General features: G+C 39.6%; 4 protein-coding genes and 1 gene segment (V, D, J or C); 3 read left to right on the plus strand and 2 right to left on the minus strand.

Annotated features, from left to right (window-relative positions):
- The first annotated feature begins 15,186 nt into the window (after positions 1–15,186).
- Positions 15,187–17,913, plus strand: LOC136707843 (uncharacterized). The gene is made up of 3 exons (XM_066682120.1): positions 15,187–15,303; positions 15,673–16,069; positions 16,150–17,913. The coding sequence occupies exons 1-3, from the start codon at positions 15,257–15,259 to the stop codon at positions 16,471–16,473; spliced, it is 768 nt and encodes a 255-aa protein (XP_066538217.1). The 5' UTR covers positions 15,187–15,256; the 3' UTR covers positions 16,474–17,913.
- Positions 17,914–25,658: 7,745 nt separating this feature from the next.
- epdr1 (ependymin related 1) lies at positions 25,659–29,516 on the plus strand. The gene is made up of 3 exons (XM_066681371.1): positions 25,659–26,073; positions 28,021–28,229; positions 28,328–29,516. The coding sequence occupies exons 1-3, from the start codon at positions 25,832–25,834 to the stop codon at positions 28,516–28,518; spliced, it is 642 nt and encodes a 213-aa protein (XP_066537468.1). The 5' UTR covers positions 25,659–25,831; the 3' UTR covers positions 28,519–29,516.
- A 1,510-nt stretch (positions 29,517–31,026) lies between these two features.
- stard3nl (STARD3 N-terminal like) lies at positions 31,027–43,589 on the plus strand. The gene is made up of 9 exons (XM_066681481.1): positions 31,027–31,304; positions 35,055–35,321; positions 37,557–37,634; positions 38,658–38,735; positions 39,027–39,080; positions 39,495–39,612; positions 39,747–39,845; positions 42,084–42,139; positions 42,241–43,589. Exons 2-8 carry the CDS (start codon positions 35,121–35,123, stop codon positions 42,134–42,136), a joined length of 681 nt encoding a protein of 226 aa, XP_066537578.1. The 5' UTR covers positions 31,027–31,304; positions 35,055–35,120; the 3' UTR covers positions 42,137–42,139; positions 42,241–43,589.
- Positions 43,590–47,644: 4,055 nt separating this feature from the next.
- Positions 47,645–100,192, minus strand: LOC136706930 (immunoglobulin lambda-1 light chain-like). The segment is given in 6 exon segments: positions 47,645–48,468; positions 48,911–49,006; positions 49,589–49,897; positions 53,062–53,108; positions 99,708–100,017; positions 100,103–100,192. Coding segments are annotated over 6 exon segments (972 nt in total).
- Positions 78,008–89,328, minus strand: LOC136707215 (uncharacterized). The gene is made up of 7 exons (XM_066681165.1): positions 89,261–89,328; positions 88,925–89,176; positions 83,849–83,929; positions 82,655–82,954; positions 79,933–80,226; positions 79,032–79,152; positions 78,008–78,116 (listed from the first exon to the last, which is right to left on the minus strand). The coding sequence occupies exons 1-7, from the start codon at positions 89,301–89,303 to the stop codon at positions 78,008–78,010; spliced, it is 1,200 nt and encodes a 399-aa protein (XP_066537262.1). The 5' UTR covers positions 89,304–89,328.
- Positions 100,193–144,179: the final 43,987 nt, after the last annotated feature.

Consider the following 144,179-nt stretch of genomic DNA (forward strand, 5'->3'; position numbering starts at 1 on the left):
ATATAGCACCTTTCTAGACACCCAAGGACGCTTTTACAATCCACACTGCTCAGAACGCTCAATCCACACACACACTGGTGAGAAGTGGCAGCCAAACGCGCACAGCGTACTCTCAACCAGGAACGACCGTCCACCTGGAGGACTGCATCGGGCACTAGGGTTTAACCCAGGATAGAGCGCCAATCCATATCTGGGCTCACACATACAGACATTCATTCACACACCAGGACAGTTATTAGAGAAGCCAATTCACCTACCCTCCATGTTTTTGGACTGTGGGAGGAAACCGGAGACCCCGGAGGAAACCCACGCAGACACGGGGAGAACATGGAAACTCCACCCAGATGGGACTTGAACCCAAGATCCCAGCGCTGGGAGGCGAACGTGCTAACCACTAAGCCACCGTGCCACTAAGCCAGTTAGTTATTCATTCATTCATTATCTATAAGCCAGAGCCTACCTGGAATCATTGGGCGCAAGACGGGAAGTCCTTCACAGGGCGACACACACTCACACATTCATTCACACTTATGGACACTTTTGAATCGCCAATCCACCTACCAACGTGTGTTTTTGGATCATGCTTCAACACCCAAACCAGCAGGGTGAAAGCTCATATGACACTGATTAAATAAGAGTATTTACCCATTTTACAGCACCACCAGGTGAGATCCACTCTTATGAAAAGAGAGATAGCTAAAGACAAACTCGATAAACTTGAAGGAATATGGATTTATCAATTAAACGACCACAGAATTTCAGAAAGGGCAATCATAGATTTTTCAACTTCAATCATAGGTGCACCACACGCTCTTCATGTTCTTCAAACACGTCTATGTCCTCATCCATTCCTCAGACACGGTAGAGAAGCTGGCTGATGACACCATAGTAGGACATACATTTAAAAATGAGGGAACACACTCTTCACATAAATGGATAGCAGGTGGAGTGTATCAGTAACACGACGTTCTTAAGAATCCCTATAACAAAATATTTTCTATGGTTGCTCCACACATCCCACCTGGTGAAGAAAGCTCAACAGAGGCTTTCCTTCCTGAGAAAATTTGTCAAACATCCCACTCAGCTCTTAGTAAATTGCACAGTTGAGAGTTTCCTCTACCGCTGCGACACAGTGTGGTTTGCCAGCTGCACTGTAAGGACCAAAAAGCCTTGGAATGTGGGGTTAGAATTAGCAAACTAATCTAAACTTAAACCTAGACACAGTACACGTTAATCATCCACTCAAGAAGGCTACCAACCTGCCCCTCCAGATAACACGCAGTTTAAATTTTTTTTTAAATATGAACACTGGAGTTGTCCTTTCACACAAGTAGCCTACAGCCACAGATTTTCTGTCACACACAGGCTCACAGTTGGAAATGTTCAGCGTGCTTTAGGCATGGGGCAGCACCTTTGTGCAGGAGACACGGCATGATTCTCCAGAACATTCCCAGCTCTGTTCACACATGCACAGATTTTGTACTATGAGGCTGGCAGGATAAAGTCTAGGTTATGACCAGCACCTCTATGTTATGGACACTGGTGTTCACAAAAACAGCTCCTCTGGTAAAGTTAGGAAAAATTCTGGTTTACTACTCATGTGTGAAAGGGGACGCAGTCTTTCCATTTGCCATTGGGGAAGAGATATAGAGTCACTCAAACCAGAACTAACAGATAGAAGAACAATTTCTTTCCATCAAAAACAAGCACTGTAGCTTCCACAATACCTCTTTTTAAAAATATTATAAAATGGTTGAATTTATGTGGCGGTGGCACAGTGGCGCAGCAAGTAGTGTCGCAGTCACACAGCTCCAGGGACGTGGAGGTTGTGGGGTGACTGTCTGTGAGGAGTGTGGTGTGTTCTCTCTGTGTCTGCTGGGGTTTCCTTCAGGTGACTGTCTGTGAGGAGTGTGGTGTGTTCTCCCTGTTAAAAAATACCATATTTTTAAGATGGTAGAAGGCTGTCCTACATGTGGTGTTAATATGTGAGTTAAACGATAATGTAGAATCAAACATTACTCCGAGATTTCTCACTAATGATGTCACCAAGAGGAAGGATGTACAAAATAAAAAGCAGGGGCCCAAGAACAGAGCCCTGGGGGACACCATGTGACAAGGAGCATGTGTCAGATCGAAAACTTCCCATTGAAACAAACTGCTGCCTACCGGAAAGATATGATTTAAACCAGGCTAATGCAGTACCAGTTACGCCAACCATGTTTTTGAGCCGAGTTAGTAAAAGGCTATGACACACTGTATCAAAGGCTGCAGTAAGGTCCAACAGTACAAGAAGACTCAGCAGTCCTTGGTCAGCTGACATTAGTCATTGACAACCCTAACAAGAGCAGTTTCAGTGCTGTGATTCCTCCTAAAACCTGATTGGAAGACCTCAAACAGATCACATGATTGAATATGTTCTGTTAACTGAGCAGCTACTGTTCGCTCCAACAGTTTAGCAAGGAAAGGGAGATTAGAGATGGGCCTATAATTTGCGAGGTTCTCCGGATCTAAGCCAGGCTTCTTGAGAACTGGGGTAATAGCTGCCAGTTTCAAAGAAGCTGGGACCATTCCTGAACTAAGTGAAGCATTGATAATTTTGGTAATGAGAGGACAGATAAATGGAGAACAGGCTTTCACCTGCTGTGTAGGAAAAGGGTCTAATTGACATGAAGTTGCCTTTGAGAAATTAATAATCTGTGAAACAAGCTGTTGGTTTACAGTATTGAAGGTGGAAAAATAGCTGCTGCTGAACTGAGGAGATAGTTATGGAATGTTTAGCCTGGTTGCAGTGGGCTGGAACTGAGAGTAAATTGTAAGTATTTTATGATTGAAAAAGTCCATGAACCGAGAGCAGAGTTCAGCTCAAGGAGCCATAGGGAAACTTTTCACAGGGCTCAATAGCTTATTAACAGTAGAAAAGAGAGCTCTAGGGTTACTGTGGGCACCAAGAATAACATCAGAATAGTAGAGTGTTTTAGCTTCCTGTAGTTTTTCCTTATAAAAAAAGACATGATCACTGTAAGCAAGGGCATGCACAGTCAGGCCAGTTCTGTTTGAGAGTCGTTCAAGCTGGCGACCAACAGCTTTCAGCTGGCGCAGCTCAGCAGTGTACCAGGGAGCAGGCTGAGAAAATGTAACCAAGCGTGTTCTTAGAGGTGCCAGGTGGTTTAAAATATGTGACAATGTTTCGTCATAGTGGGTCTCTAGCAAATCAGGATCTAAGCAATCAGATACGGGGCTCTGACTGAGCATCTCCATAACAGCAGGAGGACTGATATTTTTGACGCTCCGGAATGTAAACTGGCGTGATTGACGCTGCCCTCGCATAGCGTCCCAGTGTAGGTTAGTTTTATTTGTTAGGGCACTGTTATTGATGATACTTGGTTCTGTCTTTTTTTTCTGATGAGTATTGATGACACAGGATTATGGGAAATGTAGGGCAGTTAAGGATACTTCTACGCTGCATTCAAAAGTCAACTTCAGCAGATATAATTTATACTTAGATTCATTTCAGACATGGCTCTGCGCATCCCTCCTGCAGATCACTGCCTCAGGTGACAATATTTAGGACGTTTCACACACAGCCCGTATCTCCTCTACTCATGTCCTACTCTGCTTTGTGACTAATATTTACAGGTGTTCTCTAGTTCTGTCCTTGTGGCTAGGGTTAGGGTTAAAAGCTGTGTGTATTTGTCTTTCCGGGGTAAGTCATTGCTCATGTTAATTTTGGTATAGAGTGTTTGGAGTCTTTTTGATGTCAGTTTGTTTTGTTTCATTTAATTCCCTTTGGATCTTTATTTTCCCTGCTCATGTTGTTTCTGTTGCTTCTGCCAATAAAGTTACCACCATATGCAATTACATCCAGCCTCCTTGCTTCAGAATACATGACAGAATAGTAATGACATGTACACACACACACACGTCCACTAGATGCAGTGAACACACACTCAGAGCAGTGGGCAGCCACCCCCAGTACTTGGGGATCAGTTGGGGGTTAGATGTCTTGCTCAAGGGTATCTCAGCTGTGGACTGGGGGGGGGGGGTGGGGGACAAAGCTGTTGCCCACAAGCAAACCACCAACCTTCCTGTCCCAGTCCGACTTCTCTAACAATTAGGCCATGGCTGCCCTATTTTGGCAAAAGTATTTTTTAAAGGCGTAATTTTTGTACTTCTATTTTATAGCAGATCTCAGTGACACTTCAGTTTCTCAAACTGATAAGTTCCATTTTGAGTCTCGGAGAGAACCACACCAATCCCTTGGTTGCTGGCATTGGTGTTGTCGAAGGAAAAATGAAAACTCATACAAATCACCAAAAACCAATTGCCTTAGGTGTCACGATGTGGTCAAGGAGTGGTTAAGGAACAGGGATGGAGGTAAGTGCAGGAGACTTTATTTACAGCAAGGGGGCTAAACACTAGACACAAGGGCTGTGTAATGGCGCTGTGATATCTGCAAAACCTCTAATGAAGCAGCAGTAGTAGGACAACCCCAGGATGCTCCAAGGCTAATTGACATTAGCACTGAATGGTGTCCACTTTAGCTGCGTCTGTGTCCACACCCTCCTCACTTACCACATGAAGGTTATCACTTTAAAATGCCACATCCCCTCACCAATGGTAAAAGCGTTTTTCTCCTTTACCTTGGGAGCCAACGCCACCTGCCAATATCCAATGTGCAAGTCCAGTGAACTGAACAAGCTTGACTCCACTTTCCAGTCCAGTGCATCGGGTAAAGTCCACCCTTGTCCCAGCCTTCAGGCGGTGATAGTCCACGCAGAAGTGCCAGTTTCCTTCTGCACTAGCATGGCAGGTGCAGTCCACAGGCTGTGAGACAGCTCTAATTCCTGCCCAGTCCATTTTGAGAATCTTATCTCTTGCAATCTGTTTCTTCACGAGTGGCAACCGATGTGGCCACAACCATATTAGAGCTCAGCTGATAGAGGGGAAATAAATGACTTCTAGTAAAGTTTGTATGCTCTCTGCTGCTTTTAAGCAGTTGTCTGAAGTTCATCTATGGTTTGTTGCTCCAAAGCAGTTGCTAAATTACTAAAATACCACTGTTTACAACCAAACAATTGAGTTGGTCTCACTGATGGGGTGGGGGCTAATGGGTCATTATCTTTGATGGTGGGGAAGGGATACTATCTCATGTATAGTCAATGTGTGAGCCACAAGTAATGAGAAAAACAGGGTTACATCAGATTTGTAGCAAAATAGAAGAAACACTAATTAAAATATCATAAAGCTGTAAACACCAGTGTGTAGCCAATACCCATGTCTACAGAGTTCAGAGCTCTCTCTCTCTCTCTCTCTCTATCTATCTATATATATATATATATATAAACACACACACACACAGGGTGGGCCATTTATATGGATACACCTTAATAAAATGGGAATGGTTGGGGATATTAACTTCCTGTTTGTAACACATTAGTATATGGGACGGGGGAAACTTTTCAAGATGGGTGGTGACCATGGTGGCCATTTTGAAGTTGGCGAATTTGGATTGTAGTGGAGGAAGGCCCTGGTATGCTGAACCTTTTTCTTAAGACTCTGGATCTAGATCAAGAAATGGAGAAATTTTAAGATTCAGACTTTCTTTATCAAGACCTTACATTCTAAAGAGTGTGTGTTGAAGACTACCCCCCCCCCCCACACCCACACCTAGTCTATTGAAGATTGAAAGGCTGTTCTTCCACTTTTATGATGTCCAGAAAGCACCATTAAATCAACGATAACGCAAACAGAGCCTTGGGAACTGAGTCATAAAGCTCACCATGTGAGGAGACCCCCAGACCCCCTGGGGCATATTTCACTCAGCTTAGTTCTCAACCTTATCCAACCTTATTGCAAAGTCAGCAGATGGCCCCCGAGGAATGCGCTGATATTGCTCTCTCCAATCGGAGTTCAACCCTGCAGGAACTGCATGGACCAACAGTGCCTCCAAGTGGACATTTGTGAAATCATGTCACCAAAAGCATTCTCTCTCTCTCTCTCTCTCTCTCTCTCTCTCTCTCTCTCTCTCTCTCTCTCTCTTCTCTGTCTCAAAAGTAATCTTTGACACTATGCTTTTCTGAGTCCAGTTATGCATTGTCAAATGTATTATTATCATTATTATTGTGGAATCATGTGATAATATATTATTCTCGGGTGAATGTACGCTAACATGAATTGATGTTTCCAAATCACGAAAACCAATTCCTTTCTCAATTTAAAAGAATGTTAATTAATCTCTAATAACTAGAATAGTTGGTGTAATTACATCAGTATAATCAATATGTTATATTCAAGTATATACGAGGTATTAATTCCAGGATGTTCTATTCGCCCAAACAGCAGTAAGTAATTTTATTACTCTGGGAACTTGAGATGGTCACGTGTACTTCCCAAACCCAGTAGCCAATCAGAGAATGGCTACCTCCCAAGTGGACGTAATGGTGCCACATAGAAAACAGCAGTTTGCTTCAGAAGGACAGTCTCTTCAGGAAAAAAAAGAGCCGTTGCAGGAGAGGAGCAGATTCGGAACAGCTGAACGGAGTGGACTCTCAAAGAGACTCTGACAAAGGACCAATCTTCATGCAACTAAAACAAGGGATGCCTTGGGCCAGTTAGCACTGCTTAAAAACAGCGATTGAGTCAGATAGAAGCCTGTAGAAATAACTCCTTCAGCGAGTCTCAATTTATTTTATGTTTGTAGTTTTTTGTCACCCAATCAAAGTCTTGTTTTAAGGCTGATCAAAGCAGATGAACCCTATTTTTGGCCAAAAATGGGGCCACCTCTGAGATTAGTTGATAATTAGAATATTAACTGTAGATACAGACTTCAAGATGTCACTTCTGAAAATTAGAGAAAACAGAGGGCTTTTATTTTGACGCACCCTTTATTTTGACGCCCCGTAAGTGACGACTCCTGAGCTAAACCAGCTTCAGCAGCTCCCATGGGGAGAACCGAGAGAGCCAGGCTTGGACTCTATGCTGTCACCGCAACGGAACCGCTGTACCCATCGGTTGGTCGAACTGCATCACATAAGCTCATAAAAATATAATTTTCAGAAGTCTCTTCATAAATCTACATATTAATTAACTTCATTTAACAACACATATTAATCGCAAGTCATATAGCCTAGCCAATTATTAAGTCATAATTCACCTTCATTGATCCCACTGTTAAGATTTGATAATCATGCTATGTATCAAATAATTATTATTCCTTTTTAATAAAGTATTCTTTGAGTTGAAGTAATACTGTGTTTAGAGTTTATTCATAAAGTCTGAAAATCCTGAAACTCACTCCCTAGCGTGAACAGTATCCCATTTTCTGATAAATTATTAATATTGTTATTATCTAAAATTATTATTAATAATAATAATTTTTAACTGATAATCACCATTAAGCAGAAATAGTTCAAATACTGTTACTACACTACAGGATCCAACTTTTGTTTTGTTGAAGAGGGTCATGTGACTTATTGGGAATTTCACAAGAAAAACAATGGTGTCTTTGGATTCTTTCATGAGTTATTTACAAGTTTCTGACCACTTATAAAATGTGTTCAAAGTGCTGCCCATTGTGTTGGATTGTCAATGCAACCCTCTTCTCCCACTCTTCACACACTGATAGCAACACCGCAGGAGAAATGCTAGCACAGGCTTCCAGTATCCGTAGTTTCAGGTGCTACACACCTCGTATCTTCACAGCATTGACAATTGCCTTCAGATGATCCCAAAGATACAAGTCTATGGGGGTCAGACCGTGAGACCTTCAACTGGCCCACAATGACCAATCCACTTTCCAGGAAACTGTTCATCTAGCAATGCTCGGACCTGACACCCATAATGTGGTGGTGCACCATCTTGCTGGAAAAACTCAGGGAATGTGCCAGCTTCAGTGCATAAAGAGGAAAACACATCATCATGTAGCAATTTCTGATATCCAGTGGCCTTGAGGTTTCCATTGATGAAGAATGGCCCCACTATCTTTGTACCCCATATACCACACCATACCATCAATTTTTTTGCTCCAACAGTCTTGGAGGGTTCTATACAATGGTTAGTGTCAGACCAATAGCGGTGGTTTTGTTTGTTAACTTCACCATTCACATAAAAGTTTGCCTCATCACTGAAAAAAATCTTCTGTTTTAACTGAGTGTCCTGTTCCAATTTTTGTTTTGCCCATTCTGCAAATTCAGTGCGCCGATTTGGGTCATCCTTGTTGAGATGCTGCAGTTTGTAAGGGTGCCATTTGTGAGTAGCTAATACCCACCGAAGGGATGTTCGACTGATGCCACTCTCCAGTGACATGCGGCAAGTGCTACGCTGTGGGCTCTTGCTGAATGAATCTAGGACAGCCACTGATGTTTCTTCATTAGTGACAGTTTTCATGCATCCACATTTTGGCAAATCCAACACTGAACCAGTTTCACAAAACTCGGCAAGCAGTTTGCTAACTGTAGCATGGGAGATGGGTGGTCTCGTAATGTCTCTTGCATTGAAATCTGCTGCGTTCACCACACATCAACACAATTTCTATCCGCTCCTCACGTGTTAACCTCTGTGACATGTCAATGGCTGTAAACAAAGAGAAACTTGTAAATAACTCATGAAAGAATAAAGTTACATTAAAACCAAGCACACCATTGTTTTTCTTGTGAAATCCCCAATAAGTTTGATGTGTCACATGACCCTCTTCCCATTGAAAAAACAAAAGTTGGATCCAAAATGGCCACCATGGTCACCACCCATCTTGAAAAGTTTCCCCCCTCCCATATACTAATGTGCCACAAACAGGAAGTTAATATAACCAACCATTCCCATTTTATTAAGGTGTATCAATATAAATGGCCCACCCTGTGTGTATATATATATATATATCAGCTCCTTTGAAAATAGGTTTTTGGGAAGTCCATATTTAGAGTTATTATTGTTGCTGGGTTTGTGCTGAATATTAGCATGTGTAGCTTTTTGGGAACAAACTTTTTTTAGGTAAGTGAAATTGGTAAAATATCAAGGCATGTCATATCACCTCAGAAAAGGCTAAAAGGCCTCAGACCTCCGACTCCAGGTGGTTAACAGTATCCTTGTTGCCTTGCAGCTGAGGTGCGTTGCCCATGGACTACATTGTCTTCCGTTCCCACTGGTGCTGCGTGTTCAGCTCTTCCAAGCCCATAGAAGTCCCATACTGGTTGGTTGCCGTACTTGAGGTCCACTATGGCACATATGGCTCTTAAATAATCCAAGCCCCAAATGCAGGTGTTCTGGATTGGCCTGAGTCAGAAATTGTGGTGGAATTCTTGTCTTGCAGCTCCCACATTCACCATGTCACCTGTGACAGACTTTAGCTTGGCTCCAGCTATTGATCCCCACATGTGTGAATTAGCATGAGCATATCTGCTGTCAGAACTCGCTCACCAGTCGCTCACCCCTCTCATGCCGCCACTCATGCAAAAGCCGCCATTGGTATTCTTCTAAAACATCACTAAAGCGCTGTTTTTAGGGCATTAAGATTGCCGTGCTTCTCTCTTGGGATGTCCAGGAGAACCTGAAGTGCCTCTCCCTCTAATACCAAGCCTAGGTGCTTCGTTGTTTTCTCTGTTGACCAAGCGAAGCTCTAGGCCACTAGGTGAAGCCGTGCCTCATACAGTTCCCATTCTCCACTGTTGTTGTACTGATGTGGATGAAGCTCTATCATCCTTGCCATGACGCCGTTATCGGTGTACGCTGTCACTGCGCCATCTCCTTTCGCTGTTCCTACGGTGTTACCTCTGGCCTGCAGGACGGTCACTGCCGGCCGAGAGATGGCTCATTCCAACTCTAACACAAAGGACAGGAAATCTCACAGAAAAAACAAATAAGAGTCATTACTACTGTGTTTCAAAAAAAGGTGTATATTATCAAATTAGAATAAAAATACACTAAAGCCTTAACTATTGTTACAGATATTCACTCATACAACATACATCAGTTCCAGTGAGCATACAGCTGCACTCTGTGGTACTCTGTTGTACTGGTATGAATAAATGAGACACAGTAGTGCTGGAGTTTTTAAACACTGTCCACTCTAGATACACTTACCATGCTGGTCACATATAAAAATAAATAAATAAATAAATAAATAATAATAATAACAACAAATGACATTTCTAAAGACACTAATAACCCAAAGACACTGCTACAATAGGATGACATATAAAGGACAATCACAGTTGGACAGTAAACAATCTCTGTAGATATAAAATAGATATAAAGTACAAACCGGATTCCAAAAAAGTTGGGACGCTAAACAAATTGTGAATAAAAACTGAATGCAATGATGTGGAGGTGCCAACATCTAATATTTTATTCAGAATAGAACACAAATCACAGATCAAAAGTTTAAACTGAGAAAATGTATCATTTTAAGGGAAAAATATGTTGTTTCAAAATTTCATGGCGTCAACAAATCCCCCAAAAAGTTGAGACAAGGCCATTTTTTACCAGAGTGTGGCATCCCCCATTCTTCTTACAACACTCAGACGTCTGGGGACAGAGGAGACCAGTTTCTCAAGTTTAGAAATAGGAATGCTCTCCCATTCATGTCTAATACAGGCCTCTAACTGTTCAACCGTCTTGGGCCTTCTTTGTCGCACCTTCCTCTTTATGATGCACCAAATGTTCTCTATAGGTGAAAGATCTGGACTGCAGGCTGCCATCAGTCCCCGGATCCTTCTCCTACGTAGCCATGATGTTGTGATTGCTGCAGAATGTGGTCTGGCATTATCTTGTTGAAAAATGCAGGGTCTTCCCTGAAAGAGATGACGTCTAGATGGGAGCAGATGTTGTTCTAGAACCTGAACATAGTTCTCTGCATTAATGGTGCCTTTCCAGACATGCAAGCTGCCCATGCCACAAGCACTCATGCAACCCCATACCATCAGTGATGCAGGCTTCTGAACGGAGCGTTTATATCAACTTGGGTTATCCTTGTCCTCTCTGGTCACACAAGAACAATTGCTGTGTGTTGGTTTCTTGACCCTTACACACAGCAATTGTTCCAGATTTTCTGAATCTTTTGACGATGTTATGCACGGTTGATGATGATAACTTAAAAGTCTTTGCTATTTTACGCTGGGTAACACCATTCTGGTATCGCTGCACTATCTTTCTGCACAACAATGGTGGAATTGGTGATCCTCTTACCATCTTGGCTTCAGAGAGACACTGACACTCTGAGAAGCTCTTTTCATACCCAATCATGTTGTCAATTGACCTAGTTAGTGTTAATTGTTCTTCCAGTTGTTCGTTATATGCTCAATTTCCTTTTTCCAGCCACTTATTGCTACTTGTCCCAACTTTTTCGGGGATTTGTTGAAACGGTGAAATTTTGAATCAACATATTTTTCCTTTAAAATGTTACATTTACTCAGATTAAACTTTTAATCTGTCATCTATGTTCTATTTTGAATAAAATATTGACATTTGCCATCTCCACATCATTGCATTCAGCTCTTTGTTCAGACGTTAGTAATCTCCCGTCTACACTATTGCAACGCCCTCCTGACAGGTCTTCCGGCCTGTGCTGTGAGACCGCTACAGATGATCCAGAATACTGCAGCACGCCTGGTTTACAACCAGCCTAAAAGAGCACATGTCACGGCCCTATTAGTTGAGCTGCATTGGCTACCCTTAGCTGCTCGCATCAAATTTAAATCACTAATGATGGCCTTCAGAGTATTCACTGGTTCTGCTCCCATCTTCCTCAATAGACTCTTAAAACCATACGTTAGCGCCCGCCCTCTCCGTTCCTCAAAGGAGCGCCAACTAACACGACCAACCCCCCGTACAGGTCAGTTGAGGCTATTCTAATCTCTGGTACCACGCTGGTGGAACGAGCTTCCAAGCACCATCAGAGCAACAGAAACCCTCTCCACATTCAAGAAATCCTTGAAAACCCAACTCTTCCAAGAGAATCTTTTGCACTGAATGTCTTTCTTTAATTCACTTATTACTTCCTGCATATTGCACTTAATGTAAGGTATTTTTGTATAATTTGTGCTGTAGTTTGAATGTTAGATCTTCTTTTGTAAGTCGCATTGGATAAAAGCGTCCGCCAAATGCATAAATGTAAATGTAAATGTTTTTATTCACAATTTGTTTAGTGTCCCAACTTTTTTGGAATCCGGTTTGTAGGTATAAAGTATATTTATATAGATATAAAGTCAGAGACAGTAGCTTAATGTTGGTCATTATTTACTTCTTCATCAGCATTCACAAGTGGTTGCTGACTGGATGTTTTTGACTGGTGGATAATTCTCAATCCAGCAGAAACTGAGGTGTTTAAATACTCCAACAGCACTGCTGTGTCTGATCCATTTTAACGGCACAACGCCATGCATTTTGAAAGATTCCACAGTAAGCTGTTGAACTGGTAAAAGTTGAGTTTAATGACTGGGTATAAAAGAAGCATCCACCCAAAACCTCAGTCTTCGTATCAAAGAGAGGCACGGCTCACAACCTTGTGACAAACTTTGTGACAACAGTTCAGAAAGAACATTTCTCAAAGAGACTACATTTCGTGATTATTTCGTGTGATAAATAGAAGTGCAAATATATATATATTACATATGTAAAAAATAAAAATACATTTTACATCAGTAGTGCTTGAATGTACTTATTATACATGCACTAGAATGTATTGAAAGTAAATTGATTTTGGTGTATTCAGATAAAGTTTTTTTTATCCCAAAAATGTACTGAAAGACTATTAGTGTAGTGCTTAATAGTGCACGTTGACAGCTTTAAATATTGATAAAAGTGTAGTGGATTTTCATTAACTAAACACTTAGAAATCATGGTTCTTCAAATGTCCTTTAATAAATAAGAAGGTGCTATATAAAATCTTGAACACCAGATGAGCCCTTGAACTGAGAATGGGCTGTAGATTGTTCTCTATAAGAGTCTTTTAAAAAGGGTTATGGCACCAAAACGGGTTCTTACATCTTAATGGCGTTTCCAAATAGTACAGTTAGTAAAATTAGATGTATTTAACCACATTTTAAAATTAATAATGATATATAATTAGCAAACTACAGTTAGTACACAAAATAGCACACTGTCAGTGCATTAATCATGAGTGCAAGGAAATATACTAATTATACTTAAATGTAAATAAACTTTAATGTATTTTTTCTCCTGGGGAATTCAGGTCTCTCACCATCCTCTCTAAATTATATTATGCAAGACTTAGAAATTCTATATGTGTATAGGGCAAGCCCAGACACCACTGTTGAATGAGCGTGACTTCCAGCTTTCAGATGGAATTGCATAGAAACTACTGTTGATACTGTGTTAAATGTCACCACACGGGTTTTGGAGTACTTTTGAAAATTCTAAAAACATTACGAAAGGCAACCTGAAACGATTACGCAAGGAGAAACAATACATCAGTTCTATAGATGAACACTCAGTTCCCTGGGCCCTAGTTCATCTCAGATGCACAGAATGAGAGCAATTAAAAGGGCTTCAAATTTAATTTCATCTCACTTTCTACACGCTTTCTACACAGGAACGAGTCGATGTGCATGTCAGATGTACTGCTGTCCCCTGGGTTCTCCCTGCCTGTCTACATGAGGATGACTCCAGTTTTCTAAAGACATGAGCATTGAAGACATTTTGTCACAATTTTTACACTGAGGTTTTACCCATGTTTTCCACTTATAAAAGATACGGTTCTGTCAAACAATCTTTATAACTAAATGCTTGCTTCACATTTGGTTATTTTTTTATGGTTACATAATAAAACAGCAAATTACATTTTAATTGTATGTGTTAACTTATTTTTTTATTTAAAAATGTGTATAATACTTGTGCTTTTCTGAGTAGAAATCTAAGTTTTCAGTTGTAGGGGAATTTGTACATCTTAATAGGTTTAAATAAAGTTTGTATTGATAAATGTTTTATGATAAAGGTATAAAAAATATTTAAGTAATATATACTTTATGTGTTAATACATTCAAATATATTTGACGCTAACTGGAGACAAACTCATACAAAGGTCAAAAGTACACAGAAGTATAATTTATTTAAGCACATTTACTATGTGTTATGTGGATGTTTTGATTGAATTATAAATATATTTTCTATAGTTTATTAGTATATTAACAGATGTCTGATAGTTGGACTGAAAAATACTCCAAGTTGAAATAAAGTATGTTCTAGAGAAAAAAATACACTTAAGCTTATTTTAAGTCCATCTTCATAGTGTATGTAAGTACCCTTGGATGTATTTAAGTATATTTTAATAGCACTAACAAGCATACTTTGTTATTAGATACATTGTTAGTACACTGAAAATAGCACAGTTTTAGCACATTAATTATGAGCGCATGGAACATATTTTAAATGAAGTTTACTTCAGTATACTTTCTCCAGGGAGAACTAATGTTAGCATGTTAATGTTGAAGTGAAGGTACATTCCATTTCTCTCTCAACACATCTGTGATGACAGTAAAGCTGACTGAGGTTTAAGAATCAAAGTAATTCTTTATAAATAACAATCACATTAGATAGCCTAATTTTATATAAGATTAACAATAATATTAACAAAGTGTAAGACAAATATAGGAATAAACAGAGTACTCTGTATATTAAACATAGGTCATAACAGTAAAACACAGCAAATGTTTCAGCATGATTAATGATATGACATTTTTACTGGACATAAGGTAAATATGGTAATGAAATGAGGATGAAAATATCTTAGAACTCTTTCAGTTTAAAACAGTACAGCAGTTATACAGTAATACAGCATTGGCGAAGTACAGATTCTGCTTTGCTGCTGCATTCATGAATTCGATTTCAGAAATTAGGCAACGCTAGATGTGATGGGAGCGCAAGGCAAATGAGCAGGAAACACTGCGTAAAGGGCACAGTGGCACTCAACACCCTCCGAAATCAATTCTTCCGCATGCCTAAGGTTTACATTTGTTTATTATTGTAGAAAGAATAATGGTGCCACCCACACCACTAGTTCATGAGAAGCACCCACAGTGTAATCTTCTCCATCACATTCAAGTCAAATGTGTCATACCTTTTTGGGTTCCTTGTTATATTTCGAAACACTTCTGAGGAGTGGCATGTGCACTCTAAACACGTGATCAGCTGTGGTACGAGTATAAATCAAGGGATGAGTGAAGTGAGATCTTCGAGAGTATACCTCTGTCTTAACTTACCTTTACAAGATTTTACAGTTCTACAGCTCTATCTCATTGGAGAGAAGATGAAGTCTGCGGTTCTTTCTGTCTTACTTTTTGAGTTTGTTCTAAGGTAAGGTAACAGTTTCCTATTTGATCCTCTTAATAATCAATGTACAACATCTGTAAATGTCACACAGAAAAAACTGGTTTGGAAAAACGCTAAAGGCTACTTAATAAAAAAGAAACATTAATGAATTGTCCCACAATATATATACAATTTTGATCTTAAAATTGTGCACTTAAATTAGCAGAAAACTACCCTGTAGACAGTTGTTGTTGTTAGTGTGTTAACTTATTTTCACTTAGAAAAGTTGGCAAAACATCTGACATAACCAGAGGTGTTCAAACTTTGTCATATGACTGTATATAGAGTAATCACCTGTATAAATGTTTAACCTACATACTGAGAAATTACTGACCTGCCTTTACATTAATGTAGCTATGGTTTGGCGTCTGCCCGTGTCGAAGATAACTGCGATTCTCCATGGACTAATGACAACCACATCGAGAGCAATGTTCTCCCACAATCTGGATGCAGTGTGACGGCTAAACAAGGCAATGACGTCTATGACGATCTTTGGGATGAAAACACAGACATTGCCAATCAAACACTCAAGACTGACTTTCTACAACAAATGCAGAGTGGAGCCCTTCAAGCTGAACGCTATGTAAACTTCACTCTGCAGGACATCTACTACCTCCAGAAAGTGACTGAGATGCTGTGGGAGATGAAGAACAAGGTCAAAGAACCTAAAGACATGAGTGATTTCATGAGTGGTAGATACAATAGCTACAATAATTTTTTGGTTTCCTGTCTCAAACAGTTTCACATCAAGGTAAGAGCTGACATGTTGCAATAGAAACCTGTGAATACAGAAGCTGTCCATTTTTCTTAATTACATTGTACCTTCTACAGGATCCATCTTCTGTGACACCCATACCGGCCATGGAGAAGTATTTGAGCACCTACAAAGAAGTGATGGCTGACAGAGATCCTGTGTACTTCGCTGTAGCTCTCCTGCCCTGCTCCAGACTCTGGCCCTGGTTGGCAAAAAACCTGAACATAACCAAAACCAATGCGTACTATACATGGAAAGAAAGTAATTCAGGTGGCCATCCAGAGACGCATTTCAGACTCATTCTGGACAGGTACCTAAACACAACGGAGAAGATCCAGAATGCTGAGAGAATTTTCCGCAAGCAAATGCAGAATGAGCATGACTTTTTTAACTCATCTTAAGCAGATTACTGACTGGGGGAGGCCAGACAATGCTTTCTGAAACATAAGTTGTGCAGGATCTTAGGTCGGCAGGTTCACACATTCAATAGATAAACAAGCCACACAAATGCAAAAGTGCCTCTGTGATATGAAAACGGTTTAAAAAGTGACATTAAACATATTTAGATTTTAAAGCATTTTGCAGTAGTACATTTTGAACTTTATTAATCCCAGGGAAAATTGACACTCTGCAAAATTGACAAAATATACATAAATAGGTAAGAAAAAATAATTCACTGTGTTTAATTAAACATACAAAACCAGATTTCAGTGTTGGGTATCCTCAATCCTGATTGGTCATCTGTGGATATGATGCTCTCTTCCCCAAAATAAAATGGAGGTGCTTCCTCCTACAGTGTTTTAAATGACACTGTCCACTCACCTGCCCTCTAGGCATATATTCCAACTCATGACCAGGTTCCCCTCTCTTTGAATGGGGAGACACAGACACTTATATCTACATTTACATTTCAAAACCATATTTTTCAAAGTCACATTTGAAATAAGTTGTACATTGTAATAAATCTGTGAAACTGATTCATACAGTTTGCTTTAAAAGAAAACAAAATAAACAAAAAGCACCAAGAGATAGATATACTAGAAAACTGAGAACCTCTCCTCCTCCTTTATTCCGTTTCTGTCAACAGAAGAATGACAAGAAGCACATTTGATAGTTTGAAAAAGCTCTGTCTGGACAAACCTATTTCTGTGTCCTTTTCCCCTCTTGTTTCTTTCCTGAGATTTTTGTATTTACAGTTACCTGCTTCTGGTGTTTTCTCCTGACAAGTGCTGCTGACAGTGCTGACACAGAGGATTATGGGAAATGTAAGGCAGCAAACAAAAAAAATCTACTCTGCCTTCAAAAATTAGCCACAGAATGGAAGCATTTTTTTTATTTGAGTTACCACAACAGTTAATGAGCGGTCAACCGGTTAATCCATTGAAGAGAAGTCCAAAACTTTCAAGTACTGCCAATCCACTTTCTTCCAGCAGGGGGCGCAAAAGCATTATGAAACCATGTTTTGCGAGCCCCACAGAGGATCACTGTGAAGTAGTGTTCTTTCTGTGTAATGTGTTATTCTTCAGCACACAGAGCAACATCAAAACAAAACGTTGTCATTGTCATGTAGGACTCTTGTTAAGTCAATCCAGGAGTTTAGGTTTCATTTCCATGGCATTAGCTCTTCCTAAAGCATTAAGCAGAACGTTTTAATTTTCAGTGACTGAAGAGAACTCATCAAACTAATATTCCCAGGTTCTCCCTGTTCTTTCCTCATCGTTCAAAGCCCCGTGCCTTTATTCCGGGTTCAGTCATTGCTCATGTTAGCATTTCTGTTTGTGCTTGATGTTTGTTTGTTAAGTTTCAGTTAAGCCTTCATGATTTTGGTTTGGTTTCATATTTACCAGTCTATGTTTAGTTTTCATTTTCTGTTTTCTGCAAATACATTTTCAATCAATCAATCAATCAAATTTTATTTATATAGCGCTTTTCACAACAAAAAGTCGTCACAAAGCAGCTTTACAGAGATCCGGGTCCAAGCCTCCTATGAGCAAGCCAGGGGCAACAGTGGCAAGGAACAACTCCCTCAGCACACGAGGAAGAAACCTTGGAAGGAACCAAGACTCATACGGGGAACCCATCCTCCTCGGGTCGACACCGGAGACACAACAGAGAACAGAAGTAAAAGTGAAGGGGTTATAGTAATATAAATGTAGTATATTAGTGATGATGGAGAAGCAGAAATGAAAATGGTGAGGATGATGATATTAGTGATGTATGAGTCTGATGAAGGAGGAGGTGATCAGGGATTCAGTGTGAGTTAAAATTAGGTGCAGAGTTAATCTGAGATAAAACAGCATGGCCAAGCATGATAGTGTAGATGAGACAAGGCCAGGATCTTGTACAGGACACAGGGGCTGGATCAGGGCAACACCTGGAGATCAGCAGGACATCTCAAAGCATGAGAGAGAGACAGGAGAAAGAAAGCCAGACAAAGGGAACAAATAAAAACACAGAGGTTAGTAGGGTCATGGTAAAGAACGGGGAAATTTGTCCTGCGAAAAAAGCTTCCACTGGTCAGGCAAGAGAACCCAGCGACAGACAGCGTGTTGGCGGTTACTACACAGCTAACTAAGAATGCTGTAGCTATGGTGATATGACAGGGTTAACACAGAACAGTGATAATATGAAAACCAGCCCGAACACCAATAGAGAAGGAGTAACCTGAAGGTGAGTGATTAACCAAAAGCTTGTTTGAAAAGGTAGGTTTTTAATCTAGATTTAAAGATTGAGAGTGTGTCTGAGCCCCGAACAGTAACCGGAAGGCTATTCCAGAGTTGAGGAGCTTTGTGAGAAAAGGCTCTTCCTCCTGCTGTGTTTTTCTTAATGCGAGGAACAAAGAGTAGATGGGCATCCTGTGAACGAAGTGTACGTGACGGGCGATAAGGTATGAGAAGTTCAGTAAGATACTGCGGGCCTAAACCATTTAGAGATTTATAAGCTAAGAGGAGTATTTTATAGTCAATGCGAAATTTTACAGGTAGCCAGTGTAGGGACGAGAGAACTGGGGTGATATGTTCGAATTTTCTAGCTCTAGTGAGCACCCTGGCTGCTGCATTTTGAACTAACTGAAGCTTGTGTAACGCTTTGCACGAGCTCCCTGCCAGGAGCGCATTGCAGTAGTCTAGACGTGAAGTTATAAAAGCATGCACTAGTTTCTCTGCATCTTTTAATGATAAAATATGCCGAATTTTGGCAATATTGCGTAGGTGGAAGAAGGCGGTTTTGACTGTATTGGATATGTGGGTATCAAATGTGAGAGTCGAATCAAAGGCTACCCCTAAGTTTTTAATGATGGCATTGTGTTTTACTGTTGAATTATCAATAGCAGCATTTCTGAGTGAATGTATCTGAGTATCTTTACCTAGTAACAAGACCTCAGTTTTATCAGAATTTAACATGAGAAAGTTTTGCATCATCCAGTCTTTAATTTCAGTTAGACATTCTGTTATTTTATGTAGACAAGCAACATCATTGGGTTTGGCTGATATATACAGTTGTGTGTCATCAGCATAACAGTGGAATTGAATCCCATGCTTACGGATTAGTCGACCCAGTGGCAGCATGTAGAGTGTGAACAATACAGGGCCGAGCACTGATCCTTGTGGAACACCATATTTAACTAAAGTATGATTAGAGGATTTATTATTCAGATAAACAAATTGGTAACGATCGGATAAATAAGATCTGAACCAAGAGAGGGCAGATCCTTTTATTCCTACCAGATTTTCCAGCCTATCAAGAAGCATCACATGATCTACTGTATCAAATGCTGCACTAAGGTCAAGCAGCACCAGAATAGATATATAGCCCTTATCATGTGAAAGGAGTAAGTCATTAGTTACTCTTGTTAGAGCCGTTTCTGTGCTGTGATTTGGTCTAAATCCAGACTGAAAAATGTCATGAATGTCATTGTTTTGTAGATAAGAGCACAACTGCTGTGACACGACTTTTTCTAGAATCTTAGCAATAAAAGGGAGGTTTGATATTGGCCTGTAGTTTGCGAGTACGAGAGGGTCAAGATTGGGTTTTTTAATAATTGGTTTGATTACCGCTAGTTTCAGAGGTTTTGGTACATATCCAATGTTGAGGGATGAGTTTATTATTGTGAGCAATGGTCTAATGACTTTAGGTAAAATTTGTTTAAATAATTGTGTTGGTACAGGATCCAGTAAGCATGTAGTTGATTTAGATGAGCTAATTAAACTAAGCAAGTCATTTTCATCGACAGAATTCAAGTAGTCTAAGTGCACCTCAGAGCTGGCGGGGGGTTCATCTACGGGAGCCGATGTGACTTTGGACTGATTTTGGATTTTGAGGCGAATGCAATCAATTTTATCATTAAAAAACATCATAAAGTCATTGCTACAGAAATCAGAGGGAACAATGGGGTTGATTTCCTTTTTGTTTCCAATTAGATTTGATACAGTGCTAAAAAGGAATCTAGGGTTGTCTTTGTTGTTTTCTATAAGGGAAGAGATGTACTGTGATTTGGCTTTAGATAAGGCATGTTTGTAGTCGGTGAGGCTGTGCTGCCATGCAATTCGGAAACATTCTAGTTTTGTGTGTCTCCATTTACGTTCACACACACACACACACTCCCACCTACGGACACTTTTGAGTCGCCAATCCACCTACCAATGTGTGTTTTTGGACTGGGAGGAAACCGGAGCACCCAGAGGAAATCCACCCAGACACAGGGAGAACACACCACACTCCTCACAGACAGTCACCCGGAGGAAACCCACACAGACACAGGGAGAACACACCACACTCCTCACAGACAGTCACCCTGAGGAAACCCACGCAGACACAGGGAGAACACACCACACTCCTCACAGACAGTCACCCGGAGGAAACCCACGCAGACGCAGGGAGAACACACCACACTCCTCACAGACAGTCACGCGGAGGAAACCCACGCAGACACACGGAGAACACACCACACTCCTCACAGACAGTCAGCCGGAGGAAACCCACTCAGACACAGGGAGAACACACCACTCTCCTCACAGACAGTCACCCGGAGGAAACCCACGCAGACACAGGGAGAACACACCACACTCCTCACAGACAGTCACCCGGAAGAAACCCACGCAGACGCAGGAAGAACACACCACACTCCTCACAGACAGTCACGCGGAGGAAACCCACGCAGACACAGGGAGAACACACCACACTCCTCACAGACAGTTTCACAAATGCATCCAGCCTCGTCGTCTCTTTATATGTGAAAGAATTGTAAAAACAAAGAAAGCTCAATGATTACAGTCTGGCAAACACTTTGGATTACATAAATAATATAAAATAACTTATATTCATCCAAGGGAAGTTTTAAAAATACAGTGTCAGTCCCCACACAGCATCAAGCGGTGAGTGTTTTTAAACTCTTTATCCTCCTTCACTGGGAAAAGATTTAATGTCAGCTCTCAATGAAATTCAGACACTTTTCAATGCCATTAACTGGATCTAGTTGTTTTTATCATAATTTCTGCAAGTTATCATCATGGCAACTTTTCATGATTTTCATTTAGTGATACACAACTCAGGTCTCTCTGGAGTTGACTCTGACAGGACTCTGAACTCCACTTGATTTAAACCAAGACAGCACCACAGCTAGAGATATTCATTCATTCATTGTCTGTAAGCGCTTATCAAGTTCAGGGTTGCAATGGGTCCAGTGTCTACCCCGAATCACTGGGCGCAAGGCAGGGATACACCCTGGAGAGTTCACCAGTCCTTCACAGGGAGACACACACACAAACCTACAGACACTTATGAGTCACCAATCCACCTACCAACGTGTGTTTTTGGACCGTGGGAGGAAACCGGAGCACCCGGAGGAAACCCACCCAGACACAGGGAGAACACACCACACTCCTCACAGACAGTCACCCGGAGGAAACCCACGCAGACACAGGGAGAACACACCACACTCCTCACAGACAGTCACCCGGCGAAAACCCACTCACCCGACTCCTCCGGGTGACTGTCTGTGAGGAGAGTGGTGTGTTCTCCCTGTGTCTGAGTGGGTTTCCTCCGGCTGACTGTCTGTGAGGAGTGTGGTGTGTTCTCCCTGTGTCTGCGTGGGTTTCCTCCGCGTGACTGTCTGTGAGGAGTGTGGTGTGTTCTCCCTGCGTCTGCGTGGGTTTCCTCCGGGTGACTGTCTGTGAGGAGTGTGGTGTGTTCTCCCTGTGTCTGCGTGGGTTTCCTCCGGGTGACTGTCTGTGAGGAGAGTGGTGTGTTCTCCCTGTGTCTGAGTGGGTTTCCTCCGGCTGACTGTCTGTGAGGAGTGTGGTGTGTTCTCCCTGTGTCTGCGTGGGTTTCCTCCGCGTGACTGTCTGTGAGGAGTGTGGTGTGTTCTCCCTGCGTCTGCGTGGGTTTCCTCCGGGTTACTGTCTGTGAGGAGTGTGGTGTGTTCTCCCTGTGTCTGCGTGGGTTTCCTCAGGGTGACTGTCTGTGAGGAGTGTGGTGTGTTCTCCCTGTGTCTGGGTGGGTTTCCTCTGGGTGCTCCGGTTTCCTCCCAGTCCAAAAACACACGTTGGTAGGTGGATTGGCGACTCAAAAGTGTCCGTAGGTGGGAGTGTGTGTGTGTGTGTTGGCCTGTGAAGGACTGGCGCCCCCTCCAGGGTGTATTCCTGTCTTGCGCCCAATGACTCCAGGTAGGCTCTGGACCCACCGCGACCCCGAACTGGATAAGTGGTTAGAGACAATGAACGAATGAATGAATGAATAATAAAATCAAATGAAGTTTCACTCAGTAAGCCAACAGTTGTTTCCCTAATACAACTTGTTACACAGTTACAGGCCAATTTATTTTGTTACTCATACGGTCAGCTACTTAATGTGAATTATTTCAATATAAAAGAGTTTATGGTGTGTAATCACCACATGTGTTTGTTGAAGGGTGTCCAGCAGACTCCGTGCTGTTCTGTTCTTGTTCCCAGTACAGATGCTGTGTGTGCTAGGTTCCTTGGACATTAAAATAGGAATTTCTAAGCCCTCAATCATCCAAGTATCCCAGGAATTTTAAAATACATTAATATTTGACACACTAAAACATTAAAGGATTATTCTCTAAAATATAGTAGAGGTGCTGTGAGTAAGTGTGAAGAACAATGTTTGTTTTCAGATGTTATCCTTGATCGTATTGGTTTGTTAAATCAAATACATTCATTAATCTCTGTAAACATATTACACGATAACCACGTATAATACTTGACTGCCACGAGGAGAGATTGTCAATGGGTTAAATCAACACATTAACACAGAAATCACTGCTTATTCTAATAATGTCTTTTGCCTTTGTTCAAATGTTAAGGGTTTTAACTTTTCAGATAAATAAGGATTTAAATCTCATTTTCTCAGGTGCCTAAACTTTTGTACAGTATTGTGTAACTCTAAACTGTCTAATGCCTCACAATAAACACCCGTAAGAGAGCAACAAACTGAATGAAAATAAAATATCCTGATTTGAATGCACTTCAATACAATGTTGTTTTTGTTTGATTAGAGATGTTGAAGGTTTTTGCTGGGATTCCTCAGTACGAGCACTTCCTTATATTGTGTGGTTTTTAAACACTCTGTCCTCTCTGTGAGACTCTCTAACCTCGTTGGTCCACCTTGTAGATGTAAGGTCAGAGACAGCAGCTTGTGCTGTACTTCAGCTCGTCTTCTAGCCCTTGATCAGTGGACACAGGATGCTGTTGTCTGGGTGTTTTTGTTAGTGGATAATTCCCTGGCCAACAGTGACACTACAAGGTTTAAAAACTACAGCAGGACTGGCCTGCTGTGTCTTATCCACTCACACCAGAACAACACACACTAACACACAACCAGCATTAAGAATGTTGATTGGAGGCAGAATTCCCTTGGTTCCTCTCAAGGTTTTTATTTGTCTACGGACACTTTTGAGTCGCCAATCCACCAGGGAGAACACACCACACTCCTCACAGACAGTCACTCGGAGGAAACACACGCAGACACAGAGAGAACACACCACACTCCTCACAGACAGTCACCCGGAGGAAACACACGCAGACACAGGGAGAACACACCACACTCCTCACAGACAGTCACCCGGAGGAAACCCACACAGACAAAGGGAGAACACACCACACTCCTCACAGACAGTCACCCGGAGGAAACCCACGCAGACACAGGGAGAACACACCACACTCCTCACAGACAGTCACCCGGAGGAAACCCACGCAGACACAGGGAGAACACGCCACACTCCTGTGATGGAAATTTGTTTATATAAATGATTCATAATCAATAGAGATATTTAATCAGCAATGGCCACGCATGTTTGTGTAAACTGAAATTGTTTTATTCCTAATTCTCTGTGTGAGACCGCAGACTTGTGTGTGTGTGTGTGTGTTTCAAATAACATATTGACACCTCCCTTTGTCTCCAGACCAAGGAGATAGAGGGGGAGGCACATGCCACGTCTGGAAAGGTGTTAGAAATACAGGAGATGGGGGAAATAAATGGTGGGAAACTCTGAGTTTTGGGAACAGGATACAGTAAAAGATGACTGAAATGTAAAAGAGCGAACAGATGGTGTACTTCAAAGGGTTTTCCATGTATAAAAAGACACTGATCAAAAATGGTCAGCAGAGAGGTGAAAAACAGCGTTGCGCGCACGTCCCTCTCTCACTTCTCACAGACAGTCACCCGGAGGAAACCCACGCAGACACGGAGAACACACCGCACTCCTCACAGACCGTCACCCGGAGGAAACCCACGCAGACACGGAGAACACACCGCACTCCTCACAGACCGTCACCTGGAGGAAACCCACACAGACACAGGGAAAACACACCACACTCCTCACAGACAGTCTAGAACCCACAACCTCCAGGTCCCTGGAGCTGTGTGACTGCAACACCACCTGCTGCCCCTGAACATTACAGTATTCCTGAATTGTTTACACATTTACATGGAGAGAGAAATCTAACCCACCATGCTGTCATTAGTCGAAGTAAGATGTTAACATTCAGAATATGTTTTGAAATACTTGTATTTTCAGTTGTTAAGAAAAATTTAAGATAAAAAAACAGAGGAAAACAGGCATATGAGATACGTTCTCTTCATTGAGATGAACACAGATGAAAGAGAGGAGGAAGTGGAGGGTTTGGGAAACGAACACGGTTACAGTTACCATAGCAATAGTCCTAAATACCGCAAATTCACTAATTTGACTATGTACCACTTAATACATAATACATAATACATACACGTAATACATAATATTTAACAGTTAACTGAGCATTTGGCTTCTCAGAGGCTACAATGAAATACAATTTAGTAAATTTACAATTGAGTAAAGCTTACCTCATTAATATAAAATGTTTTATATTAACAATTTTAAAAATCAAAATGTGTCTAGACTAGAAAAGAAAATAAACATTCATTAATTTTCCCTTTTCCTCGTTTTCATGGTGGGGCCGGGGCCTACCCAGAATCACTGGTCACAGGGCGGGTTTTGTCTATTTAAAAAAATCAGTTCTTCAAATGTCGACTCACTGCCAACTGTCCAACTATAAAAACAAGTCAGAGAGTCGACTCAAAGATCCAATTCACCCACGAACGGCACATTACAAACGAACCGATTCATCCATGTTCGACACATCCACTACTAGCCCGATCTAAGGGTCTTGAAACCTCACTCTGACAGTCTCTCCCGTTGGTGTAGTGTCCTCTAATCCTCTCTGACTGTGTTTCTGAGCTCGGTTCTGTGTCGATAACCCGGCCATGTCCCGGCGTGGAGTGTCTCCGCTGGCCGTATGTGTGGCGGTGCTGGCGGTTAGTTGTGTCCGCTCGTCTGTAGGCGCCCCTCGGCCGCAGCCCTGCACCGCTCCGCTGCAGTGGGAGGGACGGAGCGTTCAATACGACCACCAGACCGGCAGAAACACACGGAGCCTGCTCTCCTATGATGGGCAGAACCAGAGGATAAGAGTCCTGGAGGAGAAGAGGAAACACACACCATGCAAGAGGTGAGGAGCTTATGGGTTCTGTGCAACTACCGTTATATTTATAGCAGAGTTCATACAGTCATAAAATATATACTGTTTACCTCCAGTACCTTCCTGTACTCATTGGCCCTATGCTGGGGGCTTTATAGCTCTCCATTTCCTCTCTTGAACTCGTATGTTGATGTCTAGGAGCATTTCTGTTTTGTGTAATGTTTTTTAATATGAAAAAGACTAAGGCTAGTCTGTAGCAAATAGATATAACAAAATATGTCACAACATAATACTACAACATGCATTAATAAATATATAATTGTATAGATATATAAATTATGTGGATAACACAAGAGGCACATAGGACCAGCCCCTCATTGAACAGTATACATGTTGTTTACTATATCCCCCTGTGATTTTCTGTTTGTGCAATCCTGAAACGAATGTGCAAAGGCTACATGGACAGTGGCCATCTTCTAGTCCACACAGCTGCAGCAAACAAACAACACGTGATGCCCTTCATTTTTAACCTGCATCATCATCATCATCATCATAAACACAGACATTTAGCTCTTTACAGAAACGTGAAGATGATATACCCCTGATTATTTTGTAAAACAGGATGGATGAGTCAGGTGGATGGGTACATCATGGTAGAGCAGGAGCTGGTGGGCAGCTAGGGCCTAATGGTTTTAGGACTGGGCTTGGTACCGGAAGGCTGCAGGTTCAATCCCTAAGACCGGTGGAAACATCTACTGCTGAAGTGCCCTTGAGCAAGGCACTGAACCCACAACCCCGGGGATGGCTGCCCCCCGCTCTGGGTGCCTGCAGCACTGAAGGACTCTGCCAGAGACTGTAGAGAGAAAGAGCTGAAATAGCTCCTCACATGACTCTGTTTACACTCTGCCATCGTGTCTGTCTTCAGATTGAGTGACTGACTTCCGCTGCCCTTATGCATTACGCACTTACACAGGCAGAAAAAAAAGGAGTTCCCACCAACGGCGCATCATTTTGACAAACTCTCACTAGTTTAGTTACTTTCCACTGTGTTCCTGTTAATGACACTACCACAAATGACTGAAGCATCAAAATGATCGATAGTTTGATTTGAGAATCGATTTTAGAGCATAAAGATCTGGTATCGGAGGTATCGATATTTCAGTATCAGTCCTCGCATCACTAATATATTCTGTCTGACGTCACTGCCCTTGTCTCACTCATGTTTTGTTTATTAATTGGTTTATTAGTTTTGTGTCATTTATGGCACTGTACCTGAGTGCAGTGGGTTTTTCTCCTCTATGCCTCTCTGCCCTGAGATCTAACCTGGAGGCCTGGTTATCTCCGTCACTGCCCGGAGGTTAGCTGTTTGCTATCTCTGATGCTAACCGCTGGGCCTGCTGACTAGGGGAGCCATTTCCATTGCCACAGTTCAGCAGGCGCCTGGCTGTCTTTGCTACTTTGTGCACTGGGACTGTGGACTAATGAGCCTGCTGCCACTGCCTGTGATTGGTGTCCTGCTGTGGCTGTTGCGACCCAGTTTATCCGTGTGGCTCAGTGCTGCTCCTTGGCCTCCATGTACACTTGTTTTTGTTTTACTTTTTGTACCTTTTTGTACTTCTCTGTATCTGTTTGTCTTTTGAGGTCTCAATGTTGTCAGCACTTTGGGTCATTGAACAGCACTTTACAAACAGCTCAGCGAGGATGGGTCAAGGTTGGCTGGTCACCCCTGGAGTACCTGAACTTACTAAAGCTCTTAAGCTAAACACATTCAGATCCTCACAGCAAAGTTCCTTGTCCTACCAGAGGTGTAGAAGCTGTTGCTGCTGTGGAGTGTATTAGACTCATTGTTGTACCCTTCACTACAGACCAGTCACAGGATGAGGCCGTTTTTGAAAAGTGTATTAACAGGGTCCTGTTTCAGTCTTAACCTGTGCCTGTGTCTACATCATGTGACTGATATTGACCCTCACTGCACAGGTACTTTGAATACATCTACCTGTTCCCGAATGGAGTGCTTTTCCAGATTGACCAAGTTACGAAGGACTGTGCTAAGCTCAATTTAACAGAAGCATGGGACCCATACGACATCCCCATGAACTCCACCTACGAGGATCAGTACTTCATCGGCGGGCCTGGAGACATGATTGAGGTTCAAGAGTGGTCTGATAGAAAGCCAGCTCGTAAACGTAAGTACAGCCTGATGTAAGAAGAGCGTTATACAGTCAATGTTTAAGAACTATTTAGCTATTAAATTTCCTCATGATCTGCGTCTTTTCCTTCTCAGATGAGGCCTGGGTGGGTGTGTACACCCTGAAGGACTGCTACCCCGTGCAGGAGACTTACACCAAGAACAGCAGCGTGACCACGTCCACACGCTTCTTTGACCTGCAGCTGGGCATTACTGACCCTGGTGTCTTCAACCCTCCCAGTACCTGCGTCTCAGCTGTAGCTGAACGCATGATCTCAGAGTGCTGAACCTCAGATTCCTGCACAGTCACTTTACCGCTCTGTGGTAGATGTGAAATAACCTGCTGTGGATGTTCTACAGGAAAAACTACAGGGAGAAGAGTAGAGAGACAACACAGGGTGGATCTTATTCCTTAATGTGTTCATTTACGAATCCTTTCCTCGAGTCTTAGAGCCTCCACAGAGGAGGGGAGGGAAATGCTTCTGAGACATCCTTGACTCGGTTGTCTCTTTAATCATGTGGCGCTAAGCTAAAAAAACTACTATTCAATTTTCGACTGACATTTAATCACTGTCTCTTTCTATTCTTCCCTCACCTCAGTTTCTCTGAATGCCTTTATTCAAAAGATACACCCCTAAAAATGGCAAATTTTGAGCTGAAGGACAGAGGAGAGGAATTAAGGACGCATTAACAGAAGTATTGAGATCCACCCTTGGAGTCTAGGCCTATCTACTGATGAAGCGTAATTGTAGCTTTGCACCAAGAACCTTATACTGAATTTGGTGGTGATGTGTACAGAGCAGTCCTAATATCCTAACTTAATTGTTTAACCGGCATGTGCATTTAATTTGAACCTAAAAGCACATACTAATCAAAGTTCAGAGCACATAACCTTAGCAGTTCTGTTAAAGCTACACCACTTCAGTTTTACCTGCTGCTGATACCCACTACTGATTTTTATCATTGCTGCTATGTGATTTTATCCTGTGTGATGATTGGTCAATAATGCACACCTATAAACCCATGACGTCAGATAATAAAACCAGGTAAACAGGAATTTCTCCAGTGGATTCGTTTTCATTCATTTTTCAATAAATGACAGTTTAACACAGACATGAACACACAGAGGCTTACACAGACAACAGCTGGTGCTACGGGTAACGCCACCGCCGCACAGCTCCAGGGTACTGGGGTCCTGGGTTCAATTCCTGCTCCAGATCACTGTGTGTGAGGAGTCTGTTGTGTTCTCTTTGTGTTTGTGTGGGTTTCCTCCTAGTGCTTTGTTTTCTTCACACAAGAAATAAACTTATGTTGGTGGGTGGATTGTTTGTGAGAAATGTTCCAGTGTGTGTGTGTGTGTGTGTGTGTGTGTTTGCCCAATGATTCTGTGTAGGCTCTGGACCCACTGCGACCCTGCTCAGAATGAATGAACGTTAAAGGTGTTTGACAGACACTCTTATCCAGAACAGCATACTAATCATGCCCAATGATGAATGTGTAATCATAGTCATGTCTCTACCCATCTTTCACAGGTAGGAGATACAGTGCTATGAGTGTTACCCAAGGATCTATTGGTGTAGCATGGTTTTCCTGAACAAGCTGTGATTTAAACCTCTTTCTGCTGCTTTTAGATCAGTGCTGTTACCCACAAATCCAGCCACCTCTTCAATCCAATTTTAAGAAATCCGTACAAAACCCATTTCTGGAAAAGTTGGGATATTTTGTTAAATGTGATGTAATATTATAACACTCTTGAACATTTTATTTAACGATAGCACAAAAAAATTCAGATGTTTTCACTGAGAAATTTGATTGTTTTATAAATAGAAACAAATTTATAACTTGATTGTTGCAACACACTCAGAAATAATAAGAGTGATGGGTTTATAGAAAATTCATGTCACACTGTTTTGAAGCATTACACTATAAACAGGTGAATATAAAACGTATAAAGAAGCATTAACAGCAGGCTCAGTCTTTGCAAGCAAACATACCTAGTTCAGATAAGGTATGAGATAATCATCATAAAATTTGCAGCTTTTATAAATAAATGTTTGCAAAGAATTTGCATGTTTTATTATCTACAGTACATAATATTGTAGAAAAATGCAGGACGTCTGGAGAAATACCAGTCCATGTAGGGTATGGCTCGTCTTCATCATTGAATGCACTTCAAAGCCTCGGATGGCAGGGTATAACAATCTATCATGCTACAGGCTTGGAAGTATTTCAAGAAACCGATACTTAAAAGAGTCTACCTCTGCATCAAGACACGAAACCTGAACCTTTATTATGCAAGGAGGAAGTCATAAATCAGTTCTATACAGAATAGTTAGCGTTTTGAGGGCCCAGGTTCATCTCAGTAGGTCCAAAAGTCAATAGAAATGTGTGCTGTGGTCAGAGGAGTCCATGCCTGTTGGTGCTTCAATACTTTAATGTAGACAAAATAAAGTGAAGAATGAAGCTTCACAGATTTAAGTAGCTCTGCCTGATTAGTTCATTGCAGTTCTAGTTAATCTGGACCTTTATTATGAAACAACAACAGCAGGTAGAATACAAAATAAACCTCCAACAATCTTGTTTCAAAGTAGTCTCTCTCTGGAAATAAAATCTTAAAATAGGCACATTTCTATTTGATCAAATATAAAATAGAAATATAGATAGTTAGATTAAGGTAGACAAAACTACAGCTCCCACAATTCATATTTCAACGCACAGCAGCCGAAGAAACTACACTTCCCACAATTCCTAACTAGTTAAAAAACTACACTTCCCACAGTTCGTCTTTAAAAACAGTTCGGTTTCTGTCTAGTCAGATCTCAGTTGGTTTTAGAAGCGAGAACATATCCAGCGTCTAAAGCCTGTATTTAATCAGAGAGAGATGAGACTGAAATAAACTGCGGAGGAAGCCCCGGTAGCCGACGGTTGGTGACGTTGTTAGTCGCCGACTTCCAGTAAAACACTTCACTTTCGCTTCAAGACCCAGCTCTCTCGCTGCGCGACACGGCTCTCTGCTCCGGGCTTTACCGAGGGCTTGGTCGCGGTGGGGGTCCGTCTTCTCTGTGAACTGAAGGTGAGCAAACCTAGCCGCGGGGTCTGTTTTTAGTGGGCAACAAACACACACACACACACGGCCGCAAGGACCTCATGGGAGCTCGGTTATTAACGCTATCACTGGCTAGCTTTGTTTGATTTGCTAACTTCACGTTTGGGACAGCGGCTTTTTGTGTTTCTCTGATAAAAGGCGCACAAACCAGTGAGTACACCTGTCTGTTTGTCTGGCTCAGGATAAACTCTGAATAGTCCTATGTGCTTCTTGTAGTAGGCTGAGAACAAGATATTTAGAGGCTTAGTGTCCCCCACATGTATTAATTAAGTCACTGAAAAGGTCCATAATGAAATGTCCCTTCCAATGAAACAGGGCATACTTCAATCGAAACAGGGCACGTTTCGGGGCCTGCTTAATTAAACTAAAGGAACATGTTTAAGAAACTGAATGACCAAATTAAGGTAATGAGATTGAATGAGTCTGTAAGTGCTGATCCAGTTCAGAGGCGCAGTGAGTCCAGAGCCTACCCAGAATCATTGGGCGCAAGGCAGGAACACACCCTGGAGGGGGTGCCAGTCCTTCACAGGGTGACACACACTCACACATTCACTCCCACTTATGGACACTTAAGTCGCCAATCCACCTACCAATGTGTGTCTTTGGACTGTGGTATGAAACCCATGCAGACACAGGGAGAACACACCACACTCCTCACAGACAGTCACTCGGAGGAAACCCACGCAGACACAGGGAGAACACACCACACTCCTCACAGACAGTCACCCGGAGGAAACCCACGCAGACACGGGGAGAACACACCACACTCCTCACAGACAGTCACCCGAAGGAAACCCATGCAGACACAGGGAGAACACACCACACTCCTCACAGACAGTCACTCGGAGGAAACCCATGCAGACACAGGGAGAACACACCACACTCCTCACAGACAGTCACCCGGAGTGGAACTTGAACCTACAACCTCCAGGTCCCTGTAGCTGTGTGACTGGGACACTAACCTGCTGCGCCACCATGCCACCTGCTTTGAGTTCATTTAAATTATATTTTATGTTTAATAATAATAAAAAAACCTGACGTCACTAATGTTTATGACTGAACCATCAAATTCTCACAGGAATGATACGATGTGTAGTGACAAGGCTTCCTAGAAGAACTGAGGCAGCTACCCAAGCAAAAAGGATATAACTCCATGTTCATACACTTGACATCACAGATAATGTTGAATGAACTTTTGGGTTCATTCTTAAATCTATAACCATTCCCTTTTTTAGTTGACAGCTTGGTCCTGTAACAAGTGACTTGGTACCATTTTTAACAACCTGAATAAGTTCATTTATTCCAATAACTAATGCATAACCCAGTGTTTTGTTTAAAAAAAAAATATGAACAAAACAAGTTCAGTAGGTTCTGACCTAATGTTTAAAGCGTAGAGAGACTGTCCACTTGTTAAATTAATCTAAAACTAAAGAACAATGCTAGCTGATAATACTCAAACCTCACATACGCTCAGGATATTAATGTAATGACACAATGTCTTTCTGAAAATGAAATGGTAAAACTATGAGGAACTTTAGAGACAGTTAAATATTGTTTTCTCAATGCAATGCTAACAAACAGGTTTTACTTCCTCACTGCTGATAAAGCATCCCTGTGTGACTTTTACTGCAGTTTGTCTTTGCCAAAGCATTGTGTAATGGGCCTGATATCATTTGCAAGTATCTTTGACTGGCCCAAGAAGTCTTTGTGAATATTAACTTAACTCCTAGGTTATTTCTTTGTGAGGGGCAGCCATGTCCAAAACCGAAGCTGGTATTGGGACCAAGAAGTCACTGGTTCAAACCCCTGAACTGGCAGGAAATAATGAGGGCTAAAGGAGAGAAAGAACAACTTTCTCCTCCCTCAACACAATCACAGTTGAAGCTAAAGGGACCGAACTCACAGCAGGTGTGGGGGCTTTGGACCAAGTACATTTTTTTTTTACATTTAAAACACTTCAGTGTTCAGTCAGGCCAAAGGGATTCCAGAAAGGATTCATCCAGAAACAGTGCTTATATCAAAGCACATATACAGAGTAATACCGAATTATATTCAGCGCTGATACCTAGGAAAGAGATAAAGAGCAGCGCAACGTAAGGCATTTCAGAAAAGACAAGGGTTTGTTTAAATACAGTACAGTTCCTGTGATTATAGGAATGAGGAAACATGGTCACATTCCTGTAGGTATTTACTGTCATTGTGTCATTTTTCCTTTTTGTGTGTGTGTGTGTGTGTGTGTGTGTGTGTTCATGTGTGTGTTCTGAGCAGGGCTGACTGGTGACAAATCATATTTGAGCTTCAGCTATTTATTTTACTTTGTCTTTAGTCACGTCTCAGACTCTCAGTCAGAAGCTCCATTTGACCAGTCAAGAAGGAATGTCCCAGCACTAGGCCTAGAGTGTCAGTGTCCTTGTTTACCTAATGGCCGCGTTGTATTTTGTCATTAACACTGTCTGTTGTGTTGTCATTCATTGTTTTGTATGAACACTTTCTTCCTGCTAGGCCCAAGCCAGGCAGTCTATGTACAGCATTAGTTTTCCAAAAGATCTTGACTTGGATACTGCTGAATGTTTGTGTACATCAGCTCTCCCAAGCATTTCCTCTGAAATGAAGTCCCCTTTCCTGCAGTAACGTTATGTTCCAACGAGCACCGTATTCACCACTGCAACTGTAGCAAAACTGTGACCGTATGATGTTTTTGTACTTTGTATTTGTTTAAACTAGTCACACATGAATGAATAAATAAAAAGTAAAGTTCACTGTCACTGGTGCTCAGGGGTTTTGCATCAAATATACCTTCAAACATTGCTGTCAGGATTTGTTTCAGCCGCAAGGACAGGCAAAGCTGCATGCGAACCATGACTGATGTCCACATCCATAGTTGGTATAAGACCGCTAATTTAAATAAGCCGTGGTTATGTAAACGAAAAGGGTAAATACTACAAAGGTTGTGTAATTACAGTTTACTGTCACATAAACCTATGAAGTCACATCTCAACCCTGTTTTAACATAAGGCAACGTAAGGTCAGTTTATTTACCTGCCACATGACATTCACACAGCCAGCTTTGAACAAAGAGCCTGAAATAATAAAGTTCTTTAAAAAATACACACTAAAATAAGAGGGTTACAAAATACACAGAAGGATGGGAACTAAACTGATCTTGACTAAAATGGCTTAAATGTTGCCTTCATGGTGCAGTATACTTTCTAAAGAGGAGCAGTACCTTTCCCAGGAAAAGGCCACACAAAAGGAAACCATTATCTAAAATGCTCGTTGATGTGAACAGGGGAGCTGCTTTAACTGACTTGAAAAATGAACAATGAAAATGAAAGATTGAGTTAGAAAATTAACCAAGTTGTATTTAACCATTTGCTATTTCTCAGCTGGAACTTCTCTAAATCCTATTTATAAATCTAGATATTGCTTCGCCCTGAACAAACCCTTGTGTTCTAAATAATATCTTTAAGGAAGGAAAAACTTTAACTTGTAAAAAGTTAATTTTAGTCTAGTTCCACTGACCTAAACACCATGGAATTATAACACCATGCAAAATGGAAATTAAGGCTTTGAAATGCTGCAAAAAAAAGTAAAAGTATATTTTAGACATGAGGAGAATCTTATTTTATTATTGCATTTTCAGCAGATATGCTTTTGTCTGTTTCCCAGAGCACGCCTCCAGCCTCTGTGTGAGATCATTGTGTGTCTGTGTTGCAGCTTGAGCAGAAATGGTCACTGAAGGTGGCTGTTGTGGCTGGTGAGAGGAAGCAGTGAGCGAGCGTCATGGCCAGTCTGTGCAGCAGTGTGGACTCCAGAACCACACCGAGGGGCATATGCTCCATTAACTCCACCCCCATGTCTGCACGCATCGAGTCCTACGAAGGAGTGGAGAAGAAATGCATCTCTGATGTTAGGAGGACTTTCTGCCTTTTTGTGACATTTGATTTGCTGTTCATCACTCTGCTCTGGATCATTGAGCTCAATGTAAGTGAGGGTGCCTTTTATACAAAGCATCAGCACATTACACAGGAACTACACAGGAAGTGCCAAAGCATAACTGTGTGAAATGAGCGCAGACTTAACAATTAATGCACAACACAATAAAAGCACTGGGGGAAAAGTAACAAGATGAAATGATCATATGCAGGAGAGCATCTTTGTACAGGCCTTAAAGCAGCAGCATGACTGTGCATCTACACACACACACACACACTGCTTTTGACTTGTTACAGTGGGGCCTGTTCATTCAAAAGCAGACAGGCAGGTTAGTTGGTAGACTGTTGTGCATTCTCATTCATATTGTAATTTCTACAACAATAAACACCAAGGTGAACAGTTTTCATTAATTAATTTATTCATCTGTAACTGCTCCATCATGATCAGGGTTGTGGTGGGTCCAGAGGCTACCTGGATTGGTTGGGTGCAAGGCAGGAACACACCCTGGACGCAGTGCCAGTTCGTTCATTCATTCCTTGTCTATAACCACGTATCTTGTTCAGGGTCACGGTGGGTCCCTACCCAGAATGACTGGGCACAAGGCAGGAACACGCCCTGGAGGGGGCACCAGTCCTTCACAGGGCGACACACACCCGCATTTTCACACACTCCAGCGCCAGTTAAGCAGTTCAATGTTTCATACCATTACAGTCAGGATTTTTTAAAAATATGGACACTAAATTAAAAACAACAAAGACTAGCAAACAGTTTCATCAGTTGTTGTATCCATCATGATGACTGACATTTATCTGTCTCAGGACATATCATTAAAGCACAGTTAAATTTTATACAGTGAGTATTTACTGAGGCATCACTTCACAAAGCTAAAATGACCATCATGGTCCTCATAATAATGTCAGAAGATAATATCATCACTGGGCACAAGGCAGGACCTGACAGGGCATCACATGCACATACACGTGTACACACACATGTATCTTTGGACAATGGAGGTCAGGGAAAACAATTATAAATTCTTCTAACATTATTTAATTTTATAATAAGATGAGTTGCATTTAAATGAGGCATACAGTTTTTATTAAAAACACTTGTTATGAAAATGAGTTATTTCCAGACTATGCCACTTTGATGCCTAAAGCAGCTTTGTCTGTTTCTTGCCTGTATCCTCAAAGCCTCTGTCACATATGAACTCCAGAGTCTCCAGAGTGGTCCTTTCACAGATGCAACGAACATCAAGAGATTTTCTCTTTCTGATGTTTTCTTGCACCGTGAAATGCTCTGTATGATTTAGGTGTGGGTTAACAACTGTGCAGCAGATACTCTGGGATATTAGCGACTCTATTCACACACTCTCTTACTTTGTTTTTGCCTTCAGTCTTTTATAGGGGGCTAGTGTAATAAAGTCAGTGTTTAGTCAATGACAAATGTTGCTGGTGTTTATTTTCACACATAGAGCTCTTCCGGGCAAACTTGATAACATTTCTGAGTTACCGTGCATGTGTGAAAAATAGCAAGAAGCAAAGTGAGCTGAGTACATTTCAGAACTTACATTTTACATTTAATCATTTTATGATTAAACAGTCATATAATATGTACAGTGTTTGTCTTTTGTAAGAGATGTCATTTCAGAACCATGGAAAATCTGCATAGGACTTGTTCTGAGCAGATTGGCTATCATTCCAGCTAAGCTAATGCTTACTAAGAGGCTAAGCTATTCCAATACAGCAGCTCCTGGATATTTCATGAGACTGTTTCAGCACAAGTCTTTACTAAAGCCTCCACGACCTGTACAGACTTCAAGGTTGCTAAATCGTCTAGTTTAATATTCACCTTTTTTTTTGTTGTTGTTGGAACAGCGTTTTAACATTTATTCAATGACTGAGTAACAAACATTTATTGATTTGTTAAAAAATTGCATTTCTGCTTTCAGTTTTGCAATCAGTGAGATTACATGAGTGACAATGTTTTAGACAGTTTTACACATTGTGTAAAAGTTTTAAAAGTAAGATAAAGAAAATTCAGTATCACCCAGTCGTAGTTTTTCATTTTTTAATCTAAACGTTACGTAGAACACACATTGACGTTATTTAGCTGACGTTGAGTTTGCTAAATACAACTCATACAAAATACAAGACATTTTGAGTAAATGTTGCCAGTAGGATTATGCATTACTACACAGGGTGTTTCGGTTTTTGTACAGTTCTGCAATAGTGTGGTATTTATGTAATATGAATGTCTTTAATAATGTATTTTTTTCTTAAGGTCAATGGTGGAATACCAGAACAACTGAAAAAGGAGGTGTTGGAATATGATTACCACAATTCCTTTTTTGATATTTTTGTAAGTATTACAAATACACATCTAAACAAACACACTTTCAGGTTTGTTTATGTTCTGTACTTTTCCTGTGCATTGTGCTTTACAGCATTTATAATGCAGCTTAATGATTTCAAAGTGAACATTTTTACTGTGAAAGGTGTGTATCAGAACTTGCCAGATTAGTATTAAATTGTGAGGCTTTGATTTGGTCTGTTTTGGCATTGTCTAACACTAGGTGGCAGTAAAGCTCTGTTATAGGGTATCAGTGTCAAAACTGCTCATTTTAGCATTAATTATATGCATAAAGTCTTCTACAGTATTAGTGTTTCAGTTCTCAGATGTAGTCCAGCAAACAGGTCTCTCTTTCAACTACAGTCTGATTTTTATATTTGGCTTTAATATCAATATTTCTCTGACTTTACAACTATGTGTAGCCAGTGATTCTAGTCTGATTTTAACACTAGTTTTTACGTCTGATCTTTGCTGTTAGTCCCTTAGTCCTGAGTCCAGTGTGGCTATAGCCTTTCGCTCCAGCCAAGTTGGACCTTGTCTCCATGTCGTTATAAAGGGCTTAATTGTAAAGCACCGGAATAAACCAGGGAGTGTTGTAGATTTATAATAAAAACCCGTGTTGCTCTTTGATTTCTAGTGAAAACGTGAACCAGGCATTTGTGGCTGAGACTGATGACCTCTGGATTATTTTAATATCTTAAGCTCTTACCACTCCTTTGCCCCTTTGTTTGTGCTTTTCAAGACAAAGTGTGTGATTGTTTCTTACTGTTCTGCTAAAATATTGAGGGAACATTTTAGAACCTGGTCCCTTTCCTCAGCTTGTCCCACTGTCAAACATTCCCTTAAATGTTAGTTAAATTAATCTCTATTTAGTCGACAGAATTAAAGACAGATTCTTATATCAACTCAAATATAAGAATAAGGCCAATTTACTCAAATGGCAGAGTAGTGATAAATTTACACAGCACTTTCGTTTTACAGTGTTTACAGTTGCCTCTAAAATTTGAGTATTTTTCTTTGCTCCTGTTTCAGGTTTTGGCTGCGTTCCGGTTTACAGCCTTGACCTTGGCTTATGCAGTTTGCCGTCTGCGCCACTGGTGGGCTATCGCGGTATGTCCAACTGCCACCACAATACAAGCAGCATTTACTCTCACTGCCCTTAGAGGGTAGCAGTGCTCTTGCTTATGATAAAGCTTGTCAAGCTTTAAGCTTATACAGGAATTCTTCTACAATGGTTTTCTGTATATTAGTAGTCTGATTTATTGCATTATTACTAACCAATTAAATGATAGACGTTAAACAGAATGCGCCAGATACACTAAAGCCTGCAGAAGACTGAGAACAAGGTGTTTATTATTAATATTATTTTAGTATGTAACTGAATGTTTATTATCTTTACAGATTACTACAGCAGTCACCAGTGCTTTCTTGATTGCAAAAGTTATTATATCAAAGGTAGTTCATTTCATATTCTTCTTATATCTTAATAAAAATGATGATGAATTTGCAGTTTAATAACAAATCATTGAAGAGGACCAGAGTTTCTGCTTAATTCAGTGTTTGAGTAAACAGTTATAAGTGGTTTGCTGTGAAATGGTGTCAACTCAGGTTTCTGATGTGAACCAGGGGTCCTCATGTGTTTGTGTGTGTGTATATATATATGTGTGTGTATATAGATATAGATATATATATTACTATCCAAAACAATTAGTAATTTTTTTAAAGTCTTTTCTTCATTTTAAATGTATGGTTGTATATTGATGATTGTTAAAGAGTTGGTAATCTTCCCCCGCACATTAAGGATTTATTTGAGTTAACATTTAGAAAAATCAGTTGATGTGGTCTTTAATTCTCATCCTCTCTGTCCAGCTTCTCTCTCAGGGAGCATTTGGTTACCTACTGCCCATTATCTCCTTCATCCTGGCATGGATAGAGACCTGGTTTCTCGACTTTAAAGTTCTGCCTCAGGAAGCTAATGATGAGAACAGTGAGTTTGTTTTTCCAAATCATTCACAGTGTTACTTTTGACATCCGAGTTAATTGTTTTGTTAATGATAATTATTCTAATTGACTGAATTTGAAAAGTGGCTCTCTGACCGATGACTGTGTTATGAATGACAGGGTTATTGACGATACAAAATATAGCAGAACGAGCTCCACTCATGCCTCAGGGGCCTATCTCAGATGGACAGTTCTACTCACCACCAGAATCTGTGGCAGGTAAGGGTTCCATCATGACCAGTCAAATGACAGAACAATAAATTCAACAATTAGAGAGCTGCTTATTTTACACAGAGACAGAAGACACAATGAACAGACATTTCCAAATACACATGCTGATTCACTTTAGGATTGTATCACCTGTCGTAACCCCTAGCTGAGATTTTAGGCTTGAAAAGCTGAAAGTAATGGTCTGAATTCAGGTGTGTGCTGATCTGGGATCTGTTCCTGTATGCAAGACCATCCTTAATGAATAAAGAATTCTGGTCTATGATGAGCATTTCTACTCTTATAACAGCAGATCTGTGTTTCTAATAATGCTAATTTGTCCATTAAAGACATATGTTAAATATTAGAGGTTATTAGTAATTAGTTTTCAAATTGTTAGTGGGAAGCCAAAAAGCAGTTTGAAGAGTTTCACAAAAGTGTGAGGAAGAATATTAAAAGCTAAGCACCACTTAATGGACCTCCATGAATATTTCACATTATTGTAGTTACTGACAGATATAAGTATGAATTAAAATGAAAATAGCAGCTTAATTTGCTTTAAAACTGACAATTTTATTAAATTGATGGAAAAAGCCGAGCTCGCTACGGAAATTCTTGAACGCAACCGTGACATCACTGGTGGACAACAGCTGAACAACGCCGCGGTAAAACACCGTTATGACTGACTGTTATGACAGTATCTAGCTAAATAACCAACATTATTCATGACAATAGCCTAGCAATAAGCTAAACTCAAATGTAGAGGTACCGTTATTCTTGTAAATGTGATCGAAGTCGAACTCGAATTCATCCGACACTATAAACCTCCGTAATGCAGCTACGTAGCCGAGTATAATCTGAGCCACCAACGGTCTTTTAAACCTTATTCCTTGAATCAGTAAGAAATAACGTGTTTTCTGACTATCAATAAACACAAGTTAGGAACTCAAACTCCACTGTATTTATTTGTTTGACACTTTCATAGAGCTGGTGCTTAGCCTTTAACTGATGGCAGAGCTGTAATAACCAAAAGCTGTTGTAATATTAATTTAATATATTAAAATGTTAATCAATTTTTAATAGAATTTGACCCATATTTTCTATTTTAAAATATGAATTTTATAGCCTATAACATCACAAATAAATAAATACAGTATATTAATCATTTATAAAAATAAAGAAATAAAAACCACCTTTTGGAGTTTCAATTATAATAATGAAATCTGAAGTATCAAATCTGTGAGAAAATAGTTTGGTTTACTATAAATGGGTAATCTTTTTTTTTTTTTTTTTTTTTTTTTTTTTTTTTTTTTTTTATTATTAATTTAGAACTGTCTTCATTTAGGAGGAGCCTTCTTATATCCTGGGTTTGCTGTTAGATGCGAGATTAAAAGCTCTTTGAGTAAATGGTGTTGTTCAGTAACTGTTGAACCACAAAGAAAGTTTCCTGTAAATATCACTGTGAGAGTCCAGGTGCACCATGATTAATTCTAAGATATTATAAATAATTAGGTACTCTGCTTTAAGTTTATTTGTGTTTACAGTTCTATGCTGTTAACAGGTGTAAATGAACTGAACGTACAGTCAACATAAAATACAAACAATAATATTTAACTCATTGTCAGTGTTTACCACCTCAACACTTTTATATTCATTTTACAAAACATTAAGAAGCAGCTCAACAATATTTTTGCAACTGTTTTCATGACTTTGGAAAATAAAAATAACATTCAAAAATTTCAAACGTAGACTGTCAGTTGTTGTGGCTTTAATTTCATAATTTTAATTTCTTAACAATTTCAATATAATTTGTAATCTCATATCTCACCATAACCTTGGAGTTTTATCTTCTTTTTTTATTTTAACATTTATTTTTAAATAGTCTTTCTATTAATAATAATAATAATAATAATAATTGTAATGTTCCAGATGAAGACAGTTGTATTAAGAGTCTTGCCCTTTAGATGCCTTTTGGTGAAGCATGGTGTGCTTTTCTGAAGGCTTTACCCACTAAACCTCACCAACTACAATAATATTCCTTTAATTTTATGTTGTTGTAGTTATAATTATTGTTAATGTTATTATCAATATTTAACCACTCGTCTTTCACATTTTTACCAGTCAACCCTCATGACCTAATAGTAAACATTTGCACCTTATTCCCATAATTTAATAAATACCTGGTCTGCATCTGAGCTTAACGTACATGGAAGCATAAAGAATTAGATAAATATGTCATTCGTTTTGCAGATTCTGATGAAGAGCTGGATGATAAACATAACCTCGAGAAGCCCATTGTCTAGAAGGTAATTCAAGGACTAAACACTTGTCACAAATAACATTTCTCAGATAAAATATCCTGTAGAACTTTACTGTACAATTCTGTGAAATGTATTGCTTTTCTCAGGACTCAAGACTGCAAAAGAGCTTCCGAATAGTGTCATTAAATCCCTGGCCTGTGATTCGACCTGGTGCTGCTGCAGCATGATGTGGCTCTGGGGTTAATTATCAGAAGTGATTGGACAGTCTGTTGCCTTGGGTCTGACATCGCCACTTCTGCAGAAATACCTTCAGCCTCGCTGAAGCACTCCAAGCTATCAGTGCAATCATTTAACACAACCACAACATTTTTATCATGTCCTGCTGTCTTAATCAAAGCTGTGCCACATGTACACACAGATGTTTACACGGTTTTGAAATAACTGATGGACAAAGATATCACAGTTATGAAGAAAAGACTTGCTCGCGTTTCCTTTTCTGCTTGTGCTGCACTTTCACCACTTGTTCGCCCTCAAGTACGAGGCGGACGTGTTCTCGTTGTCCTCCGTCCCTCAAAGCCCCACTGTAGCAAATGGCTGCCATCCTCCGTGTTTCTTCCAGATGTCTTACATTTGAAATGAAAAGAACGGTTGATTGATTTTACATTCAGAAAGTACTCTAAAATATTTATGAAAGTGATTTTAAATTTTTTTCATAGCCTGATTTAACCAGTTTATGCTTCATAGAGTAGGTCCCCCACATGGGGTGGCCATGTTTTAAAATAGGTTTATTAAGGAATCTCTGATACGTCCAGGATACTAGATGTCAGTACAATGGCTGTTTCGTGTGAAGAAGAGTCTTTGGAGAAAATGACTGTATGTTTTACACTTTAGCAAGCCCCCAACATGTGACCTGCGTTTACTACAATTCACCAGATGGAACTGCATGACTGCTTCTTCAATGTATCAGTGCATTTATCCTGTTCCTTATTACCACTAACGTGCTAGACATCAGTCTGTATATGTGAAATTGACTTTGAAACATTTTATGCACTTATACTATATGTTATAAAGTGAAGGAACAGTTTACAAGTGAAATAACTTGCAAAAAATAGGCTCATCCCTTTGCATGCTGTAAAACTAAAGCCTGCTGTGAAGCCTGACATTTAGCTGTTCATCATGGTGTGTATTAGGTAACATTCCCAAACATTTAAAAGTGTCAATAATTCAAAAGTGATCTTCGGTTGCTGCCTGTTTGTATTTTTTACTAATACTAAAGCCACGCTTACAGATAAGGGCTCACACACCTGACACTGCTCTGTAACCTTCAGCCTACTGGGCGTTCACTGTTTAGAAAAGGATACATATCTGCATACACACACACACACACACACATCTCTGAATTTCTTAATGCCATTCTTTTTTCATAATAAATGAAGTCATTTGTTTTAATGAAAGTTTTTTTGTTTTGAATTGCCGTCCTCTTTTGAATTAAAAAAATGACAAATCTTGAATGTGTGTTTTTTTTTTTTTTTTTTAAAGGTACGTTGTGACTGATTTTGTAAACTCAAAGCAAAATAGACACTGAAGAGAAGTCTCCTGACTGGTTCCACATTTAGATTGGTGTGTTGATAAACTAAAAACAGACTAATCTATTATTCTCAGTGCAATTGATCATGGTCCAATGCATGAGCAACTTTGAGGAAACTCCAGCGTACAATCTGGGGTTGCTAGTAACTATGTTTACACAAGTACATTTCTTTTAGTGCAATGTTGATACCTATACTTTGAGTATTTTCTAATACTTTGACTTGTATGTTTACAGCGTTTAGCAGACGCTCTTATCCAGAGCGACTTACAAAAGTGATAGTGTTCAGACTCAGTGTGTATCCTAGTGTAGCTAGTACAGAAAAGATCAGCCAGAATGCTGATACAAGTGCTATCCACAGCTTCTAGTCAGTGCTCATACCTAAAAAGAAAGGGGTTAAATGCAGCATTAGCTAAGTGTCATACAGTATATTTCTGTGTGCACTTTAATTACTGCTCTCTTAAATGGGTCACAAAGACATGGGTCTTCAGTCTGTGAGGACGTCTAGAGACTACGTCAGTGACTACATCAGTTAGTTTACTATTCGAACTGACTGTGAGGAGTTTGATATGTTCTCCTCGTTCTCTGGGTGCTCTGGTTTCCAAAAAAACACTGGTAGGTGGATTGGCGACTCAAAAATGTCCCTAGGTGTGAGTGTGTCGCCCTGTGAAGGACTGGCGCCCCCTCCAGGCTGTGTTCCCACTTTGCTCCCAGTGATTCCGGGTAGGCTCTGGACCCACCGCCACTCTGGACTGGATAAGTGCTTACAAATGAATGAATGATAGCATCTGCTTTGATATTGGTCAGTGTTTTGTTAAGACCATGGGGATGGTAGATTGTTAAACAAACTAGGAAACCAGCTAAAATAAAAACTCAGGCTCATCATTGTCTCTGTTGCTTTTAAAGTATTAATTGCATGATTCTCTAATACAGGTGTATATATACGGTTAATGAGCTTATCAGCTGAATTACACACTGTGTTGTAGTCAATTCTGCCTTCAGCTGCATTTTATCATGGCAGTAGTTTATAGGCTTTAATCAAAATCAAATGGAAATGTTTCATTTTAAGAAGCATAAAAAAATCCCCCCACCTCCTGTGGATTATTTTCATACTCTTACACTCTGGTATCTTATTTTTTATAAATTAATCCAATGGAAAACAAAGTGGAAAACTAAATACCAGACAGTTGTTAGCCTCGGATGCTAGAAAGGCTGAGCTGGATAATGACAGTCTGCGGTTCTTTGATTATTAGAGCAGTTATCACTAGCAGACTGTTAATACAGTAAGTATATTTTGACAATGAAATATTGTACATTGTTTATTCAACACAGATTAATAATATTCATGTGCCACCTACTGAGGTCTCCTTTAATTTTTTGTGCTTAAACATTGCTGTTATATAATTTAAAATGTAATTTTTATGGGATATATTTTGTTTGTTTATATTATGTATATATTTATGTTTTTAAACTAAATTAGTACAATCTTATCTATTAATCATGCTAAATCAGTTAATCTATTAATCATCTATTAATCAGTCTTGCTAAAATGCAGTATATATACATTGAATTTGTTTTTTGCACATATGCGCTGCAGTCATTAAGTCTGGAAACACTTGCCCTATGGGTCATGTTTTAAATCTTATACACAACTATAGCTTTAACTGTATTTTTAAATGTATAGTTAGATTTTTAAACTAGACACCAACAGTTAACAGTTAAAGAAGATGATGATGACACCAACAGTTAGTTTAGATATTTTATTCCACATTTTAGGGTTCACTGTTATTATACAATGTAATATATATTCACTTTCTATTTGCAAACATTATTTCAAACTAACAGCATTCGTGCTAAAGTGCATTTCCCAGTACTTTTCTCCGGCCTGTTAGAAGATTCAGTGTATTACTGTAAATAAATATTCATGGTATATGTGTTTGTTCGGATTTGCCACTTGATTCAGTTTAAAGAGGATTTGCTGACTGATATATTTAGAAATGCGCACTTTTTGTGCAGAGCTGCTGTGGGTGTTTTTCTGATGCTCAGGACTTATCACATCATCAGATCATTAGCCCTGCAAACCCTGCTCTAACCGCTGCCTGTGTGTGTGTGTGTGTCTGGGGTGTGTTTCCAGTAAACACATTCAGCTGCAGACCTTCACCTCATTTCCCACCGCAACACTTTCCATTACAATCTCATCTTTAAAGTGTTACGCTGCCTTTGATCACGCTTTTACCAAAACAGGTCACACCAAGAGTGTAGCACAGTTCAAAAGAAATAGACACATTCCTCATGAAGTAAATGCTACTTTACTTTTTTGCATTAAAGCAGCCTCTGACTGAAAAGCTAACCCTGATTAATTGAAATCTGCACAGCAAATTCACCCGTGTTAAATCAACACCATTAGTGTAAAAAGTTACATTTGTTAACACTAATAGTGTTGGTTTAACATTTGTGAATTTGCTGTGTGTGAAAACTTGTATTAAATCTGTAATTTGTGTAGAATATATTAGGAATAATGACTATTTATAATTAAAAATTATGTACAATGACAGAAAAAGACCATCAGAATTCCTTATCAGTGTTCAACTCATTTACAATGTAATCTGTTTACACATAAATTATATATGTAAAAAAATATCAACGTCCAATTAAAAACATGTATCTCCACTTCTGTGGATTTTTAATTTACTGCATTATTTTAACACAGCAGCATCCCTTCACACTGTGTGAAAATGTCATGATAAAATGACCAGTAGAAATGTTCTAAATTTACTTTTAAATTACTGAATAAAATCTTTTTACATTGACTCCCACCTGGACGTTAAGAAGGTGTTTTCTTTCTTCTGTAAATTTGCTATTTTGGAGATACATTTTTAAATTGGAGAGTGACTTTTTTTTCTTTTCAATAAACTATAATTGTACAATTTGTTAATCATTTAAGAATCTATAAATCAACTATGAATGACCATGAAAATAAAAAAATATGTTAAAAATTCAGAATAAACAGAAGTAATAATTATTCCTTTGATAGATGTTTATAGCTAGTTGTGTGGAGGTTAAATTTATTGTAACCTCGTACATTTTTATATTTTATACTGAAAGTTTAATCATAAACTGCTGTGTAACAGTTCATACAGATAATATTATATATGACATGAGAAATCAGGAAAGTTAAGAAAGAGAGAGAGAGAGAGAGACTAATTAATTATTTTTGTTTATTTCCCATATTTATTTGCATTTGGAATTTCTGCCAATATGTTCCATTATAAACTAAATATATCTTCATGAGATGTTAATATATTAAATATAGTAAAACAGAATATATTTATAAAAAAGTGCAATTATATATATATATATATATATTTATTGTGGAATTTAATAAATATTTATAGAATTTTAAAACAACATTGAGTCTATCCCTAGAAAAGACTGCAAAATACATTAATGTTCAAAAGTTATTTTATTCATAAAATTGATGGAGTATATGATGGAATTCGACTATTAAAATAGTTTAAAGTGACAAGAATGATTAATAATAAATCTGAAAGGACCAGATTAAATATATGAAGCTTCATGTGTGTTGAACCACAAAGAGTTTTATAAAGATATTGATTTTTGTGATGGTTTTATGCTGTGATTTGAAAACATTTATTCTTGACCAGGAACAATGGCAATTGATCATGAAAAAACTGTTAAAACCTGCTTCATTTGAAAGTTTTCCTGGATGTATTTCTTTGCTTTTGGAACAAAATATTATCTTTATTTTTGTCCATTTAATTTTCTTTAAATATTTAAAATATCAAGTGCTCTATACATTTGAAGAAAATGAAATTTAGGAAATAAATGAGAATTGTTTGATAAAATCAGCTTTTGTTACATTAAGGGTGTTTTTTCCCATTCTGTAAAGTTACACCTTGGCAATGTGAGGTTGGTTCTGACAGTTACAATTTATTGGTTAGAACACAGGAAGTTTAGCAGACATTGATTAAACACAGATAACTTTAGTGACGTTCATGAAATAAAACAAACACCATCACTACCTGATACATCAGTGCCAGAAGTTTATTGACAGGACAAGTGCATGTTAAATATACTGCTATTAAAGAAGAAATATATTCAATGTTTAGAAAGTAACATGTATAGAAACATTTAAAGAAATTAAACGATATATATTTAGCATGATTACTATTTAGAATACATTTTTGGGCATTTTTTTTGTTTTGCAGACAGACAAATAAATGAATGAATAATCAACATAAAATAACAAAAGAGACAGGGGTCATGAAAGTAAGACAAATGGGAACATAAACAGTTAAGAGATAATCAACAGAAATAAAGAAGAGTTAAACTATTACATGATAAACACTTTCCAAAATATACAGTACCAGTCAAAATTTGGATACACCTAATCATAGTATGGTATTTATTTTTATTTATTCCGATATTGCTCACGTTTTAGATGAACACTGCAAACTTTGAAAGGATTTAAACTGTTTATTCGTAATTATTCCAGTCTTGGAAACATCTAAGCATTATCTTTCGGAGGAAAAGATCTTAAACATATAACAGGGTGTGTCCAAACTTTTGACTGGTAATATATGTCATTTAAAGGAACGGGCTCAGGTCTCCTGCTTTGGTGTCAGACTGGTTTTGAGAGACTGTTTGCTTCCCAGCCTTTTCTTATAGAGTAAAACAACCACAGCACAGAAATACAGCACGTTCTTCAGCAGCAGAGAAACATATGTGAAATTAAACAGATACAGGCTCCGTACCAGCTCCGCAGAACCTGCACACAACAGAGAGAAAAAACAAAACAAGTGGTAGAGTTAGGACAATCACACTGGATACTTTCTCTCTGCTCACTCAGATGACATCAGCAACAAGATGCCTTTAGGAAACCAGGCAGCTAGTGTTCTCCTCCAAGTGTATTGAGCCTCAATGACACTGTGTTTTAAAGGAAGCATGTAATGCCTTCCTTCACCCCTCCAACACTGAGAGCATAGTGTGACTGGGGGAGTCCTAGCTGACCGGTGGAACTGAACTAGGGTGAAAACAAGGCATATGACCAGCGTTTATAATACCCAGGACTACACACTTGTGGACAATGAGGATTTTGAGTGGATCTTTCAAGTGTCTGATGAATACAATGAGCAGTAAATAAATGAGATGTAACATTTAAGTTCTATTTCGTTAATGTAATGCAGTGAAAAAGTTTTAAATCTCTTTACCAGAATTCTTGTCCGGTCCCACGGTTTTGGGTGCACAGGTTGCCTTAGGGTCGGCAGGGGCTTCCTTGTCTGCTCCGTCACCTCCTCCTTCTTTTTCTGGTTAATAGATAAAAATACCAACATTTTTAATGTGAATACAGATTACTGAAGTGTCCTCAACCCTTTGTAATAAGTAAGAATTTAGCTCTTTGAAGATGCACACAGATGTTCTTTTGCACGCACACAGCTTGTATAATCTATTAAGAATGGTATGGAACTAATGGGATGCTCAGGAGCATCTGCACGTTAGCCTAAGGTCACCTTGCCCTGTGCCAAGCATTGTCTAGAGGGGTTTAAAGCCCCCTCATCACTGGACTGTGGAGCAACGGAGCCACGTTCTCTGGAGTGATGGAACTCCATTCAGTACCATTGGGATGAATGGTGTGTTTAATCATTTAACACCAATACCTGACCTCACCAATGTTCTCATGGCTGAATATCATCAGGTCCTTGCAGGAGGATAAGTTCATGAATGTTGAATCAGTATTGATCTCCAGTATTGTTTGGCCAAACAGTGAGTGTTAATTTGGTAATGTATTCATGTGCATTCAAAGGGGTCTTCATTAAAGACCCATTCACAGAAAGGTTCTATAGGAAACCAAAAATGGGTCTGAACTGTACACACTGTGTTGCAGTTACCTTCTAGGGTGGCCTCTGGGGGCGTAGTACTGCTTTCATGTTGGATTTTGCAGGAGTACTTGTCGGTTTTGCTGTAGGACTTTTCGTTTACGATGACCATGCTTGTCACTCTGTTCTGCTCCTCCTCATTCTGCTCCAGGATTTCCACATCGTCTGAAGGATCCAGATTATTGGTGCCTTTTTTCCATGTAATCCTCACCACTTTTGGCTCCATGTCTTTGGCCTGACACAGCATCGTGCGCCGTCCATTGTCTTCTTTGACGATGGGGTACACTATAATGTTAGGTTTCTTTATTACAGGCTCCTTGTCTGTGGAGCACAGACAGTGGTCAGGTTATTTTAGCATTGCACTGTATAGACTTTGATTTTAAACAGTTAATGTGTTATGTTCATTATATTTTTATAAAGTTCTTGAGAGAAAATGTAAGACATTTATTTAATTCATTGAAAAATTGTTAGTTGTTCAATGTATGAAGAAATTGGTCGGGCTGTTTCAAAAAAACAAACAAACAAACAGACAAAAAAAAAAAAAAATATATATATATATATATATATAAAATTCATGTTTTAATAGAAAATGATACAGAATAGATAGGTAGGTAGAATACATCAGCGAATATTAGTAATTATACAGCTACCAGTTTGTCACACAGGAAATGCTAGGTATAATAAAATTTAAAAAATAGTTAAGGCTCGGGTGTCTTTGAAGGCAATTTAAAGCACTTCATACACACACACACTTATGACCATACAGTCTAGGCAGGACAGCACTGGAGACATTGTTTTTTTCATTCAGAGTAATGCATGGTTTTTCAAGGCTTTTTTTCCAAAACAGCAGGCTAAAACCAAATAAACACAGACTAGTCCAGCATGGCTCAGAAAGTTTGCTGGATATTCTCAGTATCACCATCATGTCATAAAATTTGTCCAGTCAGTTCATTTTGACCATGTGGCTTTCATCTACATCTTTTAGTTCAATGTCTACTGTGTCAGTGTGAACCAGGACCAAAATGCAACAATAGGTCATATTATGCTTTGCGTGAGTGTCCTTAATTTTAAATAAGCCCTTGCTTTCTACAAGTAACATCTCTTTTAATTGAGTATGGGTTTAGACACCAGGAAACATTCCGAATAAATGCCTCAGTTCAAAAATACAGAAGACATCATACACACCTTTACACACAAGGACACGCACAATATTCACAATGCACTCATTTCTCACTTCTTGATTTTAAATGGAAGTTTAGTATTTGATGAGATTTACTCTGAGGTCATATCGGACCCTTTCTAATGCTCTATTCTTTAAATTTTGACACAATGAGAAAGTGATCATTTCAAATGATGTAAAAACCTAATAAAAGACCAGAAATTAAAAAGTATTGCTTGTCTTAAATAAACAGTTTGAACAAATATTACTGGTTATTGATTTAATTTATTAATCCATGTGAATAACTAAAACACTCAACCTCAGCTTTATCCAGATAATAAGACTTTCAACGATCACCTCGATAAAACCCTTCTGACAAACATGAAGCAGGTTTACAGACAAATCTAATGTTCAGCATTGATTATGTTTGGGTTTACGGCTGTTTATTTCACACAATGAACATTATTTAATATCCCTCCTAGAACAAAATTCAGTATCTCAATCTTTCCCATGCTAAGGAAACAAACATTCTTAACTTGTAAGTTAAAGTATCCTGAACATTTTCAAAGTCATTCTGGACCATTTCTATTGGCCTGGTCTTCTTCAAAATTTATCACAAGACAGTATTAGTTTGAGTGGAGGTTTGATTGTTTGTTTGTCTGTTTTTGTTTAATTTATGAACCCAAAAATGGAGATGCAATGGAGAGTTTTTGACAACAGCAGTGGAATTTTAGACATCAAATATACCAGGCCTGTTATATTCAGGTTACGCAGTAGTTTGAATTTCTGAACTGAGACTGTTTTTAATGAGTGAATATTTGAGTGTCACTAACATGTCAGATATTTCACTAATGTAAAGTGACAAAATCTTTGCACAGGCATATTCTGGATGGTTATTTTTGTTGCAGCTTTATATAACATTTGCAGGGTTTTTTAAAAACTATTTATCCAATGTTCACAATTTTTAATGTGTGTTTTAAGGCACAAATTCAAAACAATTATTATATAACTTTATTTTTATAATGTATAACCCTAGTGTTTCTGTCTAAATTGTGAGAAAATTCAACCCTATAAGTTTATGAAGCACAAAGTAAAAAAAAAAAAAACAGCCGTTAGAGCGCACTTTTTATGCTGGACATCTTTTTTTAGTTGAATTTTGTTGTGTTTGTATTTGACAGCTGAGCTCCTGCTATTATAACCTGATCACAGTAAAAGTACAGAAACTTTTTAACATTATTAACATTTATTTTAAAGCTTATGGATCCATGGAATTGTTGTAGGATTTTCAAAATCGTATTTCAGTCTCTTGCACTCAAATCTATATGTAAAGTCATTCCATATAGCCTGACCTGTAACTAATGTATTTTTTAATCAGTTCATCGATGTAATACCATCCAACACTATTGGGATGAGTTGGAAAGGTGTTGTATGATCTAGAACTCATCATTTAACATCAGTACATGACCATGTTCTTATGACTGTCATCAGATCCTCACAGAAATGTTCTAATAACTAGTTTAATGCCTTTCAAGAAAAAAAGAATTCTGCCCAAATCTTGACTTTAACAACTAAGAGCTGTCAATTCAAAATAGTTCCCCACAGCAATGATATTTTCATAAGTATTTTTTGTTTGCTTAAGTTTCCTTTTTATATCGATTAAATCTATGAGGTAAATATTTTAACACTTCTGTACATAAACTTGTAAAACAAGTTCATACCTGTGACGATCAGACATGTCCAGATCCAAAGACTTTGTAGTAACAGTTATAGTTGTCAGAGACACACTTAGAAACAGACTATAACAAATACTTCTATCGTCCGCTAACAGCACAAAGTAGGATAATGAAGCAAATATGTTTTCATCTTTTTTGCTATACTGGGTATTCTTAAATCTGGCCTCAAATATTTCACTTTGCCAATTCTCCAGATCAAACATATTCTATCTGTTAAGTTTTTCATTCAAATATATGGTTAAATATCCTGTGAGTCCTGTATTCATGATGGTTTATGAATGTAATTACAATATGCGTGTACTTAAAGTATTCTGCATTATAAGACATCATTTTTGCTATAGAACGTCTGACAAGTGTCTTTATAAAGACTGATATATACAGGAGGACACAGAGTGTTTTCAAAACTTTACAACCTGTTAAAATACTCAATTATCTTAATTGTGTATTTCACTCTTTTTTATTCAGCTATTTTCTGTTTATAAAACTTTTAAACTGTCAGTGTCACAGTGTTAGTTAAAATCCTTATTTTGCTTCAATTCATCATTTTCATTCAGTTCTGTCAGTGAAAAACAAATAATAAAATGTGTTCATACCAGTGACGATCAGCCTTGTCCCAGATCCAAAGACTTTAACATCTCCACTTAGATACGGACTGTGACAAATACCTCTAACCCTCACCAACTGAACGAATTCTGGGATGATCTTCCAAATATTTGTTTTTCAAGATTCTGGCTTTTCTTAAATCTGAACTCTAATATTTCACTAAGTCAGGTGAAATACATTCCACTGGAATGAGGTTTTAATTCAAACTTTTACTTTTTTTTTTTCCAAATTTTCATCCTATTTTAATCCTGTTTGATTATTGTAGTCTCTTTGACACAGTTTATTGACCACGTTTATTGAACTAAGTTTCATTTATAGAACCTATAATCTGCAAAAAGCACTGTTTTCATAAGAAAACCTAATTTTGCCTCATTACATCTGGCATTTCTAATTTTGTGATTTAATTTAGTTTTCTGTCCAGTTCTGTCCATTTGAAACTATAAATATTCAGGTTTTGAAAGCTACTACTTCAAAAAAAAATGATAAGATTTTCAGTATTTAACAACTTCTATAGATAAACAAAGAAAAATAAATAGTTCATACCGGTGACGATCAACTGTGTTCCAGATCCAAAGACTTTGTAGTAATAAGTATAGCCATCGACAGATACACTTAGAAAGAGACTATAACAAATACTTCTATCAACTACCAACAGAACAATCTCTAGACTGATTTTCCAAATATTTATTTAGTTCTTTAAAACCAAAATGTCCTGTTTAATCATTGAATTTTATTTAACATAGTGTTCACTCTTTTGTTGATCTGTGTGGTTGAATGTTACACTTCAATAGCCACTGCCACATTTTGCCTCAGTTTGTCGTCTAATATCAGTTTTGTCGTTCTTATTTGGAGGTTTTAGTTTTCTGAACAGTTGTGTCCATATGAAACTAAATATTTTAGCTATGAAAGCTACATCAATAAAATATACGGGTTTTTAATATTTAATTCTTTCTGTAGATAAATAAATAAATGTTTTCATACCGGTGACGATCAGCTGTGTCCCAGATCCAAAGACTTTGTAACGATAACTACCAGAGACACACTTAGAAACAAACTATAACAAATACTTCTATCAACTACCAAAACTACAATCTCTGGGCTGACTTTCCAAATATTGTTTTAGTTCTTTGAGACCAAAATGATTTAAATCACCAAAAGGCACTGCCACATTTTGCATCAGTTTGTCGTCTAAAATCAGTTTTGTCGTTCATTTTTGGAGGTTTTAGTTTTCTGATCAATTGTGTCCATCTGAAACTAAATATTTCTCTGTGAAATCTACATCAATAAAATATGCTGTTTTTTAAAATGTAATCATTTCTGTAGATAAACAAATAAAGGTTTTCATACCGGTGACGATCAGCTGTGTCCCAGATCCAAAGACTTTGTAAAGATAGCGGCCAGAGACACACTTAGAAACAAACTATACCAAATACTTCCACCACCTTCTAACAGTACAAGCTGGGATGATCATCCAAATATTTTTTATCTCTTTGAGACCCTGGCTCTTCTTAGATATTGACGTAAACATTTCATTTAGCTAAGACTCCATATCAAACACATTACACTGCAGTGAGGTTTAAATACAAACCTTTGGTAAAACGTCCTGTATTGATAAAGTTTCATGAATTTAATTACAAGGTGCATGTACATATAAGGTACCCGGCATTATAGGACATCCTTTGTAATATGTAAGTGTATTTATAAGGACTAATGATTAGAAGGGGATTCACGGGGACTGTTTTCAGAACCTCTGTCTTTTGCCCCATATTTATAACCTGTTAACTGATTTAATTTTAAGTGTTGTGTATTTCTGTTAAACAATTTTCTGTTTGTAAAACTTTTAAATTTCAAGAGTCAGTGTTCAATAAAAGCCTTATTTCTTCACAGACCATCATCTTAATTCAGTTCTGTCAGTGAAACACTTATAATAAAAACGTGTTCATACCAGTGACGATGAGACGTGTCCCAGATCCAAAGGTTTTGCCATAGCTACACTTTGATACAGACTGTGACAAATACCCCATCACCCACTAATACTAGAAATCATATTTTTGACTCTGGACACAAACATTTTACCAAGATTTCAGATGAGACATGTTACGCTGCCATGACATTTTCATCCAGTCTTTTCAATGGGTGCTGTATCTCTGTATATTTTCTGTTTTGATAACTGTATTTAAGCTTGAATAATTTCTGTAAATAAAGGAATAAATGTGTTCATACCGGTGACGATCAGCTGTGTCCCAGATCCAAAGGCTTTGTAAGTATAGCGGCCAGAGACACACTTAGAAACAGACTATAACAAATACTTCTATCAATTATCAAGAGTAAAAACTCTGGAGTGATTTTTCCTCTTTGTTTTTCAAGACCAAAATATGCTGTTCAATAAGGCATTGCTTTAATTCGGCTCAGTTAATCAGTTTGATCAGTTCTGTCGAGTTTTCTTGTAGTCTTCTGTTCTGTCCTGTCAATCTGAAGCTAAAACTAGCAATGTGTAACTATTACAGCTGCTACATCAATAAAAAAATGTGTTTTTGAATATTTAATAATTTGTGTAGATTAACAATTAAAACATACCGGTGACGATCAGCCGTGTCCCAGATCCAAAGACTTTATAGTAATAGCCTCGAGTCACACTTAGAAACAGACAATTACAAATACTTCCCCCAAAATCATCCCCCAACAGTACAAACTCTGGGCTGATCATCCAGGCTTTTTTTGTTGTTGTTGTTGTAGTTTTTTGAGACCTACATATCCCATTCAGTTTCATTCCATTTTCTTCAACATAATATTCACACATTGAACTATATTCCACTGTAGAATTTTAATCAGCCTTAGTGTTTATTGACTATTATACATTTTTTGATAAATTATTGTACAGCGTGTTTATTCCAGTAACGAATAGCCATGTCCCAGATCCAAAGACTTTGCCAGTGACACTCAGAAACACACTCTAATAAATACCTGCATCACACACCAACAATATAAGCTCTGAAATGATCATCCCGATTTTTTGTGTTATGAGAATTTTTTGAGGCTTTCCTTTAATCGGACCTTATATATATATGTCACTAAGCCAGGTCTTCAAATGAAACACATGCCACTTTGATGAGGATATCATCAGCTTTTAGCTATTTCCCCAATTCTCCCAAATTTCAATCCTGTTTGATTATTGTTTCATTAACACTGTGTATTAAAATATTTTATTGAACTAAGTTTCATTTGTATTAAGCTGCAGAAGCCACTGTTTATTTAAAAAAAACATTTTACCTCAGCATTTATGAGTTCTGCCATTCTTATTTTGTTTTTTTAATTTAGTTTTCTATCTCGCTGGGTCAATTTGAAGCTAAATGTTTAAGCTATAAAAACTACTATTTCAATAAAAGAAACGAATGAAAATAAACAAATAAAATATGTTCATACCGGTGACGATCAGACGTGTCCCAGATCCAAAGACTTGGTAGGCGTAGGTATAGCCGCCAGAGGCACACTTAGAGACAGACTATATCAAATACTTCTATCACACACTACAAGATCTGGGGCTGACTGTATAAATATTTTTTTTAGTCCTTCAAGACCGAAATGTCTTGTTGATCATTTAATTTTCTTTAACATAGTGTTCACTCTTTTATTAGGCTCCTATGTAGAAGTTATTTTACCTCAATTTTTTCATCTAATATCAGTTCTGCCATTTTTAATTTGAATTTTATTTTAGTTTTCTAGCCAGCTGTTGTCCATCTGAAACTAAATCTTAGCTATAAATTATCTGTCAATAAAATATGGCTGTGGTTTTTTAACACCTAATACTTTCTGTAGATAGACAAGTAAAACACATTTATACCTGTGACGATCAGCCGTGTCCCAGATCCAAAAACTTTATAGTCATAGCTTCCATAGCCATAGATACACTTAGATACACACAATAACAAATACTTCTATCGCTCATGAACAGCACAGCTCTGGGATGATCGTCCAAAGAGTTTTTAAACAATGTTGCTTTGTATATTTTAATCTACAGAAGGCAGTGCCTGATTATTTCAGTGGAAAATAAATTTTTTATCAGTTTTTCAGTGAAAAATAAATTGTGAAACTTGAAATGTTCTCATACCAGTGACGATCAGCTGTGTCCCAGATCCAAAGATTTTGTAGTCATAGCTCTCAATAACATATAACAAGTCATCTTCACTGGCAGAGTCACACTGAGAAGCGAACTACCACAAATACCTCAAAGCAACTATTCAAAAAATTACACAAGCTTCAGTAGTCTTTAGTTTCTACAATTAATATTATATAGTGATGGATTGTGAAAACACTCAAACCCAGATTTCATTTGTGTAGCATATGATTGACCTTACGATCTGAGAATATTAAAAGTTCCTTTAAAACCTCTGTGTGTTTCTGGGAGAATGAATTAAGGTTATTTTCTTACCTGTTACATAAAGCCTGGTACCTGCACCAAAGACTTTAATCCAGCCACCCACAATGACTTACTTAGGCACAAAAAGCCCTGAAATTACCTTCAAAGACTCGCAAGAGCTCATGTCTCCTCTTTACATATCCATACTGTCACTTCTGGAACTGAAAACATATCTCTTTGTTTTTGTCATTTATGTTTCATTCTAACAAAGATGATATGGACATTTTTTACAGCCTTATATTTACCCTATAAATGTAAATCAGCCTAAAACTAGTAACCGAGAACAGTTCTAAATGGCCAAGTGTTTAGCTGAGGACATAAAATTACAAATATTTCATAACCTGCCGGGTATTTTCTGTTTCTTTAGCACTTTTTTGAATTTTTCCTCTTATTTTCATGGTATTTAACAGTGTTCCATTTAAAGCTATAATGCATAACGTTTTAAGGCATTACATTATTAAAAATACCTCATCTTACCCAGTTTTATTTTAAACGTTAGGTCATTTTTGAAGATGAATACAAAAGCAAAATGTTTTCCTACCAGTGACGATCAGCTGAGTTCCAGATCCAAATACTTTAATGTTATAGTAGCCAGAGCTACACTTAGACACAGACTATTACATAAACTCCTAAACTGCTACTCGCCACATAATCAGCCTCTTATTTAGCATTTACATGAAGTTCATTGACACTATCCATATTCAGCAACGAATGAAGCTGAGACTTCATTTGAATAAAGTTTACATAATGGGCAGAAAAACACATAACTTTGTTTAGATGCCATAGGAAGCCAGTAGCAATGAATTAAGAACATGTTCTTACCTGTTACATAGAGTCTTGTACCTGCACCAAAGCGCTTCCTCCCCACAGTGTCTTACTCAAGCACAAAAAGACCTCAACTGACCTTTCTCGTTGTTCTGTATCTCCAAACTGGATTTTACAAAAGAAACTAAACTAGTGCTTGTATTTCCATGTGAAAGACAGTGGTACTTTTGGTGTCTAATATCTCCCAGATAATAAATATATATATTCATTTATCTTTTTAAAATGATTCATCCTGATCAGTGTCGAGGGGGTCCAGAGCCTACACAAAATAATTGCGCTCCATCACAGCTGCTCCAGAGAATCACTTTTCATCTTTTATTTTTCTAAGGAGTTTGTCAACAGCACTATGTGCACAAATTAACATCTTTTCCACAACATAAAAGTAGCCGAATTCACTAATTATAAAAAATGTCCACTAACAATAATTCTGACCAAAAAAAAACAAAAAAACCTTTCATACTTTTCTGAGGTGTTTTCATTTAAAACTTTTCTTCCTGCACTTCTCCTGCTTTCATTGGTGCATTTACTTTCATTTAGTTTTTCTCGAATTGTCCAAATAAAACTGCCGTACTGAATTCAGAATCACAATTACATTCTGCCTTTGGTATTAAGAAAGACGTAAAATGTGCTCTTACCAGTGACAATTAGATGGGTCCCAGATCCGAATACTTTGTTGACATAGCCAGAGCCGCACTTAGAAACAGACTATGACAAATACTTACCCTGTCCCACTCTATATACACTAGCCTTATGTCCCAGTTATGAATTTAACAGAGATACTGAAGATTTCATCTGTGCAATGTGTGGTTCAAATAAAGTCACAGATCTCTTAATAGACCTGATAATGTTTCTGGAGCAGTTGAAAAACGCCTGTTTCTTACCTGTTACGTGGAGTCTTGTGCCTGCACCAAAGATCTTCTTCACGTTGCCCACATTGTTTTATTCAAGCACAAAAAACACCTGAACTGACTTTGTTAGGTCAACAGTTGCTCACATATATCTATATCTGTAAAATATTCAAGACAATCCATATCCATCACTAAATGTCAGTGTGAGGTGTGGACTGCAGAGGAGACGTGAGTGACTACAAAAAACAGAAATTGTAGTCTAGACTTAAATGATAGTCTAATAAATCTTATGACTGAATATATTAGTAAGTTAATCATCATCTTACCACTAGGTGCTGCTCTAAAAACCTCTTTAAGGGCCACAATGATTTAAAAAGCTAATCTAATGTTTCTATTTTCCTGAGGCAAATGTTTCCCTTTCTGTTTTTAGGTCTCTGTTTTATTGTGTATTATACTAAATAGGGCATATTCTAACACTTTTTCCCAATTGATCACATTTCTGGGGTCTTAAAGAAACATCTGTAACATGTTTTTGTCAAAATACCACAAACCCTAATTAGCATTCTTCCCATTTCTAAACAGCCCTGTTCAGAACAGTGGGTTTCAGCGCCTGTTCGCCCCGAACTGAGTGCACAGCAGTGAGGAGCAAGGAGGAAGCTTTAGCCTTTTTTCGCTCAGTTCTTCTCCGTTCTTGTTTTCTCAGTTTTTACCTTTTATCTTTTTTATTTTTTTTTTCACACTCACATAAACATGGGTCCAGTGCTGTGATTGCAGTGACTCAGACAAGGGGGTGGGACAATTCTAAAGTCTCTAATGTCTAAGTCACAAGTGGAACAAAATAAGTATGTCTCATTTTATCCCATGTTTTCTGACTTAAGGCCTTAACATAGTTCTTACAGAGAAAGAAGTATGGCTTTGGAGAAAAATATGACATAATTAAGGATAAAACGAACAACTGCATACGTTAAGCGGAGGCCTTGCAGTGCACACTGAAGCTGGGCGAACTCCACGGCAAAAACGCCATGTGACAAAGCTTTTCATTGGTCAGTACAAAAGAGGCGTGTCCCAACACAAACATGGACGACTTTGAGGAGCAATTCTCAGAGCATCTGCAGTAGAGTATGTGACAAGCAAAATGAAACCACAGAATGTATGTGAACTTGCAAAGATAATGAAAGCGCTCTCAGTTCACCCAGACCTCACGGATTTCATTTCGAGAGAAGTATGCTGACGCTTTTAGGTAGCTTAGGTCACTTAGGTGACTTAGGTTTTTTAGAATTTCTGTACTGTGTCATCATCGGTGGAGCCCAGTTTGCTTGGTGGAGAACAAATGTTACAAATGTGGTTAGATAAACTAACTGGTAAATTTGTTCCCAGCTGGAACCAAAGAACAGTAGGTTCTTCAGCCCAAACCATGGTTGAATAATATGAAATAAGACAGGAACACACTCCATTTGTGTGTGTTTCTGGGGCTGTGTTTGGCGTGACACCATGCGCTTTGGCTCGGTGTTAGGGCATTAGTGTGTTTATAAAACTCCATAGAGCTGCACACAGCCCCCTTAAACTTCATGTGTTTTAACCTGTTACATTAAATAAATAAGTCATTGTAATTCTTAAAATCAACAAAATGTTCTTGGTCTTCTCTGTTCTTTGTTGGTAGATCGTCTAGTATTTATTTTTAAATAAAATGATCAAGAGAAACACTGATGCCGATGTTATTTATTATGAACAAAACTTTGTGCTCCTAAGAGCCCACATGTAAACAAAGACTTTGAAATGAAGCACCAAAGCTTCTCCATCTCTATGACAATGGCTATATGGCTAATGGTGGTCTGGCTAATCTAGGCTTGCCTAGAGAAACTAGGTTTAGCTTAGAGAAATTTCACCCGCTGTTTATTGTCTCCAATAAACATCTCCAAAAAACATTTAACATGGATTTGCTTATTTCCTTTTACATTTCTTATCTGCATGGTTCTCAACACCTATTAGACAAAGCTTGGTGTCATTTTTAAATCACTAGGCACAGAAGTCCATCTCGAAATCCACAGCTTTGTGTGTCAGATATGAAAAAATGAAATCATGTTAACATTATTATCCATTTACAGTATCTTCACAATTGGGATGTGAGGTGAATGACAGTGTGCAGTTGGGAGGAAAGAAGTGCAGTCTCACTGAGGCTGCAGCCTTGAACTGGGTTTTTGTCCTGATCTCTGAGCTTTGTTCTCACTGTGCCACCTGAGACCCAGCAGGCACAGTAATACACTGCTGAATTCTCAGGCTTCAAGTTGGGGATTTTCAAAACAAACTGATCTCTTGCTTTCCTCTCTGACTTTAAGAACTCAAATCCACGTTCATTTGAGACAGCTCCATTTCTGATTTCCACGTACTGGACCATCTTCAGTGTTTCTTCTTCTTTCTGCTGATACCAGTGAATGTAATTATAACAGTCTGAAGGAAATGTGCATTCTATGATGGCAGTCTTTGTAGCAGGTTTGGACATTACAAACTTCTGATGCAGCTCCACAGCACTGTCCACTGTTGAAGAGAAACCTTTAGTGTGAATTACACTAAACTTTTTTTTTTTTTTTTTTAAGAGAAATTACACAATTTCACAGTACTGCACATTTTTCTTCAGCTGAGGGAGCAGAGAGAATAACACAGTTTACCTTTGTATATTTGGTAGCTCATGAACATAAGTGTTAGCTGCATTAGGGGCTGCATGGCTGCTGTTAGACAGTGTACAGAGCTGCTGTGTGGAGAATGACTGTTATTAATGGGAGGAGTTTTTCATCTTGTGGTGAACTACACAGGGCTTATCTTCTGCTAGCTCCTTATGTCTTGGAGCATCAGTGTATGTTAATGCAAATTCATTTTCAATACTAACATGAGGAAAAACAGCAACACAAAATAATACAACCTAAGGCTGGGCAATTAATCAAAAATTAATAGAAATCGACATTCAGAACTTCTAATCGACAATCGATTATATAGATTATTTTTATTCTGTTATGTCCCCAGTTTGTCTTTATGTACTGTTCCTTTAAAACTATGCTACCAAGCTGTAGTCACATGACTGCCACATGGAAGCAACCTAAACGCAGAGGCCGATCGAGCGACTTGAGCAGCTCGTACCAAAGAAAAACACAGCGTCTGTGGTTTGGACGTGCTGTGTTTTGACTATAATTACGTAAATGAACAAAATTAAGTCAAATGTAAACACTGTTTCAGCCAAAGCACAATCACACACCAAATATAAACAGTGCTAAAAAAAACAAGAGAGGAACAAGCTCCCAGTGACATAAAAAAATATCCAAGCTTAAATACTGGAGCATATTTAAAGCATAAGCCTCGTCCCTCAACTATGAGTCAAAAACAAAACGTTCATTAATCATAATCATGGTAAAATGTACAATTAATCATGATATTGATTTGCGCTCATATATCCATAAATTCAGTGTAATAGAATTAGAGAAGGCTTTGTGCTTTGTGAAATAGTATTGTACATAGCACCAAATATTTTTGCCTTTTTTTCTAATTGCCTGGATACTGGTGTCTGCTTTGCTTGTGATTGCTTTTACTCCCTGTAGTCTAAAAAGATATGTAAGGGGTTGGCAAAGTTGGCTTTACCTACTCTATAGCCATAAACAACATGCATACACACAATATATCTTAAATTAGCTAATTTTATTATTATTATTATTTTTTGGCATTCCCTTTTGCTGCAGCTATCAGCTCTCTCTGTTCTTCAATGAATGACTTGAACTCAGTGAACAACAAATTAAAATTCAGTCGAACCTGAAGCTCAGTCTTCACCATTACAACTGACGGTCTGTTTCTTTTTCTCCATGCAACTGAACACTTGCTCTGTGTAGGCACTGCGAGGAATGCCAGTATACATTCACCAACAGTATGGTCCACATATTTGGTCTTTTTCAAGGGATAAAAAATAAGATTCAAGGCTGGCAAACACTTTAAAATCATCTGGATTTTTGGCAGCAAAGATAGACAGCATGAGGAGACATGCTTCAGAATCTCCATGTACTTTGTATTTGCAGATCTCCTTAGGTGTTTCCACATTTTTAAGCAGAAAAACAAAACTCACTATACACCTTAAGCACAAATGCCTCTACATCACACCCTGCAGAGCTAACTAAACACGACTAGAGGTTTTTTACAGTGTTATTTGCAATTGCCCTTCAAAATGTGTGGGTTAACTTCTTTAAGTTAACAATGCGTCATATGCACAATATGCACTAACCTGGTTGACTGAAAGTCTGTTGGTTTCAGTGATGGATACCATCGTTTTAAATATGGCTTCACTAGATTCATCAGATTCCTCATATATACACGTCACACCTTCTGATGCATAAATCTACTGGACTGTTTATGGAAACAAATATGTATGGCCAGAATTAGACACATCAGAGTCACTGCAAAGTACTGTGCTTTCTGCACATTCTTCACTAAGGTCTCACTGTTCTTTCTGCCACAGGACATCTTGGTTGCAAATTAGAAACACTGAATACTTCTGAAGTGACCATGTTCCCACAGTCAGTGGACAGGCAGCAGTGAACACACACTGACACATACCATGATAAGTAGATGTTAATTTGTTGACAGCAATTCACAGCAATTTGTTGTTTTTTGGTTTTAGCATATTTCTGTCCCACACAGTTTACCCTCGTGTTTAATCACAACTTAATATGAGCACAATGGACACGTAGCAGAACGTGGGTCACCTGGGGTTGGGTTTAGCCATGTACTGTAACGTTCGTTTCTCACCAAGTGACTATTGAAATAAGTTGAGTATATAATTTACTTTTTAACGTACATGTCAGACCTAGTAGGCATCTCATGTTTGTCTTCTGGCCCACCCCCAATCTCAGTGGTTATTATTCCTCTAGAACAATGCTTTGTAATCACTGCCTATCTACTGGTGCCAGTAGAAGGTGCCAAGGCTGAGAGAGTCCTCTCTCATGATCCCCCTGCAGCCAGTGAGGCACAGTGATGCACACCAGCAGGAACAAGTTGCATATTTAAAGAGGGTGAGTATAAAGACAAACCCTAATTTATCATTTAAACACAAAGATCTAGGCTTTCAAATGACCTGGAGGTGAAAATATTTTTTGTTGAACAATCCCAGGAAAACTGGAAAAGTTCCCATCCCTTCCAGAAGCTGAAACTACTGCAAAGTGGGACTAGAATCCTATAGATACACTTGATGAGAGAGGAAATGTTGGATAAGTAGATATCATTTGTCTGTACAGTGTTTTTTATAGTTTGGCTATTGTATTAATGCTTGTGATTAAAATACTTAGACCCATGATAATAATCTGAAACTCAGAATGACTTTGATGTGACTATGTTGTTGACTGGTGGAGTTAATGTAGAGGATGTGAGCAGTTTCTCTCACTGTGGCTGCTTCTGTCCCAGACGGCACAGTAATACACTCCTGAATTGCTCAACTTCACATCCACTTTCAGAGCATAATCATTGGTCCTCTGCAGCTGCACGCTGAACTCAGGGCTGGGATTAGGACTAACACCAGCTTTATTGACATACAGTATCCTTTTTAGAGCATTGCCCTTTTTCTGATGGTACCAGTGGACATAGTTGTCACTCCCCAGTCCAGTCACTATGCAGCTGATATAAGCTCTTTTGTCCTTCACCTTTGTCCAGAGGAATTCAGGTTGCTCCACCATCAGCCCCAGTACACCCACTGTAAACAACATAAAACTGGAACTTAACATTTTTCATATTCTCACTTCATAACCCAAACACCTCACACTGATATGGTACTGACCTGAGATCAGTGAGAAGAGAACAGCACACACTGCTACATACATCTTTCATTTAGTTGTTAAGTGAAGTCTGTTCTTTAGGAAATGCTCTCGATTGCAGCTTGTGTTCATGAACTCAGCAGCGTTATCAGCAATAAACCTCAGTGACACTCAGTGATGTCATTTCCTGAACATCCATCTGCACGTTGCCTCTTCTGAGGTGGTGCCTTCAGCTTCAATTTCAGAAATATTTACTAAATCCTAACTCTGAGCTTTCAGAAATATCATTAGGGTTTAGTTATTCACCTGGAACTGCGCAGTGTAGAACAGTTAGTAATAATATTAAAGTCACATCCTTATAACATTGAAAATGTGCCTTATATTGTGTAGGTTCCCAGTGTTTGGCCAAAACACCTCTGAGAACCTGCGGAGGTATGGTCCCCAGTAGATCTCTCAATCTGACTAGTTTTTCCAACACATCCCACAGATGCAGGTTTGGAATGAGATCTGTGGGGTTTAGAGGCCAATTCAACACCTCAAACTCTTTGGCATGTTCCCTGAAATATTACTGAACATTTTTTTGCAGAGTGACAGGGGGCAAATCATGGTGAAAGAGGTGACTAATGTGAAATATTGTGCTCCTTTTTTCATTTCTGCATTTATTAGTCCTGCCCTCCATATTTTCTGTACAACACAATCACAGAATAAAAAACACATGTAAATAAAGTCATTGATATAAAGCGCCAAAGCTTCTCCAGACCTTCCAATGACAAGGGTATGTATTTTGGGCTTTCCTGATTTTGAAATGCCAGAAACACCTCTGTGACAATGGCTGTATGGCTAATGGTGTTCTGGCTAAACTAGGCTTGCCGAATTTTGTTTAGGAATTCATGTTGTAATCATTTGTCAGCTAAATAATGAGCAATTTGTACATTAAAAAAATAAACTGTTAAAATCCTGGGCTGCACGATGGTGCAGCAGGTAGTGTTGCAGTCACACAGCTCCAGAGACCTGGAGGTTGTGGGTTCGAATCCTACTCCGGGTGACTGTCTGTGAGGAGTGTGGTGTGTTCTCCCTGTGTCTGCGTGGGTTTTCTCCGGGTGCTCTGTTTTCCTCCCACAGCCCAAAAACACACGTTGGTAGGTGGATTGGCGACTAAAAAGTGTCTGTAGGTGTGAGTGTGTGTGTGTGTGTGTGTGTGTTGCCCTGTGAAGGACTGGCGCCACCTCCAGGGTGTATTCCCACCTTGCACTCAATGATTCCAGGTAGGCTCTGGATCCTACGCGACCCTGAACTGTATAAGCGCTTACAGATAATGGATGGATGTTAAAATCCTTCTCTTGAATGACTGGGTTGTTTTATCAGTGTCAGTAAAGGCCCAGTATGTTAAATATCATTTATTGTGTTAACATAGCAATTCTATATCACTGAATCTCTTCTTCCGTTTGAAGGAATTATTTGAGTTGTTCAATCTCATTAAATTTGACTCTGGGATGTCTTTGTTGGTGATTCAGGGATTGTGATATTACCAACTTCATGGCAACGTCCATTCCATTAACCTCATACACTTTTATATAGAGATGTAGAAGACGACAAACTAAAGCTGCATTCTTTATTTCAGTCGTTTTCTTTGTTCTAAAAAGAAAAAAAACCTAATAGTTTTACTGCACAGGAGTTTGTGGTGAGCAGAGTGTTGAGGAGTTTTCCTCTTGGTGACTGGTGGAGTTAATGTAGAGGATGTAAGCAGTTTATCTCACTGTGGCCAGCCCAGATGGCACAGTAATAAACTCCTGAATGAGACAACTTCACATCCACTTTTAGAATGTAATCATCTCCACTCTTCTCCACTTTGAAGTCTTTTGCTTCAGGATGTTCAGAATTATAAACAGGGCTTGTGCCGCCTTGATTAACATACAGAATCCTTCTGGGAGCTTCACCGTCTTTCTGCTGGTACCAGTGGACATAGTTGCTACTCTGAAGTCCAGTCACTTTACATTTCAGATAAGCTCTTTTGTCCTTCACTTTTGTCCAGGAGGGTTCAGGTTGCTCCACCGTCTGCCCCAGTACACCTACTGTAAACAACAATAAAACTGGAAACATGAACATTAATCATATTATAACTTTAGAATCCAAACACCTCACACTGATGTGGTACTGACCTGAGATCAGTGAGAAGAGAACAGCACACACTGCTACATACATCTTTCATTGTTAAGTGAAGCTTGATCTTTATGAAATGCAGCGTTATCATCAATAAATCTCTCAGTGACACTCAGTGATGTCATTTCCTGAACATCCATCTGCACGTTGCCTCTTCTGAGGAGGTGCCTTCAGCTTCAATTTCACAAATGAGTTAATTATTCAAATGGGATTTTGTCTTTCATTTTGCTTAAAAAACATTTACTCCCACTATGTACACCAATCAGCCATAACATTAAAACCAGATGTGTACTATTGTGTACATCCCCCTCATATGGCCAAAAAGCACTGAGAAGCTGTGGACATGTGGACAAGGAGATCTCTGATGGTGTCCTGTGGAATTTGGCACCAAAATGTTAGCAGGAGATGCTTTAAGTTCTGTAATGTAGAAGGACCCTACATGGATCAGACTTGTTTTTTTCCAACACATCCCACAGATGAAGGTTTTAGATTTAGAGTCTATTTTAACACCTCAAACATGGATACATATATACAGGGGTTGGACAATGAAACTGAAACACCTGTCATTTTAGTGTGGGAGGTTTCATGGCTAAATTGGACCAGTCTGGTGGCCAATCTTCATTAATTGCACATTGCACCAGTAAGAGCAGAGTGTGAAGGTTCAATTAGCAGAGGGTAAGAGCACAGTTTTGCTCAAATATTGCAATGCACACAACATTATTGGACAATACCAGAGTTCAAAAGAGGACAAATTGTTGGTGCACGTCTTGCTGGCGCATCTGTGACCAAGACAGCAAGTCTTTGTGATGTATCAAGAGCCACGGTATCCAGGGTAATGTCAGCATACCACCAAGAAGGACGAAATACATCCAACAGGATTAACTGTGGACGCAAGAGGAAGCTGTCTGAAAGAGATGTTCGGGTTCTAACCCGGACTGTATCCAAAAAACAAAAAACCACGGCTGCCCAAAGAGAGTTACGGTGTAGAGAAGCCCCAAAGAAGTGTACCACCCAGACTGTTGCATGCCCGGAGTGAAGCATGGGGGTGGATCAGTGATGGTTTGGGCTGCCGTATCATGGCATTCCCTTGGCCCAATACTTGTGCTAGATGGACGCATCACTGCCAAGGACTACCGAACCATTCTGGAGGACCATGTGCATCCAATGGTTCAAACATTGTGTCCTGAAGGCGGTGCTGTGTATCAGGACGACAATGCACCAATACACACAGCAAGACTGGTGAAAGATTGGTTTGATGATCATGAAAGTGAAGTTGAACATCTCCCATGGCCTGCACAGTCACCAGATCTAAATATTATTGAGCCACTTTGGGGTGTTTTGGAGGAGCGAGTCAGGAAACGTTTTCCTCCACCAGCATCACGTAGTGACCTGGCCACTATCCTGCAAGAAGAATGGCTTAAAATCCTTCTGACCACTGTGCAGGATTTGTATATGTTATTCCCAAGACAAATTGACGCTGTATTGGCCGTACACCATACTAATAAATTATTGTGGTCTAAAACCAGGTTTCAGTTTCATTGTCCGACCCCTGTAGATACATACATACTTTATTGATCCCAGAGGTAAATCTGAGGCATCCAGTAGCTGTTAAAAATAAGATAACAATCAAAAATAGAAATATAAGAACTGAATGTACAGTATGTAAAAATAATATTATGGCATCAGAAATAGCAATACGTAACTGAACGTTTTCCTGGTGCTGACTGGTGGAGTTAATGTAGAGGATGTGAGCAGTTCATCTCACTGTGGGCAGCCCAAGCGGCACAGTAATAAACTCCTGTGTGACTCAACTTTGTTGCCTTAACTTTCAGGTTATAATTATCTCCATTCCTCTCCACATCGAAGTCGTTTGCTTCAGGATGGTCATTGTTAGGAACAGGGGTTTTCTTTCCTTGTTTAATATACAGAATCCTTCTGGGAGCTTCACCATCTTTCTGCTGGTACCAGTGGACATAGTCGCTACCGCCCAGTCCAGTCACTTTACAATTCATATAAGCTCTATCGTCCTTTCCCTTTGTCCAGGAGAGTTCAGGTTGCTCCACTGTCAGCCCCAGTACACCTACTGTAAACACCATAAAACTGGAAATGAACATTACTCATATTATAACTTCATAACCCAAGCACCTCACACTGATATGGTACTGACCTGAGATCAGTGAGAAGAGAACAGCACACACTGCTACATACATCTTTCATTTAGTTGTTAAGTGAAGCCTGTACTTTATGAAGTGCTCTCGATTGCAACTTGTGTTCATGAACTCAGCAGTGTTATCAGCAATAAATCTCTCAGTGACACTCAGTGATGTCATTTCCTGAACATCCATCTGCACGTTGCCTCTTCTGAGGAGGTGCCTTCAGCTTCAATTTCACAAACGTTTACTAAATCCTGACACTAGACATTCAAAAGATTTCAGAAATATCATTAGGGTTTAGTTATTCACCTGGAATTCTTCAGTGTAAACCAGTCAGTCATTTTTCATTTTTAGGAACTCTTATTTCAATTACTTAATGTCTGCTAAATAAACAACAATACCTACTTTAAGTAATGTAAACATTAACAATTCTTTATGTAAAGATGGACTTGTATTATCACAAAAGCAGAAAATTATTATCAGAAAAGCCAGAATAAAGGTTTAAATATTGGTGAATGTATCAGTACTTTCGTGAATGTCTTTTCTTCGCTTTGAAATAATTAATCGCTAAATTAATCGATACATCCTTAAATTAGTCTCAGGGGCAGCGTTGTTCATGCTTCGGTGTGTCTGAAAATCTATATCATGAAACAAACACATACCAGCATTCATGGAGATGTAGCAGTGGTGGACAGTATCGAACTAAATGTAATTGGTTACTGTACTTACGTACTTTTATCGTCTATTTGTATTTTACTCCAGTATTTCCATTTTGGGAGACTTTTTTGCTTTTACTCCACTACATTTCAAAGATAAATATTGTACTTTTTACTCCACTACATTTTGAAATTCTGCCATTACTTTTTGGTTTGCGTGTGAATAAAACCGTAACGTGTCTGAATAAATCTAGCTGCTCCACAAAGCTCTCCATGTGACACAGCGGCACCGTAGCTAGGAGACGAACAAACACAGTCACAGCTCTAAAAGAAGTGAAAATGTTTCTTCACCTAAACCAATGACACCAAAGACAGACTTTGTTTTTATCGAGTGCTGAGCGAATTTGAGACTGTAAGTAATCATTTTCAGTTCTTAGAACCGTTATAAATTCATTCATTCATTATCTGTAACCCTTATCCAGTTCAGCGTCGCGGTGGGTCCAGAGTCTACCTGGAATCATTAGGTGCAAGGCGGGACTACAGCCTGGAGGGGGCGCCAGTCCTTCACAGTGCAACACACACACTCACACATTCACCCACACACTCACACCTATGGACACAAGTGTCCATAGGTGTGAGTGTGCCTACTGTCGGAGCCTACTGTCTTTGTCCAGGAGAGTTCAGGTTGCTCCACTGTCAGCCCCAGTACACCTACTGTAAACAACATAAAACTGAAAATGAACATTAATCATACTCAAACTTCATAACCCAAACACCTCACACTGATATGGTACTGACCTGAGATCAGTGAGAAGAGAACAGCACACACTGCTACATACATCTTTCATTTAGTTGTTAAGTGAAGCCTGTACTTTATGAAATGCTCTCGACTGCAGCTTGTGTTCATGAACTCAGCAGCGTTATCAGCAATAAATCTCCCAGTGACACTCAGTGATGTCATTTCCTGAACATCCAAAAGCTTAAAATCCATTTACTCCCACTATGTACACCAATCAGCCATAACATTAAAACCAGATTCCTTATATTGTGTACGTCCCCCTCATGTGGCCAGAACAACTCTGAGAAGTTGTGGAGGTAAGGTCTCCAGCAGACCTCTAATAGTGTCCTGTGGAATTTGTGGTGTCCTGTGGAATTGTCCAACACATCACACAGATGTAGGTTTGGACTGAGATCTGTGGGATTTAGCAGTGTGACAGTGAAGTTTATCCTGCTGAAAGAGGTGATTTGCCATAAGACGAAGTGTCTGACCTCCTCTAAATGTAGATTCAGCGTTCGGATCACAATCCAATCACAGGGCGCCCGAGCAATGTTTCCGCCTGGCTTTTCCTGTGGCACATGTGAGACCCCCACTGTAGTGGTCTGTTACTGTAATGTGTGAACAAACTCAAAGTTCTTCAACTGGTCAGACTTCAGCTCTCTGGGTACAGCAGGATTCCTTTGTATCTGTAGCCTGTACTAGGAATATTACGGTTTGAGAAGAGAGAAGCAGGTGCACCTTTACAGCTCTCTAGGTACATGGGAGTGTGGTGCCTTTGAGACGCTGTGTGCACACAGGCTTTTCTTTAAAGTGTCTTGAGATCTGGGTCAACTATCGTTGGGGTCACTGCCAGGGACATGTGCAGGTAGCGTGAAGAGCTCTTTTAAAGTTAAGAAAAGCTTTGAGTACTTCATTCAAATGGTTTGGAGTAAATGCTTTACAGTAAACTGAGCTGGAGAAGTGAACTGCTGTAAAAATGCCAGTGAACCCAGTTTTCAGAGTTAGGTCTGATAAAGTGTGTAGCAGTGCCCGGTATTTACCTACAGTTTTAGTAGAGAGTGGAGAGTAAAGCCTCTTCATGGCAGACACACTGAACGTTTAAAGAGCTGCAGGTGTGAAATGTAATCACTGTTTATTCCTTTCCTCTAACATTTTAGTAGATATAAGATATGTGTAAAAGATGTGTTTTAATTGTACTACGTATTAAATGGGTCATTGGAGTCGAGTGCCAGTCTTTTTTATGTTATATAATTATTTAAATTAGAAGTTCAGACAATGGAAAAAAAATAATTTACTAGTGGAAACCAGAAGCTTACTTTTCACCATTGCAATTCAAATAAAGCCAACGAACAAGCTTTGAGGGGGTTTTGTGGAATGCAATGTTCACTTATATTTATAAAATGTATTTGGTGATTTCTGTTTGATGAGCTTGTAGTGGTTACTTAATTAATTATTTATTTATTTACATTATTTTCTTTATTTTGTGGGTGGTTTGTTTTTTATTTTGAGCTCCTAATCATTGCTTATGTTTGTAAGGTTGTGCTGCTGGTTATTTATTTATTTCATCTTATAGTCATCTGATACCTGAGATTGTAATGTAACAATGTCAGTTTTTACACTGGCCAACTTTGACTTCATAGTGAACTTTAGGGCAAAGTCCCTATGAAACAACCTCATTCACTTTTACATGGAGATGTAGAAGACCACGAACAAAAGCTGCATTCTTTATTTCATTCGTTTTCTTTGTTCGAAATACAACAAAAGGCTCATAGTTACACTGCACAGGAGTTTGTGATGAACTGTGTGTTGAGGAGTTTTCCTGTTGTTGACTGGTGGAGTTATTGTAGAGGATGTGAGCAGTTTCTGTAACTGTGGCTGCTCTCCCAGGCGGTACAGTAATACACTCCTGAGTGACTCAACTTTGCAGCATCCACTTTCAGCTCATAATCATCACCACTTTTCTCCAAAGTGAAGTCAATGTTAGGAAAGAGGCTATTGCCAGCTTGATTAACGTACAGAATCCTTTGGGGAGCTTCGCCATCTTTCTGGTGATACCAGTGGACAGTGCTACTGCTCTGTCCAGTCACTTTACAGTTCAGACGAGCTGTATTGCCTGCTCTCTTCGTCAAGAAGATTTGAGGTTGCTCCACTGTCAGCCCCAGTACACCTACTGTAAACAACATAAAACTGGAAATGAACATTTTTTATATTATTACTTCATAACCCAAACACCTCACGCTGATATGGTACTGACCTGAGATCAGTGAGAAGAGAACAGCACACACTGCTACATACATCTTTCATTTAGTTGTTAAGTGAAGTCTGTACTTTACGAAATGCTCTCGATTGCAGCTTGTGTTCATGAACTCAGCAGCGTTATCAGCCCCCAGTTATCTCTCTGTGACACTCAGTGATGTCATTTCCTGAACATTCAGCTTGGATTTCACAAATGGGGGTGGAGGGTAATCCTGCTGAAAGAGGCGACTTGATACAAGACAAGGTGAGTCTAGAACTGCGTCTGACCACCTCCAAATGTTTCAGTGATTGGATCATAATGCAATCACAGGGCGTCTTAGGGGTGTTTACACCTGGCTTTTCCTGTGGTCAGATGAAATCTACATGCGAGACAACTGTAATGATCTGCTACTGTAAAGTGTGAACCAGAGATCACCATCATTTGTTTGCAATTCCAAGTCAAGTCTCAAGTCTTTGAGCTCAAGTTCTAGTCAAGTCTCAAGTCTCTCATCACGAGTCCAAGTCGAGTCTCCTATGGTTGAAAAGCATGAATTGCCATTTTAATCCCGTGAACTTGTCGCTGCCGTGGTCAGTGCTGATATCTGTGGCTGTGCGCATGCGCTTCTTTGCTCATGACAAGGAGGGAACTGAATGCAGATCACTAAACAAACAAAGATACACATTTAAAAAATAATTATAGTAATGATAATAAATTACATTACACAAAGATTGATCTCTGGTGTGAACAGCTCCGTGGGTACAACAGGATTCCTTTGTGTCAAATTCACAGTCGAATAAAGATGATTTTGAACATTTTTAGATGTTGTAAGTTAATTCCATATTTCTGTAGATATATCTAATTAAAAACAGTGATGTGTAAAATGGAGGTCCAGTCACCTCATACCCACTTGTGGCTTTATAATTTGGAATTTTGGCCTCTTTGGTATAAAGTTAAAGTTAAACAGAAACGCTATGTAGATAAATTGGTCAGAAGGAAGTGCAGTCAGTATTTGTCCAGTTAAACACAGCAGTCCATCTTTCTGTGGACATTTACTTTTCCTGAGAAGCCTCCTGGATGACCTCTGGCCTAGAATTGTATTTTTGCAATCTGAACCTTAAGACTTGAATTTATGAAATTTAAACATTTTAACCTGAATTTTTCAAATCTGAATATTTCACCACTTAAAAATTTCAAGTTTATAAAATGCCATACAAATACAAAAAAAATATAAAACATGAATTCATTAATTCGTTCTCTGTAAGCTCTTATCCAGTTCAAGGTCGCAGTGGGTCCGGAGCCTCCCCGGAATCATTAGGCACAAGGCAGGAACACACCCTGGAGGGGGCAGCAGTCCTTTACAGGGTGACACACACACACACACACACATTCACTCACACCTACAGACATTTTTGAGTCGCCAATCCACCTACCAACTTGTGTTTTTAGACTGTGGGAGGAAACCGGAGCACCTGGAGGAAACCCACACGGACACAGGGAGAACACACCACACTCCTCACAGACAGTCACCCGGAGGAAACCCACACAGACACAGAGAGAACACACCACACTCCTCACAGACAGTCACCCGGAGGAAACCCACACAGACACAGAGAGAACATACCACACTCCTCACAGACAGTCATCCGGAGGAAACCCACACAGACACAGAGAGAACACAACACACTCCTCACAGACAGTCACCCGGAGGAAACCCACGCAGACACAGGGAGAACACACTACACTCCTCACAGACAGTCACCCGGAGGAAACCCACGCAGACACAGGGAGAACACACCACACTCCTCACAGACAGTCACCCGGAGGAAACCCACGCAGACACAGGGAGAACACACCACACTCCTCACAGACAGTCACCCGGAGGAAACCCACGCAGACACAGGGAGAACACACCACACTCCTCACAGACAGTCACCCGGAGGAAACCCACGCGGACACAGAGAGAACACACCACACTCCTCACAGACAGTCACCCGGAGCGGGAATCAAACCCACAACCTCCAGGTCCCTGGAGCTGTGTGACTGCAACACTACCTGCTGCACCACCGTGCCACCCGAAACAAATATTACAAATATTAAAATAATTTTAAATTATTTAAATGAAACCTCTTTGAAAATGGAGCACACGCTCCAGTTCACAGTGTGTTCTCCAGAGAACACACCACACTCCTCACAGACAGTCACCCGGAGGAAACCCACGCAGACACAGGGAGAACACACCACACTCCTCACAGACAGTCACCCGGAGGAAACCCACGCAGACACAGAGAGAACACACCACACTCCTCACAGACAGTCACCCGGAGCGGGAATCAAACCCACAACCTCCAGGTCCCTGGAGCTGTGTGACTGCGACACTACCTGCTGCACCACCGTGCTGCCCGAAACAAATATTACAAATATTAAAATAATTTTAAATTATTTAAATGAAACCTCTTTGAAAATGGAGCACACGCTCCAGTTCACAGTTGTCATATTATTTTTAAATCTGTCATTCTTTAGTCTTTGAGATATAATTGATATAACTCTTAGTCACTGACATTTTATACTGTTAACATTATATATATACTGTAGATACATACATACTTTATTGATCCCAGAGGGAAATCTGAGGATTCCAGTAGCTGTTTACAATAATATAACAACCCAAACTAGAAATATAAGAACTGAATGTACAGTATGTAAAAATAATATTATGGCAACAGAAATAGCGATACGTAACTGAAATATAGAACATAAAACTGAATGTAGAATATAGAAGTGTGTGTAGAAATAAAACATAGAATATAAAATAAAAAATAAAATAACAAGTAGAAGAATAAATGTAAAATAAAATTTAAAATAAAGTATAAAATATATAAAAAAGAAATAGAAAAATCCCACAGTGAGAGGGAGGTAGTGCAGTTAGCCAATGTAAACAGTGTAAACAGTGTAAACCAGTACAATACAGTATAGTAGTGCAGATGTAATTCCATCAGGCAAAAGTATGCAAAAATATACAAACCTATAGCGGATTAAATCTATTCAATTGTCCAGTGTATATCAGAGCTACATTATTTGCTGTGCTGAGATGAGTTGAATAGTCTAATGGCCTGAGGGACAAAAGACTTCCTGAATCTGTCAGTGGAGCAGGACCGGGACAGCAGTCTACCGCTGAAAGAGCTCCTCTATCTGATGATGGCACTCTGCAGAGGGTGGACAGCATTGTCCATGATCATCAGCAGTTTACTCAGGGCCCTTTTCTCTGCCGAAGAAGTTAGGGACTCCAGTTCTGTTCTTGGCACAGGAACAGCTTTCCTTACCAGTCTGTCGAGTCACCAGGCGTCCCTCTTTGGCATGTTCCCTAAAACATTACTGAACAATTTTTGCAGTGTGACAAAAAGCTAATAGTTTCACTGCACAGGAGTTTGTGGTGAACAGAGCAATGAGGAGTTTTCCTGGTGCTGACTGGTGGAGTTAATGTAGAGGATGTGAGCAGTTCATCTCACTGTGGGCATCCCAAACGGCACAGTAATAAACTCCTGTGTGACTCAACTTTGTAGCCTTAACTTTCAGGTTATAATTATCTCCATTCCTCTCCACATCGAAGTCGTTTGCTTCAGGATGGTCATTGTCAGGAACAGGCTTTATCTCGTTTTGTTTAATATGCAGAATCCTTCTAGGACCTTCACCGTCTTTCTGCTGGTACCAGTGGACATAGTTGCTACTGCTCAGTTCAGTCACTTTACACTTCAGATAAGCTCTTTTGTCCTTTCCCTTTGTCCAGGAGAGTTCAGGTTGCTCCACTGTCAGCCCCAGTACACCTACTGTAAACAACAATAAAACTGAAAACATGAACATTACTCATATTATAACTTCATAACCCAAGCACCTCAAACTGATATGGTACTGACCTGAGATCAGTGAGAAGAGAACAGCACACACTGCTACATACATCTTTCATTTAGTTGTTAAGTGAAGCCTGTACTTTATGAAGTGCTCTCGATTGCAACTTGTGTTCATGAACTCAGCAGTGTTATCAGCAATAAATCTCTCAGTGACACTCAGTGATGTCATTTGCTGAACATCCATCTGCACGTTGCCTCTTCTGAGGAGGTGCCTTCAGCTTCAATTTCACAAACGTGTACTAAATCCTGACACTAGACATTCAAAAGCTTTCAGAAATATCATTAGGGTTTAGTTATTCACCTGGAATTCTTCAGTGTAAACCAGTCAGTCTTTTTTTATTTTTAGGAACACTTATTTCAATTACATAATGTCTGCTAAATAAGCAACAATACCTACTTTAAGTAATGTAAACATTAACAATTCTTTATGTAAAGATGGGATTGTATTATCAAAAAAGCAGAAAGTTATTATCAGAAAAGCCACAATAAAGGTTTAAATATTGGTGAATGTATCAGTACATTAGTGAATGTCTTTTCTTCGCTTTGAAAGAATTAATCACTAAGTTAATCGATACATCCATAAATTAGTCTCAGGGGCAGCGTTGTTCATGTTTCGGTGTGTCTAAAAATCCATATCATGAAACAACCACATACCAATATTCATGGAGATGTAGCAGTGGTGGACAGTATCGAACTAAATGTAATTGGTTACTGTACTTACGTACTTTTATCGTCTATTTGTATTTTACTCAAGTATTTCCATTTTGGGAGACTTTTTTGCTTTTACTTCACTGCATTTCAAAGATAAATATCATACTGTTTACTCCACTACATTTTGAAAATCTGCTATTACTTTTTGGTTTGCGTGTGAATAAAACCGTAACGTGTCTGAATAAATCTAGCTGCTCCACAAAGCTCTCCATGTGACACAGCGGCACCGTAGCTAGGAGACGAACAAACACAGTCACAGTGCTAAAAGAAGTGAAAATGTTTCTCCACCTAAAACCAATGATACCAAAGACAGACTTTGTTTTAATTGAGTGCTGAGCGAATTTGAGACTGTAAGTAATCACTTTCAGTTCTTAGAACCATTATAAATTAACAAAATGATTTGCACCATTTAGTATTTGGCTGTATTTGGATGATCAGTAACTACTATTCACTCCTATATACACAGTTTATGGATCTGTAGATGTGAGTGTGCATCTGTGAGTGTCAGTTGGAGGTTTATTAAACACAGTAAGTGAAGTGAGGTCAAAACCAGAAGAAATATTCCAAAACCCAAAACTCAGTACAGAGTTATAAACAAGTCCAAAAGACAAAAATGAGTATCAGACAAGAAGTCAGGAAAACAAAACCGCAACCTGTTTAAGAAACAGGTGTTTCCGAATGGCAGAAATAGCTCAAACTATACTCTGCAATAATGTAGATAAAACAGAGAGCTTAACGGAACACTATGTAATATTTTTACCTTAAAATTATAGCTTCAAAATCATTGTGATGAAACCCTATGTAGTACACAATGTAGTGATCTAGAGGTGTTAGTTTTACAAGTCTTTATAGTGCACTATTCAGGGAGTGTAGTGTACAGGAGTTAATATTTCTGGACTTGATTTGAGCAACTTGAACCACGTTCGTCGATTTGAACAACTTGAATCACAGTCGTTGTGGTTTGCATAGACTTGATGAGTTACATTTCTGGAGAAGTGCACATAGGTTCAACACTGAAGCATAAATTGGGCTTAATACTGAGGAGGCAGCGGCCTCTGTTGGTTTGGAGGGGCAGCACCTTGGGTGTATGTAATATTTGATATAACATAATTCATTGTATTTAATCTTTGGCCATTTCTGTTGTGTTCAGTGTCAGACTAATTAATGATAATTTATTAAAAGTCTGGAGAACCAAGAGTGACACAAAATGATAATAAAAAATGATAATAGGACATTAGAGCCATAATACATTTGGTACTTTCACTTTCAATACTTAAGTACATTTGAAGGTAAATACTACTGTACTTTTACTCAAGTAGAGATCTACAATGAGGACTTTTACTTTTACTGAAGTAATATTTTACACTGAGTATCTGTACTTTTATTCAAGTACATGGTTTGTGTACTTTGTCCACCACTGAGCTGTAGAAGACCACAAATTAAAGATGCATTCTTTATTTGAGTCTTTTTTTTGTTGTTGTAGATTGTTACGGGTTGTATGCCTGTGTATCTTCTTTTCCTTTTCTTGTTGTCTTGCTATCCCTCCCTGTCTTTAGGTGGCGCTGTGGAGATATCCAGTATTGCTGGCTACCGAGGTGTTTCCTGGGTCTGCCTATAAAAGAAGCAGGAAGCTGAAGATTGACACGCCTTTTTTTTTTTTTTTTTCCCCAATTGTGAATTGCCATGTGTGTGTTAGTTCTGAACTTGGTGATTGCTCTGTCTCTGTGTGAGAACAGTGTATATCTGGAGACTGTGTGTTTCCTTGTGTGTGTTAATTGTGAACTTGGTGATTGCTTTGTCTCTGTGTGAGGACTGTGTATATCTGGAGACTGTGTGTTTCCTTGTGTGTGTTAGTTGTGTTCTGTTTATTATTTTTGTGGTCACCTGTGCCGGAAGGGGGTAAGCGCCTTTTGAGTTTATCTATTTTCTCCTGGTTTATTGTTAGATAGGGAGTCAGGGTTATTTAATGTCATTTATTGGTTTATTTTGTTTGAATAGCAAAGTTAGTGTTGGGGTTGGAGTTAGTGTTGGGTTATGTTTATTTTGGCCGTGGCTTACCCCTGGAGATATGGCTTTAAGTTTTGTGTGTTGTTATAAGATTTGATTGTTTGATTTTGTTTAATATCCATATTTTCTTTGTAAATACACTTTTTTCATTTATTCTAAACTGTGTGCATTTCTCTTTTTTTTTTTTTTTTTTTTTTTTTCTCTTTCTACTTTATTTCATTCACCAATAACCATCTCCTAGACCGAGACGTAACATAGATGTTGTGAGGACAAACAAATCATTAATATATTATTACCCTGACGTTTGTAGTGAGCAGTGTGTTGAGGAGTTTTCCTGCTGCTGACTGTCAGAGTTAATGTAGAGGATGTGAGCAGTTTCTCTCACTGTGGCTGCTCTCCCAGGCGGCACAGTAATACACTCCTGTGTGACTCAACTTCACATCATCCACTTTCAGCTCGTAATTATCATCTCTCTTCTGCAGGGTGAATTCATTGTTGACAGACTTTCCTGTGAATTGTTTAACATACAGAATCCTTCTGGGAGCTTCACCGTCTTTCTGCTGGTACCAGTGGACATAGTCAGTCTGCAGTCCATTCACTATACATTTCAAACGAGCTGTATTGCCTACTGTCTTTATCCAGACAAGTTCAGGTTGCTCCACTGTCAGCCCCAGTACACCTATTGTAAACAACATAAAACTAGAAATTAACATTAATCATATTATAACTTCATAACCCAAACATCTCACACTGATATGGTACTGACCTGAGATCAGTGGGAAGAGAACAGCACACACTGCTACATACATCTTTCATTTAGTTAAGTGAAGTGTGTATTTTAAGAAATGCTCTCGATTGCAGCTTGTGTTCATGAACTCAGCAGCGTTATCAGCAATATATCACTCAATGACACTCAGTGATGTCATTTCCTGAACATTCAGCTTGGATTTCACAAATGGGGGTGGAGGGTAATCCTGCTGAAAGAGGCGACTTGATACAAGACAAGGTAAGTCTAGAACTGCGTCTGACCACCTCCAAATGTTTCAGTGATCGGATCATAATGCAATCACAGGGTGTCTTAGGGGTGTTTACACCTGGCTTTTCCTGTGGTCAGATGAAATCCACATGTGAGACAACTGTAATGATCTGCTACTGTAAAGTGTGAACCAGAGATCACTATCATTTTTTTGCAATTCCAAGTCAAGTCTCAAGTCTTTGAGCTCAAGTCCGAGTCAAGTCTCAAGTCTCTCATCACGAGTCCAAGTCGAGTCTCTTATGGTTGAAAAGCATGATTTGCCATTTTAGTCCCGTGAACTTGTCGCTGCCGTGGTCAGTGCTGATATCTGTGGCTGTGCGCATGGGCTTCTTTGCTCATGACAAGGAGGGAACTGAATGCAGATCACTAAACAAAGATACACATTTAAAAAATAATTATAGTAATAATAATAAATTACTTTACACAAAGATTGTTCTCTGGTGTGAACAGCTCTGTGGGTACAACAGGATTCCTTTGTGTCAATTTCACAGTTGAATAAAGATGATTTTGAACATTTTTAGATGTTGCAATTAATTCCACATTTTGCTCTTTTGCTCATGAGAGTTCTGGACGATGGTGATGATGCTACAAAGTGCTAGGATGCACATACCTTCCATTAATAGACAACCCATTGATCAGAATAAATACCACAGTGGTGATATCTGCATTTTGCATCAGCTCTTTCCCATTTCAGAGCTCTCTTTACTGTCCAGACTCCTTTGGTCTCCATCCACATCAACTCCCTCCACTCAACTAAAATAATCCAGTTATTTTTTACCCCCTGTATATAAGAACTGGTCCAGTGTGTTTTGCAAAAGCAAAGCTGCTTGTCTTCCCCCCTCACCATCCTTGGGATTGTGCTATTGATCTTCTCCCAGGTACCACACCTCCTAAAAGTAGGATTTACCCACTCTCTTTACCAGAATCACAGGCCATAATGCAGTGTATTCAGGAGGCTTTGGCACTAGGTTATATTAGCCCTTCTACTAACAAAAAAAAAGACAGGGGATTAAGACCGTGCATTGACTATAGACTCTTAATGCCATTACAGTTAAAAACTACAATCCCCGTCCCTTTATTCCCTCTGCCATTGAACAAGTCAGACCATTGTAACCTGGAATATGTCAAGTTTGCCAAACGTCAAGCCAGGTGGTCCCTGTTTTTCACTAGATTCAACTTCACACTGACTTATAGACATGGTTCCAAAATTGGGGAAGGTGATGTACTGTCTCTATGTTTCATAAAGAACAAAGTAAACAGTCTAACCATACCATTCTTTCTCCCTCTTGTATAGTTGCACCCATCTGATGGGAAATAAAGGAGGATATTCAGAGAGCGTTCAATGACTGCTTACTGGTGAAAACATATGTGCCACTAAGCATTCACCCCACTTTACTGCAGTGGAAACACACATCCCTGAGCTCTGGTCATCCATTTATTTAATGTACACTGTCTTCAGTACAGAACAAGTTCTGGTGGCTCACAGTAGTCCAAGATGTTACAGAGTATTTCCAGTCATATGTAGTGTGTGTCTGTAGTAAATGCTCTAACCGGTGTTACGGCCTTGTGTCCAGTGATTCCTGGTAGGCTCCGAACTCATCATGACCCTGAACTGGATGCTGGTTACAGACAATGAATGAATGAATGAATGAATGAATGTATTTTTACTGTCATATGTTGGACTTATATGATTGAGGTAAACAAAAATATGAATCATATCTGTTTTTTAAAAAAAATTCAATATGGGATTTATTGTATTAACCCAGAAGTTCTATATCGGTGAATCACTTCATTAAATTTGTCTTGGGGAGGTCTTTGTTGGTGATTCAGGGATTGTGATATTACTAACTTTATGGCAAAGTCAATTCCATGAAACAACCTCATTCACTTTTACATGGAGATGTAGAAGACCACAAACCGATGCTGCATTCATTATTCCAATCACGTTCTAAAAAGAAACACAAAGGTAATAGTTTTACTGCATAGGAGTTTGTGGTGAGCAGGGTGTTGAGGAGTTTTCCTGTTGCTGACTTTCAGAGTTAATGTAGAGGATGTGAGCAGTTTCTCTCACTGTGGTTGGTGTCCCAGGCGGCACAGTAATACACTCCTGAATGACTTAACTTCACTTCATCCACTCTCAGCTCGTAATTATCACCGCTTTTCTTCGCAGTGAAGTCAGTGTTAGGAACAAGGCTATTGCCGGCTTGATTAACATACAGAATCCTTCTGGGACCTTCACCATCTTTCTGCTGGTACCAATGGACATAGTCGCTACTGCTCAGTCCAGTCACTTTACAATTGAAACGAACTCTTTTGCCCTTTCCCTTTGTCCAGACGAGTTCAGATTGCTCCACCGTCAGCCCCAGTACACCTACTGTAAACAACAATAAATAGGAAATGAACATTAATCATGTTCTTACTTCATAACCCAAACACCTCACACTGATATGGTACTGACCTGAGATCAGTGAGAAGAGAACAGCACACACATACATCTTTCATGTAGTTAAGTGAAGTCTGTACTTTAAGAAGTCAATCTGTCAGTGACACTCAGTGATGTCACTTCCTGAACATCCATCTGCACGTTGCCTCTTCTGAGGTGGTAGCTTCAGTTTCACAAACGTTTACTAAATCCTAACTTTAGACATTTAAGAGCTTTCAGAAATTTTATTAGCATTTTGATATTCACCTGGAATTTTGTTTTTGTGCTTAAAACTATTTACTTCCACTATTCACATTAATTAGCCATAACATTAAAACAAGAGTCCTTATACAGTGTAGGTCCCCCTTCTGTGGTGAAAACCATTCTGACATGGTCTCAAGATATGGACTCCACTAGGCAGCTGAAGGTGTCCTGTGGAATCTGGCACCAACTACTTGGATTAGATTTTTAGCACATCCCATGGATGCTGGTTTGATTTGAGATCTGGGGAATTTAGAGACCATGGCAACACTTCATCTCTATCATGTTCCCCAATATTACGTCCTCTAGGGGTTGGACATAAAAAAAAGAAAAATAATTTTAGAAGACTGCCCACTCAGCCTCAGACCTAAATGAATAAAGTCACCAAAACACATATAAAAGGCAGCAATTTGGTGGTTTAGAGTTCAGTATTGCCTACATGTCAGCTGTAAAACAGGATGATAGAGCTTCAGGGTGACCACAGGCCAAAAATAATGCCAGTGCTTCCTTTTCTATTGTGCAGTAGTGAAGCTGATGTTTTCAAAAACTTTTTGGAATAATAGCATACTGGATTGTCGATACCACTTGAATCCTTTTGTAGAAGGACAGCACCAGCACCAGTTGCACTGGCATCCACATCCAGCTCGAATGGTTGTGTAAAATCTGAAGCAGAAAGCACAGGAGCATTAGAGCAATGTTTTTACAGACTCACGCTTAGCCAGATTTAAAGTCAAAGAGGCTTGGTGCAGTCTATCGAACACTGAATGGACAACAATCACCATCAAAACATGATTCATAAGACGCTGAAATGTACTTGGTGCATTCTGGAGGCCATGACTGTGTACTACAGAAAACTATCTGGTGTGACAAAGCTGCACAAAGAGTCAGAGGTACCTGCCAATAGCTCTTGTGCAAATCTAATTTTGAAACATATGTAGCAGAACCCACTTTAGCGATCCTTCATGCTTGGCAACGGAGTCTGGTTTTGTCATGGCATTGGTTTGTCTATAATCAGTGCAAAAACACACCATGTCGTCTGGCTTTGGCACAAGGAGACAGGGAGAAATCTATGCACTGAAACTCAAACACTGAAACAGCCAACCCATTTTCAAGAAGATAGTCAGCCACCTTCTGCATTGACTGACGTTTACTTGGGTTTACCTGATAAGCATGTTGTTTTATAGGCACATGCTCTCCAACATCAATATCATGGAACAAATCATGCATGAAGTGCATGAAGGAATGTCAGAAAATAACGCAGGATACAATCAGAGCAATGCAACAATATCTCTGTAAATCCTCAGGCAGATGAGACAAATTAATCCAGATCTTGACAAAGAAGCACGAGCCAAATCGCATACATGATGCAAATGTTAATGAAATAAACTAACATAAGTTAACATTAAGAGTACCACCAACCCCCTCAGCCATCAACTTCTCTCTTAACAGTTTTAATGGCTTTCGTACTGTGCATGAACACCAATTCTGTAGCACTGAAACCAAAAGACTCTTGGAGTCTCACGAACAGCAAACAAGAACAATGGAACTCCCTCATCCCAGTCTTTATTTGATTCCTAGCAGTAGGTACGCAACATCGATTTCAGTGGTTGAAATCTCTCCAGTGCACCTTGGCTCTCTGGGTGATAAGCACCAGAAGTCAGATGTTTTATCTTTAATTGGGACAACACTTGCTTAAAGTTTGACCCTTGATCAGTTTGCACCATTAGTGGAAGCCCAAAAATCCAAAAACACATGATCAAATGGCTCTCCCATAACAGGAATAGGTCTAAGAGGGGCAGAAGGAATAACTTGATTAGTCTTTACCACCATCTGACATTTATAACATGATCTGCAGTATTTTGCCACATCAGATTGAATGAGTAAGTGATGTTTATTTGTATAGCACTTTTTTAAGACAAGTCTTGCCAATACTCCTTGACGAAGGCATTAGATTACAATACAATACAATACAAGGCATTGCAATAATCCAAACACAAGGAAACAAAAGCATGGATAACTCTCTCCAAATCCCAGAAAAGACAAAATTCGTTTGATCTTTGCAATATTACTTAGCTGCAAATAGAACTAAAAGAGCATCTTAATATTTAAAGAAAATTGTAATTGGGACCAAAAACACAGAATTTTAGTTTCTGTGCTATGCTTTTTTTCGAAATCCAGCTTGAAATCTTTCAAAAATGCTGTTTGTCTCCAGCGCATGCACAATTTGATATGCACATATCTTATCCAAAACTTTAGAAATGAAAGTTAGTTTAGAGGTACGTTTATAGCTTGAGCAATCATTAGGGTCAAGGCCTGGTTTCTTAAGAACAGGAGGCACACAGGCTTCCTTAAAACAATCAGGAACACACCAAGAAATAAGAGAAAGATTCACAATATTTTGCCAATAACAACCAGCAGACTCTAAAACTTAAAGAAAATTTGGAAGAAGAACTTCATGAGGGCTAGAGGAGAGTTGCAAGTGTTGCACAATCTTTATTAACTCATCCAGAGTAACTGGGGTGAACTAAGTCAAAATAGTCCTGTTAGAGCTAACAGGAAGAATATCAATACACATGGACGATGATGAAATTTTAGCTCTGATAACGGTAATCTTAAAATCTTAAAATATTTTAAAAACTGTTCACACACAATGTCAGAAACATGAGTTTTCAGCATAGCACTATTGATGAGAAAATAAATGGTAGAACAAAAACCTTGAATTATTATTAGCCATAGTTAAACTATTAAAATATGTAGCTCTTGTATCCCTAACCTTACTATTGTAAAAAAAACATCAAATCTTTCACGTAGAGAAAATGGTCCTGAAGCTGTTTCCATTTATGGTCTGCCTGTCTGCACTCTTTTTTTCAAATACACCACATCACTTTTAATCCAAGGAGAGGGATTAGTGAAAGGTTCTGATCTTGTCTAATATGGAGCAACATCATCTAAAATAGCTGAACATTAAAACAGCCAAAATATTAACATCTAACGGTTGTGAAAGCTGTGCAGACAAACCATTAAACATAATTGAAAATTTTGCTGCTGACTCTTCATAAAAACAATGAGAGTGTTTAGGATTCTCAGCTTTAGACTGAAAGACACTCCCCCACTAGCAGCACTTGATCATAATCAATCTAAATAGAAGCCAAAAAATCTGAAAATTCTGATAAAAAAAAACACACCAGTGTGACTTAGGAGGTGAGTAGAGTACAGATCAAAACACTGTTTTTTCACTTAAAACTTTTAAAAGATGCTCAGAGCTTTCAAAAACACACAATGACACAGGAGAAAAATGAAAATTGTTTTTGAAAACAGCAGCAAGACCCCAACCTCGTCCACTTAATCTAGGTCATTTATAAAATGTCTATAGGCCGATGGACACAGTTCTCTCCTGGTTTAAGCCAGGTTTCAAATATAAATAAAAAGTCAATTAAAAACTCATTAAGTATAAATGTCTCATTCAAGATCAACCGAACATTAATTAATGCCACTTTCACTGTACGGCAAAACTGCTCCAGGAGTAAAATGAGAAGAAATATTGGCCTTATGTTTGAAAATTGGAAGTAGTTTACAAGCAGCAATATGACAGAACAGAACCAGAGCTGGCTAATTTTCTCCTGAAAAGGTAACAGCAAATAATTTCTGCAAAAATATAGAAATGCAGACGCCTACATATAGATTAAAAGAAGAAAGGCCATAGGTGGTGTGTTTTATATAAAGTGAGACATAGCGATGTTTGAAAGGTGTTAGGACTGTGTTTTGTGTGTTTTATATGAAGAAGGTGAATAACAACATGATCAAAGTGTAGCTGTCGCAGATAAATGTGTGACTTTTTAAATAATTCAGAGCACCTCTGCAGAGAAATCTGTTTGATAAGTGGTGGTGAGTGATTATATTTAAATGATGTTTTGCAGTTTTGATATTCCACCGTGACCCTGAAATGGACAAGCGGAAAGAAGGATGATGATGATGATGATGATGATGATGATGAATTTTGATATTCAATGTTCATTGTTTTGAATGAAAATGCCCTCTGCTGTTCAAACCAGTAACTTAACATTGAATGGAAGATTTACCCTGGTCATGTGATCAATCTGGCTTGTGTGTTATGGCTACACAAGGAGTGAAGTGGTTCCTGAAGAGCTACAATTCAGTGTTAAAGGACTGTAACATCTCCTAAATTTCTGGTCAGAAGTGCACACGGTATGTGGCTGTTATTCCTTATGCCTTCGTGTGACTCATTATTTAATGGGGTTAAAAAGGGCATGCACAACTTGTTGTAGTGAAAGGGCTATGTGGCTAACTGAGTAGTCATAGGTTTAAGGGGATTTCACTGTAAGAAAAACTAGTAATGTGTTTATTATTATAAAGGGCAATATTTATTTTGTTTCAGTTTTTCACTGTGTTTGAAGTGGAAAGGAAGATTAATAAATGCTTGACAAACATCAGTAATAGCATGGTCTTGTCTGTACCAGAAGAAAAAACTTTGGGAGCAGTTATAAAAAGGGTAAAACCATTGTTTGTTTGTTTTAAAGATATTGAGGTAGGTTCATTTGTGTTTTTCTGTGGTGTGTGTTTTATAAACAAATGAAAAATTGTGTTTGAAAAGCCTTGTGTATTCAACTATTTAAGGTTGAATAGGAGAAATCAAGCTTGGTAGTACACAGCACCTTTAAGCATTTCACTAGTAGGTAGGTGTTTTAGTGTCATGATGTGCACTTGTTTTAAATGGATAAAATGGGAAATGAGAATGAGTGTTTCTAAATAAGTTTAGTTTATGAAAACTAGTGCTATCAGACTAATCAGACTTACGGCAAGTAGCCAAAGCCTGCAGAGAAGGGTTTTGCCAAAATGCCTCAATACTAATACCAAACTAAACACAGCACCCCCCGGACACATGAAAGAACAAGATGTAACAACCAAACATTGCTCAACAATTTTTGCAGTGTGGCAGGGGGCATTTACCTTCTGACAGAGTCTTCTTAGAAAAAGATAAGGCAATGCCTAGATGTGTGTCTGACCACCTCCAAATGCGGCTTGACTGATCAGGTCATAAACCTTCACTTATATGATTGGTTTTATTATCGTTCTCAATAAAGCAACATCAAGGTTTAATTATTGGTAATTCTATCGACCCAGTGTTTACTGGTAATGTGTCGACCCAGAAATCCTTTATCAGGGTATCATTTTGTAGAGAAGTGGGTGGGAGTGGGGTATGGAACTATATGAGCTTTTCAAACTTGTGTTAAATGTTTGTGGTTTATTGTTTTCAAGCATATCCACTTTATGGCAAAGGCCATATCATGAAAAATCCTCACATCAGTGTTCACTTTTACATGGAGATGTAGAGGACCATACACTAATGATGCTGGGTTCCTTATTTCAGTCATCTTTTTAATTCTAAGGATACAAAAAAAATATACACTATTGGTTTTACTGCACTGGAGTTTCTGTTGAACAGAGATAATTTCAAACTTTTATATGTGACAGACTTGGTGTTGTTCGTGCTATGAATCTGTTGTGGAGCTTCGCTGTTGCTGACTGGCAGAGTTATTGTAGAGGATGTGAGCAGTTTCTCTCACTGTGGCTGACTGAGTCCCAGTCCCAGGCGGCACAGTAATACACTCCTGTGTGACTCGTCTTCACTTCTTTCACTTTCATAATTATTATCTGTCTTCTGCACAGTGCAGTCTTTTGCTTCAGGATATTCAGAGTTATGAACAATGCTATTGCCGGCTTGATTAACATACAGAATCCTTCTGGGAGCTTCACCGTCTTTCTGCTGGTACCAGTGGACATAGTTGTCACTCTGCAGTCCATTCACTATACATTTCAGATAAGCTCTTTTGTTCTTTCCCTTTGTCCAAAGGAAGTCAGGTTGCTCCACTGTCTGCCCCAGGACACCTACTGTAAACAACATAACACTGGAAATGAACATTAATCATATTATTACTTCATAATCCAAACACCTCACACTGATATGGTACTGACCTGAGATCAGTGAAAAGAGAACAGCACACACTGCTACATACATCTTTCATTTAGTTGTTAAGTGAAGTCTGTACTTTATGAAATGCTCTCGACTGCAGCTTGTGTTCATGAACTCAGCAGCGTTATCAGCAATAAATCTCAGTGACACTCAGTGATGTCATTTCCTGAACATCCGTCTGCCTCTTCTGAGGTGGTGCTTTCAGCCTGAATTTCACAAACGTTTACTAAATGTCAACTCTACACTTTTAAGAGCTTTCAGAACTAGCATTAGGTTTTAGTTATTCACATGGGGTTTTGTGTTTTTGTTTAAAACAATTAACTCATACTATGGATACAATCAGCCATAATGTAAAACCACAAGTCTTGTATTATGTAGGTCCCCCTTATGTTGCCAAAACATCTCTGAGAAGCTGTGGATGAATTATCTCCACAAGATTTCTGATAGTGTTCTGTGGAATCTGGAACAAACAATTTGGATTGGATTTTCAGCACATCCCATAGACGCTGGTTTGAATTGAGATCTGGTGAAACATAAACCAAATTAAACTCTATCATGTTCTCAACACTACTCAGCAATTTTTGATGTGTGGCAGGGGGCAGTATTCCTCTGACAGAGACAATTTAGAAAAAGATTATGTAACGCCTAGATGTGTTTCTGACCACCTTCCAAAATTTGGCTTTCACTGATCAGGTCATAAACCTTCACTTATATGCAATGGTGTAGACTTGCTCTTGACATTGGTGGGGACCTATGAATCATTAGCAAACTTGACTTTAAGTGACTCACGTTTCTTTGAAAAATAGCTCCTTATGTCCACCTTCATTTTTCCTGCCATCCTCACTTGCTTTTGACACCTGTGTATCACCCATAATGCACCTGAGCCTTAAACAGTAATACTCGCTTCTGACTGGAAAGTTTTCCTTCCAGTTTTAGTGCTGCTAACATCCAAACTACAGAGACTCATGTAACAGCAGGGAAATGCACAGCCAGTCGCACTGGCCTTATGTGTTACGGGGAGATAGGACTCTAGTAGACAATGTGATTTAACCCTTTCTGCACCTCTAGATTAGTGTGACGTTGACATATGTTTTAATTTTTATTTATTTATTTATTTATTTGGAGGGGATCAAATGATTGATTTTGATGGAATTTTGGTGAAGGCATTGAGACTCCAAGGATCAACATATGCTCTCTGTAAAAACCGCTTAATCAAGAACTTCTCAAACCATGGAATTAAACCTTAATTCCCATTGGTTTAAAACAAATGGATGGAATTTATTTACATGTGTTTAAACTTACATTTTTGTATGAACTTATGTAGGAACCAAGGTCGCCACATATTCTGTATGTTATTTGGTTAAGAATTATGTAAAACATTGTTTTGTCTGAATTAAATTAGTTTTAACATATGATCTTTTATATTACAAAAGCTTGATTTAAAAGTCTTGGCTACTCAGTCAGCAGGAGTCTTTTTCTTGTCAAGTGTCGTAAATTGTATGATGTCACTACTAAGGGAGGTTCTAGTTTAAAAGAACATCCAATCGGAGGTAAGAAATGCTCCAATCTTCAATACCTGAGGACCAATCAGGCCTTCAAGGTGGGATTTCATAAACCTGGTTTAAAAGCCAGTGGTGTGAAAAACTTAACTTCCTTCAGATCTCTCTTCAAAGCTCTCTTAGGCTTGGCTCTTGCTCTCCAGCTCTTCAACAGTTCAGTCCAGGCAGAACAAACCCAAAACAGAGAAAGAAAATGTAGAGAGGGAAGGAAATAGGAGGGGTGGAATGTAGGAAAAATTTAGACTCACACAAGAGTGAATCTGCTTCCAGTCAGGAAGCTCAGTAAAGAGGGCCTAGAAATTACAACAGAAGTTTATTTTTATTTCTAGTAGTAATATTAGAAAGCTATAGTTTAAAACCAGCAAAACTCACTGCCACGCCCAGAGCATGAAATAGACCTCAGACCTCTGACCCTCAAAAGGGTGGAACAAGAGCTTCAGGATCAGTGATGAAGGAGAAGGCCACATGCTCCCCCCGAATGATCACCTTCTGAGGTGGTGTCTCTGAGCAAAAGTCCAGGAGAGACATGCATGGACAAGTCTCTCACAAGGAGGCATATCAGCGATGAAGTAGAATCCCCACATGCCCCTTAGAATGCCGCCAGCTCCGACTGATTTGTCACCATGTCCAAGGCTGTGTCTTTGACCAAAGGCCAAATGGAATAAGAAGTGCAATGCTACAAGACCCGTGTCTGTGAGAAGAAAGCCCAGCACGTCTGTAAAATCCTGCAAGCCATCTCCACTCCTCTCCAGGGATACGTAAGGTCACTGGTTAAATTCTTTCATAACTCAGGAGATTGGTGCTAAATGCTATAGCCTTTTTAGAATTTAGGGTAATTATCATAGAGAAATTCCCTCATATATTACTCTCCCTGCTCCCTCATGTATCGCTGTAATCCATTTAATTATATGAATGTATAACCAATATTCATTATTTGATATTACATCTAATAAACAAGTTGTGTGATAAAACCACTCTTTGGTTATTTGTTTGTGTGTGCACCGTTCTTGTATGGAATTATTACTTTTAGTTCAGATTAAATTTTGGAGCCAAGAACCTACAGTGGGTCAATGAGCATAATATTTAATTCATAATAATTAATTCTAGCTAATTCTGCTATATTATGTGTAAACTCACTAAGCTGAGACTGGACAGGTAAAGATACTACATATTACTTAATGGCCCCCAAACATGGAGCTTAACAAAATGAATTATATAATTAATTATTAATCAAATAATAATTAATTATCACTGACTCCGCTACACTGTTATGAAACTATAAGAGCTTTTAAAATGTGAGTTGAAAGTTTGTGGTTCATAGTTTTCAAACATATCCTCTTTATGTCAAAGGCCATATCATGAAAAATCCTCACAGCTGTATTCACTTTTACATGGAGATGTAGAGGACCATACACTAATGATGCTGGGTTCCTTATTTCAGTCATCTTCTTAATTGTAAGGATACACAAAATCTATTGGTTTTACTGCACTGGAGTTTCTGTTGAACAGAGATTATTTCAAACTGGTATAGGTGACAGACTTGGTGTGGTTAGTGCTATGATTCTGTTGTGGAACTTTCCTGCTGCTGACTGGCAGAGTTAATGTAGAGGATGTGAGCAGTTTCTCTCACTGTGGCTGCTCTCCCAGACGGCACAGTAATACACTCCTGTGTGACTCGGCTTCGCAGCTTTCACTCTCAGCTCGTAATTATTATCTTTCTTCTGCACAGTGAAGTCTTTTGATTCAGGATATTCAGAGTTATGAACAATGCTATTGCCGGCTTGATTAACATACAGAATCCTTCTGGGACCTGCACCGTGTTTCTGTTGGTACCAGTGGACATAGTTGCTACTGCTCAGTCCAGTCACTATACATTTCAGATAAGCTCTTTTCTCCTTTCCCTTTGTCCAAAGGAAGTCAGGTTGCTCCACTGTCAGCCCCAGTACACCTACTGTAAACAACATAAAACTTAAAACATGAACATTAATCATATTAATACTTCATAATCCAAACACCTAACACTGATATGGTACTGACCTGAGATCAGTGAAAAGAGAACAGCACACACTGCTACATACATCTTTCATTTAGTTGTTAAGTGAAGTCTGTTCTTTATGAAATGCTCTCGACTGCAGCTTGTGTTCATGAACTCAGCAGCGTTATCAGCAATAAATCTCTTAGTGACACTCAGTGATGTCATTTCCTGAACATCCGTCTGCCTCTTCTGAGGTGGTGCTTTCAGCCTGAATTTCACAAACGTTTACTAAATGTCAACTCTACACTTTTAAGAGCTTTCAGAACTAGCATTAGGTTTTAGTTATTGACATGGGGTTTTGTGTTTTTTGTTTAAAGCCATTAACTCCAACTATGGATACAATCAGCCATAACGTAAAACCACAAGCCTTGTATTATGTAGGACCCCTTTATGTTGCCAAAACATTTCTGAGAAGCTGTGGATGTATAATCTCCCCAAAATTTCTGATAGTGTTCTGTGGAATCTGGCACCTACTATTTGGATTGGATTTTCAGCACATCCCATAGACACTGGTTTGAATTGAGATCTGGTGAAACATAAACCAAGTTAAACTTTATCATGTTCTCAACACTACTCAGCAATTTTTGATGTGTGGCAGGGGGCATTATTCCTCTGACAGAGACCATTTAGAAAAAGATTATATAAAGCCTAGATGTGTGTCTGACCACCTTCCAAAATTTGGTTTCACTGATCAGGTCATAAACCTTCATTTATATGCAATGGTGTAGACTTGCTCTTGACATTGGTGGGGACCTATGAATCATTAGCAAACTTGACTTTAAGTGACTCACGTTTCTTTGAAAAATAGCTCCTTATGTCCACCTTCTTTTTTCCTGCCATCCTCACTTGCTTTTGACACCTGTGTATCACCCATAATGCACCTGAGCCTTACACAGTAATACTCGCTTCTGACTGGAAAGTTTTCCTTCCAGTTTTAGTGCTGCTAACATCCAAACTACAGAGACTCATGTGACAGCAGGAAAATGCACAGCCAGTCGCACTGGCCTTATGTGTTACGGGGAGGTAGGACTCTAGTAGACAATGTGATTTAACCCTTTCTGCACCTCTAGATTAGTTTGACATTGACAGATCTTTTTTATTTATTTATTTATTTATTTATGTATTATTTTTTTGGAGGGGATCAAATTATTGATTTTGATGGAATTTTGGTGAAGGCATTGAGACTCCAAGGATCAACATATGCTCTCTGTAAAAACTGATTAATCAAGAACTTCTCAAACCATGGAATTAAACCTTAATTCCCATTGGGTTAAAACAAATGGATGGAATTTATTTACATGTGTTTAAAATTACCTTTTTGTATGAATTTATTTAGGAACCAAGGTCGCCACATACTCTGTGTGTTATTTAGTTAAGAAATATGTAAAACATGGTTTTGTCTGAATTAAATCACTTTTAACATATAATCTTTTATATTACAAAAGCTTGATTTAGAAGTCTTGGATACTCAGTCAACAGGAGTCTATTTCTTGTCAAATGTCATAAATTGTATGTGATGTCACTACTAAGGGAGGTTCTAGTCTAAAAGAACATCCAATCTGAGGCTAGATATGCTCCAATTTTCAATACCTGAGGACCAATCAGGCCTTCAAGGTGGGTTTTCAAAAACCTGGTTTAAAAAACAGTGGTGTGAAAAACTTAACTTCCTTCAGATCTCTCTTTAAAGCTCTCTTAGGCTTGGCTCTTGCTCTCCAGCTCTTCAACAGTTCAGTCCAGGCAGAACAAACCCAAAACAGAGAAAGAAAATGTAGAGAGTGAAGGAATGAGGAGGGGTGGAATGAGGAAAAATTTAGATTCACACAAGAGTGAATCTGCTTCCAGTCAGGAAGCTCAGTAAAGAGGGCCCAGAAATTACAACAGAAGTTTATTTTTATTTCTAGTAGTAATATTAGAAAGCTATAGTTTAAATCCAGCAAAGCTCACTGCCACACCCAGAGCATGAAATAAACCTCAGGCCTCCGACCCTAAAAGTGGTGGGACAAGAGCTTCAGGATCAGTGACGAAGGAGAAGGCCACATGCTCCCCCTGAATGATCACCTTCTGAGGTGGCGTCTCTGAGCAAAAGCCCAGAAGAGACATGCATGGACATGTCTCTCACAAGGAGAAATATCAGCAATGAAGTAGAATTCCCACATGCCCCTCAGAATGCCACCAGCTCCGACTGAGTTGTCGCCGTGTCCAAGGCTGTGTCTTTGACCAAAAGCCAAATGGAATAAGAAGTGCAATGCTACAAGGCCCATGTCTGTGAGAAGAAAGCCCAGCACATCTGTGAAGTCCTGCAAGCCATCCCCACTCCTCTCCAGGGATATGTAAGGTCACTGGTTAAATTCTTCCATAGCTCAGGAGATTGGTGCTGAATGCTTTGCTGGATAAACTATAGCCTTTTTAGAATTTAGGGTAATTATCATAGAGAAATTCCCTCATATATTACTCTCCCTGCTCCCTCATGTATCGCTGTAGCCCATTTCATTATACGAATTTATATTCATTATTTGATATTACATCTAATAAACAAGTTGTGTGATAAAACCAGTCCTTGGTTATTTGTTTGTGTGTGGACCTTTCTTGTATGGAATTATTACTTTTAGTTCAGATTCAATTTCGGAGCCAAGAACCTACAGCGGGTCAATGAGCATAATATTAAATTTATGATAATTAATTCTAGCTAATTCTGCTATATTATGTGTAAAATCACTCAGCAATATAGCCTACTTGTCCAAGCTGAGACTGGACAGGTAAAGATACTACATATTACTTAATGGCCCCCAAACATGGAACTTAACAAAATGAATAAAATAATTAATGATTAATAAAATAATAATTATTTATCACTGACTCCGCTACACTGTTATGAAACTATAAGAGCTTTTAAAATGTGAGTTGAAAGTTTGTGGTTCATAGTTTTCAAACATATCCTCTTTATGTCAAAGGCCATATCATGAAAAATCCTCACAGCTGTATTCACTTTTACATGGAGATGTAGAGGACCATACACTAATGATGCTGGGTTCCTTATTTCAGTCATCTTTCACAAACGTTTACTAAATGTCAACTCTACACTTTTAAGAGCTTTCAGAACTAGCATTAGGTTTTAGTTATTCACATGGGGTTTTGTGTTTTTTGTTTAAAACCATTAACTCCAACTATGGATACAATCAGCCATAACGTAAAACCACAAGTCTTGTATTATGTATTATGTGTAATTCTCTTATGTTGCCAAAACATCTCTGAGATGCTGTGGATGCATTATCTGCCCAAGATATCTGATAGTGTTCTGTGGAATCTGGCATCTACTATTTGGATTGGATTTTCAGCACATCCCATAGACGCTGGTTGGAATTGAGATCTGGTGAAACAGAAACCAAGTTCATCCATCCATCCATTATCTGTAACCGCTTATCCAATTTAGGGTCGCGGGGGGTCCAGAGCCTACCTGGAATCATCGGGCGCAAGGCGGGAATACACCCTGGAGGGGACGCCAGTCCTTCACAGGGCAACACAGACACACACACATTCACTCACACACTCACACCTACGGACACTTTCGAGTCGCCAATCCACCTGCAACGTGTGTTTTTGGACTGTGGGAGGAAACCGGAGCACCCGGAGGAAACCCACGCGGACACGGGGAGAACACACCAACTCCTCACAGACAGTCACCCGGAGCGGGAATCGAACCCACAACCTCCAGGCCCCTGGAGCTGTGTGACTGCGACACTACCTGCTGCGCCACCGTGCCGCCCAGAAACCAAGTTAACACTTCAAACTCTACCATGTTCTCAACACTACTCAACAATTTTTTATGTGTGGCAGGGGGCAGTATTCCTCTGACAGAGACCATTTAGAAAAAGATTATGTAAAGCCTAGATGTGTGTCTGACAACTTTCAAATTTGGTTTCACTGATCAGGTCATAAACCTTCACTTATATGCAATGGTGTAGACTTGCTCTTGACATTGGTGGGGACCTATGAATCATTAGCAAACTTGACTTTAAGTGACTCACGTTTCTTTGAAAAATAGCTCCTTATGTCCACCTTCTTTTTTCCTGCCATCCTCACTTGCTTTTGACACCTGTGTATCACCCATAATGCACCTGAGCCTTAAACAGTAATACTCGCTTCTGACTGGAAAGTTTTCCTTCCAGTTTTAGTGCTGCTAACATCCAAACTACAGAGACTCATGTGACAGCAGGGAAATGCACAGCCAGTCGCACTGGCCTTATGTGTTACGGGGAGGTAGGACTCTAGTAGACAATGTGATTTAACCCTTTCTGCACCTCTAGATTAGTGTGATGTTGACAGATCTTTTTTTTTTTTTTTTGGAGGGGATCAAATTATTGATTTTGATGGAATTTTGGTGAAGGCATTGAGACTCCAAGGATCAACATATGCTCTCTGTAAAAACTGCTTAATCAAGAACTTCTCAAATCATGTAATTAAACCTTAATTCCCATTGGGTTAAAACAAATGGATTGAATTAATTTAAATGTGTTTAAAATGACCTTTTTGTATGAACATATGTAGCAACCAAGGTCACCACAACACACTCTGTGTGTTATTTGGTTAAGAATTATGTAAAACATGGTTTTGTCTGAAATAAATTACTTTAAACATATAATCCTTTATGGGGCGGCACGGTGGCGCAGCAAGTAGTGTCGCAGTCACACAGCTCCAGGGGCTTGGAGGTTGTCGGTTCGATTCCCGCTCTGGGTGACTGTCTGTGAGGAGTGTGGTGTGTTCTCCCTGTGTCCGCGTGAGTTTCCTCCAGGTGCTCCGGTTTCCTCCCACAGTCAAAAAACACACGTTGTTAGGTGGATTGGCAACTCAAAGTGTCCGTAGATGTGAGTGAATGTGTGTGTGTGTCTGTGTTGCCCTGTGAAGGACTGGCGCACCCTCCAGGGTGTATTCCTGCTTTACGCCCAATGATTCCAGGTAGGCTCTGGACCCACCGTGACCCTGAACTGGATAAGCGATTACAGATAATGAATGAATGGATGAGGATATAATCTTTTATATTACAAAAGCTTGATTTAGAAGTCTTGGATACTCAGTCAACAGGAGTCTTTGTCTTGTCAAGTGTCGTAAATTGTATGTGATGTCACTACTAAAGGAGGTTCTAGTCTAAAAGAACATCCAATCGGAGGTAAGAAATGCTTCAATCTTCAATCCCTGAGGACCAATCAGGCCTTCAAGTTGGGTTTTCATAAACCTGGTTTAAAAACAAGTGGCGCGAAAAACTTTACTTCCTTCAGATCTCTCTTCAAAGCTCTCTTAGGCTTGGCTCTTGCTCTCCAGCTCTTCAACAGTTCAGTCCAGGCAGAACAAACCCAAAACAGAGAAAGAAAATGTAGAGAAGGAAGGAAAGAGGAGGGGTGGAATGAGGAAAAATTTAGATACACACAAGAGTGAATCTGCTTCCAGTCAGGAAGCTCAGCTAAAAGAGGCCAGAAATTACAACAGAAGTTTATTTTTATTTCTAGTAGTAATATTAGAAAGCTATAGTTTAAATCCAGCAAAGCTCACTGCCACACCCAGAGCATGAAATAGACCTCAGACCTCTGACCCTCAAAGTGGTGGGACAAGAGCTTTCAGGATCAGTGACGAAGGAGAAGGCCACATGCTCCCACCGAATGATCACCTTCTGAGGTGGCGTCTCTGAGCAAAAGTCCAGGAGAGACATGCATGGACGTGTCTCTCACAAGGAGGAACATCAGCGATGAAGTGGAATCCCCACATGCCCCTCAGAATGCCACCAGCTCCGACTGAGTTGTCGCCGTGTCCAAGGCTGTGTCTTTGACCAAAAGCCAAATGGAATAAGAAGTGCAATGCTACAAGGCCCGTGTCTGCGAGAAGATAGCCCAGCACATCTGTGAAGTCCTGCAAGCCTTCACCACTCCTCTCCAGGGATACGTAAGGTCACTGGTTAAATTCTTTCATAACTCAGCAGATTGGTGCTAAATGCTTTGCTGGATAAACTATAGCCTTTTTAGAATTTAGGGTAATTATCATAGAGAAATTCCCTCATATATTACTCTCCCTGCTCCCTCATGTATCGCTGTAGCCCATTTCAGTATACGAATTTATAATCAATATTCATTATTTGATATTACATCTAATAAACAAGTTGTGTGATAAAACCACTCCTTGGTTATTTGTTTGTGTGTAGACCGTTCTTGTATGGAATTATTACTTCTAGTTTAGATTCAATTTCGGAGCCAAGAATCTACAGCGGGACAATGAGCATAATATTAAATTTATGATAATTAATTCTAGCTAATTCTGCTATATTATGTGTAATGTCACTCAGCATTATAGCCTATTTGTCCAAGCTGAGACTGGACAGGTAAAGATACTACATATTACTTAATGGCCCCCAAACATGGAGCTTAACAAAATAAATAACATAAGTAATGATTAATCAAATAATAATTAATTATCACTGACTCCGCTACACTCTTATGAAACTATAAGAGCTTTTAAAATGTGAGTTGAAAGTTTGTGGTTCATAGTTTTCAAACATATCCTCTTTATGTCAAAGGCCATATCACGAAAAATCCTCACAGCTGTATTCACTTTTACATGGAGATGTAGAGGACCATACACTAATGATGCTGGGTTCCTTATTTCAGTCATCTTCTTAATTGTAAGGATACACAAAATCTATTGGTTTTACTGCACTGGAGTTTCTGTTGAATAGAGATAATGTCTAACTGTTATAGATGACATACTGTGGTTAGTACTATGTTTCTGTTTTGGAGTTTTCCTGTTGCTGACTGTCAGAGTTAATGTAGAGGATGTGAGCAGTTTCTCTCACTGTGGCTGCCTGAGACCCACTCCCAGGCGGCACAGTAATACACTCCTGTGTGACTCGTCTTCACTCCATTCACTTTCAGCTCATAATTATTATCTTTCTTCTGCACAGTGAAGTCTTTTGATTCAGGATATTCAGAGTTATGAACAATGCTATTGCCGGCTTGATTAACATACAGAATCCTTCTGGGAGCTTCACCGTCTTTCTGCTGGTACCAGTGGACATAGTTGCTACTCTGCAGTCCATTCACTATACATTTCAGATAAGCTCTTTTGTCCTTTCCCTTTGCCCAAAGGAAGTTAGGTTGCTCCACTGTCTGCCCCAGTACACCCACTGTAAACAACAATAAAACTTTAAATGAACATTAATCATATTAATACTTCATAATCCAAACACCTCACACTGATATGGTACTGACCTGAGATCAGTGAGAAGAGAACAGCACACACTGCTACATACATCTTTCATTTAGTTGTTAAGTGAAGTCTGTACTTTATGAAATGCTCTCGACTGCAGCTTGTGTTCATGAACTCAGCAGTGTTATCAGCAATAAATCTCTCAGTGACACTCAGTGATGTCATTTCCTGAACATCCCTCTGCCCCTTCTGAGGTGGTGCTTTCAGCCTAAACTTCACAAACATTTACTAAATGTCAACTCTACACTTTTAAGAGCTTTCAGAACTAGCATTAGGTTTTAGTTATTCACATGGGGTTTTGTGTTTTTTGTTTAAAACCATTAACTCCTACTATGGACACAAACAGCCATAACGTAAAACCACAAGTCTTATGTTATGTATTATGTGAAATGCTCTTACGTTGCCAAAACATCTCTGAGAAGCTGTGGATGCATTATCTCCCCACGATTTCTGATAGTGTTCTGTGGAATCCGGCACCTACTATTTGGATTGGATTTTCAGCACATCCCATAGACGCTGGTTGGAATTGAGATCTGGTGAAACAGAAACCAAATTAACACTTCAAACTCTACAATGTTCTCAACACTACTCAGCAATTTTTGATGTGTGGCAGAGGACATTATTCTTCTGACAGAGACCATTTAGAAAAAGATTATATAAAGCCTAGATGTGTGTCTGACAACTTTCAAATTTGGTTTCACTGATCAGGTCATAAACCTTCACTTATATGCAATGGTGTAGACTTGCTCTTGACATTGGTGGGGACCTATGAATCATTAGCAAACTTGATTTTAAGTGACTCATGTTTCTTTGAAAAATAGCTCCTTATGTCCACCTTCTTTCCTGCCATCCTCACTTGCTTTTGACACCTGTGTATCACCCATAATGCACCTGAGCCTTGCACAGTAATACTCGCTTCTGACTGGAAAGTTTTCCTTCCAGTTTTAGTGCTGCTAACATCCAAACTACAGAGACTCATGTAACAGCAGGGAAATGCACAGCCAGTCGCACTGGCCTTATGTGTTACAGGAAGATCTGGAAAGAGAGCCCAGAAATTACAACAGAAGTTTATTTTTATTTCTAGTAGTAATATTAGAAAGCTATAGTTTAAATCCAGCAAAACTCACTGCCACGCCCAGAGCATGAAATAGACCTCAGACCTCTGACCCTCAAAGTGGTGGGACAAGAGCTTTCAGGATCAGTGATGAAGGAGAAGGCCACATGCTCCCCCTGAATGATCGCTTTCTGAGGTGGCGTCTGTGAGCAAAAGTCCAGGAGAGACATGCATGGACGTGTCTCTCACAAGGAGGAACTCCAGCGATGAAGTAGAATCCTTACATGCCCCTCAAAATGCCACCAGCTCCGACTGAGTTGTCGCCATGTCCAAGGCTGTGTCTTTGACCAAAAGCCAAATGGAATAAGACGTGCAATGCTACAAGGCCCATGTCTGCGAGAAGAAAGCCCAGCACGTCTGTGAAGTCCTGCAAGCCTTCACCACTCCTTTCCAGGGATACGCAAGGTCACTGGTTAAATTCTTTCATAACTCAGGAGATTGGTGCTAAATGCTTTGCTGGATAAACTATAGCCTTTAGAATTTAGGGTAATTATCATAGAGAAATTCCCTCATATATTAATCTCCCTGCTACCTCATGTATCGCTGTAGCCCATTTCAGTATACGAATTTATAGTCAATATTCATTATTTGATATTACATCTAATAAACAAGTTGTGTGATAAAACCACTCCTTGGTTATTTGTTTGTGTGCACCGTTCTTGTATGGAATTATTACTTCTAGCTTAGATTGAATTTCGGAGCCAAGAATCTACAGGGGGTCAATGAGCATAATATTAAATTTATAATAATTAATTCTAGCTAATTTTGCTATATTATGTGCAATATCACTCAGCATTATAGCCTACTTGTCCAAGCTGAGACTGGACAGGTAAAGATACTACATATTACTTAATGGCCCCCAAACATGGAGCTTAACACAATGAATAAAATAATTAATTATTAATCAAATAATAATTAATTATCACTGACTCCGCTACACACTTATGAAACTATAAGAGCTTTTAAAACATGAGTTGAAAGTTTGTGGTTCATAGTTTTCAAACATATCCTCTTTATGTCAAAGGCCATATCATGAAAAATCTGCACAGCTGTATTCACTTTTACATGGAGATGTAGAGGACCATACACTAATGATGCTGGGTTCCTTATTTCAGTCATCTTCTTAATTGTAAGGATACACAAAATCTATTGGTTTTACTGCACTGGTGTTTCTGTTGAACAGAGATAATGTCTAACTGTTATAGATGACATACTGTGGTTAGTACTATGTTTCTGTTGAGGAGTTTTACTGTAGCTTACTGTCAGAGTTAATGTAGAGGATGTGAGCAGTTTCTCTCACTGTGGCTGCCTGAGACCCACTCCCAGACGGCACAGTAATACACTCCTGTGTGACTCGTCTTCACTTCTTTTACTTTCAGCTCATAATTATTATCTTTCTTCTGCACAGTGAAGTCTTTTGCTTCAGGATATTCAGAATTATAAACAGGGCTTGTGCCACCTTGGTTAACATATAGAATCCTTCTGGGACCTTCCCCGTCTTTCTGCTGGTACCAGTGGACATAGTCATCACTGTCTAGTCCAGTCACTATACATTTCAGATAAGCTCTTTTGTCTTTTGCCTTTGTCCAAAGGAAGTCAGGTTGCTCCACTGTCAGCCCCAGTACACCTACTGTAAACAACAATAAAACTGAAAACATTAACATTAATCATATTATAACTTCATAACTCAAACACCTCACCCAGATATGGTACTGACCTGAGATCAGTGAAAAGAGAACAGCACACACTGCTACATACATCTTTCATTTAGCTGTTAAGTGAAGTCTGTACTTTATGAAGTGCTCTAGATTGCAGCTTGTGTTCAGGAACTCAGCAGCGTTATCAGCAATAAACCTCTCAGTGACACTCAGTGATGTCATTTCCTGAACATCCATCTGCACGTTGCCTCTTCTGAGGTGGTGCCTACAGCTTCAATTTCACAAACGTTTACTAAATGTCAGTTCTACATTTTTAGGGGCTTTCAGGGCTAGCTTTAGGTTTTAGTTATTCACATACAATTTTGTGTTTTTTGTTTAAAACCATTAACTCTTACTATATATACAGTTAGCCATAACATTAAAACCACATGCCTACAGTATCATGCTTGGCCATGCATGGGTGCTGCTTTATCTCAAATTAACACGGCACATACTTTTAACTCACACAGTATCACTGACACCCCCTCCTTCCTCAGACTAATACATCACTATTATTCTACATTCACATTACTATAACCCCTTCATCTGTCATCAGTTCACTTTTACTTCTTTTCTGTTCTCTGTTGTGCCTCCGGTGTCGACCCGAGAAGGATGGGTTCCCCGTATGAGTCTTGGTTCCTTCACAGGTTTCTTCCTCATGTGCTGAGGGAGATTTCTTTGCCACGGTTGCCCCGGTTTGCTCATAGGAGGCTTGGACCTGGATCTCTGTAAAGATGATTTGTGACAACTTTCTGTTGTGAAAAACGCTATATAATTAACATTTGATTAATTGATTGATATTGTGTAGGTCCCCGTCATGTTGCCAAAACAGTTCTGAGAAGCTCTCAAGATTTGGATTCCACTAGATCTCTGAACATGATTCCATATCGAATCTGGCACCAACTTTTTGGATCAGATTTTCAGCACATCCCATAGACGCTGGTTTGAATTGAGATCTGGGGAAATAGAGGCCTAGTCAACACTACAAACTTTATCATGTTCTCAACACTACTCAGCAATTTGTGTAGTGTGGCAGGGGGCATTTTCCTTCTGACAGAGGCCATTTAGATAAAGATGATGTAAAGCCTAGATGTGTGTCTGACCACCTTCGAAATTTGGTTTCACTGATCAAGTCTGAAACCTTCACTTATATGACTGGGTTGTAACATAGTTATCAGCAAAGCGACATCAAGGTTTTAAATTTTGGTAATTTTATGGACCCGACTGTGACCCTGGTCAAAATGAAGTGTTTACAGTAGAGTAATTAATTCATGTATCCACCCAGATGTCCTATAACAGTGCTTCTGTTATTGTTTTATTGGGGGATCTCTTATGGAACTATAAAAGCTCTTAAAACTTGTGTTGAATGTTTGTGGTTCATTGTTTTCAAACATGTCCACTTTATGGCAAAGGCCATATCATGAAAAATCCTCACAGCAGTCTTCACTTTTACATGGAGATGTAGAGGACCATACACTAATTATGTTGGGTTCCTTATTTCAGTCATTTTCTTTATTGTAAGGACACACAAAAAGGATACACTACAGGTTTTACTGCACGGGAGTTTTTGTTGAACCGAGATCATTTCAAACTATGATTCTGTTGAGGAGTTTTCCTGTTGCTGACTGTCAGAGTTAATGTAGAGGATGTGAGCACTTTCTCTCACTGTGGCTGCTTCTCTCCCAGGCGGCACAGTAATACACTCCTGTGTGACTTGTCTTCGCAACATTCACTCTCAGCTCATAATTATCATTTTTCTTCTGCACAGTGAAGTCTTTTGCTTCAGGGTGGTCAGTGTTATGAACAATGCTATTGCCGGCTTGATTAACATACAGGATCCTTCTGGAACCTTCACCGTCTTTCTGCTGGTACCAGTGGACATAGTCAGTCTCCAGTCCATTCACTATACATTTCAGATAAGCTCTTTTGTCCTTCACCTTTGTCCAAAGGAAGTCAGGTTGCTCCACTGTCAGCCCCAGTACAACTACTGTAAACAACATAAAACTGAAAACATGAACATTAATCATATTATAACTTCATAACTCAAATACCTCACACTGATATGGTACTGACCTGAGATCAGTGAGAAGAGAACAGCACACACTGCTACATACATCTTTCATTTAGTTGTTAAGTGAAGTCTGTACTTTATGAAGTGCTCTCGATTGCAACTTATGTTCATGAACTCAGCAGCGTTATCAACAATAAATCTCTCAGTGACACTCAGTGATGTCATTTCCTGAACATCCATCTGCACGTTGCCTCTTCTGAGGGGGGTGCCTTCAGCTTCAATTTCACAGACATTTAATAAATGTCAATTCTACACTTTTAAGAGATTTCAAGGATAGCAATCTGGCATCAACTACTTGGATTGGATTTTCAGCAAATCCCATGGATGCTGGTTTGAACTGGGATCTGGGGAATTTAGGGACCATGGCAACACTTCAAACTCTATCATGTTATTCAAACATTATAAAGTAACTTTATAGGGAGCATTATCCTGCTGAAAGAAGTGACTGAAAACAAGATGAGGCACAGTCTAGCTCTGTGCCTGACCTCCTCCAAATGTAGTTTCAGTGATTGAATCATAATCCAATCACAGGGCGCCCTAGGGGTGTTCATGAGGTATGTATAAAAAGTAAAGTGAAGTAATGTGAATTCAGTATGAAACCCAATAAAAATCAGTTTATTGTGTAAGAAAGTTAAAGAGTTCTTCATTAAAATGTGAGTTTTCTCAGTAGAGGAAATCATTTTGTTCAGAATAAATAATAAGAACACATTGGAAATAATAAGATCACATTTAAAACACAGTTTAAAACCGTTACTTTACTGTAAAATTGTCTTTGTTGATGAGTAGAAAACCACTTGTAATTCACAACTGGAGTGGTTCGTTCTAGTGGAAAATGAGATCTGCCATTGATTTTTTTTGCCCTATCAAACAGCTCTAGGCGGTTTTGTTTACATGACTTGCAATACAGCAGTGAGAAAACACCACGTTTGAATCTTTTCTTGATTATCTCCCCTTTTCAGGTATGATATCGTATTAAATACATTTTGTACCGTAAAATGTTGAACATGAACATTGTGTGGAGATACAGGTGTGTTGACAATTTAATTTCTGTTCTTAAAAAACAATTATTGTGGCTGTTTAGTCAAATACAGTCAATGCATAGCAAACGCTGAGGTATCTGGAGTGAAAAATGTGAGCAAGCGTTCTGCCTGTTTACTGAACATAGCTCATCTTTAGTTTGCGTGTGTGAGGGTGATTTCTAATACAGAGTATAAAGTTTTTTTATGTGACAAATTCTTTAATTTGTTTGCCTTGAATGTAAACACACTACGTGCATTACAGCAGTGTATAAAACGCCACGTTTGAGCCTTCTCATTTACAATTTTACTAATATACAACATTTACACCTGTTTTTTTTTCCTGTGGTCAGGTGGAATCCACATGTGAAACCCCCACTGTAGTGGTCTGTTACTGTAACGTGTGAACAGATTCAGAGTTCTTTGAATAAAACTGATTTTGAACATTGCTGACATTGTAAGTTAACTCCATATTTCTTTTTATTTTTTTAGGGATTCATATTTTAATCACCTGTTGGTTAAATAATGAACAGTTTCTACATTAAATAGTATAAACATTTAAACTCCTCTTAAATGATGGGGTGTATTATCAGTGTCAGTAAAGCCACAGAAAGGAGTTAAATATTGTTTATTGTATTAACACAATTCTATATTCATTAATCTTTTCTTCAGTTTGAAGGAAATATTTGAGTTGTTGAATCTCATTAAATTTGTCTCTGGAACATCTTTGTTGGTGATTCAGGGATTGTGATATTACCAACTTCATGGCAAAGTCCATTCCATGAAACAACCTCATTCACTCTTACATAGAGATGTGGAAGACGACAAACTAAAGCTGTGTTCTTTATCTCAGTCATTATCTTTGTTCTAAACTAAAGCAAAATGCTAATAGTTTCACTGCACAGGAGTTTGTGGTGAACAGAGTGATGAGGAGTTTTCCTGGTGCTGACTGGTGGAGTTAATGTAGAGGATGTGAGCAGTTCATCTCACTGTGGGCAGCCCAAGCGGCACAGTAATAAACTCCTGTGTGACTCGGCTTTGTAGCCTTAACTTTCAGGTTAAAATTATCTCCACTCCTCTCCACATCGAAGTCGTTTGCTTCAGGATGGTCATTGTTAGGAACAGGCTTTTTCTCGCCTTGTTTAATATACAGAATCCTTCTGGGAGCTTCGCCGTCTTTCTGCTGGTACCAGTGGACATAGTCGCTACCGCCCAGTCCAGTCACTATACACTTCAGATAAGCTCTTTTGTCCTTTCCCTTTGTCCAGGAGAGTTCAGGTTGCTCCACTGTCAGCCCCAGTACACCTACTGTAAACAACATAAAACTGAAAATGAACATTAATCATATTCAAACTTCATAACCCAAACACCTCACACAGATATGGTACTGACCTGAGATCAGTGAGAAGAGAACAGCACACACTGCTACATACATCTTTCATTTAGTTGTTAAGTGAAGTCTATACTTTATGAAATGCTCTCGATTGCAGCTTGTGTTCATGAACTCAGCAGCGTTATCAGCAATAAATCTCAGTGACACTCAGTGATGTCATTTCCTGAACACCAGTCAGCGTTCTGGTTCCTCTGAGGTGGTGTTTTGGTGGTGGTGTAATGTTGTGTATTGTTACTGCATTACTACAAAGACCAGGGAGGAGACTTTCCAATTGCTCCAGTTTCTATTTTCAAAAAAAAAAAAAAAAAAAAAAAAAAAAAAAAAAAAAAATTCTCAAACTTAGTCTCAAACACATACTTCAACACAGCAGTAGTAGTTCCAGATTGAAAAGAAGTGGTGGTGTGGGCATGTGAACGGTTTGCATAGTATCTACAAGCTATGAATAGGTTCTGCCTTCAGACAGATCACAAGCTGCTTGTTCATTCATTCATTCATTATCTGTAACCCTTATCCAGTTGAGGGGCACAAGGCAGGAATACACCCTGTAGGGGGTGCCAGTCCTTCACAGGGCAACACACACACTCACATTCACTCACACACTAACACCTACGGACACTTTTGAGTCGCCAATCCACCTACTAACGTGTGTTTTTGGAGCGTGGGAGGAAACCGGAGCACCCGGAGGAAACCCACGAAGACACAGGGAGAACACACCGCACGCCTCATAGACAGTCATCCAGAGAAAACCCACGCAGACACAGGGAGAACACACCACACTCCTCACAGACAGTCACCCGGAGGAAACCCACGCAGACAGAGGGAGAACACACCACACTCCTCACAGACAGTCACCCGGAGCAGGACTCAAACCCACAACTTCCAGGTCCCTGGAGCTGTGTGACTCTGACACTACCTGCTGCACCACCCTGCCGCCCACAAGCTGTTTGTTCGCCTAGTAAATTCATATGATCTTGACAATACAACAATTACCTGGTTTTGTGGATTACAAAACGTGACACTGAAATAGCTCACCTGCCAGTGTTCTCTAGTCGGCTGATGACAGCCTTCTTCAAGAGTATGTTAATCAGATGAGGTATCCCATACCTCTAATGACCAATAATACAATTTAGTTCTGCCAAGACTGCGAGCTTCACATTGATATGCAATATAACCCACGCCACCTCCAGCCCATTCTACCCACAATATAATGGTGTGACTGAGAGGATTGTTGCCACTGTAAAGCAGATTTTACGACAGCCTGACAACTGGCAGTTACCGGGCAACACCAATCAAACCAGGGATGAGTCCTGCATAGCTGATGACTCTATGAGCAAGTGCAAAAGAAAGATCAGCAAACAAAGCAGGCTTTGTTTTTAAGGTAGACGCCATTCAGCACGCCATCTACCTGCATTGCAGCCTGGGCAGTGGGTTAAAGTGAAACTGGATGGGGAGAAAGGATGGCAAACGCTAAAGCATCTAGATCTAGAAGAGTCTAGATATTATACGGAGCAAACTAATCAAGGCACCGTAGCACATAGAAATGTAGGAATCAAAGACTACTTGTGCATCTGAAGGAGAGACAGTGTCTACTTGTCTGCTGCAAGTCCGCTGGCGACACCTAGTGCGTTGTTAAGGGACAGCATTCCTAAATGACCAATATCCCTGGTGCAGCCAGTAACACAGCACCACACTGGGTGGGAGGTTGGGTAAGTCTCCTGGTTATCTAAAGGATTGTATTTGTTTATAAATAATCGTGCTAGTTTCTAAAGAGTAGTCATAAAAAAAAAAGAAATATATACATTTGTTCAGTGTGTTGCTGTAGAGTTATGTTTATCTACCACTTGAAAAGGGGAGGGGAAATTATTAATAATATGAAATGAGAGAGGTCATGTAATGATTAGAGACCTTTATGGCACACTCTGATTGGACAGGCAGGATGATGTCACAGAGAGAACAAGGAGAGAAGAGTTTGGGAAGTGAGAAAAATTAGTGAGTAAATGTGGATGCCTCGTCAATATCTCTCTGTACTTAATTTTAATAAACAGTGATACTGAGAGGACATGACCTCATCGCATATCATTAGAAAGGTGTGTTAATGCATCCACATTGTATCCACTGTATGAGTAAAATCCATATCCTGAAACAGCCTCACACTACTATGTACTTTTTAATGGAGATGTAAAAGACAAGAAACTGAACTGCATCCTTTATTTCTGTCAGTTGTTTTATGTAAGGATAAGAAAAAGAAAGTAATAGTTTCACTGCACAGGAGTTTGTGGTGAACAGAGTGATGAGGAGTTTTCCTGTTGTTGACTGGTGGAGTTAATGTAGAGGATGTGAGCAGTTCATCTCACTGTGGGCAGCCCAAGCGGCACAGTAATAAACCCCTGTGTGACTCGTCTTCACTTCATACACTCTCAGCTCGTAATTATCACCACTCTTCAGCTGCACAGTGAAGTCTTCTGCTTCAGGATGATCAGTGTTACGAACAATGCTCTTGCCATCTTTATTAACATACAGAATCCTTCTGGGAGCTTCACCGTCTTTCTGCTGGTACCAGTGGACATAGTTGCCATCTCTCAGTCCAGTCACTGTACATTTCAGATAAGCTCTTTTTCCCTTTTCCTTTGTCCAGACAAGTTCAGGTTGCGTCATTTTTTCTGCCAGAACACCTGCTGTAAACAACATAAAACTGAAATTAGTACACTTTTTCATATTTTTTTTTTCTTAATCCAAACACCTCACACTGAAATGGTACTGACCTGAGATCAGTGAGAAGAGAACAGCACACACTGCTACGTACATCTTTCATTTAGTTGTTAAGTGAAGTCTGTACTTTATGAAATGCTCTCGATTGCAGCTTGTGTTCATGAACTCAGCAGCGTTATCAACCCCCAGTTATCTCTGTGATGTCATTTCCTGAACATCAGTCAGCGCTCTGGTTCTTCTGAGGTGGTGTGTAATCACTGTGTAATGTTGTATATAATAGTAACAGGTAAGCCTTGTTTTGCCGGAGCTCCACTGGTGGCATAACATTAATCACACCATCGTTACTGGCATTTCAACATTCAATCGTCATTCAATGGTGGTCTCATATTTTCTATGAGACATATATTTCATACCTGTGAATGAGGCATTTAACCACATATGAGAGAATGTCACACCTGTGCTTTTACATAGAGGCTGATTCCACGACTGACAGGAAAACTGGGGGCAGTGGGAGTGAAAGAACAGCACCGTCCTCCTCCCTCAATCCATGGCTGAGGGGCCCTTGAGCAAGGCATCGAACCCACAACTGCTCCCTGGGCACTGGGGATGGCTGCCGCTGCTCTGGGTGTGTGTTCACAGCCACTAGTGTGTGTGTATGTTCACTGCCACACATGGGTTAAATATGGAAGACATTTCTTTGTACGCTGTACAATGACAAATATTTGGCAAAAAAAATCCTGGTGAAGGCCGTAGTGCCTTGCTTTAAATGCAAGGAAACACTGTGTTTCTGAATAACTCAAGCTTTGTGTGTCTTCTAGCTTTCTTCATTCTCTCCCGTGCTTCTAGCACTCGGCAGATACATCTGTGACATTAACGTGTGTGGATATCATTTTGTCAAATAAAGATGGTTTCATCCTAGTTATTGGTGTAAATGTATTCCTTATTTTTCTTCAAGGTATTCATTGTTTTTTTTTTTAACATCTACTGAAATTATATGAGGTGGCACAGTGGCGCAGCAGGTAGTGTCACAGTCACACAGCTACAGGGGCCTGGAAGTTGTGGGTTCGATTCCTGCTCCGGGTGACTGTCTGTGAGGAGTGTGGTGTGTTCTCTCTGTGTCTTCGTGGGTTTCCTCCGGGTGACTGTCTGTGAGGAGTGTGGTGTGTTCTCTCTGTGTCTTCGTGGGTTTCCTCCGGGTGACTGTCTGTGAGGAGTTGGTGTGTTCTCCCTGTGTCTGCGTGGGTTTCCTCCAGGTGCTCCGGTTTCCTCCCACAGTCCAAAACCACACGTTGGTAGGTGGATTGGCGACTCAAAAGTGTCCGTAGGTGTGAGTGTGTGAGTGAATGTGTGTGCGTGTCAGTGTTGCCCTGTGAAGGACTGGCGCCCCCTCCAGGGTGTATTCCTGCTTTGGGCCCAATGATTCCAGGTAGGCACTGGACCCACCGTGACCCTGAATTAGATAAGCGGTTACAGATAATGAATGAATGAATGAATGAATGAATGAAATGATATGGGGAAGCATGGTGACACAGCAGGTAGTGTCACAGTCACACAGCTCCAGGGTCCTGAGGTTGTGGGTTTGCGCCTTGCTCTGGGTGACTGTCTGTGAAGAGTTCTCCTGGTGTGTTCTCTAGTTTATTCCCACGATTCAAAACACAAAAGTTGGTTGGTGGATTGGTGACTCAAAACGTGTCCATAGGTGTGTGTGTGTGAGTGAATGTGTGAGTGTGTGTCACCCTGTGGAGGACTGCTGTCCTCACCAGGGTGTGATCCTGCCTTGTGGCTCTGGACCCACCACGACCTTGAACTGCCCTGTACAGACAATTAATGGAATACTATGGTGGTGATATCAGTGAAGTCACCATAAGGTGTTAAATATTAATGATTGTATTTACAGAGAAATTCCAGATCAGTGAATTTCTTCTTTTCTTGGTTTTGAAGGAAATATTCAAGCTGTTGACACATTGCTGGTGGTTCAGTGTTTTTGATCATTTCTACCTCAGGGCAAAATCCATATAATCAGTGTCCACTTTTATATGGAGATGTAGAAGTAAAAATCTAAGTCTGCACTTTTTTCTTTCAGTCATGTTTGTGTTTTAAGGACAAACAAGCTACTAATAATTTTCGTGGACCAGAGTTTCTGATGATCAGGAAGCATTTAAAAGTGTTTTTATATGGGTTTAAGTGTGATTAGTACTACCACTAACTTGGACATGATTTGAGGAGTTTTCCTGTCACTGACTGTCAGAGTTAATGTAGAGGATGTGAGCAGTTTCTCTCGCTGTGGCTGCTCACCCAGACGGCACAGTAATACACTCCTGTGTGACTCAACTTTGCAGCATTCACTTTCAGGTCGTAATTATCTCTTCTCTTCTCCACATCGAAGTCTTTTGCTTCAGGGTAGTCAGAGTTACGAACAGGGCTTGTGCCGGCTTGATTAACATACAGAATCCTTCTGGGAGCTTCACCGTCTTTCTGCTGGTACCAGTGGACATAGTTGGTACTCGATAGTCCTCTCACTTCACACTTCAAACGAGCTCTTTTGTTCTTTTCCTTTGTCCAGAGGAAGTCAGGTTGCTCCACTGTCAGCCCCAGTACACCTACTGTAAACAACAATAAAACTGAAAATGAACATTAATCATATTAATACTTCATAATCCAAACACCTCACACTGATATGGTACTGACCTGAGATCAGTGAGAAGAGAACAGCACACACTGCTACATACATCTTTCATTTAGTTGTTAAGTGAGGTCTGTACTTTATGAAATGCACTCGATTGCAGCTTGTGTTCATGAACTCAGCAGCGTTATCAGCAATAAATCTCTCAGTGACGCTCAGTGATGTCATTTCCTGAACATCAGTCAGCGCTCTGGTTCATCTGAGGTGGTGTTTTCACTGTGTAATTATTCTATAGCGTTGCTGTTGAATGAAAAATATGCATCTCTCAAATTAGTAACTTTAGAGGAGAATGAAAAAACCTTAACGTTCCATAAAATTTAATGTAAAAAGATTTTATTCCCAGTGATTTTTGAGCATTTCTATTGGTCCATTCATCATGGAATGTTCACACATTTTGAAGAAGAGCTGTGTTCAAATGATGATAAAAACTAAAACCCACAAAAATAGAGATGCATTCTTTACATTGGACAGCAGCGATAGAAGGAGTAGGGAAGCCTAGTTTTGCTGGATTTCCATTTGCTGCATTTCACTAGTCACAGGGGCATCACCAGCATTTCGACAGTGAGGAGGTGGTTATTCAACTATATTTCCCTATAATTAGACGTTCTTGAGATGTAGCTCAGACCCGTGGACAATGAGTTTAACTTCATTTGTGGGAAAGTGCAGCAACTGACGTTTGAGGTCAGTGACACACACCTGCGTTGTACCAAAGCTGAGAAGAGAGTCGCGGTGAACAGTCTTTCTGTAGACACAAGGAATAACTCCAGCTATGTGTGTCCTCCAGCTTTATCCTCTCACCTGTTTCTTGCACTCGACAGATGCCTCTCTGTTACATGAATTAATGCAGATCTGGGAAACGTTCCATTTCACTGTGTAATGTTGAATATAATAGAAGTAGGGAAGCCTTGTTTTGCTGGAGCTCCATTGGTGGCATAGCTTTAGTCACACAATCGTTACTGGCATTTCAACATTCAACCATCATTCCAGGGTGGTCTCATATGTCCTTGAGACAAATTACAGAACCGGGGACAAGGCATTTAATCACATATGGGAGAATGTCAAAGCTGTGGGTTTACACAGAGACTGAGTAGAAAGTCCTGGTGAAGACCATAGTGTCTTTCTGTGGATGTAAGTAAACACTGTGTTTCTGAATAACTTGAGCTTTTTGTGTGTTCCTGCTTTCTTTATTCTCTTGTCTGCTTCTAGTATTTGGCAGATACAACTCTTACATTAACGTATGCTGATATCATTTTGTCAAAGGTGATCTTCATCCTACTAATGGTTGTAAAGGGATTCCTTGTTCATTTTTGTTTCATTGTTTTTATCACCTACTGAAATGATATGGTTGTGTTATCAGTAAAGTGTTAAATATTGTATCAACACAGAAATTCCATATCAATGGTGGAACAGTGGCACAGCAGGTAGTGTCAGTCTCACAGCTCCAGGGTCCTAGAGTTGTGGGTTTGAGCCCCGCTCCAGGTGACTGTCTGTTAGGAGTTTGGCATTGTCTCCCAGTGTCTGTGTGGGTTTCCTCCAGGTGCTCATTTTTCACCCATTGTCCAAAAACACACACATTGTTAAGTGTAAACAGATTTTAGTGTGTGTGTGTGTGTGTGTGTGTGTGTGTGTGTGTCCCTGTGAAGTACTGGCGCCCCCTCCAGGGTGTTTTTCCACATTTTGCCCAGTGATTTCAGGTAGGCTCTGGACCCACCATGATCCTGAACTTGTTAAGCAGTTACAGACAATGAATGAATTCAGTATCTGTTAATCCTTTCTTTTCTTGGTGTTGAGAGAATTATTCGAGCTGGTGAAACTAATGGTAAATGTGTCTGAGGGACAGCATTGCTGGTGGTTCAGTGATTTTGAATATTTCAACCTTGGGGCAAAATCCATATCAACAATGTTTACTTTCATATGGAGATGTAGAAGACAAACAACTCCTCCTTGGATCACTACCTTAACGTGGTGGAGGGGTTTGCGTGCCTGTGTGAGCCTAGGAGCTATGTTGTCGGTGGCAATAGCCCCTGCTAGGGTCTCCCAAGGCAAATTGGTCCTAGGTGCTGGGCCAGAGAAAGAGTGATCCATAAAGGCAAGGATGAATAAGTCAAGAACACGGACACAAAGAACAAAACAAAACAAAAAAAAACTAAAGCTGCATTTTTAATTTCAGTCATGTTTATGTTGTAAGGACAAACAAAGTGCTAATAGTTTTTGTGGACTGGATTCTCTGTTTTCATACGGGTTTTAGTGTGATTAGTACTACCACTAACTTGAACATGATTCTGTTGTGGAGTTTTCCTGTTGCTGACTGTCAGAGTTCATGTAGAGGATGTGAGCAGTTTCTCTCACTGTGGCTGCTGTAGTCCCAGGCGGCACAGTAATACACTCCTGTGTGACTCGTCTTCACTTCATTCACTCTCAGCTCATAATTGTCATTTTTCTTCTGCACAGTGAAGTCTTTTGCTTCAGGATGGTCAGAGTCTTGGAAAATGCTTTTGCCGGCTTGATTAACATACAGGATCCTTCTGGGAACTTCACCATGTTTCTGCTGGTACCAGTGGACATAGTTGTAACTATTTAGTCCATTCACTATACATTTCAGATAAGCTCTTTTGTCCTTTCCCTTTGTCCAAAGGAAGTCAGGTTGCTCCACTGTCTGCCCCAGTACACCTACTGTAAACAACATAAAACTGAAAACATGAGCATTAATCATATTAATACTTCATAATCCAAACACCTCACACTGATATGGTACTGACCTGAGATCAGTGAGAAGAGAACAGCACACACTGATACATACATCTTTCATTTAGTTGTTAAGTGAAGTATGTACTTTATGAAATGCTCTCGATTGCAGTTTGTGTTCATGAACTCAGCAGCGTTATCAGCAATAAACCTCTCAGTGACACTCAGTGATGTCATTTCCTGAACATCAGTCAGTGCTCTGGTTCATCTGAGGTGGTGTTTTCACTGTGTAATTATTGTTTACCATTACTGTTGAATGAAAAATATGCATCTCTCAAATTAGTAACTTTAGAGGAGAATGAAAAAACCTTAACGTTCCGTAAAAATCAATGTAAAAAGATTTTATTCCCAGTGATTTCTGAGTATTTCTATTGGTCCATTCATCATGAAACTTTCACACAATGTGAAGGAGAGCTGTGTTCAAATGACGTAGTAGACTTAAACCCACAAAAATAGAGATGCATTCTTTACATTGGACAGCAGCGATAGAAGGAGTAGGGAAGCCTAGTTTTGCTGGATCTCCATTTGCTGCATTTCACTAGTCACAGGGGCATCACCAGCATTTCGACAGCGAGGAGGTGGTTATTCAACTATATTTCCCTATAATTAGACGTTCTTGAGATGTAGCTCAGACCCGTGGACAATGAGTTTAACTTCATTTGTGGGAAAGTGCAGCAACTGACGTTTGAGGTCAGTGACACACACCTGCGTCGTACCAAAGCTGAGAAGAGAGTCGCGGTGAACAGTCTTTCTGTAGACACAAGGAATAACTCCAGCTGTGTGTGTCCTCCAGCTTTATCCTCTCACCTGTTTCTAGCACTCGACAGATGCCTCTCTGTTACATGAATTAATGCAGATCTGGGAAACGTTCCATTTCACTGTGTAATGTTGAATATAATAGAAGTAGGGAAGCCTTGTTTTGCTGGAGCTCCATTGGTGGCATAGCATTAGTCACACAATCGTTACTGGCATTTCAACATTCAACCGTCATTCCAGGGTGGTCTCATATGTCCTTGAGACAAATTACAGAACCGAGGACAAGGCATTTAACCACATATTGGAGAATGTCAAAGCTGTGGGTTTACACAGAGGCTGAGTAGAGAGTCCTGGTGAAGGCCATAGTGTCTTTCTGTGGATGTAAGTAAACACTGTGTTTCTGAATAACTTGAACTTTTTGTGTGTTCCAGCTTTCTTTATTCTCTTGTCTGCTTCTAGTATTTGGCAGATACAACTGGTACATTAACGTATGCTGATATCATTTTGTCAAAGGTGATCTTCATCCTACTAATTGTTGTAAATGGATTCCTTGTTAATTTTTGTTTCATTGTTTTTATCACCTACTGAAATGATATGGTTGTGTTATCAGTAAAGTGTTAAATATTGTATCAACACAGAAATTCCATATCAATGGTGGAACAGTGGCACAGCAGGTAGTGTCAGTCTCACAGCTCCAGGGTCCTAGAGTTGTGGGTTTGAGCCCCGCTCCAGGTGACTGTCTGTTAGGAGTTTGGCATTGTCTCCCAGTGTCTGTGTGGGTTTCCTCCAGGTGCTCATTTTTCACCCATTGTCCAAAAACACACACATTGTTAAGTGTAAACAGATTTTAGTGTGTGTGTGTGTGTGTGTGTGTGTGTGTGTCCCTGTGAAGTACTGGCGCCCCCTCCAGGGTGTTTTTCCACATTTTGCCCAGTGATTCCAGGTAGGCTCTGGACCCACCATGATCCTGAACTTGTTAAGCAGTTACAGACAATGAATGAATTCAGTATCTGTTAATCCTTTCTTTTCTTGGTGTTGAGAGAATTATTCGAGCTGGTGAAACTAATGGTAAATGTGTCTGAGGGACAGCATTGCTGGTGGTTCAGTGATTTTGAATATTTCAACCTTGGGGCAAAATCCATATCAACAATGTTTACTTTCATATGGAGATGTAGAAGACAAACAACTCCTCCTTGGATCACCACCTTAACGTGGTGGAGGGGTTTGCGTGCCTGTGTGAGCCTAGGAGCTATGTTGTCGGGGGCAATAGCCCCTGCTAGGGTCTCCCAAGGCAAATTGGTCCTAGGTGCTGGGCCAGAGAAAGAGTGATCCATAAAGACAAGGATGAATAAGTCAAGAACACGGACACAAAGAACAAAACAAAACTAAACTAAAGCTGCATTTTTAATTTCAGTCATGTTTATGTTGTAAGGACAAACAAAGTGCTAATAGTTTTTGTGGAATGGATTCTCTGTTTTCAAACGGGTTTTAGTGTGATTAGTACTACCACTAACTTGAACATGATTCTGTTGAGGAGTTTTCCTGTTGCTGACTGTCAGAGTTAATGTAGAGGATGTGAGCACTTTCTCTCACTGTGGGCAGCCCAAGCGGCACAGTAATACACTCCTGTGTGACTCGTCTTCACTTCATTCACTCTCAGCTCGTAATTGTCATTTTTCTTCTGCACAGTGAAGTCTTTTGCTTCAGGGTGGTCGGAGTCTTGGACAATGCTATTGCCGGCTTGATTAACATACAGAATCCTTCTGGGAACTTCACCATGTTTCTGCTGGTACCAGTGGACATAGTTGTTACTCTGTAGTTCTTTCACTATACATTTCAGATAAGCTCTTTTGTCCTTTCCCTTTGTCCAAAGGAAGTCGGGTTGCTCCACAGTCTGCCCCAGTACACCTACTGTAAACAACAATAAAACTGAAAACATGAACATTAATCATATTCATACTTCATTATCCAAACACCTCACACTGATATGGTACTGACCTGAGATCAGTGAGAAGAGAACAGCACACACTGCTACATACATCTTTCATTTAGTTGTTAAGTGAAGTCTATACTTTATGAAATGCTCTCGATTGCAGCTTGTGTCCATGAACTCAGCAGCAATAAATCTCCCAGTGACACTCAGTGATGTCATTTCCTGAACATAAGTCAGCGCTCTGGTTCATCTGAGGTGGTGCTTTCACTGTGTAATTATTCTATAGCGTTGCTATTGAATGAAAAATTTGCATCTCCCAAAATAGTAACTTTACAGGAGAATGAATAAACCTTAATGTTCCATAAAAATCAGTGTAAAAAGATTTTCATTCATTATCTGCAACCGCTTATCTAATTCACGGTCGCAGTGGGTCCAGAGCCTACCTGGAATCATTGGGCGCAAGGCAGGAATACACCTTGGAGGGGGCGCCAGTCCTTCACAGGGCAACACACACTCACACATTCACTCACACACTGACACCTACAGACACTTTTGAGTCGCCAATCCACCTACCAACGTGTGTTATTGGACTGTGGGAGGAAACCGGAGCACCCGGAGGAAACCCACACAGACACAGGAAGAACACACCACACTCCTCACAGACAGTCACCCGGAGCGGGAAACAAACCCACAACCTACAGGCCCCTGGAGCTGTGTGACTGTGACACTACCTGCTGCGCCACCGTGCCGCCCTAAAAAGATTTTATTCCCAGTAAATTCTGAGTATTTCTATTGGTCCATTCATCATGAAACTTTCACACAATGTGAAGGAGAGCTGTGTTCAAATGACGTAATAAACTAAAACCCACAAAAATACAGATACATTTTTTACATTGGACAGCAGCGATAGAAGGAGTAGGGAAGCCTAGTTTTGCTGGATTTCCATTTGCTGCATTTCACTAGTAACAGGGGCATCACCAGCATTTCGACAGCGAGGAGGTGGTTATTCAACTATATTTCCCTATAATTAGACGTTCTTGAGATGTAGCTCAGACCCGTGGACAATGAGTTTAACTTCATTTGTGGGAAAGTGCAGCAACTGACGTTTGAGGTCAGTGACACACACCTGCGTCGTACCAAAGCTGAGAAGAGAGTCGCGGTGAACAGTCTTTCTGTAGACACAAGGAATAACTCCAGCTATGTGTGTCCTCCAGCTTTATCCTCTCACCTGCTTCTTGCACTCGACAGATGCCTCTCTGTTACATGAATTAATGCAGATCTGGGAAACGTTCCATTTCACTGTGTAATGTTGAATATAATAGAAGTAGGGAAGCCTTGTTTTGCTGGAGCTCCATTGGTGGCATAGCATTAGTCACACAATCGTTACTGGCATTTCAACATTCAACCATCATTCCAGGGTGGTCTCATATGTCCTTGAGACAAATTACAGAACCGGGGACAAGGCATTTAATCACATATGGGAGAATGTCAAAGCTGTGGGTTTACACAGAGGATGAGTAGAAAGTCCTGGTGAAGGCCATAGTGTCTTTCTGTGGATGTAAGTAAACACTGTGTTTCTGAATAACTTGAGCTTTTTGTGTGTTCCAGCTTTCTTTATTCTCTTGTCTGCTTCTAGTATTTGGCAGATACAACTCTTACATTAACGTATGCTGATATCATTTTGTCAAAGGTGATCTTCATCCTACTAATGGTTGTAAAGGGTTTCCTTGTTCATTTTTGTTTCATTGTTTTTATCACCTACTGAAATGATATGGTTGTGTTATCAGTAAAGTGTTAAATATTGTATCAACACAGAAATTCCATATCAATGGTGGAACAGTGGCACAGCAGGTAGTGTCAGTCTCACAGCTCCAGGGTCCTAGGGTTGTGGGTTTGAGCCCCGCTCCAGGTGACTGTCTGTTAGGAGTTTGGCATTGTCTCCCAGTGTCTGTGTGGGTTTCCTCCAGGTGCTCATTTTTCACCCATTGTCCAATAACACACACATTGTTAAGTGTAAATAGATTTTAGTGTGTGTGTGTGTGTGTGTGTGTCCCTGTGAAGTACTGGCGCCCCCTCCAGGGTGTTTTTCCACATTGTGCCAAGTGATTTCAGGTAGGCTCTGGACCCACCATGATCCTGAACTTGTTAAGCACTTACAGACAATGAATGAATTCAGTATCTGTTAATCCTTTCTTTTCTTGGTGTTGAAGGAATTATTCGAGCTGTTGAAACTAATGGTAAATTTCTCTGAGGGACAGCATTGCTGGTGGTTCAGTGATTTTGAATATTTCAACCTTGGGGCAAAATCCATATCAACAATGTTTACTTTCATATGGAGATGTAGAAGACAAACAACTCCTCCTTGGATCACTACCTTAACGTGGTGGAGGGGTTTGCGTGCCTGCGTGAGCCTAGGAGCTATGTTGTCGGGGGCAATAGCCCCTGCTAGGGTCTCCCAAGGCAAAATGGTCCTAGGTGCTGGGCCAGAGAAAGAGTGATCCACAAAGACAAGGATGAATAAGTCAAGAACACGGACACAAAGAACAAAACAAAACTAAACTAAAGCTGCATTTTTAATTTCAGTCATGTTTATGTTGTAAGGACAAACAAAGTGCTAATAGTTTTTGTGGACTGGATTCTCTGTTTTCATACGGGTTTTAGTGTGATTAGTACTACCACTAACTTGAACATGATTCTGTTGAGGAGTTTTCCTGTTGCTGACTGTCAGAGTTCATGTAGAGGATGTGAGCAGTTTCTCTCACTGTGGCTGCTGTAGTCCCAGGCGGCACAGTAATACACTCCTGTGTGACTCGTCTTCACTTCATTCACTCTCAGCTCATAATTGTCATTTTTCTTCTGCACAGTGAAGTCTTTTGCTTCAGGGTGGTCGGAGTCTTGGACAATGCTATTGCCGGCTTGATTAACATACAGAATCCTTCTGGGAACTTCACCGTGTTTCTGCTGGTACCAGTGGACATAGTTGTCACTCTGTAGTCCCTTCACTATACATTTCAGATAAGCTCTTTTGTCCTTCACCTTTGTCCAAAGGAAGTCGGGTTGCTCCACAGTCTGCCCCAGTACACCTACTGTAAACAACAATAAAACTGAAAACATGAACATTAATCATATTCATACGTCATTATCCAAACACCTCACACTGATATGGTACTGACCTGAGATCAGTGAGAAGAGAACAGCACACACTGCTACATACATCTTTCATTTAGTTGTTAAGTGAAGTCTGTACTTTATGAAGTGCTCTCGATTGCAGCTTGTGTTCATGAACTCAGCAGCGTTATCAGTGACGCTCAGTGATGTCATTTCCTGAACATCAGTCAGCGCTCTGGTTCATCTGAGGTGGTGTTTTCACTGTGTAATTATTGTATACCATTACTGTTGAATGAAAAATATGCATCTCCCAAATTAGTAACTTTACAGGAGAATGAAAAAACCTTAACGTTCCATAAAATTTAATGTAAAGAGATTGTATTCCCAGTAATTTCTGAGCATTTCTATTGGTCCATTCATCATGAAATGTTCACACAATATGAAGGAGAGCTGTGTTCAAATGATGATAAAAACTAAAACCCACAAAAATAGAGATACATTTTTTACATTGGACAGCAGCGATAGAAGGAGTAGGGAAGCCTAGTTTTGCTGGATTTCCATTTGCTGCATTTCTCTAGTCACAGGGGCATCACCAGCATTTCGACAGCGAGGAGGTGGTTATTCAACTATATTTCCCTATAATTAGACGTTCTTGAGATGTAGCTCAGACCCGTGGACAACGAGTTTAACTTCATTTGTGGGAAAGTGCAGCAACTGACGTTTGAGGTCAGTGACACACACCTGCGTCGTACCAAAGCTGAGAAGAGAGTCGCGGTGAACAGTCTTTCTCTAGACACAAGGAATAACTCCTGCTATGTGTGTCCTCCAGCTTTATCCTCTCACCTGTTTCTAGCACTCAACAGATGCCTCTCTGTTACATGAATTAATGCAGATCTGGGAAACTTTCCATTTCACTGTGTAATGTTGAATATAATAGAAGTAGGGAAGCCTTGTTTTGCTGGAGCTCCATTGGTGGCATAGCTTTAGTCACACAATCGTTACTGGCATTTCAACATTCAACCATCATTCCAGGGTGGTCTCATATGTCCTTGAGACAAATTACAGAACCGGGGACAAGGCATTTAATCACATATGGGAGAATGTCAAAGCTGTGGGTTTACACAGAGGATGAGTAGAGAGTCCTGGTGAAGGCCATAGTGTCCTTCAGTGGATGTAAGTAAACACTGTGTTTCTGAATAACTTGAGCTTTTTGTGTGTTCCAGCTTTCTTTATTCTCTTGTCTGCTTCTAGTATTTGGCAGATACAACTCTTACATTAACGTATGCTGATATCATTTTGTCAAAGGTGATCTTCATCCTACTAATGGTTGTAAATGTATTCCTTGTTCATTTTTGTTTCATTGTTTTTATCACCTACTGAAATGATATGGTTGTGTTATCAGTAAAGTGTTAAATATTGTATCAACACAGAAATTCCATATCAATGGTGGAACAGTGGCACAGCAGGTAGTGTCAGTCTCACAGCTCCAGGGTCCTAGAGTTGTGGGTTTGAGCCCCGCTCCAGGTGACTGTCTGTTAGGAGTTTGGCATTGTCTCCCAGTGTCTGTGTGGGTTTCCTCCAGGTGCTCATTTTTCACCCATTGTCCAATAACACACACATTGTTAAGTGTAAATAGATTTTAGTGTGTGTGTGTGTGTCCCTGTGAAGTACTGGCGCCCCCTCCAGGGTGTTTTTCCACATTGTGCCCAGTGATTTCAGGTAGGCTCTGGACCCACCATGATCCTGAACTTGTCAAGCAGTTACAGACAATGAATGAATTCAGTATCTGTTAATCCTTTCTTCTCTTGGTTTTGAGAGAATTATTCGAGCTGTTGCAACTAATGGTAAATGCGTCTGAGGGACAGCATTGCTGGTGGTTCAGTGATTTTGAATATTTCAACCTTAGGGCAAAATCCATATCAACAATGTTTACTTTCATATGGAGATGTAGAAGACAAACAACTCCTCCTTGGATCACCACCTTAACGTGGTGGAGGGGTTTGCGTGAGCCTAGGAGCTATGTTGTCGGGGGCAATAGCCCCTGCTAGGGTCTCCCAAGGCAAAATGGTCCTAGGTGCTGGGCCAGAGAAAGAGTGATCCATAAAGACAAGGATGAATAAGTCAAGAACACGGACACAAAGAACAAAACAAAACAAAAAAAAAACTAAAGCTGCATTTTTAATTTCAGTCATGTTTATGTTGTAAGGACAAACAAAGTGCTAATAGTTTTTGTGGACTGGATTTTCTGTTTTCATACGGGTTTTAGTGTGATTAGTACTACCACTAACCTGAACATGATTCTGTTGAGGAGTTTTCCTGTTGCTGACTGTCAGAGTTCATGTAGAGGATGTGAGCACTTTCTCTCACTGTGGCTGCTGTAGTCCCAGGCGGCACAGTAATACACTCCTGTGTGACTCGTCTTCACTTCATTCACTCTCAGCTCATAATTGTCATTTTTCTTCTGCACAGTGAAGTCTTTTGCTTCAGGGTGGTCAGTGTTATGAACAATGCTATTGCCGGCTTGATTAACATACAGGATCCTTCTGGGAACTTCACTGTGTTTCTGCTGGTACCAGTGGACATAGTTGTAATTCTGTAGTCCCTTCACTATACATTTCAGATAAGCTCTTTTGTCCTTTCCCTTTGTCCAAAGGAAGTCGGGTTGCTCCACAGTCTGCCCCAGTACACCTACTGTAAACAACAATAAAACTGGAAATGAACATTAATCATATTCATACTTCATAATCCAAACACCTCACACTGATATGGTACTGACCTGAGATCAGTGAGAAGAGAGCAGCACACACTGCTACATACATCTTTCATTTAGTTGTTAAGTAAAGTCTGTACTTTATGAAGTGCTCTCAATTGCAGCTTGTGTTCATGAACTCAGCAGCGTTATCAGCAATAAACCTCAGTGACACTCAGTGATGTCATTTCCTGAACATCAGTCAGCGCTCTGGTTCATCTGAGGTGGTGTTTTCACTGTGTAAGTATTGTATAGCATTGCTGTTGAATGAAAAATATGCATCTCCCAAATTAGTAACTTTAGAGGAGAATGAAAAAACCTTAATGTTCCATAAAATTTAATGTAAAAAGATTTTATTCCCAGTAATTTCTGAGCATTTCTATTGGTCCATACATCATGAAATGTTCACACAATGTGAAGGAGAGCTGTGTTCAAATGATGATAAAAACTAAAACCCACAAAAATAGAGATGCATTCTTTACATTGGACAGCAGCGATAGAAGGAGTAGGGAAGCCTAGTTTTGCTGGATTTCCATTAGCTGCTTTTCACTAGTCACAGGGGCATCACCAGCATTTCGACAGCGAGGAGGTGGTTATTCAACTATATTTCCCTATAATTAGACATTCTTGAGATGTAGCTCAGACCCGTGGACAATGAGTTTAACTTCATTTGTGGGAAAGTGCAGCAACTGACGTTTGAGGTCAGTGACACACACCTGCGTCGTACCAAAGCTGAGAAGAGAGTCGCGGTGAACAGTCTTTCTGTAGACACAAGGAATAACTCCAGCTATGTGTGTCCTCCAGCTTTATCCTCTCACCTGTTTCTTGCACTCGACAGATGCCTCTCTGTTACCTGAATTAATGCAGATCTGGGAAACGTTCCATTTCACTGTGTAATGTTGAATATAATAGAAGTAGGGAAGCCTTGTTTTGCTGGAGCTCCATTGGTGGCATAGCATTAGTCACACAATCGTTACTGGCATTTCAACATTCAACCATCATTCCAGGGTGGTCTCATATGTCCTTGAGACAAATTACAGAACCAGGGACAAGGCATTTAACCACATATGGGAGAATGTCAAAGCTGTGGGTTTACACAGAGGCTGAGTAGAGAGTCCTGGTGAAGGCCATAGTGTCTTTCTGTGGATGTAAGTAAACACTGTGTTTCTGAATAACTTGAGCTTTTTGTGTGTTCCAGCTTTCTTTATTCTCTTGTCTGCTTCTAGTATTTGGCAGACACAACTGGTACATTAACGTTTGCTGATAACATTTTGTCAAAGGTGATCTTCATCCTACTAATGGTTGTAAAGGGTTTCCTTGTTCATTTTTGTTTCATTGTTTTTATCACCTACTGAAATGATATGGTTGTGTTATCAGTAAAGTGTTAAATATTGTATCAACACAGAAATTCCATATCAATGGTGGAACAGTGGCACAGCAGGTAGTGTCAGTCTCACAGCTCCAGGGTCCTAGAGTTGTGGGTTTGAGCCCCGCTCCAGGTGACTGTCTGTTAGGAGTTTGGCATTGTCTCCCAGTGTCTGTGTGGGTTTCCTCCAGGTGCTCTTTTTTCCCCCATGGTCCAAAACACACACACTGTTAAGTGGATCAGCTACTCAAAAGTGTCCATAGATTTTAGTGTGTGTGTGTGTGTGTGTGTGTGTGTGTGTGTGTCTCCCTGTGAAGTACTGGCGCCCCCTCTAGGGTGTTTTCTCACATTGTGCCCAGTGATTCCAGGTAGGCTCTGGACCCACCATGATCCTGAACTTGTTAAGCAGTTACAGACAATGAATGAAATCAGTATCTGTTAATCCTTTCTTTTCTTGGTGTTGAAGGAATTATTCGAGCTGGTGAAACTAATGGTAAATTTGTCTGAGGGACAGCATTGCTGGTGGTTCAGTGATTTTCATTATTTCAACCTTAGGGCAAAATCCATATCAACAATGTTTACTTTTATATGGAGATGTAGAAGACTTTAAAAAGTCTAAGGACCTAAAGCTGCGCTTTTTAATTTCAGTCATGTTTATGTTGTAAGGACAAACAAAGTGCTAATAGTTTTTGTGGACTGGATTTTCTGTTTTTATACGGGTTTTAGTGTGATTAGTACTACCACTAACTTGAACATGATTCTGTTGAGGAGTTTTCCTGTTGCTGACTGTCAGAGTTAATGTAGAGGATGTGAGCAGTTTCTCTCACTGTGGCTGCTCTCCCAGGCCGCACAGTAATACACTCCTGTGTGACTCAACTTCACTTCATTCACTTTCAGCTCATAATTGTCATCCTTCTTCTGAACAGTGAAGTCTTTTGCTTCAGGGTGGTCAGTGTTATGAACAATGCTTTTGCCATCTTGATTAACATACAGAATCCTTCTGGGAACTTCCCCGTGTTTCTGCTGGTACCAGTGAACATAGTTGTAACTCTGTAGTTCTTTCACTATACATTTCAGATAAGCTCTTTTGGCCTTCACCTTTGTCCAAAGGAAGTCGGGTTGCTCCACTGTCTGCCCCAGTACACCTACTGTAAACAACAATAAAACTGAAAACATGAACATTAATTATATTATTATTTCATAACCCAAACACCTCACACTGATATGGTACTGACCTGAGATCAGTGAGAAGAGAACAGCACACACTGCTATATACATCTTTCATTTAGTTGTTAAGTGAAGTCTGTTCTTTATGAAATGCTCTCGATTGCAGCTTGTGTTCATGAACTCGGCTGCGTTATCAGTGACACTCAGTGATGTCATTTCCTGAACATCCATCTGCCTCTTCTAAGGCGGTGCCTTCAGCTTCAATTTTACTAAATCCAAACTCTAGACTTTTAAGAGCTTTCAGAGCTGGCATTAGGACTTGGTTATTCACCTGGGATTATTTCGTCCTTTTCTCTAAAATATTTTACCCCCAAGATGTACACCAGTCAGGCACAAAATTAAAATCCCATAACTTATTGTGTAGGCCCCCCTTGTGTGGCCAAAACAGTTCTGAAAAATAATCGAAGTAGTGATTCCACTAGACATTAGCAGAGGAAGGTACGTCTACGGTTGTGGCTAAATACAGTTCTCGCTTGTTTGTTTATGTTCAGAACCTCCATGTCTTTTAAGGTGGAACGTGTTTGAAGATGAACTTCTCTGTACGTTTGTATTCATTGTGTGAATAACCACAAGCGGCACGGTGGCGCAGCAGGTAGTGTCGCAGTCACACAGCTCCAGGGACCGCTCCAGGTGACTCTATGTGAGGAGTTGGTGTGTTCTCCCTGTGTCTGCGTGGGTTTCCTCCGGGTGACTGTCTGTGAGGAGTGTGGTGTGTTCTCTCTGTGTCTGCGTGGGTTTCCGGGTGCTCTGGTTTCCTCCCACAGTCCAAAAACACACGTTTGTAGGTAGACTGATGACTCAAAAGTGTCCGTAGGTGTGAGTGTGTGAATGAATGTGTGAGTGTGGGTGTCTGTGTTGCCCTGTGAAGGACTGGCGCCCCCTCCAGGGTGTATACCCACCTTGCGCCCAATGATTCCAGGTAGGCTCTGGATCCACCGTGACCCTGAACTGGATAAGCGCTTACAGATAATGGATGGATAGATGGTTGAATTACGACAGAAACGTACTCCCCAATTTGGCATCAGTTCCGTCTTAAGTAATCCAAAATAGCAAAAATAAATCCTCATCTCGGTTAGTCCTCTCCGTTCTCTAAAAAACTCCAGATCCCTTTTCACTGCTGTGAGCAGAAAGAGAGAAAGCCTAGCATACCGGGCTGAGCCACTTTATTTTTTTAGTAATTTATTGACACCAGGGTGTCGTAAACACATTAGACCAGTTTCAAGCATGAAAATAGACAGGAAAGCTAGCAAATAGTGAGGAAACTAGAATTCCTCAGAATTCTATAAAAAGTGATTTTTAATTAAAATAGAGTATGTCACCTTTGAGTCCTGTAAGCTGAAAAATGTGGTTTCCATAATTTTTTATTTTTTTTTTAGCACATCCCACAAATGTTCATTTGGCCTGAAATCTGGGGAGTTTAGAGGCCAAGTCAAGACTTCAAACAATTTGTCATTTTCCTTAAAATATTGAGAAGGGTATTTGTGCCGGCCGGAGGCATTTCCAAGTGGAAGGTACAACCTAACATTAAACCTATCCCTAAACCTTACTGTAACTTATATATATATATACTTGGAAAACATTCCTAAATAATTTTTGCTGTGTGGCAAGGACCATTATCCTGCCAAAGGAGTGCTATTTAAAACAACATAGGGCAAAATCTTTCTGGGTCTGACCACCTCCATATTTGGTTTGAGCGATTGATTATCGTCCTGACAGCGTTTACACCTGGCTTCCTCTGTGGTCAGGTGAAATTCAAATGTTAACTAATGACTGAAAATGCCTGTTAATACAATGTATACAAATACTCAGATTTAAACTTGTCATCGTTTGGCTCACAGGGTATATAACAGGATACCTTTGTATCATTGTGTCAAGTTTATTGTTGAATTAAGTCGTTGTAAGTGAATTACAAATTGTTATTTTTTATGAATTCATGTTTTAAAATCTATCTGTCGGCTAAATAAAGAACAATCTCCACATTAAGTAACATGAATCTTTGTTTAATTAAACCTTGTTTTAATTCGTGTAATGATTGTGTTATATTACTATTAACAACTATTAGCAACAGAGAGGTGTTAAATATCTGTGAATGTATCAACCCAGAAAGTGTATGTTGCTGCATAACTATTTTTGGGTGTGAATGTATTGTGTAAGCTGTAGAAACTGATGTAAAATATGTCGCAGGGGCAGCATGGTTTATGGTTCAGTACTATTATTTTTCTTTTTAATTGATATCATAAAACATTATCATAGCAGTAATCACGGTAATGTGTAAGACAACAAACAAAAGCTGCATTCATGAAGATTGTGGTGAGCAGTGTATTGAGGAGTTTTCCTGTTGCTGGCTGTCAGAGTTAATGTAGAGGTTGTGAGCAGTTTCTCTCACTGTGGCTGCTTCTCTTCCAGGCGGCACAGTAATACACTCCTGTGTGACTCGTCTTCACTTCACTCACTTTCAGCTCATAATTATTATCTTTCTTCTGCACAGTGAAGTCTTTTGCTTCAGGATGTTCTGGGTTAGGAACTATGCTTGTGCCGGCTTGATTAACATACAGAATCCTTCTGGAACCTTCACCGTCTTTCTGCTGGTACCAGTGGACAAAGTTGTCACTCTGCAGTCCATTCACTATACACTTCAGATAAGCTCTTTTGTTCTTTCCCTTTGTCCAGGAGGGTTCAGGTTGCTCCACTGTCTGCCCCAGTACACCTACTGTAAACAACAATAAAACTGAAAACATGAACATTAATCATATTCATACTTCATAATCCAAATACCTCACACAGATATGGTACTGACCTGAGATCAGTGAGAAGAGAACAGCACACACTGCTACATACATCTTTCATTTAGTTGTTAAGTGAAGCCTGTTCTTTATGAAATGCTCTGGATTGCAGCTTGTGTTCATGACACTCAGTGACACTCAGTGATGTCATTTCCTGAACACCAGTCAGCGCTCTGGTTCATCTGAGGTGGTGCTCCCAGCTTCAGTTTTTCAAAAGTTTACTAAATCATAACTCTAGACTTTTAAAAGCTTTTAGAGCTGGCATTAGGGTTTGTTTATTCACCTGGGATTTCATCTTTTTTTTTGCCTAAAACTATTCTACAGCCATGAGATACAACATTAAAATCATATGCTTCATATTGTGTAGGTCCCCTTTATGTGACCAAAACCACTCTGATAAGATGTAAAAGTATGGACTCTACCAGACTTCTGAAGTTGTTTTGTGGAATCTGGCACCAGGACATTAGGGAGATCTTTTAAATCCTGTAAACTGAGAGGTGGGGTCTCCATGGATTGGACTTTTTCAGCACATCCCACAGATGCTTGTCTGGATCCTGTGAATTTGGAGGCTAAGCCAACACTTCTTTGTAAGGTCCCCCAAAACATTCCTGTACAATTTTTTGTTTTGTTTGTTTCGTTCTTTTTTCAGCAGCACAGTGGCATAGCAGGTAGTGTCGCAGTCACACAGCTCCAGGGACCTGGAGGTTGTGGGTTCGATTCCCGCTCCGGGTGACTGTCTGTGAGGAGTTGGTGTGTTCTCCCTGTGTCTGCGTGGGTTTCCTCCGGGTGACTGTCTGTGAGGAGTGTGGTGTGTTCTCCCTGTGTCTGTGTGGGTTTCCTCCGGGTGACTGTCTGTGAGGAGTGTGGTGTGTTCTCCCTGTGTCTGCGTGGGTTTCCTCCGGGTGACTGTCTGTGAGGAGTGTGGTGTGTTCTCCCTGTGTCTGCATGGGTTTCCTCCGGGTGACTGTCTGTGAGGAGTGTGGTGTGTTCTCCCTGTGTCTGTGTGGGTTTCCTCCGGGTGACTGTCTGTGAGGAGTGTGGTGTGTTCTCCCTGTGTCTGCGTGGGTTTCCTCCGGGTGACTGTCTGTGAGGAGTGTGGTGTGTTCTCCCTGTGTCTGCGTGGGTTTCCTCTGGGTGCTCCGGTTTCCTCCCACAGTCCAAAAACACACATTGGTAGGTGGATTGGCGACTCAAAAGTGTCTGTAGGTGTGAGTGTGTGAGTGAATGTGTGTGTGTGTCTGTGTGTGTGTGTGCGTTGCCCTGTGAAGGACTGGCGCCCCCTCCAGGGTGTATTCCCGCCTTGCGCCCAATGATTCCAGGTAGGCTTTGGACCCACCATGATCCTGAATTGGATAAGCGGTTACAGATAATGAATGAATGAATGAATGAATGAATGAATAATTCTTTTTTCTTTTTTACAGTGTGGCAGGGCAGATTATCCTTCTTAAAATAGGCCACTTATATTTACAATTTATAAACCTTGACTTATATTTGACTACCTTCCAGTGTGCTCTGAGTAACTAGGTCATAAAACTTCACTTAAAGATTGTGTTGTCAGAATATCAGTAGAGTTGTTTTTGATTGTACACACTTTATGGCAAAATCCTTATCATGAAATAACCTTGCACCAGTAATCAGTCTTAAATTAAAATGTAGAAGGCAAGAAACTATATTTACATTCACATTATAAGTTAAGGTATTTAGCAGATGATCTTATCCAGAGAAATTTATTAAAGTACATTGCCATCTACTTCAGAGAGTATATCCTCACAAGTACAGGTAGCATTAAAATACCGTTGAGCTAATACCCAGCTATTAAAGGACTCAATGCTGCCCCCTAAAGAATCAAATACAAAATTAAATTAGGTGCAATACCTAAGGGAAAAGGAAACATGATACAAGACATTTCAAGATAATTCAAGTTGTTTAAAAATGTCCTAAATCTGAATTTATTGCTTTATTTCGGGCGTGGGGTGGGAGTGGTATTGTAGTTATTGTAGAGGATGTGAGCAGTTTCTCTCACTGTGGCTGCTCTCCCAGGCGGCACAGTAATACACTCCTGTGTGACTCAGTTTTGCAACATTCACTCTCAGCTCGTAATTATCACCATTCTTTAGTTGCACAGTGAAGTCTTTTGCTTCAGGATGGTCAGTGTCATGAACAGGGCTTGTGCCGGCTTGATTAACATACAGAATCCTTCTGGGACCTTCACTGTCTTTCTGCTGGTACCAGTGGACATAGTTGCTACTGCCCAGTCCAGTCACTATACATTTAAAATAAGCTCTTTTGCCCTTCACCTTTGTCCAGGAGAGTTCAGGTTGCTCCACTGTCAGCCCCAGTACACCTTCTGTAAACAACAATAAATTGGAAATTAACATTAATCATATTCATACTTCATAACCCAAACACCTCACACTGATAAGATACTGACCTGAGATCAGTGAGAAGAGAACAGCACACACTGCTACATACATCTTTCATTTAGTTGTTAAGTGAAGTCTGTCCTTTATGAAATGCTCTCGATTGCAGCTTGTGTTCATGAACTCAGCAGCGTTATCAGCCCCCAGTTATCTCTCTTTGACACTCAGTGATGTCATTTCCTGAACACCAGTCTCTAAGGCTGTCTACAATTACTAATTAATATTAATAAACCATTTTAAATCTACCTCAACATGAGTTCAAGGTTAAAGTAAGGTCAGGTTTAAGATCCTAACCTTAAGTGAACACTGGACTAGGACTTTTGACTTTTTCTTTGCTTATTTTAAATTCACAAGTATTTTCTAAATCTTAACCCAACAGTTTAAGAGCTTTAAAATTCTAGTGTTTAGAGTCCTAATTAGACTGGATTTGTTTAGTTCTTTTTGACTGAAACTGTCTGCTCTCACTGTGCAGAGTTTATTTAAAATACTTTGGAACACTATTGGCTATTTTAATTTGACATTTTGCCAGCTACAAGGACTATTGTAAGGAGACATATATATATATATATATATATATGTGTGTGTGTGTGTGTGTGTGTGTGTGTGTTTGTGTGTGTTCTCTCCGTGTCGGCATGGGTTTCCTCCAGGTGCTCCGGTTTCCTCCCATGGTCCAAAAAGTGGTTTGGCGACTTGACAGTGTTCATAGGTGTTAATGTGTGTGTGTGTGTATGTTGCCCTGTGAAGGGCTGGAACCCCCTCCAAGGTGTGTTTCTGCCTTGCACCCTATGATTCCGCATAGGCTCCAGACCCACCGCGACCCTGAAATGGATAAGCACTTACAGACAATGAATGAATAAATAGATATAAATTTGGGCCATGTGGTACAGCACCTGTTTAGAAACATGTTTTTCATTGGATGGTGATGATATGACAGCATTAGTGACACCTCATGTTGAATTATAAGTTCTGTGATATAAAACACCGTATTTGTTCATCTCAAATATATTGAATTTAGCATGGTCTCTCTGTAGAATACAGTTCTACTTCTCCATAGCCCAGTGCCCGGGGCTTATGCCCAACTAGTCCACATTTAACATTCAGCAGTGTAACATCTGGCTTATTTGCAGATGTTCCCATTTGGCTAAGTCTATATTTAATATTGATTAAACAAGCTGTGTATATGCAGTTAAACATTTGACCACACAGTATATAACTAGCAAATGTAAATGCATTGTTTGGTGTTTAGTATTCATAAACCTTACAGCTGGATTAAAACCTTATGCTACATTATGAAGCAAATTCCATAGGCAAGCTCTACTAATATAAATCAGCTAAAATGTATAATATTTTATAATATATGTATAAATTTGTTTAATATGCAAAGCCACAAATCACCTTTTGAGTCAAGTCAAGTCGAGTCATAGCTCACTGGAATGAGTCAAGTCACAAGCCAATGGAATCTGAACCTGGGCCTCGAGTTGGGTCTCTGTTGAATGTTGAGTCTTAAGTAGAGAGTTGTGCTGTAGCTTTGTTTTTTTTGGGTACATTTTGGCCATCTAATAGAGCTTAAATTTTCTAATTTGTTGTGAACAGTAAAATGTATTGAACTTTGATAGAACATTGTGTCATCTCAAATCCTGACGTCAAATTTAAACACAGCTTCACTCCAAACTTGTTTGGAAAGATCAACAAGAGATCATCAAAGCCCCCTACGTGGTAAAACATCTTGAATTATGGGAATGTTTTTTCTCACAAGTTTTTCCTTGTTGGAAAGAGAAAATGTGGCTGCAAAATAACATAAATTAAGTACTAGTTTGTACTAAATCAATACTAATATGTAATTTAAATTAAATTAAATGACACTACAATTATACTCAGTGAACTAGTCATGTTATTTTTGTCACTCTTCTAATACAACTGAAATACAAATCTCTGAGTCACCTGCCTGAACTCTAAAACACATTAAAATGAGCTTACATTATTAATAAAATCTCAAATAAAAGTCACTAATACAAACAAAAATCAGACCAAATCAGAATAATCACTAAGAAAATTATGCAGTAGCATGAAATATACCAATATATATATTATTACAAAAGAGAGTACTTGTAAATAAGACTTGTAAATAAGCATATAAATATATTATACTTCTAAATATATGTGTATTAAAAGAGCAGATGACTAAAAGAGTAGATGTCTAGTACACTCAGTATTTATGAAGTGTAATTTTTTACCAGTCACCAAGTGTGAGTCACCAGACAACTGATTCACACAGGTGACTCTATTCACATTTGAGTCCCTATCTCTATAAAGGTGTTTACACTTGAGCTGTGAAAATGGTACAAGAAACAATGTGCTGTTCTTTTCCAACACCCTTTTGAAATGATACTTATATTTGTCTATATTTGAGATCTGATGGGTTCTGACTGAGTTTTATGGTTTTTGTACTGAACCTCCAGTGTTTTCCCTCACTGTGTCAGTAGAGGTCCAGCAGGCACAGTAGTATGTTGCTGAATGCTCTGTTCTTAAATTGAGGATTTTCAAAACAAACTGATCATTTGCTCTCTTCTCTGATGTTAAGAACTCAAACCCAGGTTCCTTTGTGACCTTAGTATCACCGATTCCAACATACAGGACTCTTTTCGGGCTTTCATTGCCTTTCTTCTGATACCAGTGAATGTAATTTTCACATTTTGAAGGAAATGTACATTCTATGATGGCAGTCCTCGCAGCTGCTTTAGTCATTAAGAAGTTCTGGCGCAGCTCCACAGCACTGTCCACTGTTGAAGAGGAAAATAAATATGAAACAGTTGAAACATGGTACGTGTAGAAGAAGTTGTAAATATCTTGTTGGATGTTCATAGCTCTGCCAGTGGAAAAACACAGCAGATATTAAGACAGAGGAGAATACTGACACAGTAAAGAGAAATCAGTCTGAACACAGGTCTTACCTGCAGTTAGGAGAAATACAGTCAGTAACAGTGTGAACGGCAGTGGGAGACACATGGCTGCTGTTAGACAGTGGAGAGAGCTCCTGTTTACAGCAGCATCTGCGTGGAGAGTGAATGTGATGAAGGGAAGTCTTTGCATTTTTCGCCTCCTTCTGGTCACCTCTTTGATTCCTCTAGTAACTCTTACTGCAGTTTAGCTGAGATACACAATACACTACATGAACAAATGTGGAGATTGCTCTTCTAACATTTCTTTAGAAATCAGGGGCATTACTCAGGAGCTAAGGATAAACTGCTTCTATTTTTCTGGTAGAACCTTGTATTATATTTGTGGACTAGACTAGAGAGAACTCTTGATTCTTAAGATTTGAAGTTAGAGTCAATTCATGAATCAAAAGATCTAATGTCTAATACTAACCACACAACACAAGACTCTGAACTTGCTTTTCTAAAGTTTGATCCCCATGAAGATAATGAGTTTTTAATCTTTCTCAAAGACTGGGGGTCTTGCGTGGTCACCTTTAACATGAACCAAGACTAAATGCTAATGATAATGTTAAACACACTTTACTTTATTGGAACATCAAGGCAAGAACGAGACAGATTTATGTATCTATCCTACTTAAATCCTGTCCTATCCTATCCACCTTACACCAAACAATCAAGTGCAATGCAACTCCAACAATGCTTTCATTATTTTGTTTTAGAAATTGGATATGTTTCTGCATTGTAAGGGAAACTTTGTCTTCTCCTTTTGTTACAACCCCACCCCCCTCAAAACCTCTAGAGCTATTTCCATTTCACAACTGTTGTACAGATTCCTTGTTCCTTTCCTGACTCATTCCCTTCCCACACTTGTTGTCTTACAAGCCCCATACTATCGTAAAGTGATCAAAATCACCCCATGTCCAGGGTGACCAGATCTGAGATGGTGAAAAAGAGGACACATATCCTTGGGGGGGTAACGACTGCTGACGTGCAGACTGACCAATTAAATGTTTACAGAGAAGGTTATCGACCAAAATCGGTAGCTCTACAGTCAGACCGTCCAATCAGAAGAGTTTAGGCTACTTCACCACGCCCCCTTCTCACTCAAACGAACCAGAGTAGTGGAGGGTGGGACTAGTTTGTGAACTACACACTTCTGGAAGTTCTATGTAAGCTCTAGATAAACAAAATCCCAGACGTTTGTGAAATTCCGCCCGGATATTTTTTTAAGTCTAAAAAAGAGGACATGTCTGGGTAAAAGAGGACGTCTGGTCACCCTACCCATGTCTCTTTTCATCCTCTTCCTTCTTCATCACCTCCCTTACCCCCAAAGTCCTCTTCTTCCTCCGATATCATCCCCCAATTTCCAACATATATAAGGCCCTCCTGACATATTTCTTGTTAGACTGGATCGATGACAGATAATTGAGCTAAATATGCTTTTGCCAAGCATTGGAATTCATCTCAGAATCTGATTTGATGGGTTCTGGCTGTGTTTTATGGTTTTTGTATTGAACCTCCACTGTCTTCCCTCACTGTGTCAGTAGAGGTCCAGCAGGCACAGTAATATGTTGCTGAATGCTCTGTTTTTAAGTTGAGGATTTTCAAGACAAACTGATCACTTGCTTTTTTCTCTGACTTTAAGAAATCAAACCCAGGTTCCTTTGTGATGCTGCCATCACTAATTTTCATGTACTGGACTCTCTTCAGGGTTTCATCATCTTTCTTCTGATACCAGTGAATGTAACTGTAATAGGCTGAAGGAAATGTACATTCTATGATGGCAGTCCTCGCAGCTGCTTTAGTCATTAAGAAGTTCTGGTGCAGCTCCACAGCACTGTCCACTGTTGAAGAGGAAAATAAATATTAAACAGTTAAAACATGGTACTTGTAGAAGAAGTTTGTAAATATGTTTTTGGATGTCCATAGCTCTGCCAGTGGAAAAAGACTACTGACACAGTAAAGAGAAATCAGTCTGAACACAGGTCTTACCTGCATTTAGTAGAAATACAGTCAGTAACAGTGTGAACGGCAGTGGGAGACACATGGCTGCTGTTAGACAGTGGAGAGAGCTCCTGTTTACAGCAGCAGCTGGGTGGAGAGTGAATGTGAGGTAGGGAAGTCTTTGGATGTTTCGCCTCCTTCTGGTCACCTGCTTGATTCCTGTAATAACTCACTCTTACTGCATTTCATCTGAAATACACAATACACTACATGAACAAATGTGGAGATTGCTCTTCTGACATTTCTTTTGAAATCAGGGGCATTACTCGGGAGCTAAGGATAAACTGCTTCTATTTTTCTGGTAAAACCTTGTATTATATTCGTGGACTAGTCTACATTGTCAGAAAATGTGTCACTGTGGTGGTACCTTTTTCTGTTTCTGTGGTGGTACCCTGAAGGGCACATATTTGTACCTTTAATTAGGGAACATAACTGTACCTTATTTTTTATAACTGTAGATTTTAAAATTGTGTTCTTTTCAGACGCCCCGTTTCATCTCCAGGACTTTCATTATGTCTTTTTATATGACACAGTTCTGTAATGAATGATTACAAACATGTATCTCTCCTTCTGGAGCAGAGAATTTAATGTATCTTTAGGGAACAAAACTGGACTTTTACACACTGTTGTACCTTTAAAGGTACATTTAATCTTTTTGTACCTTTAGTGACCAATGATGTACCGCTACCATACCTTTTATTCTGAGAGTGTAGAGAGAACTCTTGATTCTTAAGATTTGAAGTTAGAGTCAATTCATGAATAAAAAGATCTAATGTCTAATACTAACCACACAACACAAGACTCTGAACCTGCTTTTCTAAAGTTTGATCTCCATGAAGATAATGAGTTTTTAATCTTTCTCAAAGACTGGGGGTCTTGCATGGTCACCTTTAACATGAACCAAGACTAAATGCTAATGATAATGTTAAACACGCTTTACTTTATTGGAACATCAAGGCAAGAACGAGACAGATTTATGTATCTATCCTACTTAAATCCTGTCCTATCCTATCCACCTTACACCAAACAATCAAGTGCAATGCAACTCCAACAATGCTTTCATTATTTTGTTTTAGAAATTGGATATGTTTCTGCATTGTAAGGGAAACTTTGTCTTCTCCTTTTGTTACAACCCCACCCCCCTCAAAACCTCTAGAGCTATTTCCATTTCACAACTGTTGTACAGATTCCTTGTTCCTTTCCTGAATCATTCCCTTCCCACACTTGTTGTCTTACAAGCCCCATACTATCGTAAAGTGATCAAAATCACCCCATGTCCAGGGTGACCAGATCTGAGATGGTGAAAAAGAGGACACGTATCCTTGGGGGGGGGGGGGGGGGGGGTAACGACTACTGACGTGCAGAATGACCAATTAAATGTTTACAGAGAAGGTTATCGACCAATAGTGGTAGCTCTACAGTCAGACAGTCCAATCAGAAGATTTTAGGCTACTTCACCACGCCCCCTTCTCACTCAAACGAACCAATCGGAGTAGGGGAGGGCGGGACTAGTTTGTGAACGAAACGCTTCTCGAAGTTCTATGTAAGCTCTAGAAAAACAAAATCCTGGAAATTTGTGAAATTCCGCCCGGACATTTTTTTGAGTCTAAAAAAGAGGACATGTCCGGGTAAAAGAGGACGTCTGGTCACCCTACCCATGTCTCTTTTCATCTTCTTCCTTCTTCATCACCTCCCTTACCCCCAAAGTCCTCTTCTTCCTCCGATATCATCCCCCAATTTCCAACATATATAAGGCCCTCCTGACATATTTCTTGTTAGACTGGATCGATGACAGATAATTGAGCTAAATATGCCTTTGCCAAGCATTTGAATTAATCTCAGAATCTGATCTGATGGGTTCTGGCTGGGTTTCATGGTTTTTGTATTGAACCTCCACTGTCTTCCCTCACTGTGTCAGTAGAGGTCCAGCAGGCACAGTAATATGTTGCTGAATGCTCTGTTTTTAAGTTGAGGATTTTCAAGACAAACTGATCACTTGCTTTTTTCTCTGACTTTAAGAAATCAAACCCAGGTTCCTTTGTGATGCTGCCATCACTGATGTCCACGTACTGGACTCTCTTCAGGGTTTCATCATCTTTCTTCTGATACCAGTGAATGTAATAGTAACAGTCTGAAGGAAATGTACATTCTATGATGGCAGTCCTCGCAGCTGCTTTAGTCATTAAGAAGTTCTGGTGCAGCTCCACAGCACTGTCCACTGTTGAAGAGGAAAATATACAGTAAACAATTAAAACATGGTACGTGTAGAAGAAGTTGTAAATATCTTGTTGGATGTTCTTAGCTCTGCCAGTGGAAAAACACAACAGATATTAAGACAGAGGAGAATATTGACACAGTAAAGAGAAATCAGTCTGAACACAGGTCTTACCTGCATTTAGTAGAAATACAGTCAGTAACGGTGTGAGTGGCAGTGGGAAACACATGGCTGCTGTTAGACAGTGGAGAGAGCTCCTGTTTACAGCAGCAGCTGGGTGGAGAGTGAATGTGATGAAGGGAAGTCTTTGTGTGTTTCGCCTCCTTCTGGTCACCTGCTTGATTCCTCTAATGACTCACTCTCACTGCAGTTCATCTGAGTTCGGTCTATTCGCTCTTTTTGAAGAGTCTGGAAGTGGGGGGGTCAGGGGGTAGCAGTGTCAAAAGTGTGTGTGAGTAGTGTGTAATTAGGCACAAATCCATTTTCTTTGTAGATGCAGAGTGTGTTGTAAATGTCAGCGATGGAGGACACAGAGATGATTTTCTCAGCTCTCCTGGCTGTACTCTCTAGGAAAGTGCAATCTAAAGAAGTACAATTTCCAACCCAGGAATGTCCTCAATGGTTCCTCTATAGATTGCAGTGAGGACGGGAGGTAAGCAATGTGCTTTCCTCAGACTTTGCAGAAAGTAGGAAAGCTGCTGGGCTTTCCTGGTTATGGAGTTGGTGTTAAGCAGACATCCCACCTCTCCTGAAATTTCTGGGAGTCTTCCACATTTAGAAACTTGAGAGAAGCTGAAGTGACCTCTTCACTGTAAAGATACTCTACAGAGCCTGGAAAATAACACAAGATACAAAGAAAACAGCGACTCAAATGCAACTGGAGTTGCCCATCTCTGTGAAGACATCAGGTTCTGGAGCTGTGGAAATAATAAAACATATGGAAATTTAATTTCTGTTTTGTTCATTGCCAATCTCATTTGAAATGATACTGATGACACAGTGATGTTCTGAGGTCTGATGGGTTCTGACTGAGTTTCATGCTTTTTGTAGAGGCCCTCAGCTAGTTTCCCTCACTGTGTCACTAAACACCCAGCAGGCACAGTAGTATGTTGCTGAATGCTCTGGATTTAAGTTGGGGATTTTCAAAACAAACTGATCGCTTGCTTTCTTCTCTGACTTTAGGAAATCAAACCCAGGTTCATTTGTGATCTCTTCATCACTGATTTTCACGTACTGGACTCTCTTCAGGGTTTCGTTGTTTTTCTTCTGATACCAGTGAATGTAAAAGAAACAGTTTGAAGGAAATGTACATTCTATGATGGCTGTCCTTTTAACAGCTTTAGTCATTAAGAAGTTCTGGCGCAGCTCCACAGCACTGTCCACTGTTGAAGAGGAAAATAAATATTAAACAGTTAAAACATGGTACGTGTAGAAGAAGTTGTAAATATCTTGTTGGATGTTCTTAGCTCTGCCAGTGGAAAAACACAGCAGATATTAAGACAGAGGAGAATACTGACACAGTAAAGAGAAATCAGTCTGAACACATGTCTCACCTGCATTTAGTAGAAATACAGTCAGTAACAGTGTGAACAGCAGTGGGAGACACATGGCTGCTGTTAGACAGTGGAGAGAGCTCCTGTTTACAGCAGCAGCTGGGTGGAGGGTGAATGTCATGAAGGGAAGTCTTTGTATGTTTCGCCTCCTTCTGGTCACCTGCTTGATTCCTGTAATAACTCACTCTTACTGCAGTTCAGCTGAGAAACACAATACACTACATGGAGAAACGTAGAGAGACCTGCTTATTTCTTCTATTAACAATTACCAGACGTGCTTTTTATTTTTACAAAGGATTATTTAATAACATTATTTGGATAGCTACTTGTACCTGGTTTTATATTTACCGGTACCTACAAACTACATACATACTGGATGACTTAGGGCTTCATGTTAGACATATGATATCACCTGTGTGTAAAGGCATTATTTCATGAATTACAAAGTTCAGTAGGGAATTTACTACACTTCCATCATGTGGAAAATTTGCAAATGTATAGTTGCAGATTAAGAATTGTAATCAGATACAGACATTTTCATGGAGAGGGAGATTTCTTGGACTTTGTCCAGGTGATGTCAACATTGTGTACACCAAGAAACATGAAGCTTATAACTCTCTACAGTTTGTTTTTTAAGTTGTTAATGGGTTGTGGTACTTAGTACTTATACTGAATATGAATTATATTAAGACCTAAGACTTTAATCTCAAGTTAGAAATGACTTGGATGTGACTCTGTTAAGGAGTTTTCCTGTAGTTGACTGGTGGAGTTAGTGTAGAGGATGTGAGCAGTTTCTCTCAGTGTGGCTGCTCTCCCAGGCGGCACAGTAATACACTCCTGTGTGACTCGATTTCACATCTACTTTCAGAGCATAATCATTGCCATCCTGCAGCTTCACTGAGAAGTCTCTGGCTTCAGGATGGTTAGGATTGCGAGTGGTGCTAGTGACACGCTGATCTACGTACAGTAAGTGTTTCAGAGCTCCACCATCTTTCTGCTGGTACCAGTGGACATATGCTGTGGTCAGTCCAGTGACTCTGCAGCTGATATAAGCTCTCTTTCCATTTGGCCTTGTCCAGGAGAGTTCAGTTTGCTCCAGTGTCACCCCCAGCACAGTCACTGTAATCAATATTCAGTTTGTAATCTGAGTCAGTCTTGTGTTAGTTTTCAAATTCTTACAACACCAGAGCTTCCCACTGAAATGGTACTTACCTACAATCGAAGAGAACAGAAGAGCATAAACGTTTAGAACCATCTTTAGAGAGAGATCAAGTCTGTACTTAATGAAGTGCTCTGGGTTTTGCCTTTTCTCTTCATCAACTGCAGTGTTATCTGCGTCATAAATCTTTCAGTGAGGTATATAGTGAGGTCACTTCCTGGATGCGTTTATTGTGGTCTCATTTCACTGACTGCCCACCAGTCTGTTTGTCCGGACACACCGCAAGGCCATTTTACTCTTTCCCATATTCCTTTTTATTCCCATTCATTATGTTTCTGTTCTTCACATCCTCACAGCCTTTACAATCTCTTGACTAACACCTGGCTCCTCCCTGTCCTTCCAAATACATTACACCCCTTGATCATTATTTCCAAATGATGTGATACATGAAGGTTGCTGATTTTTTATATCATTAACAATGGTTTTATTATTTTCCAGGCAAGTTTTATCAAATAACAATCTAAATACAAATAACAAATAATAATAATAATATTGTTATTGTTATACATTGCACAGGCTCATTGATGTGAGTACACAATTTTTAAGGGGATGGTGAAATGATTTCACAAAAGTGCTGTGAAATTGAATTACACCCTACAACTGTAAACGGAGCCCAGGAGCAAACAGGTTCCCACTGAGAGCTTTCCTGTTGCTGACTGTCAGAGTTATTGTAGAGGATGTGAGCAGTTTCTCTCACTGTGGTTCTCTCCCAGGCGGCACAGTAATACACTCCTGAATGCCTCAACTGCACAGCATTAACTTTCAGGACGTAATCATTGTCGTTCTGTAGCTGCACAGTGAAGTCTTTTGCTTCAGGATGGTCATTATTATGAACAAGGCTAGTGCCACCTTCACTGACGTACAGTAAACGTTTCAAAGCTCCACCGTCTTTCTGCTGGTACCAGTGGACATATGCTGTGGTCAGTCCAGTGACTCTGCAGCTGATATAAGCTCTCTTTCCCCTTGGCTTTGTCCAGGAGAGTTCAGGTTGCTCCAGTGTCACCCCCAGCGCAGTCACTGTAATCAATATTCAGTTTGTAATCTGAGTTAGTCTTGTGTTAGTTTTCAAATTCTTACAGCACCAGAGCTTCCCACTGAAATGGTACTTACCTACAATCGAAGAGAACAGAAGAGCATGAACGTTTAGAACCATCTTTAGAGAGAGATCAAGTCTGTACTTAATTAATGAAGTGCTCTGGGTTTTGCCTTTTCTCTTCTTCTCATCAACTGCACTGTTACCTGCATCATAAATCCTTCAGCAAGGTGTAGTGATGTCACTTCCTGAGTTTTCAAAAAAGCATAATGTCATATGGGCGGCACGGTGTCACAGCAGGTAGTGTCCCAGTCACACAGCTCCAGGATCCTGGGGTTGTGGTTTCCAATCCCACTCCGGGTGACTGTCTGTGAGGTGTTTGGTGTGTGTTCTCCTTGTGTCTGTGTGGGTTTCCTCCCACAGTCCAAAAACACACATTGGTAGGTGGATTGGTGGGGAAAAAACATTGTCTGTAGGTGTGAGGGAATGTGTGAGTGTTTGTCGCCCTGAAACATTAAAATTATACATTAAAAATTGATAGTATAATTGATGTTTTATGAAAGGGTAACACTAGTGTCAAAATATTGCGCCTTTACATTGTAATATATTTAATATCATAGGATGTGGTAAGCTATCCATTTCTTTGTGCATGTGATAAAAGTGTATGTCCATAGACACATTAAAATTGTTTCAATTTGGGATTTTTTAAAAAATGTATCCCATTATGAAGCACTCCAAATGCGGAATGTATTCTTTGTGTATCAGGAGGAAGCAACTCTTAAACATTTATGGTATTAGTGTTGTTAGAACATATCTATGGGATACAAGGTGGTTGCTGTGGTATCCATGATGGCTGTTATAAAATTTAATGTGGTTGATGAAGTGATAAATTACCTACATAGTAGGAAAATGTAACAAAAGGAAAAAAAAGAATAATGCACTAAATTTTAAAGGTGAGCAAGGAGAAACTGCACCCAAAGCAAACTTTATGTCCTCCATGTTGTAGTGTTGTCTTTATTCTAGTGGACATACTAAAAGAATGTTACAAAATGGCTGACATTCCAAACAGGACCTAAAGTGTAAGGGTGTGAATTTAGACACGGCTTGTTTGTGTGCTGTGAATGAGTGTTTGTGGGAGGTGCGCATTGTGACATCACTGCTGTGATGGCTACATTCCGCCAGTCGATTTCTGTGGAGGTGCAAATGGTCTCTGTTTAACTGAGTTATTAAATACATTTTTATTTTACATTAATTTGAGGAAACTGATTGGCTAAGTTTATGGCACTGCATGCATATTTTTTCTTTCAGAAACATTTTTTTTTATTTGCTGTGCTCCTATCATTCAC

The sequence above is a fragment of the Hoplias malabaricus genome, chromosome 9, assembly GCF_029633855.1.
Source record: "Hoplias malabaricus isolate fHopMal1 chromosome 9, fHopMal1.hap1, whole genome shotgun sequence".
NCBI lineage: Eukaryota > Metazoa > Chordata > Actinopteri > Characiformes > Erythrinidae > Hoplias > Hoplias malabaricus.

Coding starts and splice junctions, on each gene's coding strand:
- LOC136707843 (XM_066682120.1), top strand. CDS start 15,257: ATGAAGTCTGCGGTTCTTTCTGTCTTACTTTTTGAGTTTGTTCTAAG. Junction 15,304..15,672: donor CTTTTTGAGTTTGTTCTAAG/GTAAGGTAACAG, acceptor ACATTAATGTAG/CTATGGTTTGGCGTCTGCCC. Junction 16,070..16,149: donor TCAAACAGTTTCACATCAAG/GTAAGAGCTGAC, acceptor TACCTTCTACAG/GATCCATCTTCTGTGACACC.
- epdr1 (XM_066681371.1), top strand. CDS start 25,832: ATGTCCCGGCGTGGAGTGTCTCCGCTGGCCGTATGTGTGGCGGTGCTG. Junction 26,074..28,020: donor AAACACACACCATGCAAGAG/GTGAGGAGCTTA, acceptor CTCACTGCACAG/GTACTTTGAATACATCTACC. Junction 28,230..28,327: donor TAGAAAGCCAGCTCGTAAAC/GTAAGTACAGCC, acceptor TTTCCTTCTCAG/ATGAGGCCTGGGTGGGTGTG.
- stard3nl (XM_066681481.1), top strand. CDS start 35,121: ATGGCCAGTCTGTGCAGCAGTGTGGACTCCAGAACCACACCGAGGGGC. Junction 35,322..37,556: donor TCTGGATCATTGAGCTCAAT/GTAAGTGAGGGT, acceptor TTTTTTCTTAAG/GTCAATGGTGGAATACCAGA. Junction 38,736..39,026: donor GCCACTGGTGGGCTATCGCG/GTATGTCCAACT, acceptor TTATCTTTACAG/ATTACTACAGCAGTCACCAG.
- LOC136707215 (XM_066681165.1), bottom strand. CDS start 89,303: ATGTATGTAGCAGTGTGTGCTGTTCTCTTTTCACTGATCTCAG. Junction 89,177..89,260: donor TCTCTTTTCACTGATCTCAG/GTCAGTACCATA, acceptor TGTTGTTTACAG/TAGGTGTCCTGGGGCAGACA. Junction 80,227..82,654: donor CGCCTGGGACACCAACCACA/GTGAGAGAAACT, acceptor TGTTTACAATAG/GTGTACTGGGGCTGACAGTG.